This window comes from Thalia democratica, chromosome 4 (genome assembly GCF_965202585.1).
Source record: "Thalia democratica chromosome 4, ktThaDemo2.hap1.1, whole genome shotgun sequence".
Taxonomy (NCBI): Eukaryota; Metazoa; Chordata; class Thaliacea; order Salpida; family Salpidae; genus Thalia; species Thalia democratica.
Genome location: NC_139168.1, coordinates 30,224,227 through 30,368,405, shown reverse-complemented (window position 1 = coordinate 30,368,405; position 144,179 = coordinate 30,224,227). Strand labels below are relative to the sequence as shown.

The 144,179-nt window shown below is 26.7% G+C and overlaps 4 protein-coding genes across 5 annotated transcripts; 3 read left to right on the top strand and 1 right to left on the bottom strand.

Moving 5' to 3' along the window:
- The first annotated feature begins 6,973 nt into the window (after positions 1 to 6,973).
- Positions 6,974 to 16,426, top strand: LOC145834073 (deoxyhypusine hydroxylase-like). The gene is made up of 5 exons (XM_082941406.1): positions 6,974 to 7,112; positions 13,307 to 13,474; positions 13,972 to 14,114; positions 15,043 to 15,288; positions 15,653 to 16,426. The coding sequence occupies exons 1-5, from the start codon at positions 7,003 to 7,005 to the stop codon at positions 15,901 to 15,903; spliced, it is 918 nt and encodes a 305-aa protein (XP_082797532.1). The 5' UTR covers positions 6,974 to 7,002; the 3' UTR covers positions 15,904 to 16,426.
- Positions 16,427 to 64,382: 47,956 nt separating this feature from the next.
- Positions 64,383 to 78,808, top strand: LOC145835231 (FHF complex subunit HOOK interacting protein 2A-like). 2 transcript variants are annotated; one of them, XM_082942792.1, is made up of 14 exons: positions 64,383 to 64,542; positions 64,855 to 64,968; positions 66,239 to 66,375; positions 66,594 to 66,738; positions 67,262 to 67,428; positions 67,623 to 67,806; positions 70,241 to 70,441; positions 70,656 to 70,830; positions 71,410 to 71,505; positions 72,812 to 72,932; positions 74,683 to 74,822; positions 75,033 to 75,220; positions 76,797 to 76,905; positions 77,286 to 78,808. In XM_082942792.1, exons 1-14 carry the CDS (start codon positions 64,405 to 64,407, stop codon positions 77,435 to 77,437), a joined length of 2,067 nt encoding a protein of 688 aa, XP_082798918.1. In that variant the 5' UTR covers positions 64,383 to 64,404; the 3' UTR covers positions 77,438 to 78,808. The 2 variants fall into 2 exon arrangements, with proteins under 2 accessions (XP_082798918.1, XP_082798919.1); XM_082942793.1 differs by lacking the exon at positions 71,410 to 71,505.
- A 10,123-nt stretch (positions 78,809 to 88,931) lies between these two features.
- Positions 88,932 to 100,432, top strand: LOC145834358 (uncharacterized). Its single transcript, XM_082941770.1, has 6 exons — positions 88,932 to 89,003; positions 96,258 to 97,479; positions 97,774 to 98,096; positions 98,434 to 98,572; positions 99,327 to 99,491; positions 99,720 to 100,432. The coding sequence occupies exons 2-6, from the start codon at positions 96,258 to 96,260 to the stop codon at positions 100,130 to 100,132; spliced, it is 2,262 nt and encodes a 753-aa protein (XP_082797896.1). The 5' UTR covers positions 88,932 to 89,003; the 3' UTR covers positions 100,133 to 100,432.
- Positions 100,433 to 110,962: 10,530 nt separating this feature from the next.
- Positions 110,963 to 115,478, bottom strand: LOC145834591 (uncharacterized). Its single transcript, XM_082942061.1, has 3 exons — positions 115,309 to 115,478; positions 115,061 to 115,177; positions 110,963 to 112,042 (listed from the first exon to the last, which is right to left on the bottom strand). The coding sequence occupies exons 1-3, from the start codon at positions 115,446 to 115,448 to the stop codon at positions 111,784 to 111,786; spliced, it is 516 nt and encodes a 171-aa protein (XP_082798187.1). The 5' UTR covers positions 115,449 to 115,478; the 3' UTR covers positions 110,963 to 111,783.
- Positions 115,479 to 144,179: the final 28,701 nt, after the last annotated feature.

Here is a 144,179-nt window from a genome sequence, read left to right as displayed (position 1 = left end):
CGTCATCAAAAAAAAATAACTTTCTACTATAAAAAATAAAATAGTTATGGTACGCCGAAAAATATCGAATTTATTAACAAAAAAATAGAAGAAGCTTAGTAAACATCGTTTAAAACCGCTCATACTTACATTAGAACAATGAAACTCTAGAACCTTGTTCCATGTGCGTAGAACTACGTCATCAAAAAAAAATTAACTTTCTAATATAAAAAATAAAATAGTTATGGTACGCCGAAAAATATCGAATTTATTAACAAAAAAATAGAAGAAGCTTAGTAAACATCGTTTAAAACCGGTCATACTTACATTAGAACAATGAAACTCTAGAACCTTGTTCCATGTGCGTAGAACTACGTCATCAAAAAAAAATTAACTTTCTACTATAAAAAATAAAATAGTTATGGTACGCCGAAAAATATCGAATTCATTCTTAAATAAATAGACGAAGCTTAGTAAACATCGTTTAAAACCGCAGCGTTTATACAGCAGCGTCTTAAATTTTGCAACATTACATCAATAATTTCTTGTCTTCACTTTATTTTCTCCTTATGTTAACTTGCATCAGTAAAAAACTTGACCTTGCGAGCTTTCTCGTTAACGCTTGGATGAACATGGATTGTAACTCAAATATTTCGTCAAATCTAACAGTAATCAAGTTCAACTTGATACCCTGTTACAGAAAATTTAGATTTTCAAACATTGAATTGATAAAGATCTTATGATAATTATTAATTAATTTTAAATTTAATTTTTTTTAATTGATTAATTTTGAAGTACTGTTGCACACTCAGAGTACTCGGAAACTCAAGAATTTTTTATATGTCAGAAAATATTATGAAAAGTAAGGAAGTCTCAGGAAACTTAGTGTATATTGTATATTTTTTTACAAACTCAGGGCAATTATTATATTTTAATACAGTTCCAAGCTATTTTTTGGAATTTTAAAAGATCTAAGTTTAGTTTTTTATAGATTTTGTATTAGCTTTTGGCATAGTTTAATATTAATTTTAGAATCAGTTTAATTTAAAAACTTAACAATTGCCGGTGATGAAAAGTTTTTTTATTTCTTCTATCAATATGAAAAATCTCAGGGCATTTTAAGGTCATTCAGGGCAGCTTTAGGTCAATAGGGCATTTATTTGACTTAAAGAGTGGATATTCTGTAATTTCAAAAGTACCAGTATAATGTTTATAAATAAAAAATTTTACTTTTATTAAATTAAATTTGTTTATATTTATTTGAGGACAGAAATTTTTATCTTATCAGGGTTGCCACTTTACCTGGAAACCTGGAAAAACCTGGAATAACTCGGAATTCGACAATTTAAGCTAAAATAACCTGGAAAATAACCGGTTTTAAATATAGTTTACTAAGCTTCGTCTATTTTTTCAATAATAAATTCGATATTTTTCGGCGTACCATAACTATTTTATTTTTTATAGTAAAAGTTAATTTTTTTTTGATGACGTAGTTCTACGCACATGGAACAAGGTTCTAGAGTTTTATTGTTCTAATGTAAGTATGACCGGTTTTAAACGATGTTTACTAAGCTTCTTCTATTTTTTTGTTAATAAATTCGATATTTTTCGGCGTACCATAACTATTTTATTTTTTATAGTAGAAAGTTAATTTTTTTTTGATGACGTAGTTCTACGCACATGGAACAAGGTTCTAGAGTTTCATTGTTCTAATGTAAGTATGAGCGGTTTTAAACGATGTTTACTAAGCTTCTTCTATTTTTTTGTTAATAAATTCGATATTTTTCGGCGTACCATAACTATTTTATTTTTTATAGTAGAAAGTTAATTTTTTTTGATGACGTAGTTCTACGCACATGGAACTAGGTTCTAGAGTTTCATTGTTCTAATGTAAGTATGAGCGGTTTTAAACGATGTTTACTAAGCTTCTTCTTTTTTTTTAGTAATAAATTCGATATTTTTCGGCGTACCATAACTATTTTATTTTTTGTAGTAGAAAGTTAATTTTTTTTTTTGATGACGTAGTTCTACGCACATGGAACAAGGTTCTAGAGTTTCATTGTTCTAATGTAAGTATGAGCGGTTTTAAACAATGTTTACTAAGCTTCTTCTTTTTTTTTAATAATAAATTCGATATTTTTCGGCGTACCATAACTATTTTATTTTTTGTAGTAGAAAGTTTTTTTTTTTTTTTGATGACGTAGTTCTACGCACATGGAACAAGGTTCTAGAGTTTCATTGTTCTAATGTAAGTATGAGCGGTTTTAAACGATGTTTACTAAGCTTCTTCTATTTTTTTGTTAATAAATTCGATATTTTTCGGCGTACCATAACTATTTTATTTTTTATAGTAGAAAGTTAATTTTTTTTTGATGACGTAGTTCTACGCACATGGAACAAGGTTCTAGAGTTTCATTGTTCTAATGTAAGTACGAGCGGTATTAAAGTGCCGTAATGACTGTAAGTAAAAAAATTGAATGTGTTAAAAATCTTATATTTAAATGTCTATCAAACTTCAGCCTCGTCACTAAACCTGGTACTTTAGAAACTTTGAAAAAAGTTTGGAATTTTAAACAAAAATTACTTAAAAACCAGGAATTATAAACAACTTTTACAAGTAAGTAGTAAAATTTTGAATTGACACAAAAAAGAAAACATGAAAATATTTTTTTTTTTGCCATCATCCAGTTTTTCACTATTGAAAACACATTTAAAGTAGCTTTAGAGTATTTTTTCAATGCTGTTATACTTTTTAGCATTGTTTTTAATTTAAACTTAAAATTATTAACTTTTTTACTTTTAAACTTGAAATAAACCCCAAATATGTGTAATTTTAATTTTTTTTATTTATTTTTTTTTATGGTAAAAAAACATCAGTCTCAAACTTTGAAAAACCTGGAAGAAATTTCTCAAAAACCAGTACCCAGTAGTAAAATACAGAAAAATATAATGCGCACAGTTACCAACCACACTCTCAGGATAGTTTGAAACTTTTTTTCAGATTGTTAGAAAAACTCTGGGTGACTCAGGCTTGTTAACAGTTTACAAAAAAAAACACAGACTTCTTTTGTTTTTCAGAAATCTCATGATAGTATCTATGACTTAAATTCATTTTTTTCTTTAAGATATTTTTTTGGTAAAAATTTAACATCTTTTGTTACTATAATTTAAAAAAAAAGGTAATTTCCTAGGATGATTTCGCACCAATATCAAAGCAAAAATATTTCAACTTTCTAATTTTACATCTGATAAGACAAGTATAAAATTGAATTATAGGGAACACGATTACTCAAATTTGGACAATAAACTTTTTTTAAATATTTTTTATCAGTAATTTTCTTTTAAGTAATTAATTTTTTAATTGTCTTTTTTATAATATTTTTTATTGGTTTATTACTTTACTATCACTGCTACCCTTAACCCTTATTCTCAATCGGTAGTTTTTTTTTTTTGATTTTTAATTAATTTACCTTTCAGTTTAATTTTGTAAAATAATTTCTATTAGTGATTTTTATCTTAACTATAAACTTTTTTTAAATATTTTTTATCAGTAATTTTCTTTTAAGTAATTAATTTTTTAATTGTCTTTTTTATAATATTTTTTATTGGTTTATTACTTTACTATCACTGCTACCCTTAACCCTTATTCTCAATCGGTAGTTTTTTTTTTTGATTTTTAATTAATTTACCTTTCAGTTTAATTTTGTAAAATAATTTCTATTAGTGATTTTTATCTTAACTATCACTTTTACCCTTAAGCCTTACCCTCAATCGGTAGCTTTTTTTAATCAAAAATTCATTTTATTTAACTTAAGTTCTCAATGATTAAGGTAAAGTTTAGATTTAGAGCTTTTCAACTCTATACTTATCTTATCAGAATGTAAAATTAGAAAGTATAAAATATTTTGGCTTTGATATTAGTGCGAAATCATCCTAGGAAATTACCAAAAAAATAATCATTCTTGATTAACAAAGCTTTCTTCAGTTTTTGGCTCTTGTTGCTTTACTCATAAAAAGAAAGCCAACCCTGATCTGACTGTTAATATTGCAATTAGAAATATGATTATAAGTATTTGAAATAATTGAGCTAATTATAATTAATGGTTTAATAAATAAAGTATTTTTTATAATATTGCATCAAATTGACTATAAATTTATAAAAAGTTATACTGCTTAGAAGCATTTAGATCAGAGTGTATGACAGGGCTGCCACACACCCAGGATACTCAGGGAAACTTTGCATATTTTAAGTTCTAGAAAATCTCAGGATATTTTCAATTTTTTTAGACTTAAGATGACAATAGGGCAGTTTTGATTTTTTATAATATCTCAGGATATTTTTTAGGTTTTTAATAAGTATCAGGGCAGATTTTTTTCTAAATTTTGAATGAGAACAAGTTGATCCAGTTTCAATATGTTGTTGTTTTATATAACCAATTTTGTTTAAGAACATGGTTAAATTCTTCTTAAAAATTTGTTTAGCATTGTGGCTAGTTTTTCACTATTCTTAGAAATAACATTCAGTTTTTGTTTTAAATTTGAAATTAATGTTCAATATGAATAAAGTTTATATAAAACAGTAACAGTTTAGAAATATAACAGTTTAACTATGCATTAAATTATGCATACTAGATAGTCTTAACCATTACTTTAGAAATTTTTTTCATCTGTTCCATTTTATTAGGTTGTTTTTAAGGCAATAAAGTAAAAAAAATCAACTAAAGAAAAAAAAAGAATAGATTCTTCCACTGAAAATAATTGTTGTGCTGGTTTCCTACTGAATTGGATAACTGTTTTTTTGTTAAAAAAGTTTTAGCTTTTTTGAATATAATTAAAACCATTAAAAATTTTTGTGTTTTTTAGTATTTTTAATAATCTATTAATTAGAATAAAGAGAGTTGTCAAAAAACTTAAAAATACCTAAAATTTTACAGTTAGGCAAAAAAAATTGGAACTTAAACCAATTGTTACATGTTAAATTGTGAAATTAATATGAAATAAGAAGAGTGTAAAATATACACAAAAATATTTTCTCTTACTTAAAGTTCTCTTATTATAAACACATTTAATTAAAGTAGGTCTACAATATCTTTTTAATATTATTGTATCATTAAAACAATTGTTTACCTTAAATTTAACTTTATACAAAAAATGAACAAAAAAAAGTTTACTTTCAAAAACCTAGAAGAATTTTTCAAAAAACCTTAATCAACCTTGAACTAATTATTAACTTTAAAAGAACAGTTCTAAAAATGAAACTATTTAGTAAATTAGTATAAGTCATTCAATAAGTTGAATTAATTGTAGGTAACAAAGCCATGAGTTAAAGCTTTGATTTAAAATTAATTTAGGATAAAATGAGCATTATACAACCAATTATGGTTAAAATATTCAAATTTAAATTATGATAAGTAAGTATGTTAAGATGAGTTTGGTAAACAGTACTATAACAGAGTGGTAACTGGTTTATTACAAACTTCTTAAAGGTATTTTAAATAAAAAATTTTCTGTTACTTTATAGAGGAAAATAAAGTTTAAGGTAAAAGTTGTTTTTAATTGACCTAAATCACTAATTTACTGAAAAGATACTGTTGTGCTACTTTAAACTTTTTTTATAATAAATAAAACTTTGAGTAACATTCAGGTTTTTTAATTTTATATTATTGTCATTTCTCATTTAATCTAAACTTCATACTTATACATATAATAGTTGTTTAAAGTTCTAGATTTTTCACTATTTTTTTTTACAAGTCTATTAGTTCTGATTCTTATATTTATTAAATGTTATTAGTATTTCAATACTAATTACCTATTATAATAATTTGTATACCCTATCCCATCTGTACACAGGACTGCCATGGTATCCTGGAATCCTGAAAAAAACTGGAATTTGAAATTTATGCTAAAAAACCTGGAGTTTCAAAAAAAGAACATAGAATTTTAAACAACTTTTACATATTAAGAAGTAAAATTTAAAATTGCACAAAGAATCTACCATATAATTTTTTTTTTATCATCAACAATCTTTTTTATTTACAAACACATTTGAATAGCTTTACAATATCTTTACAATGTTATATTCTTAGGTTTAAACAAAAATAGACTCAAAAACGTGTACTTTTAAAAACCTAGAAGAAATTTCTCAAAAAGGTTTGGCAACCCTGTGTACAAAATATTTTATTTTAAAAGAAAAGGAGAAAGTGATAAAAAAGTTTTATTGAATTCATTAGTTATTATACTTAAATATTTAACTAGTTGAACTTTTTCTTTCATAGTTTTATAAACTAAAAGAATAAAGGTTTTTGAAATATTTAAGTGGGATATAAAACAAACGTGTTTATTTTTTGGCTCATTTGAAAACTACTCGATAATTTTTAAAGTATTTTGTAAAATTAAGGCTATATACGTATCAAAATATTACTAGTTATTATCACTTGTAAATAGTTTTTTTCCTTATTTTTATTTTAACATTATTATTTTGTTCTTTTGCTACTATGATTTAGATACTTATTCAACTTTACATAGTAGTAAGTTTTTAAGTTTTACTACTTGATTGTTTTAATCACTTACTCAAGCTAGTTTTTAGCCACTCATGTTTTAAAGAGTAGTAATAGAGAATTGTTTTATATCAATAGTTACAAACTTTATTTACTAATTCCAGTACTTTAATTTAGTCAAGTACTTTAAATTTTTTATTTTTTTTGTAATTTTACATTTTTATAAAAATATTTTTAGCTTCATGAAAAAAGTAGTTCTACTTAACATTTGTTTTTTTTGATATAAATAAAAACCCTATTTAAGCCTTACCTGCCGTTTTAAACTAAATTTGTTTAACTTTTTTTTTCGCGTTTTAATATTATTTAGTGCTTTATTTTAGGACTATTGTCCACCATTTCAAACCTCTGTGCAGCTAGATAACATGACCCTGACAAATTCCTAACTTAAGCTAATTTAGATACTCTTTCTGTCATTGTTTTGTTTATACTAAACACAAAGCTTTTTAGAAATTTATAAAGTAAAAAAATGGTAGCTATTGCTCAAAAAGAAACTCCAAACATTGCAGAAGTTGGAAAAGTTCTTAACAACAAAGATGAAGTTTTGTCAAAGAGATTCAGAGCTCTTTTTATGCTCAGGTATTTTGATACAGTTGCAGATTCTAATGGCGTATTTTAATATAGTAAAACTTATGTAAACTAAAATAAAATAACTTGTATAATCATTTTAAAGTTCTGAACTTTGTAAAGCATTGTTATATATATTGAAACTATTTAATTGTTTGTACAGTTTTGATCAATTAAGTAACTTTTAAATTAAAGCCACAGAGGAGCTTTACTTGGTTTTTACAAGATTCTTTTATAAGTTATTATCTCACCTACTTTGTAACTATTAAATTTTCATAAAATTAAAAACAGCCTTAGAAAATTATTTAACTTAAGTAGTGAGCTCTAAATGTATAATGAAATTTAAAAAGACAAAAAAAAATTTAAGTTTTTACATCTTCTATGACTTTTCATTGGTTTTGTCTAAATTTCCAAGTTTTTAAAAAAGAGGACATTTTTGGGAGTGTTCACATAGTTTTCTTTTTTATTATTTATAAGTGGAACTAGGATTTTCAAAATTTCAAATCTATAAGTAAAAAATAAACAGAACTAGAAAAAAAAAATGCAAAAAAAAAATTATTATAAAAAATTTTGTGTGTATGCTTGTATGTAAACTACTTGATCTCAAAATAAATTGAAAGTTTTTGTTTTACTAAAAGTGAATTATAACTTTTGTAGCACCTACATTACATTTATAGCTTTCACAAAGAAACTATAATAATTTTAAAAGTGCAGTGACTTTGATATTGTCTTAACAATAAAATTAATATGTAAACAAATATAATAGCTACTTCAATTTTAGGTGTTTTCAAAAAAATAATTATTTTTGGTTTTAAACTAAAAACTTGGATATAAGCCTAGGTATATATTATTTAACCTTTACCCTATTATATGCAGATATACCCTATTAATACTACTATATACCTTTAATAAATATTACTAAAAAGGATAATTAAATAGATAAAATATTTAATGAATAGTAAAACACTTTTGTATTGAAGCAAAAAAAGTTATTATTTCTTTAATGATTTGGACAGGAATTCTTAATATAATAAAGTTTGTCTATAAATGAATATTAAAATGTAGTTTTATTTGAGTAAAACAAATTTATAAACACTTAGATTTATTATGGTGTATACTATACACTAAATCAGCGTTTCCCAAACTCATTTACTAAATTGCCCCCTTTTCATAAATTTGAAAAAAATTTCCCCCCATGATTTTATAAAGCATTTTTTTTTCTTGAGTACGCACTTTTGAGCCAAAAAAATTCTATTTGAAATGTAATTTAGTCTGATACTTCTTACACACGCACTTTAATTTACTGGGCTTGAAAAAATAATTTAAATTTTTTTTCTTATAAACCCAGTAAAGTATTAACATACTTAAATATTAAAAAGCCTTTTGTAATCTGTAACCAATTCTGTTTAAATATGAATTGTTTTAAAACCAATGAAACTTATAGGCTAGTTGTGGACAAATTTTGTAGTCAGCAAGTCATTTTACTAAAAAATCCTTTCTAGTGTCAACTTGTTAAAAAAATATACATCTAGGCTGCGTAATTTAAGAAACTAGCATATATGAAAATAAAAAAACTTGAGCAAAATTGTAATAAATTAATTTACTATTATTGTGGTCTAGGAAGTACTATTGTGAACTGAAAACTAAATTGAAAACGTATTTCTAAGTATTAAGTATCATAAAGCTTAATTTTAATTGTTTTGCACAAGTAGTTTTCAAGTTACTTAGCGGGCCGACATTTGACTGGATCTGGACCGTAGATTACCCATAGAAAATCTTAACTGATATCTGACATTATAATATTCTCTTATATAACAAATTTCGGACATTTAGAAGTGAATGCTAAGTAAATTATATGAAGTTGCACAATATAGTTGAAATATTTTATAAATAGACATATTCTAAAATTACTTCATAATAAATTAAAAAACTACAAAAGAATGAACAGTTTATTTTACACATAATGAAATAAATATTACAACACCATTGCTGATCTATTTTTAGGAAGTTTGACCAACTGGTTGATTATCTCACATGAAAAGTGGTTTTATGAATAGCTTCTGTTAATGTAGAAAAAATATTAATTTCAGTGCTAAAAGACATTATAAGCAAGTTAATTGTAACGTTAAATATTTAATTTTTAACTGTTTAAACTATATGTTTCATAGTAGAATACCATAAAACAGTATTTGACTTGGAATAACCTTTAAAAAGCTAAATCTTAATCCTAACAATATTTTATTTTCTTTATTTAAGTTAAAACAAATAAAAATAAAGGTTTTACAGTTAGTTTTGTAAACAGAAAGTAATCAATTAAAACAAATTATATTAGATTAAAATTTTGTTTTGTAACTGTAGCAGTCTTTTCGATGGCTTATTTAATTCTGTTCAAAAATAATTTATTTTTTTTAGCTATCAACCCATAATAATTTAACAGAGGAAAAAAGTGATAAAAATAAAAGCTTAAAAAGGTTGAAATATTAAATTACACAACACAATTTAATTGTCAAAGTATTTTGAGTTAAAATAAAACAAAAAACAGTTGTACTAACAGTATAAAATTCCTTAATATACAGATTTTTTATCAATAACAAATCAAATTAGAAATTAAAACTGACTTTAAGGGCATAGGCGGGGGGGGGGTAAACACCCTTTTTTGGTTTTTGATCTTATTTTATTTAGTTTTTACTAAGCTGCAAAATGATTTTTACAGATTAAAAAAATTCAAAATAGTTTTTGAGATATAGCCGGTCAAAGTCAGAGGCAACAATAAGATCCTTATGGGAGGCGCAAACTAAAACGGCAAAAATAGACTATTTCACTAAAAATCTATCTTCTCCTACATTTTTTAAGATAACTTCCTAAAATTTTCAGGAAATGTTCCTTCATATAATTAGAAAATTCTGTCGGAAGGAATTTTTAAAAAATTAAAAAATAAAAATTTTATTTAAAAAATAAACAAAAAAAACAGTTTTTTTTTTGTTTTTTTGTTATAAAACTTTTATTTTTTAATTTTTTTTTAAATCTGTTCCGACAGAATTTTTTAAATATTGCAAGGAACATTTCCTGAAAATTTGAGGTAGTTTCTCAAAAAACGTAGGAGAAGATAGATTTTTAGTGATTTCTAGTTATTTGCTGTTTTAGTTTGCGCCTCCCATAAAGATCCTATTGTTGCCTCTGACTTTGACCGGCTATATCTCAAAAATTATTATGAATTTTTTTAATCTGTAAAAAGCATCTTGTAGCTTAGTAAAAACTATATGAAATAAGATCAAAAACCAAAAAAGGGTGTTTACCCCCCTATGCCCTTAAGAATCTTTAAAGTGAAATAGTTAAAGTCAATTTAAATAGACACCTCAAATCTATACTCTTTTAAAGCCAAAAAAAATTTAATGGTTTACAATATTTTTTTACTCATACAGATTTTACAAGTAATAAAATATGTTAAATAAATATCTTTAAAACAAATATTTTACTCACTATGCTATGAAAACTTTTAGTGTAATGTAAAACGACAAATATAAACTACAAAGATAACAAAGTCAAAACATAACTATTAATAACTTTAAAACACAGTATAAATATAGTATACAACACTCAATAAATACAAGAGACTTCCGCTTGAATTTGCACTTTGAACAAAATCAAAAAGTGCAAATTCAAAATTGCATTACTATTTTTTTTACAAAATTGCAAATTACAATATGGTATAATGCAACAATGTTATGAATAAACGTTAAATCCACTAAAACATAAAATAAACATTCATTAAAAATAATGATATATATAAGCTATTAGGTATAATAAATAATTTGTTTTATTAATACTTAGTTAGTTATATACTTTACTTAATTAAGTTTCAGATATTATAAATTTGCCTTTTTTTTTTTTGGTAAAAAGTGCTAACTCAAGAGGAAGTCTACCGTATTTAATATTCATTAGGCATTAAGCAAACCTGTTGTAGAATAAATAACTTAATAAAATTGTTATTAGAAAAAGAGTACTTAAATACCATATAAACCAGCTTAAATAAGAAATCTTTTAAAAAATCAACTAAAATTGAAGACCTTACAGAAAATAATGTCTGCTACTGAAGTCTAATCTAATGTGAAGGATGAGCTTCATGACTGCTTGCAAATTTTTCATATCTGGTTCTAAATCAGTCAAATAAAGCCTCAAGTCACCTACTTTTCAAATATCTAGATTATATCCTTTGCTCAAGAAGTTTTTAACTGAACTGTAAGCTTTGTCAACAACAAAGCTAGAAGGAAATGCTATAAACAATAATCTAACTTCCTCCCAAATGATTAGATACTTTAACCTTAGTTTTTGTTGAGTCCAAGAGCTTTCATATCGTTTTTTGGATAAATTTACTTTAAGTTCAAGGTCAGTTTGTAAGTCTGAGAAAGTTTCCTGTAAGTCAACGTTTAATTCAATAAGATCTGCTTCGAATGGATCCATAATTCACTTAGGTACGTTTAATTGAAAAACGTTAGTAAACTGTTTATCAATATCATATTTAAGCTGTTCCAGATGAAATGAAAATACTTCTACTTCACCTTTACTTATTTGAAGTTTTTAAGCTTTCCAAACTTGCAAACTGTGAAAACTGATTATTTTTGAAACTTTTTACATACAGTTCAAGTTGGTTTATGAAATTAGTTGTCTTACTTTTGACTTTTACAAGATTCAAGTTTTTACCTTGTAAAGTTTTGTTCAGATTGTTGATCTTACTATATAAGTCTGACATGTAAGCAATTTCTATTTTTCTTTTAATAAGATTGTCTGCCAGTACCTTTTCCTTTTGAGAAATAAAATCAATGATATAATTAAAAACAGCCAAAAACTTTCTAAACAGTTTCCTTTTGATGATCATTTCACACCTGTATACATTATCAACTCATCAAAATTCTCATCATTGTCATTGCACAGCTGTTTAAACAGTAAATTTTGCTTTGTAAAGCATGCCTTTTTATATTGTTGACAGCTTTTATCACAAAATTTAATGAGTCTTTTAAAGGACGCTTAAATTTTTTGCAACTAAATGTTGGCAATGTATAGCGCAATAAATAGTAAATATATCAGGGTTTATCTCTTTGTAATATGTGATTAATTCACGATACTTTTCTATCATAGACGGGGCACCATCTGTTACAATTCCTATAAGATGTTTTGAATGTATTTCATTTACTTCAAAATATTTTTTTATTTTTCAAACACAAACCTTCCTGTGCTTTGCGTTTCTATTAGTTGGGAGAACGCTAGTTCTTTGTATGTTGTATCATCAACTATTAAACGCACGCAAACAAGAAAAATACATTTATTTTCCGGCAAAGTTGACTCGTCTACCTGCATCAAAAAAAAAATTGCACATCACTCGAACTAAGTTTTGTTCAACACATTCTGACATTTAATCTATACGTCTTTTAACAGTGTTGTTGCTTAAAGGAATAGAACGTAAAACATTACTGATGTTTTTATAGCGAATGAATTTTTCCAGAACTGTTTTTAAGATAGGAATAAACACTTTTTTTCCAAAATGGTGTGAGCTAGTCCTTGTATAGAAACTATGAGAGACAGATAATAAGAAGCTAATTGTCCATTATCAATGCTACGTGTAGATTTCTTGAACATGTTTGTGATTTTATACTGTATTATTTTCTCATCTCGACGTTTCCAGAAAAACTCTACATTCTTATCTACATGTTCGGAATGAAACCTATACTTTACGTAAACAAGTGTCAAATAGTTAATGGCAAGCTAAAATTAGTAAAATAACAAGATAGAAAGTAAAAATTTTATGACTGCTAAAAACTATAAAATCGCCCCCTTACTAGCTATCGCCCCCCCCCTTTCGCCCCTTTACTAAATTACGCCCCCCGACTTATTAAAATCGCCCCAGGGGGGCGATATCGCCCACTTTGGGAAACCCTGTACTAAATAAACAAATAATAAACTTCATATTTTTCTTATTTATTTTGTACTAAGAATAAATTAAAATAAATAGTAATCCTTATATGATAAAGTTTGCCAATAAATTGTTTAAATAAGTAATTTTGATTAAAATAAATGCTGAATCAGATTTATAAACACATAAACATTAAATTACGATGCACACTATACACTAAATAAACAACTATTTTTTAACCTTCACAGATTTCTTATATATGTTGAACATTAAAATAAAAAAAAAAAAAAATAAACAGGAATCTTGGTGGAAATGACGCAATAGACGAGATCTGCAGATGCCTGGTCGACCCGAGCGACCTTCTGAACCACGAACTCGCCTACTGCCTCGGACAGATGCAAGACACCAGGGCTCTTCCCAAGCTCATGTCAATACTGGAAGACAAATCAGTGGCTCCAATTACTAGGTTTGCATTGCTTTGTTGTTGAAACTTGTGTCTGTTTTTTTAACATACTTATAGAAAGTTTCCTTAAAGATAACTTTTTGTTTTTTAAGGCATACATCAATAATTAATTTAGTCTATTAGCTTGTTGAAAATAGAATCTTGATTTTATGTTTTGATGTAAATTTTTATAGAAATTTATTAAATTAACACTGTTTGTACATGAATTACTAAATTAGCGGTTTGAACAGATTTAACGAAGGAATCAATTCATGATAAAGATTAATATATTGTTACAAATATTTGAAACAGTTTCAGACAGTTACTGCTGAACAAATTATAAATTGTGATTCTTGTTCAAATATATTTTTCTTTAATGAGGAACAAAGTTTGTTGTTCAGATCAGCAGTGAAGCTTAGTAACTGTTTGAATTTTCTAATATATATTTTTAGTACATTCTTTATATCACACTTTCAACTTTTATATTTAATATCATTTAAATTTTTGAACATCATTTAAAGGCATGAGTCCGCAGAAGCAATTGCAGCGATTGGATGCGAAGATAGTTTGCAGGTACTGCAAAAGTATTGCAAAGATGCTGCAATCGAGGTTGCAGAAACTTGTCAGCTTGCAGTAGCAAGACTCCAGTGGAACATGCAAAAAGGTTTCTTTATTTAGATTCTCTAAGATATTAATTTGTAAAAGTATCATATAAATGGCTTTTATTTTAGTAACCAAAACTAAAGAAAAGGCTGTAAAAATACTTATGATTTTTGTTTTATATTTAACTTAAATATTTTTATTTATGGTTTAATAGCTTATATAAACAATGTTTAAAGATAACATGTGACGTAAGCACTAAATAGTTCATAAATTTTTCTTTTCGTCATAAAAATACCTAGAGTATTTTTAGTTCAGATGTTTTTTATATATATTATTGATTTTTGTACTTAAAGCAAGTAGTCTTGGAAACTAAAAAAAATATTAAAAAATAAATATTGTCGTTATTTAAAAGTTGCACCAATCTGGTATGTTTTAAATCACTTAGTAAAAAATTAAATGCTTTAATCAGGAGGGTAAAAGTCAAAAAATCATAAAACCTTGAGTTTGACAATTTAGGCTAAAAAACCTGGGAAAACCTGGAATTTGAGAAAATTTGAAAAAAAAAACTGGAAAACCTGGAATTTTTAAAATGTCAAGTAGTAAAATTTCGATTTGACTCAAAAAATCTATCATATAAATTAATACTTTTTGTCTTAATCAAAAATTTTTTATTAAAAAACACATTTAAATTAGCTTTCGAGTATCTTTTCACTGATTTAATATTATTAAACACAGTTTTTTACCTTAAACTTAACTTTACACTGAAAATAAACCCAAAAATGTGTATTTTTAAAAACCTGGAAAATTTTTTCAAAAAACGAGTGGCAACCTTGTCCTAGCAAGTAGTCTTGAAAACTGAAAAAAAATTAGCAGTATTATTAGGAAGTAATTTTTTTTCATATAAAAGTTGTACCAATCTGGTTTGCTACAAATTACTTGGTTAAAAACTTAACACTCCAATAATTCATTACTTAAAATATTCTTATCAGGAGTAAAGGAGGTCAACAAGAAGTTTGACTGCGTCGACCCAGCCCCGACACTTGGTGACGCCAGCAAGAAGTCAGTGGAAGAATTGGAATCGGTTCTTCTGGACCAGAAACTGGAGTTGTTCGAAAGGTACAGGGCCATGTTTCAGCTCAGGGACATGATGACCGACGAGGCGGCCGTGGTCCTGGCCAAGGGGCTCAAGTGTCCGTCATCAGCGCTGTTCAGACACGAAATCGGATTCGTGTTGGGTGAGAAGTTTAATTAGTATGTATAAAAGAAAGTCTTAATACTATTATTGCTTACTTAAATGAAATAAAAAATCGAAATTTTTAGTTTTTATTAACAAGTTAAGGTATAGAATAGGATTTTTTTAGGTGAGAGTGTTTGTATGTTTTATTTAAAAAAAAAAATATAAAAGAACCATATTATAAATACTTCAAACTAAAAATATCCTCAAACTTTATTGGACTAGCAAATCAATTTGGTTGGGTATAAAATTCAAATCAACACAGTACAGTTCAATATTAATATTGAATATTCTCTTCCATTAAACAATGTTAAAAGTAATCTACCTAATGTATCGCACATGCATCAACAATCAAAATCTTGTAGGTCAAATGCAGCTCGGCGTCGTCGCGCCCCAGCTGATCGCTTGCGTTCGCGACCGCGGTGAATCCCCCATGGTGAGGCACGAGTGCGCGGAGGCGTTGGGCAGCATCGCGACGGAGGAGTGCGTGGGCGTGCTGAAGGAGTTCAGCGGCGAGGGGGAGGAGAGGGTTGTGAGGGAGAGCTGCGTGGTGGCGCTGGACATGATCGAGTACGAGAACGGCGAGCAGTTCCACTACGCTTTGAACGAAGAGTAAAATTTGTTGTAGATTCTTTTTAAACTTTAAGGTTGTTTTTTGCACTAAAAACCGCTACTCATGAAAATGGGTTGAATTTATATTGTTAGGGTAGTTTAGATACTAATTAAAGACTTTTTTGAAATGAATAAAAAAAAGTTTAAAGATAAGCTATTGTATTAAAAAATATCAAATTAAAGAAAAGTTGGTAGTTTCTTTTTTTTTTAAGTAACTATGTATGGATTTTTAAAACGTTACCAAGTAAACTTAATTTTGAAAAAACTTTTTTTTAATAGTTAGGTTTAATTATACTTTATATTTAGCCTTTTTATGTTTTTGATTAAAATAGTTAATATTTAGAGACTTATTAAAAATTTTAATGAGCTAGTTTTAAAAAACACTTAAAGCTCTACTTATACCTTTCAAGTTTAATGATTTGTAACTATAAATTTATTTTAACTCTTAGTAATTTTTGCTTAAAACTAATTGTACGTATTTGAGTGATTTTTTTTATCTTCACTTATTATTTCTCTTTTTATTTTTGGGCCACCTAGGAAATTTTATTTATTATTTTTAGTAACTTTTCGCACTTATATTTTACAAATGTCTTAATAAATTGTATTACGATTAAATGTTCTTATTTTTATTATAAACTCGTTTAGATAAATTTTTCATGTGGTATTTTTATTTATCATATAAACGCATCAGTTAAGAAAAAAATAATTTGTTTATAAAAGGTTTATCTCTAGCTTTTAATTTAAATTAATTTTCATAAATCACAGGCCAATTTGTCTAAAAAAAACGTCTCTTGCTGGCTGCAGTTGTTTTAAAATAATTGTACAAATAAATATAAGACTATTAAATAAGCCAAACATGTGATAAAACGAACAATAAAAAAGCACTAGTAAAGATAGATTATTAAATTAAACGCATAATTGTAAACTTTCACCATTAGTTTTTTTTTATATTGTAAAAAAAGTTTGTTTTCTGCTGAAAAGTTCTTCGCGGGCCTTATTGATTATTTTACCTGTTTTACAAACTTTACCAAGTTTTTTTTTTTTTGTTTTTTTTATGGTTTTTACTGTGTAATAATTTTGTGCATGCATTTTATTTAATTCATAACATTAAATCTACATTTATTATTTACACAATAGCAAAATTTGATACTAATACTATAAAGTAAACATTTCAATATACTGAATGTATTGTTTTATATTTACGGCTGCCTTTACTACAGCTTTATAAATTATATTATTTATTTATAGTTTGCATCGACCATACACTTACACTATTATTGTCGTTGAAATTTATATTCTACCAAAATTCATCTAATTTTTTTCTGTTAATACTCATTTTTTGACTGTTAAAGCTTGGCAAACAGAAGTAAAATTTTAAACTTTGTATGAGTGCATAAAACCAAAGTTAAAGCTAACAAATTGTTAGTAGAACTGTAAATACAATATATTTAAAAGAAAAAAAAATTTAAAGTATATAAATCTAATTTAGGTGGACAAAAACATTGACTAGTTTTGTAACAAAACAATTAACTTTTTAATTGGACTTTCGTTTAAATACATTTAAATAATAACTTTAATAAGGGATAGTTTCCTTATTACGTCCAGAGTTATCAAAGATTAAAAACATAATCAATTCGGAAAATTAATTGTGAGGAGAGTATATTAAAAACTTTTATATCAGTCATAAATTTAATCTAATTTAGATATAAACAGCTCCAGAAAACACTAACTTTTTTTTTTTAATATAGTTATTTCAGTAACAGTGAAAAAACCCGTTTCAACCAGAAAATTAAACTATATTTTACGATTCGGATCATTTAGGTGAAGATATTTGGGGGACGCTGGTATTTAACAAGATGAACTAAAAAACCTTAATAAAGCTTATGAATAAAATTTGTGACAATATCTTAAAACATGAAGTGTTTATTGTATAAAATCTATAATTCGCTCGTTTATCACAAATTGTTTTCAAAACATAAAAACCTAACTTTTCTAATCATAAATTAGACAACGTACTTTTATTCTTTTACCAAAATAGAAATCAGAATACGTTTTAGCTTTAGTTTAGAATTTTTTTTAAAGTATTGGTGCAAAACCCGTTTTTTTCAGAATTTTAACTGTAGCATCGATTTAAGCTTTATAAATCTAATAAAAACCGCAATGAAATACATTTAAATTTTATATGATGTTCAAACAACTTTTTATAATGCCTTTAAAACACTTGAAAAATGTTGTCATTTTAAATCTCCACATCTTAATTTAACATTTTAAAAACATTAATTAACAGCTTATTTCTGTGTCTTTACCAATATATTTCAAAAATATCTGCTGTAAGCTATTTTTTTTATCTTAAATTAGTAGTTGTATAACAAATAAGTTTTTGTTTATGAGTATAGTTTATAAACATAATGCTATCAAATAAAAATAGTTTTTGCTGAAGAAAAAATATCTTGTTCAACCTTTCATTTTGTCTGACTATAGTGCGAAAATAGTACATTTATTTCATTTTTTGATGAGAATGATTTAAGTTTGATAAAATTTATTATTCTGTTCGAATTATGTTTTAAATTATACAATTATTATAGTTTATTTAGTGATAAAAAAGACGCTCAAATATTTTATCCTAGGACCTGGTGCACAAAGAACCTTTCGGTTATCGTAGATTACCGTAATGTCTTAACTTTATTGTTTATATATATTAAATGTGTGGTTGTAGTAAAAAATTTCGTTTCTGCATCATTATACTACTAAATTAAAAAAGAATTACAAACTAAAGTCAGTTGTGAAAAATCGGCTCACATACGAAGGCTGTAAATCTAAATAAGACTTTTTTATTCAAAAACATTTATAGCCGATGCAAAGGTATTTCTATAACTGTTTTCAACACTCAAGTAGAACATGTGTTGTTAAACATAAAAACGTTTTAGTTAAGATTTACAAAGCAATTAAAACTAATAAACACGAAATAAACGAAGCATCAGTCTACTTTACTTCTTTTCAAAGTTTAAAACGCATAAGCAACTTTAAAGAAGAAACTGCATAAAGATGTAAAAGACTCTTGCTGTTACCTGCTTTGTTTTTCTGGAAAAACTAGTTACACAGTTTTGAATTATCAATAGATCTTAAAAACGTTAGTTATATATGAAAAAAAAAACTAAAGCAAATAACAAACCTTCATTTACAGTTCAGCACGATTTGGGCTCACTGCGTGCAACTATTTGTCAGATTTCAAACAGTTGAAAGCTACGCAATTTAAAACAATTTACTTTTGTACGAGGTGACACTTTTGAACGAGGACATTTTTTCACGGCGTAACTTTAGTATGCAGGGAAACTTTTGCACAAGTTACTATATAAATCAGGTCAAAGTTACTTTTTTTTATATCAACTTTAACTTTCTTCTTTTTACTATCACTGTTACCACTAACACTATGTAGGTAATTTTTTTAATTTTCTTTTTTACTCTCATGCAAAAATGACCTTTCGTGCAGAAGTAACCCTCCATGCAAAAGTGACGCCGTGCAAAAGTGCTAAAGTGACACTCGTGCAAAAAGGTCGCCTTGCATAGTTGTCCACTCGTGCAAAAGTGACGCTATGCAAAAGTGTCCCCTCGTGCAAAAGTGACATATTCCCCAATGAAATATTTGGCTCGGCAATATAAGCATTCTTGCATCACTACTGTGAGACACGTATTTGGCTTTAGGTTCTTCTCAAGAAGGTTAAAGCTATAATTGTTTTGATTGTAATACATTACAGTATTTATTAACTTTGATGCATATATAAAATTGTAGAAGTATTTTTGTTTACAAACTGTAGTATTTGTTTACTATCTTAAGCATGTTTTATTTAGTTAACAACATTATTTTCAAGCTACTTTCAGTTTATAACCAAGAATTTAAAATTTATTGTTTTGAAAAATGAAGTCAATAAAAACTATAAACTCAGTTCTCTCTGCAAAGGTACTTAATTAAAATTACATATTAAAAAAATTTAAACCAGTGATTTTTGTTTTTTGAAACTCTTAAAAGTGTTTAAAAGCTACTTTTTAGGCTGTTTACACTAATTTAAGCTTTAATAAATTTTAAAACTTTAAAATGCTCTCTTTAATATTTGCTTTATATATATGTATGTCTTAAAATCTAGACATTTTTGATTTGGTAACATATTTAAAAAAAAAAACTAACTAAAGCAAGGAAATTCAATTAACTAACTAAAAATATGTTTTGTACAAATATTTAAGTTTGTAAATTTTTACTTACTGCTATTCTTAATGAAGCATTTTTTAAAATAAAGATTTTGTGGCCAGAAATTAATTAGAACAATCAATTTAATTTTGAAAATTGTAATATTACAAATTAGTTTTACTAGAATATTTACAAAGCATAACCAAATAATGAGAAATTTTAGTTTTCTAAGTTATTATTCTAAAAAATTATGTTCATACTTTATTTCTCTATAATTAATATCTGCTCACTACATATTTTTAAAATTTTACCTTTCACTTAATTGTGTCATGCACAAAACCTTTGTTTAGTATAGAAACTAAATTTTGTAGTTTCATGAAGCAGGTTAAATCCATAGAGTAAAGTGTGATGACAAAATATTTTAGTATATCGAAAACAACCTGCTAAGGCACTTGTTTATAGGTATAAAATATTTAAACAACGGTGATCTAAATAAAATTAATTAAAGAAAGATCTATTATTTTTTTGTAAAGTCCTTAAATTTTTCTTAATTTGACACATATGTTTAACTTCGTATTTAATTAAAACATAAATAAAAAGAAACATTGTCTAAACTAACGGTAAATACGGTGGACTTTAACTTCTTTCAACCCAAAGCACAGTATAATACAAAAACAAATCTAAATCATTAATTTTTTTTTGAATTATATTTATTTGTTGAGTTAGAAAGTTGTACGCTCACAATTAAAGCTTTTTAAGACAAGCTAATTATGATTTAGAAAGATTAAACAAAATATAAATAAAACAACACAAAGTTTCTTATTTATTTTTATACAGGAGCTTTTTACCCAAAGGCATATGTCATCCGAGGAAAAAAAGTTTGAAGATCTTGTATCTAGTTACGAGGGTAATAAAGATGCCCTTCGTGAAGTGTATCGTACAGAAAAAGAAAAGTTCGCCAAAAAAGTTGAAGAGGAACAAACTGAGTTTAGCAATCAAAATCTTCATTTGATGGAAGAAGCGAAAAAGAATTTTGAAACATCTATAACTGCATTAGCTCTTCCTAATAAAGAATTGAAATACAAATACGAGTTGTTAAAGAACGAAAACGCTGATTACCAAAAAATTTTGGGGTTTTTGAAAAAAATGTCACTCTATCAGGTGATTCAAACTCAAGTGATAATAGTTCAGACTCTTTTCAGAGTGATATTTCGTCAGAAACGTATGATAGAAATTCAGATTTTTATAAAAGTCACCCTGATTTAAACAAAAGTAATGAAAGTTTTAATTCTGATCAAACAGATACTTCGTTAGAATTTGACAGAGGTTTGAAAAAGAGTATTGAAAATAAGAGCTTAAAAATCTATAAATTTTACAAAGAAAAAAACCAAGAAAGCGAACCTGAATGTGACGATCACCCCAATTATTTATTGCTACATGGAACACAAGGTTCCAACGTATTAAGTATCCTTAACCATGGTTTTAAACCTTCACAGGGAGGTTTTCTCGGTCCAGGAATTTACTTAACAACCTCTATTGACACTGCTTCAAAATATGGTTATTCTTTGGTTTGTGAAACTGGAAAAATAAAATTTTTAACTTTTGTGTTCACAAACAAAGTAAAAAATATCAATAAAAAAAAAACTAAGAAAAGGCGAGCTGAAGCACCAGCGAATTTTGCAAAAAAAAGTTTTGACGACTCTAACGGACAAAGATTTGAAGTTTCCTTGAGCAACCCCACTATTAAAGATTTACCAGCATATAATGATCTTGATAGAATTCCAAAAGTATTTAAATTTCCTACTTTCAAAAATGAGGAAGTAATTTTATATCGTACCGCTAGGGATGCGAACGATAATCACTATAATATGATTTTGAATGGGACATTTAAAGGATCTGTTGCTGATGAAAAGTATGTTCACAAAAAAAATGTATATGATAAAGTATGGTATATGCTGTACCACATATTAAAAGTTCAAAACTTTAGTGATGAACAGAATTTAGACTCAGAAACTGATATACATTAGAAATCTTTTTTAAATTACTCGAAAATGAAATAGAGTCAAATCAAAATAATAAAATAAAACTGATGCAAAAGCAGTTCAATGATTTCATTTCAACTATAAAAAAGCAAATATCTTTTAACTTTAGCAACTTGTTAAAAAACAAAAGTGAACATGCATATACTTTAGAACAGTTTGGAGGCGAAAACCAAAATTACATGACTATACGTAGTAATTTTTTCGATAAAACAAGCAACTTTAATCCAAAGGTTTTTACAATGTTCAAAGCTAACAAGAAAAAAAATAGTAATAAAATTGGTATAAACCTGAAGAATATGCGTCTAGCTGAGGCTAAATCTTATGAAATCTTGGACTTTATTACTGACAAACATAATGAAAGTGAACTTACACTGATTCCCACCAAAAAAACTGAAAAAAATGCTCTTTTTCAAAGCTGCAGCACATTTGAAATTGAATTTGAAAGAGGTTCAAGTTATTCAAAAATAGGCAAAAACATTAGAAAACTTTGTTTTATTTGGATATTAAATTGTGTTGAAGAAAAATTTATGGATTTTGATGAGGAAAGTGATGATGAAACATCATTTGCAGATACAAATTTAGAAGGTTTTTTTTAGAAAATCTACATCTGAACTTTCTCAACAGTGGTGAGCCTGTTTTTCTGGTTATTTTTGAAGCATAAAGTTACATAAATGCGAACTATACTATACAAAAAGTCTGTTGATAAGACATACCGTTTATATTATAGACAGTTTTTTCTTAAGTCTATTTTTTGATTTAAAATGTGTAAAAAAATATCAGTTTTATCAAAATAAAGTTTTGTTGTTGTTGTTTAGATTTTGTTGGTTTTCTATTAGTAAGTTGTGTTGTTTTTTTATTGAAAAGCGTTACAAAATATTTAATAAAAAAAGTTCACTATCAATTTGTATTGTTCTTGCAAATCCAGCAGTTTAGGTATAGAAGGGTGTCTACTTTTATGATAGTAGATAGTTTAGAATTCTTTTAAAAAAGTTTTCAAGTTTGTCTATTCTGTTGTTCAAATTATTAAAAAACTATAATGTTCTGTTAAGTATAAAACAAAAATAATTTTTTTTTATAAAAACGCATTTAACAATATACTTATTAAAAAACTAGAAGTCTTGTCTATTACCTATCTTTTTAAAATAGAAAACCTAAAAAAATTGAGATTATTGATAATTTTAAAGGTTTTATACTCCAAAGTTGCTAACTCCGAAACATTTTTAGCTTGTATTTGTTTTGAATTGATTATTTCAAGTAGAAGTGTATTTTATATTTATAAATATGTAATATTAGCATTCCATAGCCTCTATTTAGTCTTTAAAATAGCTAATTGAGTAGAAAAAACTTTAAATATACAAAATTAAATTACAACTTAGTGTTATTTTGTGAGTTTAGAATTTTTAGAAACTTCACCACCTATAAATTTTATTAATATAAAATAGACTAGTACATAGTAAACAAGATTGAAATTAAAAAATGTTTTGATAATTGTATATATATAAATGAATATTTATTAGATTATATAATAGACAAATAGAATTTTACGACCATTTCGTAGATAAGATATAACGTCCCATATACTTCTTAGTAAAGTTAAATAGAAAACGTAAACAAAAATTTAGAATTTAAAAATTTAATAAGTATTATGACGCAGTAAAGGTTTTTTGTGCAGCAAGTTCAGTTGTATATATATTAAAGTAAAGAAAATTGATTAACACAAAATAAACGTTTGCATGGGAACAGCTGTTTCTGTGTATAATACGCGTCTTCAGCGAATTAGTTTATTCAATCAAAAACAAACTTGTAAATTACGCAATAAAATTATATATTTTTACATAATTTATTTTTAAAAGGAAATCTAAAAAACAGCTTTAAACTTTAGCTAAATCATTTAGATTTTTGAAACATATGTTCTGGTTTTTTTAAAATCTACTTTTCATACAATAAATTTTTTAAAAGCGCTTCAAGTTGGTTCTGTGGAAAATGATTAAGTTAATTTAAACACATTACTTTCTTTATATATATACATATTAGACATTATTTTCACAGATTATTTAAAACAAAACAATGTTTTTCTCCAATAGTATAAGAGAGTTTAAAGTAATATATTTTTAAATTTAATATGATTTAAAAAGTTACCTAATTAAATTATTCAGATTTATTTTCTACAATAATACTTGTACCAAATGTTTTTTCAGACTAGATTTCCTTAGATTTGTTTTAGTTCCTGCTGAAGCGAAGGAATTCAGTGTCCAAGTTGGACTAGAACAATTCAAGTAACGAAATAAATCGTTAGAATTAAGGTATTTATTTGTTTTTAAAATTTTAAAAGGGTTTTAATTTTAAATAGCAGGCACTATATCTTAAGCTAAACAACAGATGTCCAAAACTTTTAGACATATATATTTAATGATAAATATGATAGTTAATTTAAAGTTAATGAACGAAAACAAAAAAAGACGCTCAAAATATTTGACTTGGTGTACGAAGAACCTTTCGATTATCGAGTCGCACACCTTGGATACCTTTTAACGTCTTGTCCAGGACAATTAATTTGAAGATACTTTATAGTTGTCTATTTAGTTTCAAAGAGTTGGTATATGTTGCAATAAAGTAAAATTACTACAACGAAATAAATCTGTCACAAAAAAATAAAGATTTAGGATTTTTATCTTCACTTAGATGTAAACATCTAGACATTTTTAAAAGGGGGTTCACATTTTTTTTTGTTCTTAATTTTCCCCATAAGTACGCATTTCATAGGTATGCACTGCCAGTTAAGTACGCAATATTTAGCCGAATAACTCTGTGTTTAAAATGCTTTTTTCTGCTTAGATTTAAAAAAAGACATACAAGTAGTAATAGAAAAATGTCATATTTTTTTATTTATTATACTGTATTAAATTTAGATAAATTAAAACTAAAAGAACCAGAAAAAAAATTATGAACTTACAAATTTTATATCATAGTTCAAATCTGTTATTTAAAAAAAAAAATATTACATACAGTTTATTTAATTAACAAAAATAACGAACATTGTATTATGACTAATATAAGTAATTAAAGACCAAAAATTGCAGGTAGTCTTAGTATATTATAATCATTGGTTTAAAAATTGAAAACAAGTCTTAATAAATCTGTTGTATGAAACAAAACTCAATAAAAAACTTTTAGAAGTTGTCGAAAATAAAATTGCAAGATTATAATTGTTTATTAAACGAAAAAAAACGCTCAATTATTTGGTCCAAGGACCTGGTGTACGAAAAAACCTTTCGGTTATCGAGTCATACACCAGGATACAGTTTAAAGTCATGTCATGGATAAGCAAAAAAGTCAATTAAATAAAACAATTGAGAACATAATTTTTACGAGCATTATTATTAATTTTCATATTTTGTTTGGAACAAAATTAATAAAAAACACAGCTGGAATAAAAATTTTTAAGGTAAATAAAATCTTTTGAACTTTAAACAATGTAAAAATACCAGTAAAACAGAATGTAAAATCTTGATAATAAATCATTCAAAATATTTTTCCATAAAAAAATGCTTCTTTAAAACTTTTACCTATTATCACGTCACTATAAAAGTTTTATGAATTTATTTTTTCAAAATTTGTTTTACAAACTAAGTTTCGGTCAAAGACCTCGTCAGTGCTAAAATATGTAAATCTAAAGAAGATATCTCAGTCATGGAAAATAGCATCTAAACAATTAAATTAGAATAAAACAAAATTTTTACTCAAAATGTTTACTTAAGAAACTAAACAAATCAAACTTTAATATCAAGACTGAGTTTTAGGTGAAGTTTAAATTTTAGCTAAGCTTTAAAATCAATATAAGAGCAATAATAATAATAATAATAAAAGCTGTATGTAGCTTTCTTTTTTCTTCTAGTTAAATTACAGAGTAAACATTGCTTAAGCAAAAGTGTAATTAATAAAGTGAGCTTAAAATTGAATTGAATTTAATGTAGCTTATTTTAATAGTGACGTAATTATTGAAAATTTGAACAGTCTTTTGCTTTTACTCGCTATGAAAATTTAAAATCCCGGTAAAATGCTTTATATGAAAACTTATAGTTTGAACAAATTTTTACCTTAAAACAAAACAGGTTAAATTATAATACTAAGTTAGAATTTGTGTCAAAGTTTAAATTTTAGTTAAGTTTAAAAATCAAAGAACAACACAAATAATAATAGTAAAATAAAAATTGTATGTAGCTTTCTATTTTCTTCTAGTTGATTTTCAAAGTAAACATTGCTTAAATAAAAATGTGGTTAATAGTAATAAGTGGGCTTAAGTTAAGATGCATTTTAATCAAGCTAAATTTTATTGTGACTTGAATACTGTAAATTTCAGTAATTTTGTGCTTGTATAGTTACGAAAAGTTGAAATTTTGCTTGAATAGTTTAGAAAAAAAAACTTTTAACTTTAAGTAAATAATAGCTACAAAAGTTAAAAAGCATGCATAAAAACTGTATTACGGGTAACTTAAAAATTTTGTAACAAAACTTGAAAATTTTATTCGAAATCTATTTCAGCTGGGCAAAAACGAGATTTTTTGTTACGGGAACTTATAATCTTTCAGTGTTATAAATTCACCATTCATTGTTCAAAGTTTATTAAATAACCAACACAAAGTCAATAAACAACGTTTTTAGTGATATTCTAAGAATTTTTTTTTTCTTCAGGGGGTTCACAGGAAACCAGTCAAAACACGCCCCTGATGTAAATGTTAAAAGAGAAACGAAAAGCATTGTGGTAACTGTGACTGGCGAATAAAAACCCTTGTTTTTATACAATTTACTAATAACATAAATAAGCACTAGGCTTATTTGTATGTAAACAGAATAGTTTATAGTTCGTTAAACAACAAAATAACGCTTAAAATATTTGGTCCTAGTATCTTGTGCACGAACAACCTTTCGGTTATTAAGTAGTAATACAAAATATAATTAAGCTAAAAATACTAAGCAACTATCTTTAAAACGATTTTTAACCAGCTTTTATGGTATTTCAATATCCTTTTTTATTCGAAATAACTTTGTACGATTGTAAAAAATATAGAGAAATCCGCCATTGTATTAGTAAGTTACATGATTCACTGATTATCTAAGTCATTCTAAATTATCTCTAAAGCGACATTCAACAGTATTTAAACGAGCTTTATAAATTTTTATTTGTTATATTGTTTCATTATAAATAACAAGAAGGGAAAAACCAACTAAAAGAATGTTAATTATGAACTTTTCATAACATTTTAAATAACGAAACACAAAACTGTTTGAAAAACAAAACAAAAAAAACATTTGGGCTCAACGGGTGGCACTTTCAAAAAAATATGGTACAACTATATTAGTGACTTTAAAAACTAAAAAGAGAACGAAACAGAAACATTGAACTATATATGGAAGCTTAAAAATAACAATATTGACTACAAAATAGACTTGGAAATAATCCACCATATTGGCAAAGCCGAAATCCACAAAGCATTTGCAGTACTTATACATTAGATAAGGTCGCGATCGCCAAAGCCGACAGAAGGTACATCCTAAATAAACGGTATGTGCTCCTTTATTCCTGCCCGCACTTCCGAAAACTCCACTTCAAAACTTAAGTTGCCCGTAATACAGGTTTTATGCATGCACTTGATAAAATTTTTGTGTAGCTTTTATTTTCTCGAAACTAAAAGTTTTTTTATTAAAATCATTCAAGCAAAATTTCAAATTTTTGTAACTATTACAAGTACAAAATTACTTAAATTTTCAGTATTTAAGTCACAATAAAAATTAGCTTAATTAAAATGCATCTTAACTTAATACTATTAACTACATTTTTATCAAAGCAATGTTTACTTTGAAAATCAACTAGAAGAAAATAGAAAGCTACATACTGATTTTTATTATTATTTGTGTTGTTCTTTGATTTTGAAACTTAACTAAAATCTAAACGTTACCACAATTCAATTTTAGTATTAGAATTTAACTTGTTTTGTTTTTAGGTAAAAATTTGTTCAAACTATAAGTTTTCATATAAAGCATTCGGGTGGGATGTCAAAATTTCATAGCTATTACAAGCACAAGATTGCTTAAATTTTCAATAATTACGTCACGATCATAATAAGCTACGTTAAAATGCATCTCAACTTTAAGCTCACTTTATTAACTACATTTTTGCTTAAGCAATGTTTACTTTGAAAATCAACTAGAAGAAAAAAGAAAGCTACATAAAGCTTTTATTATTATTATTATTGTTGTTATATTGATTTTAAAACTAACTAAAATTTAAACTTTACCTTAAATTCAATCTTAATATTAAAGTTAAATTTGTTTAGTTTTTGAAGTAAAAATTTTGAGTAAAAACTTGTTTTTAATTTAATTGTTTAAATTCTATTTCCCATGACTGTTACATATCCTTTTAGATTTATTTAAGCACTGACGAGGTCTTTGACCGAATTCTTAAAGAATAAATTCAAATACATCTTGACTAAATCAAGTTAGATTAGAACGAACATTAATAAATTAAACACATAGCGCTATATGTGGTTATTGTATGCTTTATTGAAAACGAACATTTTATTGAGCTAGTACAAAAAAAATACGTCACGGGGAATTATAAATTACGCTTTTTACGTGTAGCTTCACTGAGTTGTTTTAATTCAAATTTCGTTGTAACGGTAAGGGACACTGGTATTGATAATCAGGAGTCAAAAAATCGTTTCATACACAAACCTGCTACAGAATTGCTAATATAAACCATCCCGTTACATCTAATTAACTCTTTCTTTAGAGGCATTCCGTATAAAAAAATAGCTGGAATAAGCTTTAAAGGTTCCAGAGACGACAGGATGTTAGTTCAAATGTTATTTTTATATATTAAAAAATAATGCTTAATTAACAGCGCAAAGATTACAATATATAACTTTTCTAGCTAAATATATCCCCTCTTACCCGTAAGCAACCTCCTAGTTGCAACAAAAACAGAAAAAAACATTCTATGAACAAAAATTTTTACTTTGGAGACTTTATAAAATTTTTCAAACTAAAGCAATGTAGTAGGCTAGGCCTAATTCTACTATTATATACGAAAACTTAATTTACCGTCTAAATACTGTATATTTTTTCATGTAGAGTTCTTTTAATTTAAATCACATTTTCCATTTTTTTATTTCTTTAATGCATGTAATTCTGTTATGGTATTTTTTTATTTTATAAATGTGCAAGCTTTAAATGTTTGATTGATATGTTTTTATTTCTACAATATGATTTAACGTAATGAAAGTAAAAGAAAAGTGTGTAGCTTGATGACTGGAAGGTCTTTCTATACAAAAGGTACTTTGATTAAAACTTTTGAGCCATAGTTTTTCCATCGTGTTCTATAAACTTTTCAATTTTTACGTTTGTTCAAAACTTTATACTTTAGATAAATTGGAAGAAACAAATGATTTGACTCTAGAATCTAGCGTTAGAATCTAGAGTTAGAATCTTAGACTAACTCTTATCCTCGGTCGGTAGCTTTTTTTTTCTTCATTTTATTTTTATAAATTTTAATTTTTTAACCCCTTTATTTTCTGGTTAATTTTTTTTTAATAATATTTATTTTATTTTTTATCTTTTTTTAATTTTACTGTTTTTGTTATCCCTAATCCTTACCCTCGGACGGTTTTTTTTTCTTAATTTTTGTTTTTTTATTATTTATTGTTATTGCTTTTTTTCTAGTTTTTTTAATTATATATATTATCTTTCAGATATTTTATTTTTATTATCACTGTTACCCCTAACCTTTACCCTGGGTCGGTAACATATTTATTTTATTTTTATTTTTAATGTTTTTATAATTTATAAATTTTTAATATTACTTATTTTTTACTCTCGTGCAAAAACGACCTTTCGTGCAAAAATGTTTTCGTGCATATTTTACTCGTTCCTAAATCTGTTATATGGTATTTTTTTCTAAATATTTCCCTAAAAAACCTGCTGAGAAATAAAAACATTAAATATAAAGGTTTAGTTTTTTTCGTACACTTATTTTTATTTAAAATTTTTTCCGTAGACTGTTTTATTTAGTGTTTTTTATTCATTAAATTACTTTGCGTAGCTTTTGAATACTCCAAGATAGATCTTGCAGTGTAATTGAGGTGGTTTTATACTTCCAGAAAAACTTAGCAAAAATACAGCTCATCTGGGTGTACTCCCAAGTCAACGCCTTTTTCTCGAGTCCATTCCTCTTTCTCCACGTCTAAAACAACGGCGTCGAGCGACGTCGTACTGTAAATCTTAATCTTGCCGCCCATTGCCACGCACTGCGGTAGAAACATGCGGAACTCGCACAGCGACGGCTTCAAGCGCGCGAACTTGCGACTCGAAGAATCGAACGCCTCGCATTGGATCGAGTACCCGCCAACCACGTACAGCTTGCTTCCCACGGCCACCGAAGCGTGGCCGTATCTCGCTTCGGCCATTTCCGGCATTTGCGACCAGCCGCCGCCGTGAGCGCAGTAAGCCTCGACCGACTTCAGTATGCGCTTGCTCTCCCAACACCTGAGCCCGCCCAAAACGACGATCCGGCACTCGAACGCCGCAGCGGCGTTCCTGTGCCGCAGGTCTGCCATCGGCGGCACGCTTTCGAACGCGCCGGTCGCGGGGTCGAACGAAAACCCGCTCCTGCTGTTGCCTCCGAACGCCCACACCTTGCCCGCGAAGCAGCAGGCGCTAAAGTTATAGAAGGGTTCGGGATAGTCGGCTCCTTTCTCCCAGCGCCGCGTCAAAGTCGAGTAGCTTTTTATTGATGTGTAGCTCAAAAGGTGAATGGTGCCGTTTAGAAACAACGCGGTTTGGACCGTTCTGTCGGGCTTTGCGGTGCAGCAGACTGCCTTTTTATCCTTGAAGCCGCAGATCTGGTACGTTTCCAAAGCGCCCGGATTCCAAAACGCACCAAAGTTGGCTGTGACGTAAAAACTTTCTCGGCTGTGGTAGCGGGCTCGACGTCGTTTTTGCAGGTTGCCGGTGCTCTTGTGAATGCTTAAAACTTTTTTAATGTGCTCCTTGCTTTTAGGACATTTTGAAAATGAGTTTTCTGCGTTTAACAACAAATTTAAACACGCGGATGAAAGGAAAGAAAAACGAACTAGCTTAACCAGTTCTGTGGAAAACTTGCTTCTTTCCTTTGAATTAAGTTCTATCCAGTCACTGGCTGCTTTGAAGATCTCAACTTCTGTGGACATTTGTAATCCGTCATTTGATAGCAAACATTTAATAGAGTCAAAACTCATGTGCAAGTGTTTTTTGTTATTTGTAATATGGCAAAACCAATTTTGAATATATTTCAAAAGGGTAAGTCTCAAGCTTTTATAACTGAAATTTTTTGTTACTTCATAAAACAAGCAGGCATTTTCCGGGCTTAAACTGTTTGCTATTGATTTTTTTAAAACATCTGTGGTAGAGTGTAAGTTCAAAATCTTTTCAATTCTACAAATCTCAATCACATTTTTGTTTGTAAATGTTTCAGTACCTGTTTAAAATTTTTTTTTTTAACAATACTCAGTTAGACAGAAAGTGGTTTTTAGCAACACATCAGCGTTTCAATAACTAAATTATGATTTAATGTCAGTGTAATAAAACTAGAAGAACAATTAATTCTAACCTTTCTTTTTTAGCTTATGGAAAAAAAGCAAAGTTTTTTCATCAACTTTACTAAGTGCATGACGTTTAAATGACTTAATTACTTTTTTATCTTCTGAAAATGTTGTAAGTTCAAGTTCGTTTATAAGTTTTTTGCAAACGAATTGGTTTTCGCTCAAAACTCTTTTTTTTGCTTCTCTGCAAGGAGTAGAGCTACTTTGTTTCTTCATAAAACTATGAAAATCATCTGAGTCTTGACCTAGATCATTTTTGCGTTTTACTGTGTTAGATGACATTTTGTATATAAAAACCTGTTTAAAATTTTTATATTGTATTCACAGCATAAAACAATTTACAGCAGTTTGTAATTAACTTGCAAGTATTATTCTACTAGAAGTTAATAAAAGATATAAAAACTACAAGTAAAAATTATATGTTATACAAATAAGTTCCAAAAATCACAGCATTTCAACTAGATTAGGTATAAAAGGAACAAAAATATTTAAATAAAAATCTATACACTTCAAATACAAATATAAATATCTATACATGTATAACCTAACATGTATACTTTAAAGAATAATTAACTTTATAAAAAACTTATATATCAGTATTATTCTAGTCTAGCCTAAAGTATAAAGAACACAAACCATTTTAGGAACAAAAACGTTTCTTGTTAATTAAAAGTTCTTGAATTTATTTAGTAATGTGAAAAGGTTAAGTTTCGCAAAAGATCGAATCAGATACTTGATGTTTTAAGATTTTTAAGATTTTTTTATACTGTTTTCTTTATAATACTTACTTTCAATTAATGTTATAAGTTAAAACTTTTTATAGATATTTTTAAGGAAAACTTCACGGAGAAGGTTCTTTTAGATTAATTAGTTTTGATTTTAAAAATAAGATCCATTTAAAATCAGAAAAATTAAGGACTTATAAAAGATTATAAAGCTGTAAACAAAAAGTAATTAAATTAAGGATGCCAAGAAATAGAGAGTTATAAACACCTAATACTTAATAAAACTTATAACATTCAAAATTAGAATAGCATGCTCAAATAATTTCTGTTACTTACTTGGATTCAAAATGGCAGCTCAGTTCTTGAGTATAAAAAAATATAAAATTGTAACAGAAAACTATTTAAAAATATGTTAAATGACAATTCTTTTTAAGCGTAGTTTTTTTAAGTTACAGCTTCTGTTTTAGAAGTTAAAAAAAGTTTATTGTAGAATCAGGGTTTTTAAATTTAATTATGTTTACAACTTAATTTTTTTATTCCTCATATAAAATCAGTGTTAAGCTTAATTATTTACTGAAAATGCTAACAAAGTTAAAAGTTAAAAACATGTCAAATTAACATAAAGTTCAGTATAATTCTATTTGCTCTAGTGTTAGAGATAACCTTGCTTATTTTTACATAAGTCAAGTTATTAGTTTTTGATAAACACTTTACTATATTTATAAATAGTTTTTTCAATTATTTAATATTTTAAAGGTTTTAATGTCTTAAGAAAGAATTTTTTTTTCTTTTTGAATTCAAAATCTTAAATACTAGTTTATTTTCTAGTTTTTGAAAATTAAAGCAAGTTATTATGGTTAAGACTTTATTATTTTTGGGAACTTGTCAAATACGCACGAATGGACACTTTGGCACGGAGGGTCACTTTTGCACAAGTGTAAAAAAAAATAATCATTAAAAAACGGTAGCCACGATAATTTCTAACCCGATCATTTCTAACCTGATCATTTATCACCCGATTTTTTATAACCTCATCATATCTAATCTGATAATTCCTAATCCGAACATTTCTAGCCAGATAATATATAACCCGATCACTTCTAACCTGATCATTTCTAACCCGATCATTTCTTACCATATCATTTCTAACTCAATCAGTGAAAGTTTGTTTGTTTTTAAATTTTTTAAATCAGGATTTAAATTAAAAACAAACAGTACTTTACAAAATTATCTTTTATTGAAACATAGGTTTAGTTTTAAATATATACTTACTTAAATATAAAAACACTTTTGTTAAACAACTTTTTTTAATATGCTATGCAAACTAATAACCCAAAAAAAATCTACAAATGTTTTTAGTTGCGTAGCTTTAAAAAAATTGTAGTAAGTATTTTTTTTCTTAATTTTAACAATAAATTCTTTTATTTGTCAGTGAATTTAGATTTTTATAGTTTTGTTTAGACTTACTAAGAAAACCGTAAAAAAAGACAAAAACTGAAAATATCAAAAATAGCTAGTATCTTATACAATATTAAGTTTTTTTTAAAAAACAAAGACACTGACTATTAAGGTTAATCGCTCAAGAATATTGAAAAGAAAGTAAGTAAAAAAATATTTTTAGTTTGAGATATGCTACGCAGACTAAAAACGCAAAATGTCCCACTGTGAGCTCAAGCAACGAAGTCCGAGGATCATCAAATCTAATTTAGTTAGTCTTCTTTAAAACTTTCAGTTAAGTTTATATAATGTACGAAAAGTTTTATCATTAGATTCACTTTTTTTTAAGTACAACTATTTTAAGACTTATGTTTATATATTTGATTTTTTTTACTTTATTAAAAAGAGTTAAAACACCGTAAGAATGATCAAAATAACAAAAAAAAATTATAGTTAAATTAAGTACAAATACAAATAAAATGTTCTTAAGTTAAATTTTCTGTTTATAAAGTAAATGTAATTTAAAAAAAATATATCAACTTAAATAACTTAAGTCGAAACTGAAAAAACACATATTATATAAACTTAAACGAAAAGTTTTAAGAAGATTAATTAGAAGATGTTTTTGTAACCCTAGGATTTATTATACTAACAAACAATTCTGTTATTAGATATTTAAGATTTTCCACTAAATAAAATAAAAGTTTTTAAGTTTGCTTATGTTAGTTTAAATCCTACTATCTAAAAAAATCTGTGCAAGTTTTTAAGGTTGAAGTGAAAATTTGCCGTCTATAAAATAGTAATAAATTAATTAAAAACTATACAACGCTTTCGCTAGACTCACAACAAAGTTTATAGACTGCAGGGTTGCCACTTGTTTTTTCAAAATATTTTCCAGGTTTTTTTAACTTCTTCCAGGTTTTTAAAACTACACTTTTTTGGGCCAATCTTTTGTTAAAAATAAATTTAAGGTAATAAACTGTGTTAAATAGTGTAAAAACTTTGAAAAGATAGTGTCTAGCTACTTTTCAAATATGTTTTTAAATAAATAAATAACTTTTGATGATGATAATTTTTTTTAATTTATATAGTAGATTTTTTGAGTCAAATCGAAACTTTACTACTGAACATGTGAAAATTGTTAAAATTCCAGGTCTCCAGGTCAAGTGGCAACCCTGAGACCATAATAAAAAAATATTTGGATCTGAACATTATATTTTGAAACTTAATTGTGTTAAAATGATATTTTAGATAACAAAATGACAAGAATATATAACTTAAATTTACTTAAAATAGCTTACTATAAGAGTTCAAAACAGCAGAACTTCAAAAAAAATTCAAACTATTATATCTTATTTATGTTATCAAAATAATAAAGTTCGATTTAATCAGATTGATATAAGGAAAAAGTCAATATAAGGAAAGTAATCTAAAACTATAATAAATTCTAAAGAATTGATTATTTTAAGTTTATTTCAATTAAAAATATATAAAAGTTACATTTTAGTTAATACAAAGAAAATTATGTTTTTTTTTCAATAAAAATTTTGTAACTTTATTTAGTTTTTAAAATTAATACCGATAAAAGTAAATCTAAAAACCAACATATTTTTACTGATCAGATTAGAAACGATCGGGTAAGAAATGATTCGGGTTAGATATGATCGATTAGAAATGATCGGGTTAGAAATTATTGGGTTAAAAGTCGTCGGGTTAGAAGTGGTCGGAGTAGGAATGATCTGGTTAGAAATCATAGCAGACCTAAAAATAGACTGCGTAGTTTTTGTTAAAAAGTTTAAAGCCTGTCTTTTAAGTTATTGATTTAAGTAGCTATTCGTTGTTAATTAATTTATAGTTATTTATTAACATAAATGTTTATGATTTAAACAAGCTCGATATTTTTTTTTGCTTGAGAAAATAAATACTTTTCAGCCTCTTATTTTTTGAATAAAATCGCTGTTTTGTTTATTATTTATTATGTACAAATACACATTAATACTACTAAACCACATAAAGAATTTTAAGTTCAGTTTGTTTTAATTAAAAAATCATCTTTCACCTGATTATAAGCTAAATTTGTTACAGAAAATGTCTTATTGAAATAAGGAATCCTGGTGTTTAATCGATAATTCAATTTAATAGTTTACATTAGATTAAGTTTCTTGTGTTATTGTAGAACAAAAAACAAAGGTTAAGAAGTTTACGTTTTTGATGGAGCACTTAGATCCATTTATTTTAGAAGTTATAATAAAGGTATAAGTAGCAGAAAAAATACCACAGGTTGAAACTTCTATTTACTACAAGTTAGGTTTTTTTCATTTATAGGTATAAAAACTAGCTTTTAGTAGCTAATAGTAATTGTTAGTTCTAAAATATAAATAAAGTGCATAATCGTTTTAGAAAATCTTCAAAAACTTATTTTTTAAATATTTTTAAGACTTTATAATGAATGTGGTCTAAATCCTATCATCGTAAGGTATTAGACTATGGTCTAAAACTCATGTCGACTTAAAAGTTTTCAAGACCATGTTTGTGTGTTTCAGGTTTGACTGAGGATACTTGCGATTAAAATCTTATACAAGATGTAGAAAAAAAACTAAAATTAAGCTTTTAAAAAGTAACACTATAAATGTTTTAAAAAAACATACCAGTCTGAGTTAGTCTGAATTATAAGAAAATAATTTAGCCTGAGTTATCTTGAGTTATCTCATCTTGAGTAATCCTATGATTTAAAAAAATTTCAAACTACCTTGAGTATACTGAAGTGTGGCAAGCCTGTAGTTATTTAGCTTTTTTTTTTTGAAAGAAGTTTTTCTTAAGAGTATAATTTTATTGGTTTCATAGCCTATTTTTTTAATAGTTATTTGTACAGTTTTGAAACGCTTATAATAGTTGACAACTTTTTAGAATACGTAATTTTTATTTCAGAATGATTTTTGAGAAGTTTTAAACAGTAAATGTGTTTATAATTTAAGCTGAATTTCCAGTATCAAAAAGTTGTTTAAAATTCTTTTTTACCCTGCAAACCCTTATTGATTTTTTTTCTCAAATTACTTGTTTATTCAAATATTAAGATTTTATAAAGCTTGAAATGTATATATTTAAAATATAAATTAATATATTATTTTTTTAGCTAACATGACTACTCTCATTCGGACAATTCAAATTTAGACAATTCACTTTATTTAAGAAAATTTAAGTTTTAATTTATAGTAGCTAAAATTTTATTAAAAAGAGGTATGTAAGTCTTATTAATATCTACAAGCCATTTTTCTTATTTGCAAATTTAAAATTACTAACTATTCTAAAACTTAAATTAGCTATATCACAAAAAATAATTAAATTTTGCAAAAAAAAAAACATGGCTTGTAGATATTAAGAAGACCAAAATACCTATTTCAAATGATTCTATATATACAAACTTTTTGAGTTGTGGCCCTTTAACCTTTTTTAAAAGAACTTGAGTCGTCTTAATTTTAGTTTTCCGAATTTGAATTGTCATGTACCTAGTTTTGTGTGGCTCAATGTTTAAAAGCTTTAGGACTTTTTTACTATAAATACTTAAAGAAGTCGTTTTTTACTTAAAAGATTAATAAAGTTGGAATATATTGAAGATGTCTTAATTATATAGTTATATGTTATATTTAAAACAGAATTATCAGGGTGTCGAAGGTTTTTTGAAAGTTTTTCTAGGTTTATAAATTCTTTCAGGTTTCAAAAATACAAATTCTTTAGTCTATGTTAGTAAAAATTAAATTTAAGGTTTTAAAAAGTATAAAAATATTCAAAAGACACTGTAAAGACACTCTAAATCAGGGTTTCCCAAACTTTAAAGAAAAAACTTTTAAGACCCCTTTTAAAGAAAATAAAAAAGCTATGGCCCGCTCCTTAGATGACTACTCAAAATTATACCATTAAAAACACCTAAGACCTTTTTATTTTATTTTTACTGTTCATCAGCAACTCCAGAATACCTAGAGTAAATTTCAAAACTACCATTAAAATCAACTAACACTTTTTTTTCTTTTTGCACTTAATCTGCAATTCCAGAATATCTAGTTTAAGTTTTTGATTATAACCTCTTAGCCCCTTGTGACTCCTTCACTCCTCATGGTCCCTTCCCCTCTTTTGCCCTTTTGCTGCTTATGGCCCCCTGAATATCTGTCATGGCCCCAAAGGGGCAACTTGGCCCACTTTGGGAAACCCTGCTCTTTTAATAAAACAAATTCTAAATAGTACAAAAAGGATTATTGTTTGCAATAAATTTTTCAAACCTAGCTGAAGTTTCATTATTAATATCTAAAAGCAGTTAAATTTCAGGTGTTGTGGTGATTTTTTCTTAATTCAAGGTTTTCAAAATTTTTAAGCTCCATGGTTTTTTTTAGATTTTTTATTGCCTAGATCAGCAATTCTTAACCTGGGGTAAATTTACCTCTGAGGTTAATTCTGTTTTTTAGGTGGTAAGTTTTAGTTATTACAAGTTATGTATATAATTTTTTATAATTAAATTTTTAATTTGTAAAGTACTATTACACTTTGGTTTTTAAATAGAAATAAACTCTTTAAATTTAATAGTTTTTTATTAGTAGTAAGCATAAAATTCAAAAATATAGTTTTTTTCCTAAAATATAAACACTTTTTTGTATAAAGGGAGTAAATTTGGTAACAACCTTCCAAAAGGGGTAAAACATGACAAAAAGCTTAAAACCGCTAGCCTAAATAGATTATTAAATTTAGGTACTTCCAGTTTTTTGGAAACTTTGATGTATTTAATTTCAATTTCAAAATCCTTTAAAAAAAAGAGGTTTGATTATTTAAAGCTTAACAAAAGATCTGTATTCACCAAAGCTCTAAAGATTAGATTTTTAAGGAATAATGAGATCGTTACTCCCGAAGCTAACTAATCAAAATTTCAAGCACAGTCTAGTATAAAAGTTTAGCAATTTAAGCGTTTTTCAAATTTACTTAAATTTGGATTAGTTTTATATAGTTTATTTTAAATGCACACAGAAAACTTAAGTCTTCATTTTTTCATAATCATTTTATAAGAATCTTACTGTTTTCAAACTGACTAACTATAACATTTATTCTTCAAACTTCCTGATATATTTGAATAAAACTGTTTTTATCTGTATCATTTCTAAAAAGTAACAGACTGTAATCTAAATATAAAAAGTTGAAAAAAAACTAAAGAAACTTATGTAAAAAATTCAATGTGTATGTTCATCTTTTCAAGAACAACCAATTTTCTATTGGTTCAGTGTTCAAAACAATAGTTTATTTAAAGTTACTTTTTGTTGTTAAAAACCTGCTGGATTTTCCACCAAGGTGTAGCTAGTTTGTTAAAAATTTTGCAGTTTGCACTGTTAAAGAGCATAAAAGTTTTAAAAAGAGATTTAGAAACAACAAAATGAAAATAAAATATTTTTAAATACACTAAAAAAAAATTTTTTAAATTTTCTTAGCAACTAATAAAATAGCACATTTTTCTACTCTATTTTAGGACTTATATAGTTTTTTAATTTAATACCTGAAACACCTATAAATAAAATATTAACAAGAAACATAAAAAGTTAATAATACAAAAATTTAAATAAAACATTGTATTAAATGCAGAATGAAAGTTTTAAAAACTTTTATGTGCTAAAATATAAGTTCTCGAAAAGTTTTAAGGTGTAATGTAGTAACATTTTTAAAGAAAGAAGATAAATGTTTTAATTAAAAAATAATAATTTGAAAAAAAAGACTCCTTGAGGAACTTTAAATTGAAAAGCAACTGTTCTAAAATGAAATAAATTTTTCTGTTTATCTTGTTTTTACAATAACGCACATAATATTTTAAGTAAGAAATAAATAAAAAAAAAAATAAAATAAAATTTACACCTTAGTATAAAAATTAGCTTATTATTTTCAAAAACATTTTTACAGCAATGACTATATCTAATATGAAATTTAAGTAGCTTAGTTATTTCCTTAAAAACGAGACTAAAAAAGTAACTTAGTCTTTTGTAATTTAAGGTCTGTTAAATTAGTAGTGTATTAAGTATACAAAACACACCTAAAATATGATAGCTAAGTAGTTAGTTAACTACAAGTATCAGTGATCACTTAACTATAATGTTAACGTAGAGAGGATATCTAAAATTCAATAAGCAAACACTATTATGTTTGAGATCTTTACCATAAATGCTTTTAAAACTTTTGAGCTTATATCTTTAAATTTTGGTCTTAATACCTAACTAGAAGCATTTTATAAACAAATGAACAACTTTATTCAGTATTAAACATAAAAATGTTTACAAAGCATAGTTTCAAGAATTCATGAAATGAAAGTTTCTGAATAGAGAGTAATTTTTTAAATTTAAAATGTCATGCTCGAAAACTGGTGTAGCGATTCATAGAAAACTGGCAACTATGCTAAAAATTTATTCAGCCGCTTAAACATAAACCAATTTTTTAAATATCTGCTGTATAAAAAATTAAAAAAAAAAGCATTATTGAATTCCTAATACTGAACGAGCTTCATCTATTTACGGTATAACTTTTGCAGTTTTACTGGTGATCTACCGGATCCACTACTTAGGATCCGGAGTATTTTTAAATTTAAGATCCGTCCAAATGCAAAATGTTTTAAGTTTTATGTAGTTTCAATAAAGAACAAACTTAAAAAATTTTGTTAATATAATACCATTAACTAGTAAAAAACAGTCTAATACAAATATTTTGTTAAAAAAATCACAATGCTTTGTCTATATATTTTATTTGAACACTAAGAAAAAGAACATTGTAAAAAAAGACAAAAAATCTACTTAAACGAAATCTTAATTTTAATGTTAGATTTCAAGCTACTTATCTGACTAACTTGAATTTTGTCTCTTGTATGCCGTAAAAAAATGTTACAATGCTTTAAAAATAACGAACTTTATTTATTACTTTATGATAAGCTTTACGTTATACTTTTGTTAATAAAAGTTTGAACTATAAGATGAACAATAACTTCTTTAGCAGTTGTTTACATATATAAAAGTAAGTAATTTAGTAAATAATGTTTCTTATATCAACACCATTAAGCTACAAAAAAAACTATTTTTGTTTTTTTTCAAGTTGTGATAAAGAAATAAAAGTTTTTCGTCGGTTTTTGGAAGCAATCGATTTTGCTTTTTTTGTACAAATTACCAGCTTCTGAAAAAAACCTTTTAGAATAAATAAAGCATGGTGGTCCCGAAGGATACCTTCTTGCAAACCTGGCAAGAGTGTTAATTTTGTTTGAGTTCCACCAAGACAAGACTTAAGCTTTTTTTTAAATTTTTCAGTAGACAAATTTTCTTCAGCAAAAAAAAAATCTGTCTCAATCTCTTGATCAACAGAATCTTGTTGCTCACTTTCGTGAGTGTTTGCACTTGTTTCAGTTTGAAATGTAGAATAGAACAACAAAAATTTTTAGGAACATCTTTTTTGATAGTTCAGGTTTAAAAATTAGAATGATACAAATAAGCTACCATAAAGTATTATTTTATACATAATTTTGTAACTCTTTACAAATAAATTACCTTAAAAACTATTTTTTTATGTCTTATACTTTACTATTGCACTATGTTTTTTGTACTGCTTTTAAATTTGTTCAGTTTGCTCTTTTGTACAATTGAAAACTAGTACTCAACCGCTGACCTATAAACCTTCGCATTTGATAACTAGATTCTAACCAAACCCTTTCTCCCTTACTCTTTAGTCACCAAACTTTATGGTTATGCCTTTTTTACCTCATGAATATAGGTTCCACTCATATTAAACCGCAAAAAGAGTTTTTTAATATAAACTTATGTTATATTTAGACAAAAAATTATCTTTAAGTATAGAAATGAGTGCTTATTTATTCATTTTCATAAATACTTTTATTAAGACTCTATATATCAAAATGCTTGAAATCGTTTAAAAAAAGCTTATGTAAACTTTAAAATTATTGAAAAAAATTAAAAACATTTAGCATATATTTTTTTGAAAATAGACTTTTTTAATAGAATTTAAGAACAGTTTTTACGGAAAATAACTTATAGTTAAGCTATTCATTTAACATTTTTTTAATAGCTAGTGCTTTGTATTTTTTATACTGTCACATTTTTAGTTAAAAATATATTTTGTACCGAATATTCCAATTTTTTAAATAACCGCAGCCTGCAGAAGACTTTTTTATACATTGTAGCCCGCGAGTAGCTTTTAGTAGGAAGCTGGCCCGCGAGTTATGTAAGGCTGCCACACCTGGTCTTAAACTCTAAACTTTCAAAATTTAAACTATTTTTGTAGATATATTTCATTTTTTTACTGAAATATCATGGTAACTTGTAACTAAAGTTTAAACATATTTAAGTTGTTCTATGGCGACCACCATCATAGTTTTTTTACGTTTTCAAATATACTAAAAGTTATACACTAAAAAAACTTTCAACTTATAAAAGCAAAATATTTGGTTGGAGTTTATTTTATATGTTTCGTTGCAATTGTGGTCTACTTTCTGTTTTAGGTAACATATGCAATATGGAAGGTGAACAGGGTTCCTGCAAGAACAAAGAAGAATTTTTTTTAAATAGCTATAGCTTGATTCTTTAAATATTTTAATGTTTGTTTAATTATTTTTAAGCAGTTTTGCACATTAATTAAACTAATTATAATTTTTTTAAACATTTTTAAATAAAGTCAAACTAGTTTTCGGTTAATGTAATTGATCATACACGAACTTTAATAATACTTACTACATTTTTACTTAAAAGTAACGTTAGAAACGAAAAACATTTAATATCAAAAGTTTTGTGAATATCTTTATAATTAATTAGAAATATTTAAAGTAATAGAATATTTGCACCTCTGTGTTTTTATTTGTTATTTTTAACTTTAAAACTAAAAGCTTTTCTTATAGAAATAAGTTGTATGTTAACAATATTAAGTAATTAAAATCGGTTCTTTTTTTTAGCTGTGTGCTATTCGTTACTAAAAACCTACCAACTTAAAACTGCTTTTGTTTTTTGTAACACTTCTAAACAAAATAAGTTAAACAAGTTTTAAACTATTCAAAGTAATAATTCTTATTATATCAGCTAAAATATTTATAGCAAACAGTTTAGACTAAATTTTTGGTTTTCAGAAGAATAAGTCAACTTTCAAGAAACATATGTTCAAACGATTATGTTAGCAACCCTTAAATACTATAATATTCTAAACATTTTTATGAAGTTTGATAAATCAACAAAAACATCTAAATAAACTAAGCTGGGAATAAGCAAACAGCAGGTCAGCGATCGAGTCGCACACTACGGATACCTTTTAACGTCTTGTCTAGGACTTTAAAAGTAATTTGTTTAATTTAAAGTAAAGAGACAAAATGAGCATGTATGAACTTTAAAAAAAGCTAACGATGAACCCTTTAATTCTTCCAACATGCGGAGGTACTTTAAAAAAAAACAGTAGATTATATTTACCTAAATATGCTACGTATGGGAAAATATTGTGCGAGAGGAGATTACAAGCCGATCTGAACGAAAAAGATATCGTTTGCATAAACAGTCTTTCCGAGTTATGCGCATGGTTCTTACGGGGATGTTTTTATTTACAACGGCCAACACACATCGGTTTCTTTATAGATCTAACTTCAACAATAACTTTACACATGCTTCTGGCAATGAATAAATGTATATAAGATACCTGGTAAACTAATTTTACGTACATGATAACTATTATGCTGAATCAAGTTCAATTTTTTCGATTTTCTGAAAATTAAATTTAAGAGAAAATCGCTTTTCAGTTATTTTTAACTCATTTTATCTATAAGTTATACTAATAAAGTGGTTATAACTTTTTTTTTCATATTAAATATATATACAAAAAACTGAAGTGGTTTTTTTGTTTATATAGTTTAGAAATCGTTTGTACTAGCTATTAAATGTTGTAGTAAAAATGTTGTTTTCTTTTAGGCAAGAAGTATTTAGAAAGTTAAACATAGGTTTTATTAATACTTTAAATTAAGTATACTCAATTTTTTGAGTTTAGTACAATACCGAACGGTCAAAATAATATATATCTAAACTTAACTAACATTAAATAGTGTTACGTTTAAAAATACAGTTAATAAATATAAACCATAAAGTGTTTTAAGAACTTTAAGCCTAACTCGATAAAACAATATATTAATAAGAATTAACGGATATGCTTTTATTGATAGTATACTGTTTTCGAGTTTTATTCTCAAATTGCAAAAAACACAAAATTTTGATTACTTAAGTAAAATATATAAAACTGTTTGAAGTATCTTATATTATTCCGGCTTATTCTACTTATTGCTACTGAAGCAAAGTAAGTGACTTAAACGTTTTTTTTTCTAGCCCAAAATAATACTGCATTTGTGTTTTAAGATAATTTTTTAACTTAGTTTTAATTGTAAAAAAAAACAACTAGTATACATAATCACTAATACTGATTTTATTAAAAGTTTTATTGAATATACTAAAAATATTGAAAGCAATCAAACTTAATTTTGTTTATCGTAAAAATTTAGAATAAATTTTTGAAAATTATGAATTCATATGATTTATTTTGTTATAAACATGCCATAAATTGTTTATTTATATTTGTGAAATGTACATTACAATAATTTTTTCATAAGTGTGCTTACTAGTTTTATTTCAACTTAAAGGAAACTTTGAAAAAAAATTGTACTGTTTTAGTCAGCTTTGCACTTTAGATTCACATACTTTTTATAAAAAATTCCACTAACGTTTTTCTGCAAATAGTTTTCAGTTTTCCTTCTTTTTTATGTTTTGATTTTGTAAGACTTTGTTCAGAAAAGCAGAGAAACAGAACAAGAGGCTTTAACCAGCAGGCACCTACTTGATGACGAAATTTGCAGTTCTTTTAATAAACAAATTAAGTTTCTTTATTTTTAATATCTTGTTAGGTACGGAAAATTATAATAAATAAAATAGTAGTTTAAGTCTTATGGTACATAAACTATTTAAAAAAATACTTTCTTAGTACTTATGAGACTAAAACAAAAAATGCTGTAGATTTTAAATGTTTAAGACTCGAAGCAAAAGTGTATAATTTGCTTCTTTAAGTTTTACATGCACGTTCTATCTAGCCATTTAAAACTTCATCAGTTCTTAGATTACTTATTGCTTTTTAAAATTAGACTCTCAATTTTTATAGTTAAACATAATAATGATCGTTGTTCCCTTATTCTAAGTGAAGCGCGGTGTAAAACTTTCTGGTTCGTAAATAAGTAATTTAATTTCTTTCTCTCTTATATCTAAAAAAGAAGTTATACAAGACCACTTACAACCATAAATCTCGCTAAATGTTAACAACTTCGTTAGCCTTATTTTTACAGCAGACATGTATTTAAAGCAAAAAATTGTTTTTCTATGGATGGTATTTTAAACTAACCAAAACTTTTTATTATAAAAAAGTCGATTTTTATGAAACATTAAAAAGTTAAAAATGTTCTATACAAAGATTATACCAATAACCAACCGTTTAAATTAAGTTTATAAAGGAATTCTAAAGAACGATAAATTTTAACTACTAAAAACATGCATTGTCTATTTTAATTATTGTTATGCTTTATTATGACTTTTATGCATACTAATTAAAGATTTAAATTTATGAATTACATATACCGTAATTACAATTGGTAAGTACTTTACCCAAATAAACAGCAGCTAATTAATCCTTTTTTGTTATATAATTTTGTTATATATTTAGTTTTATATGTGTTAAAAAAAATTTTATACATTAACTTAAAAATCAAAAATTAAATTACAATAAGAGCTAATAAATAATAAAAGTGTAAACAATAAGTGTAATAGTAAATAAATAATATAACTCACTTCATAAACTTTTTTAAACTTTTTCAAATAAAAACTTTAACTAGTTTTAATTTTTTTATTTATATTTATATTTAAACTTATATTTATAGGATGTATAACAATACACAATGTTCTATTTCCTACGCAGTTTTACACAAGTTGAACAAAATGTGGAACAAAACAAGTTTTCATTAGTTACTAAAAATTAAGGTATTTAATATGTAATAGTTTCACTTATAAACTTGTTGAAACAATTTTCTTTTCTAAAAACTCTCTTAGTTAAATATGTTTAAATACAGGTTTGTTTAAAAAAATATCAGAAACAGATTTTTTCAGTAGAAAATAACTAATTTAAAAGCGGTATTACAGTTCCCTTGTTTTACTACTTAGTTACTTTTCAGTTATACAGTATTTGACTACTTACTTTGCAAAAAAACTTTGTAGAAGGCTTCATATATTAATTATTAGTTAATCCTATTTTCGCTGCAAACGTGGTTGTTTAACGTACTAAATTTTGAACTTGTTTTGTATTTTAATTTGTCTAAGACGTTTGCATTAAAATTGAATAATATAATATTTAATAACTTCAAACTGATCAAAGAGTCAACTTTGCACAGCTTTCATTAAAATTTGCTCTAAAAAAACCGAGCATAAAATCAATGAAAACTTTCATCAGTTTAAGCTCAAAATTAAACTAATAATTAAAACAAATCATATAGAAAAAAGTGAGGTCGTGATATCAGCGTACTACTGAAAAATGAATATTATAAAACAAAATACTTTAAATAAATTCTGTACTACAAAAGATACGAGTTAGTTTTTTGATCAGTTTTTAAAGTATAGCTCTAAAATCATAGAATATTTTACTATATCTAAGCCGTTAGTCAGATTAAAAATTTTCTAGCATTTTTTAGATAAAAAACAAAAGAAATAAATATAGAACTTAAGCTTAAAGTTATTATTTAAACCTTACCGGTTGTTGAAAAGCAAAATTAAAAGTTGTATAAATATTTAAACTTTGTTTAATGATTTTAGACAAAAGCATTTTATGCAAACAAAAAACTAATCTAAAAATTAAAATATCAAAAACAAATTGTAAAAATAATAAACTGTTGTGAGATGACTGATTTAAAATCTATTTTAAGAAACTTTATACGCTTCCCTATTTTAAAACTTTACATCACAAACAACTTTGTTTTTGTAATTAATTAGTTTTTAATGTGTTTTTGTTTTAAACTTTTAGTTTATTTACAGATGAAAATAAGTACATATATACTTATATATATCAAGAAAATAAATTATTTAAGCAGAATCACTTTTTATATACATCTAAACAACCTCAAATGAAGTATTGTTGAAAAAAGAAAGTAATTTATAAACAAAAATAAACTTAAAGTACTAATCATCAATCAAGTACAATAGTCAATGATGATTTGGTTTTATTCCTATATAAGTAAATGTTTTGATTATATTGAGTTGATAAACAGTTATCAAACTCCAGATTTATTATTAATTAAAGAATTGAGTGTTTATTTGCAGCGTAAATACTACGTAGTTTTTACAACATTAAACTCTTAAAGTTAGAAAAATATATATCTTAAACGGTTTTAAAAGTAATAACTAGTCAATTGAATTGCAATTATCCAGTGACTAAAACAAAATTTAAGTTAGCACTTAAAGCCCATTGTTTAATAGGTAAAACTTGTTGTTGTGTTTTAAACTTAACAGCTACGCTATATATTTTTTTTATTTAACAAATACAGTTTTACTTTTTTTAGTACAAACATTCAAATTCCGAAAAACTTAAGATTTTGTTAAAACTTTTCTAAAAAAGCTTTAAATTTTTACGTTCATTTAATCTCTGAATAATAATGAAGAACAAAAGTTTTAGCAGTATTAATTTAAGTAAAACTTTATTTTAAAGAATCTACTGAAAATATAGGCTTTGTTCTAGTAGATATTGTTTACTTTTCTATTGGTTAACCTTTAAATAAAAAAAAAGGTACTGATTGCTTTAGTTTTAAACAGCCAATTTATTTTTGTTTTTTTTATATAAAAATGTTACTTGTGTAGTTTCTTGAAATTTATCTTATTGCAGTATTTTGGCTACTTCATAAATCAAATTACTCATTTAAATTGAACAAGCTGATTTTTTTTGTTTAATACCAATTTTTAGATTTATATGTTGTTAATAAAATATTTTTATAACGAAATTTTAAATACTACGAACTTTCAAATACTACGAACAGAAATAGCTATATGGCTTTATAAGTAAAAAAATTAATGATATTCATACATTTTAGTTATTTTATTTTAAAAACTTGATTTAAATACCAAAATAATTTGAAGCACGATGAACAAAAATTCACTTGTTTTATTGGTGAGTGGCAAGCAACCATATTTTATTTTAAAACTTTAACTTTATAATTTTTTTATCTTTTTAAGTATTAAGTCTTTAATTTTAAAAAAAGTATGACAAAACTTTTGGGCTTTTACCGAAAAATGTTATCTTTGTAAAGTGGTTCTCATGGTTTGTACCTGTGCAAAGTAGTTTGCATATAAAATAAATTGCTGTGCACAAAAAGCTTTGCAAAGGTTAACAATCTTTAATTTATAAAGTATTCGAATTGTTAAAAATAGATTTAAAGTTGCATTCACATCTATTTATAAACCTTTATAATGTTACCAGAAAAAAAAACTGTACTACAGATGAATTTGCACTTAAAATTTACTATATTTCTACAGATTCTTGCTTTACTGTGTTTTTCAAGTGGTGACACAAATGGTTTGTGTATTTTATTTTTAATGTAGTTTTCTTACCTACTTTAAACAAATTTTTTTATTTTATTCTAATTTTTAATAGTAATGTTTATTGAACGATAAAAGAAAAGCGTTCAAAAATTTTGGTCTGAGGACCTTGTGAAAGAAGGAACCTTTCGGTTATCGATTCGTACACCACATGCTTTTAAAGTCTATTACGAGCTAAAAAAATTATTACATTTTTAACTACAGAAGAAAATCTTGACAGATACTTAAGACATAAATATTCATTTTATCAGACAGCTGTTGAAAAAGCAATGTCTGATTAACTTACCTTGAAAAAAGTTCAAGCTTTATAACGAATGTTTATAAAGTAATTAAAAATGTTTAATACGTAAATGGTTGTTTTCTTTTTCATATACCTGCAACTGAGATCTCACATCATTTGTGTTTTATTTAAAACAACCTATCGTTTCTAGTATAAACCTTCTCTTTTTAAAATTTACTTTTATACTTATTTAAGACTTTAGATAAAATATGTTGTAATTTCAGGTTTTTTATTTACGAATCCGACCACAAACTCTTGACATAAATTTCAAACTTTTGTTAAAAATCTAAAAAAAAAAGCTTCCTAAAAGTATTTTCAATACACTTAATGCACAAGTACTTTGTAGTTTTAACCAACACAGTATCGAACAGAACTGTCCAATTTGAAAGTTGTAACGAGTAATGGTCGAACTTGCGATTTCAGTCAGTGGGAAAACCATCCGCTCATACCGGAGCTGCACTCAAGCTGTACTAGAAACTATTACTTTATTATTTTCGGGCAAAGCTTTATAAGCAATGGGTTTTATCCCTTTTGCTTTTGGGGTCCGACTTTTTTGGATTGGGACTATTGCCAAAGTGAGTTGTAACAATCGTTTTTTAACATACTAACTACATAACTAATACTCTGCTTTTTAACATTTGTTAATAGAATTTGAGAAATGTTTTAAGTTTATGGCAAAACTTTCAACTTTGGTGCACTAAAAATTGTAAAAAAATCAACTTACAAAGTAAATTTATCTTTAGTTTGTGGAACTATATAAAATACTTCTTTTAAAAAGGATATACCTGGGATGTAACGTTCAGAAATTATGGTCTAACAACAACAAAGAAGACTTACTCATACAATTACTACAATATTGGTAAGTCTTACTACAGTGCCGTCATTACTTGCAAAAAGCTAGGCTATGGTTGGGATGTAGCTAGCTTCAATTCTACATTAAATTTTGTAAGCAGTAGAGTAGTTTCTGATGATGATCTTTACAACGGATCTGTATTAAATATCCAGTAAGTTACAGTTTTTCTTCTCTATTACATTTTTTTTTCTTATTAAAAACTACTTATCACAACAGTTTAAGAAACAATAATTTATAGACGCTTCATTTTACTAAACAAAAACAAAGTTTGAAAATTTTTAAGTTTCTTATTTCAGAAAATTTGGAAATTTTAATTTTTGTAAAGCAATTTTGTCAATTTAGAAAATTTAGATTACTTTATTTTTCTCAATATAAACCTTTATAAAACAAACTTACTAGATGGTTGAGTTTTTTATCCTAAGCTAGCTTGTTTTCAACTTGTAAATTGTATGAAAAACTTATATAATCGAACTAAAATAGTGAATTAATATATTTTAAGGGAAGCAATTGCTCCTTTAGGGCAAACTTTCGATGTATTTTGGGTGAAAAATAAAAACAGCAACTACATTGGATGCCTAAGTTACGATAGAGAACAGATTAAACACAAAGGGTGGAAAAAAATTGTGCAAACTTCAGATTGCTTGGTCAAGAGATCCTTCATTTGTGAGAAGACAATTGCATGAATTACCAACATTTTCTTTCATTTTTTTATAGTTCTAAAATTACAACAAAGTTGGCTGATTTTTTTTTTTTTTTCACTCATTTGTAAATATTTAACATTTAATTTTAGACATAAGGTTGTAATATTAAACTAAATAAAAAAAGTTAATACCTTATTGTGTTATAATTTATATACACTTAACTACATTACTAGCAAAACAAAAACTACGACTTTAATACTACTTATTTAGAAAAAGTTAAACTTGTTAATAAATGTATCGATAAATTTACATAAAAAAATAAATTTTTACGAAACTAAGTTTTTTGAGTTACGTAAGTTTAAGTAAACTTAAAATTTAGTTTTTAAATTAAGCATAACATTATTAACTAAAATTGTGTAAATTTAAACTTTAAAAAATTTTTCTTGTCTATTCGTAAAACTACAACTAAAATATTCTTTGTGAGAAAAATAATTTATGTTAAACTATTAATCAGTGCTAATATATGTTTATAGACTTTAAAAAGTGAATGTCCGGTTTTAATTTAAATATAAATGATTTAAACCCTTTAACAAAGTACTTTACTTCGATTTATATAAAAATAAGCTGTGACTTGTGTAAACGTTTAAGTTTTCAATATAAGTTAAGCTTTTTTTTTAAACTATAAGTACAACTAACTTAGCACGTTTGTGCTTTTTAGTTATTTTAATTAACCACCTTAAATAGTTTGAAAATTCCCTTGGTATATAGACTTTTTACCTACTTCTTTTTTAATTTATTTAACTATATAACTTATTTAATTTGTTTATAGAATTTTCCTAAAATTTTAACAACTCAAATTTATTAAAAAATAACTAAAAGCCTTATTTTTGTTTCTTATTCTTGATAGAAATTTTTCGAAACATACTTCTTACTAAATTCTAAAAGAATGTTTTGCTTTACTGAAAAAAAAATGTAAATCAAAAACTAAGATAAAACTGCCTTAAAGCTATGTAAAAAGATTCATTGGCATGGTCTTAAGTTTGTTCTAATTAAGATCTTATTTAGTGTAATTTGCAATATGAGACATAGATAAAGCAAATAAAATTTTTAAACAATTATAGATTTTTTTAAGCAATAGTTTGAACATTCTGAAAACTATTTACAATTTTTTTATAATGCAAAAGTTAAAAAAAACTTTTTAATAAAAGCGCTCTAAAAACAAATGATTTTAAAATATATCTTTATAAAGTATATTCAAGCAATGAAACCAGGTTTAAATCAAATAAACAAAACTTTTTTTCGCAACTAAGTCTTTTTGTAGATAAAATGTATCATATAAGAAACAACGTTTTTATAATGTTATCTTTATAAAAAAAAAATTAAACTAAAGTTTTACTTTTAATGGTACAAAGACTGTTTATAAATAAAAAAGCGGTCGAAAAACTACTATAATTTGATGAAAACAAAATTGCAGCATTCTAGCGCTAATTTATTTTAAGCAACCAATTTTTATGATCAATTTTTTGTACTATTACTAATAGATATTTAAAACTAAAAAAATATAAAACTGGTTTTTTACAGAATAAACTGTTTTCACACGGATATTAATTAAAAAACATTAAAATTCATTAAATAGTATATTAAAGACAGCCGGCAAACTATAATAAAACGGAACGTATAAAGGTAATATGCACATTTAATTTAAAATTAAAACACAGTTTTTTACACTGTAAAAACAATATTGGAAAACAGACATTTAACATAGTGTATATCAAGAATAACTATAGTGTATATAACTATATACAAAGTCTCATTTCCTACGTAGCATTATACAAGTAAAGAAATGTGTAGCAAAACGATTGTTGATTCATTATTAAAATTTTAGTTGTTTAATAAACAAAAGTTTTACTTATTAACTTTTTCAAATGTTTTCCTATCTTTTTTAATACATATTTTAAATACAAGCTTTTTTTTCAAAAATATCAAAAAATATTTGTTGTAGAAAAAAACTTAAAAGTTTTACTACAGTTCCCTTTTATAACTATTAAGTTACTTTTTAGTAATACAATATTTGACTACTAGCTTTTAAAAGTAACTTTATTAATTAATATTTAGTTCAATATTTGCAGTAAACATAATTATTAACATTTTAAAAATTGAAACGTTTTTAGTTTTTTAATTTGTCTAAAACCTTGAATAAATATTAAACATTTAATCTAACAATTTTACTTTTAAACTGATTATAGAGTCAACTTTTCATTGTTTTTAAATACTGTTCGAATAATAAATTAGATAATCTTTAATAAATTTAGCTTAAGATAAAGTTAAATTGTACAACGCAACAAATCTCATATAAAAAAGTAAAGTGATGGTATTAACATATTACTAAAAAAAATATCCAAAAATAAAGTATTTTAAATAAATTTCATACAGTACGCGATACGACTTAATTTTTTTATCAACTTTAAAATATATAGTATTGATACCCTAAAATATTTTACGAGTTATAAACTATTAGATATTTAGATAAAATTAAGGAAGTTTTGTAGAATTTAACTTATTTTGTTATCTAAACCTTATCGGTTGTTGAAAAGCATAACTAAAGCTGTATGAATTTTAAACTTTGTTTAATAAATTTAGACAATAAACAACTTTTGTAAAATAAAAACAAATCTGAAAATAGGAATGTTAAGCACAATTTATAAATATAATAAACTATTTTGAGATGACTACTTCAAAGTTTATTTTAAGAGACTTTTTACGCTATTTTAAAAATATTAAATCATAAAATACTTGTTTTTGTTTGTGATTAGTAATAATTGAGTATTTAGTTTTGAGACTATTAGTTTATTTATAGATGGAAACTAGTATATAAGTAAATATATAAAAGAGACTTTTATAATGTATTCCATTGAAGAAATAAAGGAACGTATAAAGATAAAGTAAATTAATAACTTAGCATTCAAATGTTACAGTTTAATGATGTTTTTACTTTTATACTTGTTGGAATATAAATTTATTGTTATATGTAGAGTTGACAAATTGTTTTTATTTGCAGCGTAATAAAACATTAGTACTACGTACTTTTTATAATATAAAAGTCTTAAAATTGTAATTTATATACATTTTAGTTGTTTTTAACAGCAATAGTTCAGGAAATAAGTATTTAAATAAGATGCAACTAGCTAGTAACTTAAATAAAGTTTTAATAAGTATTTCAAACCTTATATTTGGTAGCTAAAATTTGTTGTTGTGTTTTAAACTTTATAGATAATATATATTTTTTTTTAACATATACACTTTTGCTTTTTGTAGTACAAACATTCAATTTCCGCAAATTTCAGATATTACTTAAAAGTTTTTTAAAAGAGCTTTAAATTGTTTTCTTTTATTTATTCTTTAAATAATAATGAAAAGTATTAAGATTGGCAGTAAAAATTTAAGTAAAACCATATTTTAAAGACTCATTTAGATTATTGAAAGTATCGATTTTTAGATAGTTTCTATCTTTATACTTTATCAGTAGACAATTTATTACTTTCAGCTAATAAAGTTTGAACAGAATATAGCTATTAAGTTTTTTAATTGAAACAGCTACTGTTTTGATTGTTACTTATGTAACGGTAAACTGTGTAATTTGTCAAAATGTATTGCATTGCATTATTTTGAGCACTTAATATTACAAAATACTTATTTAAATTGAATTTGTAAAACTGTTAGATGTTCCGTTTATTTAATTATTTATTATTATAATTTGTTAGTCAAACATTTTAAAAATTTTGATTCGAATTGTTAAACGATGGGTTGTACGATGAAAAATGTTTCACTCGTATTATTGGTAAGTGGTAAGCAATCATATTTTATTAAAATACTATATAAATTCTTAATGTTTATTTTTTATATATCGTTAAGTATTTACTCTTTATTCAAAAGAAGTCCAATGAAAATATCAGTGTTCTTACTTCAAAAAGTTGTAGCTTAGTAAAGCGGTTCTCACGGTGTGCAAAGTAGTGTGCATAAAAACTAATTTAAGATGACAAATGTTTAGTAAATTAAGTTTATTTTGTCATACTCAACTAAAAAATCTAATTTTAGCACATATTAGTATTGTTTATTGAACGACAAAAAATACGCTCAAAAAGTTTGGTACGAGGACCTGATGTACAAAAAACCTTTAACAGTTCTTAACACGTCATTATATACGTTAAAACGCTTAAAACAGTAAAAAAAGTTTTTTCATACCAAACTATTATTTCTACAGCCTTTGAAAATGCACGAAATAAGTTTTCTAGTATTCACTATGAACAACCTTTAAAAAGGTTGAAATTCTTTTGTCTAGTGTATAATGTTTAATTATTAAAAAAAAGATTTAAAACTAAATTCAAATTTATTTATAAACCTTTATAGCATTGCCGCAGTAAAGTAAATTTTACTACAAATAAATATTACTAAACCAATTACTACAAATCAATTTAATGTTCTTATACAGATTCTTGCTTCAGTGTGTTTTTCAAGTGGTCATACAAACGGTTTGTTTATTCATTTTAATGGGTTGTTCTTACCTGTTGTAAACAAATTTCTTTTTTATTCTAAATTTCAAAAAAATATATATTGACTGCTACTTTAGATATAAATATTGTTTTTATCAGGCAGCTTTTAAAAGAGCAATGCCTGATTAGCTAGTCTTTAAAAAATCCAAATTTTACAAGAAATAAGTGTGAAAGTATTAAAAAACAAAATACGTGACTAGTTGTTTTTTTATATATCTGCAACTTAGATCTTAAGTAGTTTATGTTTTATTTAAACAAGCTGTCGTTATTAGTAAATACCTTATCCTTTTTTGAAATTTACAATTATGTCCATTATAGACTTTAAGTAAAAGCTGTTATAGTTTGAGGTAGGTTTTATTGATCAAAAACTATTTGATTTCAAAGTCTAAAATAAATTTGCTTCCTACAAGTTTTTTCAATGTACGTAAGGCCCAAGCAATTTGTAATTTTATACATTTTTATCTCGAACAGAACTCTCCAACTTGAAAGTTTTTACAAGCAACGGTAGGGCTTGCGATTTCAACCAGTGGAAAAATCATGATCTCATACCAGAACAACACTCCAGCTGCACAAGAAACTATTATCACAAAAGGAACGGGGACTACGATTTGAGTAATGGGTAATATCCTTTTTGCTTTTGGGGTCCAACTTTTTTAGATTGGGACTACTGTCATAGTGAGTTGTTTTTGGTAATTGATAGTGTGCTTTTTAACTTATATTAAATATTTTAAGAAAATGTTTCAATATAATTTCAGGATATTTAGTTTTGGCGTACTAAAAATTGTATTAAAAATCAACTCACTAAGTAAATTTATATTTAGTTTGTGTGACTGTATAAAAAGCTTCTTTTCATAAGGGTATACTTGGGACTTCACGTTCAAAAGTTATGGTCAAAAAACTACAAGGAAAACTTATTCATACAACTACTACAACATAAACAAGTCTTACTACAGTGCTGTTAGTACTTGCAAAAAGCTAGGCCATGGTTGGGATGTAGCTAGCTTCAACTTTACATTGAATTTCGTAAGCGGAAAAGTAATTTCTAATGATGAGACTTACGACAGCTCTGTATTAAATATCCAGTTAGTTACTTTTATTGTTAGACTTCACGAATATTTTTTGGCATATTTTTTTTCTGTTTTAAAAGTTTTTGAACATTTTAGTTAAACGACGCTTCGTTTTAATAATGCAAACAAAGTTTTAAAGTTTTTTAATTGTACAAAATTTTGATATTTTAATGCTCTTAAAGCTTTTTTTTTTGGTTTTCTTAATTTATAAATTAGTTTTATTACTTACAGTAAAAACTTTAATAAAACAATTTGGTTAGGTGGTTAAGTCTTTTATCACAAGCTAATTCGTTTAATAGATTTGTAAGTTATATTCAAAACTTTATACTTTAACCTAAGTCACTTATTAATTTTTATTTTAGGGATGCAATTGAACCGTTAGGGCAAACTTTCGATGTATTCTGGGTAAAAAATGATAACAGCAAGTCTAATGGATGCCTAAAGTACGATAGAGAACAGTTTAAACGTAATAGAAAGATTAATGTGGAATATGGTGTGCAAACTTCAGATTGCTTTGTAGGTAGATCTTTCGTTTGCGAAAAGACCATTTACTAAAATTTTCTTACATTTTCTAACAGTTCTTAAATTTTCACAAAACTGACTGATTTTTTGTGTTTTTTGTCACTCATTTGTAAATATTAGACATAAAGATTTTTGATTTTTCATTCAATTACTAAATTTATTTGTAATATTTAATCAAATAAACTTATAACTCTAATAACTTATTTTGATGTATTTTATAAGCAAAACAGAGACTACGAATCAATACTACTAAATTTAGAAACTTTAGGCTTGTTTTTAAATAATTTGATTAATGTTTATATAAGATGAGACGTTTTATGAAACTAAATTGTTTTAAGGTACGTAAAATTTATTACACTTTAAATTAAGCTTTTAAATCATAGTATTTATTAGCTGGCATCTATGCTAAGTACAACTTCGAAAAATTTTTCTCGTTTATTCGTAAGATTATTACTAAAATAATTTATTTTACAAAAATAAAACTAAAGTAGGGTTAGTAATATGTGCTAATATATATGCCTTTCAGACTTTAAACTATAATAATTTTCAGTTTAGCAAAAGCTAAACTTAAATTGTTACGTCTTAAACTCTAGCAACAAGTAGACTTGAAAAATTTATTAGATAGTCGAGCAATTTATTTAGTTTATTTGTAAAACATTTTTTAATTATTGTTAAATTGTTAAAAAAAACTGCTTTCAGTTTTTGTTCAAACTTGTACAACAATTGGTCTTTTAGCAATCAGTAAAATTTAATAACATACTAAAACACCTTAAAAAATACATAAACTAAGACATTTGAGTTTTTTGATAGTAAGTTTGTATCTTTGTATAGGCCAATACTATGTTTTAAGTATGCACTGTAACATATTTATTACTTTTTAAAAACCTTGTTTATACACTTGAGCCATTATCGTAAGATAAGTTTAGCCTGATGGTATGTTTAAAAATTTTTGTATATTTTCCTTGTAAAAAGTTCTAGTACAATAGGTTAAGTATTAAGGAGTAGTTACCATTCCCAGCTCCTTCTGTTCTTTTTTTTCTAATTTATGCATAACATAATCTTTCAAAAAACAAGTACTTTTCTTTGTCTCTCGGAACGGATTTTTTTGAGTATTAAATGTTGATAACTGAAAAAAAACGAAATTAGCAGGAAGCCACTTTAGAGCTCCTCCCTACGGCTCGCTCTTGCTCTTGCAATACAAAAGGTAATGGTTTGTCATGCAAGTAATAATGCAAAATTACTAGGAAAAGTTTGATTAACATACTTTTATTGATACAGCTATGGCTTAGTAAGCTAATAAAAAAGCTCAACAAGGTTTTTTCATTAAACATTTTGTTTGATAGCAACGAGAAAACACAAAAAAAATTGTAAATTTACAATATTCATACTTTTTTTAATACTGTGACTAGTTTACGCTCGATAGTAACTTGTGTTTTTTAGGCAACTTTGTTTTAAATATAGTCAGATTGTTTTTAAAAACAATTAAAATATTAATTAACAAATATTATTAACAAATTTTAATAAAAAAAATGACTGTCGCTCGTTTTGAATAAAAAGATCCCATCCTAGTTTTAGTTAACATATGGAAAAACTAATGTTCTATTGGATCCACATAGTTGAAAACCAGAACCTAGTTATATAGCCAAAACCGGATCAAGATCTATATCAAAAATTAAGATCCGGCCAGAACCGCATCCAGATACATTTTAAAAACTAGGATCCGGCCGATTCCTAATAATAGTGAAAATAGGCAATATTCGATTGAATCTATATCCAATTAATTTATTAAGATTAAAATTTCACCTTAACTAACTAGCTGTCAACTAAAAACTGGTCTAAGTAGTTCAAAAAACATTTAAGCAAAATGTTATGTTGCTTTTATTTTTGGAAAAAATTTATAACAATTTTTTTATAAAAATTTTTATACTTTTGTTGGCATTAATGTATAGGTAGTTTTTTTTTAGAACGAGCACATTATTATAAAATCAAATTATGTAACAACTTTTGATATCAAGTGAAAATTGTAACATTCTCTAAAAAAGCCGTTTTATACACTTATATGCATTTATACAATTCCCTATGTATACAAAGAACCACTCAACAGTGCTAATAAAATGTAAACAAACCATACTAGTAAATTACTTAAGTGGTCTTGTAATTTACTTAATAATTTGTAAATTATTTTAATACATTAAGTTCTAAATTAAAATTTTACGCAGTATTCAATAACTAAACAACTGATTTGCTACCCAAATTATTTATTAGACTGACACATTTTGTTGCCAATAGACTTGGTAAAAGTAATCTAGCTATTATTACAATACCTGTAATGGTGAGGGGACACCCTCAAAATCCAACCGCGTTCAAAATCCATCAGATCAAAATCCACCCAGTCAAATTTGAGAACCGTTTACAGAACAAGGGTTAGGGGTAACAGTGATAGAGAAAAACTAAATAAAAATTAATAAAAAAAAATCAAAAAATTTATAAACTAAATAACAAATAAGTAAATTTAAAAAAATGGGGTGGATTTTGAACGCTGGTGGGTTTTGATTGTGTGTATTTTAATAGTATACCATGGTGAGCAGTATAATGGTGGGAGCATGTTGATTTGGAGTTCAGTCCTAGGAACTCAACTGCCTTGAACAACCTAGGCATTAGTACCACTTTAAAGCAATAAGATACATGTTGAAACATTGAAAAGATAGAATAAAACAAACATTCAACAGCAGGGTTTCCCAAGGTGGGCCATATGGACCCCATAGGAGCCATTTCAGAAATTTAGGGGCTGTAAGCTGCAAAGGGTTCAAAAAGGGGAGGGAAAGGGCGTGAAAAGTAAATGGGCAATAGGTGGTCATGAAGCAGTAATTTGAAATTTACATTAGATATTTTGAAGTTTATGAACAGCAAAAAAATAAAAAAAAGTCTTAGGTGTTGTAGGGAAATTTTGAAATTGATTTTAGATATTATGGAAAAACTTCAGAAATTTAGGGAGCAATAAGCTGTAGAATGAGGGACCATGAGGTCATAATTTAAAACTTACACTGTGTATTCTTAATTTAATGATGAAGATCAAAAAAAAAAGGTTTAAGGTGTATTTAAGGGTAGTCAGAGGGTGTAATAGTTTTTCTTTTCTCTAAAGGAGGCCTTATGAAAAGTTTTTGGGGAACCCTGCTCTACAGAGCTATATTATCTAAATTATAAATTTCATTCTGATGTTATAAATACAATAGACTTTATAAAATCTATGTTACCAAAATTTATAAAAAAAAGTATATCTTGCAAAGAAGATATAGTACTTTTATCTATTAAACCTATATTAAAAGTGAGTTAGAGAAAAACATTAGTAGATTAAGTCAGTAGTTTGCTTAAACTTAAAATATTGTGCACATTAGATAATTGAAAGTAAATTTCTATCCAAACCTGTTTTCAAGTAAGTTTGTTAATTTAAAAAATCTACTTTAGTTAATATTATTTTCAAATGTGACTATTCTTACCTTAATTGTTTTGCAAAATGTATCAAGAAAAGTTATATAAAAACTGTCATTTAAATTCCAGGTCTTTTATTTGATAAAATTTATTTCCAACAATTTACTGTAGGGTTGTTTTCCAAAACTTTTTTTTGAAACTTCAATGGGAACCTTGAATCCTTAGTTAAGAAAATGAAACGTAAAAAAAGTTTGTGTTTTTATCTTCCTAGTGTTAGATTTTTGATTGATACTTTAAACATTATACTCTGTATTAATCTAAATCTGGGTTTCCCAAACTTGTTTTCATAATTACCAACTTTGCAGAACTGGTAAAAAATATTTATTAAATATCTCTTCTTTATAATAGTTAATTACTCATTTACTTTGTCTCCCCATTGATCTATAATAGCCAAAATTGCCTTTTTGAGAAACCTTGTTCTAAATTTATAACAAATGTGTATAGTCTGACATGTTTCTTAGCAGGGTTGCCACAAGGTAGTCTTCTATCGGTTAATCAATTTGAGTTTATGAAATTTAACATTTTAACTTAAATTTTAATTTTGATAGTAATAATTTAGGGGTCAAATCATTTGTTTAGGAGCTATAGCTATTTATTCTGTCAGTTTTTATGCTCTGAAGATAATGCAAGTTAGTTTTAATGGTGTTTTTTCATCATGAAATAGAGAAGGTTCTTCAAGTTTTATTCATTTCTTTTTAGTAGTTTTTAGCCATAAAAGCATAGTTTTGGCTAAGTCTTTTCCTCTGCCTTTATTGCCTTTCACAAATGATTGTGATGCTCTTATACCTTCTTCAAGTTTTATTTAGATCCTGTCAATTTTTTAGATCAATAAAAGACTTTTTATGAGGGTTTGTCAATTCTATATAAACAAATAATATAAAGATTAAAATTTTCAAAGATAGTTGTACCTTACCTCTTTTTATAGATAATGATTTTTTTTCCTATTTGATACAAAACAGTTATTAAGACAAGTTTGCAGTGGTTTACAACCAGTTATCAGGGTTACCTAAAAAACATGGAATTCTGAAAAAACCTAGAATTTTAAGAACTTTTTCATGTGAAGTTTAGATTTTGCAGTTGTTATGTTTTTTAACATGATGGACCAGGTGACTTACTTGACAAGCATTGGTCAAACATCATTTGTCTTACTAATTTTTGAATAATTATATTTAGGATCACAAAAATGAAGATTATTAGAAAATAAATTGTGAAACATTTACAGCAGAATAATTAGTGAGGAAGTGATGAATCTTAATTAAAAAATTATCTGAGTAAAACCATTTACAGTATAGTTTTTAACAATACAAACTGCAATACAGGGCACTCTCAGGAGCTTGTGTGACGTTATAAAAGTGTCTTATTTAGCAAATTTGTAGGCATCATATAGCTGGATTTGATTAAATTTTATGTTCACTAGCAAAAAAGTCTCAAGTTAGAAGTTCCCAAAAGATTTTAAAAGTTTTGGAGTAGATGTGACAACAATATGAAGAAATATTTATCAATTTACTTGTTTTTTCTGAATTTGCCAGTAAAATCAAAATGTTAAAAACTGTCTTTTCTGCATGGTGATTTTAATGATCTTTTCTTTTTTTTTATAAGTTTCATTTAACTTTTTTTCAATTTCTGACAACAAAATGTTTATTGTTAAAAAGATAATAGCCAATTAGTGTTTTAGAATGATTGCTTAGAAATTTGTTTTTTTTTTACTCTTTTAACTTGCTTCTTTTATAAAGAATCTATTTAACTTTCCAGTTTTGATTGTTTAAACCTTGAAAATTAGTTTGTTTTTAAATAAATGTTAACAACTTTAAGCTTTGAAAAAATTTTACAAACTAAAACTAACTTGTAATAAGTAATTTTTTACACCTTTTATGTAAATATAATTAAGGTAGTGTAAAAATTCTAAATATCATTACCACATATTGGCTAAGAGCTAGAAAGAAAAATTTTCCTGCCGTTTTATGTTATGTTTTACAACTCTGAGAAAAATTCAACTAAACCTTGTTATAGAAATTTAATTTTAGGGGGCACAGTCATAATGATTTTTTTTTTAATTATAATTCCAACTAATGTTTCATGCAATTTCCTAATGTTAAAAATTTACCCTATGATTTTACACACAACTGTTGCTTTTTCACAATTAAATCTACTAACATTTGACTTCTTTTAAAGCAATTCTGTTGTACTGTGTTTTTATTTGATTTCCCATTCTGAATTTTATTTCCTTTCAACAATTCACCTAAATGTACACTGTACAGTGCTGTCCTAATGAAGCTATTTTATTTTGGTTTTAACTTTTAGAATTTATTGAATTTATTATATTTGAACTTAACCTTACAATAACATGTAAAGTTTGTTATTTTAATGAAATCTTCCACAATTTAACTTATTCTAATAAAAGATTTACTTAAACAGCTAAAACTTTGCAGACATGTTGAAAAATGTACAACTACAATAATACTATTTTATTTTGGTTTTAACTTATTGTTCACAAATTTCCAAATATTTAAAATACTTTAAAACTTCTATTGTATAGTTGCTTAAAAAATGGAGCCCAAATATATTATTAATTAGTTGTTTAGGGTCAGTAAAAAAATTTATCTTAACTGTGTTTTTATATTTATTAGAAGTGTACAACACTGTTAATCATAAGATATGTTTATCAAACTTTAAAAAATTAAAAAGATTTCAAGTTTAACTAGTTTTGTAATAATACTTGTGATAAAAAGGGTTTCCAGTTACTTAGCTCAGGTTGGTATGATTGTTTTCAAAATTCAAGTTATTTTTTGTTAGTTCATGTAAGTTTAAAAGTTTTTTTGGAAACATTAGGTAGTTTTTTGATAGACCTACAATAAAATATATTTGATTCTGATTATATTACCTTGATGATTTTGGTCACTTACACTGTGATGTAGAAATTTCATCAATGTGGCTAGCTCTACTTTAAATTTACTTTTTTTTTCTAAAAATATTCTTCTACAAAAAAATATGTGTTTCATGATAAACAAATTAGATGGTGCTGAAAAAATTGATAATTTAATATTAAAGACATTGCAAATGTGTATGTTTATCCTATAACAAATAGTTTTAGTAATAGTTTTTTTTAAACTTACTTGGTATGTGTAAAAAATTCAACTTCTCCATAAATTTAGTGTTTTTTTGAGTTGAAGCTATTTTTTTACTTCAAAAACTAGTACTTTCTCTTGAATAAAATCTTTAAGTAGGACTAAATAAGGCCATAAAAGATCATATCATAACATATTTGTAATTTTTTATACTAAAAAGAGTTAAACAGAATTATAAACATTTTGAAACAAGTTTCTATAGAAAAGTACAAAAGATAAATTAAAGAATATAATAAAATTATATCATCTACATATTTAAAGCAATTTACTTCAATTTTTCTGAAAGTTTCATTTAAGTATTGCAAACAACTTGTAGGAATGAATTTCTGGGAAAATATATGAATGAATTTACAATAGGAGATAAAAAATTAAGTTTTTTTATTATTGTATGAATATATTTTTAGTCTAAAATTTAAAATCAATTTCATACAAGTTTTTTTTAGATTAGTTATCTCATGAAATTTAAAAAAATAATATTTTTCCTTTAAAACTTGGATGAAAGTGATTTATTTTTTTGAAATATTCTTATTTTCATTCATAAGAATTCTAATGAGCTATTCAACTTTGATTGCTTTTATCTCAAAACTATACTTTGAAGTTTATTAAATAGTAAGAAACAACTGGTAGCTTGTTACTATAAATGTAAAATATTGACTAACATCTGGAAAAAAAGTTTGATACCGTTATGACCTTCAATAAATGTTAAAAACTTATTCAACTTTTTATTTATAGTGAGTATTGTAAAAAAAATTTTATAAACATTAATAGCAACTTTGCATAGTCAACTTTCTTTGCAAATTAGTAACAGGTAAAACTTTGTCTTTTTAAAGTTTTTTAGCTTAATATATTTAAGAAAATTATAATTTTTGTGTATATATTCTTATAAGAGATTTTTCTAAAATTCTTACTAAACTACTTAAGTAAAAACATGAATTTGAAATTGTGCTTAAAACTTTGTTATAATTATAAACAAGGAATAACTAAAAATACTTTTTGTTACTAAAAATTCAAAAATTATCTTTTAGTTTTTGTGTAATCATGTCAATTGCATACTTTTTATGATAAAGTTACTTAAGAAAAGTTACGTACACTATATTATAAGCTTATAAATAAAAGGAAAACCAAACATGAAGCTTTAACAACTTTTCAAATGTTAAACCTAGTTTTTTTAATATATGATTAAGTAGATATTGTCAACATTACTCTATAGGGATCAAAAATACATTAAGTTAGTTTCAAGTAATTGCTACTTAACAATCAATATTTTTAGTCAACTTTATAAATATATCAAACAAAATGTTCAACAAACTGTCCAACATACTTCAACACGCAGTTGAAGCCTTAGCACCTGACACTCCTCTCCATGAAGACTTTGTTTATCATTGGAAATCTGTCACTAATTTCTACATTGAAAATAACGATGACAAAACACCAGTGAGTTTATAGTTTGATTTCTTGTGTAAATAAGATAACTGAAAAAAAGTTTCTACATATATTTAAGTAACTTTCCTAAGCAACAAGAAACTGAATAGTTTTACCAAGTAAATAAATTTTATAACTTTATTTAAAACATTTACTGTTGATACATTTTCCAAATAAAATCATAAAATATTTTAAATGATATTAAGTTTGGTTTTTCTAAAGTTACCATGTCAATTTTTAAAAATTTATAAAAGTTCTTAAACTTTCACTTTTGCTCAAATAGTTATAAAAATTCATTAAAATTTATTTTTGGTAATATAACAGGTTTCTGAAAGCAACATTCCCTCACATCTAAAGCAAGTGGTAGGAATTCTTTTGCAAGAAGAGGAATCTAGAGAAGCTGGGGACACTGGCCCATGTATGGAATATCTCCTTCAAGTTTGTTGTCTAAACTATTTTTTGACTCATGTATAAATAAGTTTTAATATAGGTATAGGTTCTTACAGTTTACATAGTTATCATTGGAAATTAAAGAAAAATAATTTAGCCTAAACTTTTCTCTTGCATTTGCAATTTTTTTTTTCTAGTGGAATCATTTAGATTTCCATAAAACGTACAAAGTATAAATTTACACCTTTTGCATAAAAGTATGCTTTTTTGTAGTGGTAAACATGCTGTAGTTATTTATGTTTTGTCTTTTTTTTTGTGGTCATGTAAAATATTTTGTTTGTAACTTTGATTCTATATAAATTCATGTTTTCTTTCAGTGTCTCCTTATTTTCTCAATTTTTTATATAAAAATATAATTTTTTTTTGATTTAATTTGTAGATTTTTCTCATTTCTTACACAAAAAAAATTTTAGTTGACTTAGTTTAGTATGGTAGACTTTCTACTAAAAAATTATCTACATTTTTAATGATCTGAAATCTGTTTTGCATGAGAATATATCATAACAGTTTTACATATTTTTTATAAGTAATTTAGAAGTGTTTTTAAAATTATTTAGAAATACTTATTCTTTACCATAAAATCTACATCATTAGTAGATATTCAGAATTTTTTTAGTATGTTTAAGCAACTAAATATTAAAACTTCTCTTAAATATGCTAAACATTTATGTTTCATATGTGAGTATATTTAAATCACTTATTAACACAAGAATGTAGGCTTCTTTATATAGTTTTGTGTTAATTAAGGAACTTTTTATTAGCATATGTAAAACATAAGTTTTGCACAAAAATATATTTAAATATTACTTTAGTAAGTTCCATACAAAGTCATAGAAAATAAATGCTTTTAGCTATTAATTTTTAGTTTAAAGCAGTTAAATACAGTTTGTAACTAACTGTATCTCAAATGTATTTCACTAAGATAAGTTTACTTATTTTTTATATTTTTTACATTATTTGATGAACTATGTAGTAAAATAAATTTAATTGAAAGTAAACTTTAAAAATAGTATTAAAAGCTGTTTTTTTTATTACATTACAACATTTTTGTGTTGAATTTCAGATTTTAAAAAGTTCAAGTATCTTTGAAAATTTAAAGTTTTAGTATGTAAAAGTAATAAATTTCTTCTAAAAAAAGTTTATGAACTCTTAACATTTTCTTGGTTAAATGTTTAGTTATATAAGTTTTTATAAAAACTAGTAAAAAATAAGAATAATCAAAATATTTTATGTTGTTTATTAACAATTTTTGCCACAGCACAAGATACTGGAGACACTGTTCACGTTAGGCAAGGCAGACTGCCCCCCGGGGATGAAGCAGCAAGTTCTGGTGTTCTTCAAACACATACTGGGAAGAATAAAGCAGCCACTGCTTCCGCACGTCAACGTGCACAGGTTTTTAATTAACAGTTACTCAAAATTACTTGATTTAAAAATTTACTAGCACTTGTAATTATGCATATTTTTATGTGCACAACTAGTTTTCAAGTTTTAAAACCCAAATAAATTACAAAGCATTGAAAGATATATTTATCCTAAATTATGATATAAATATTGAACAGCAATATTAAAAAGAACTCAGCTTTTTTCTTACAAATAAAAATTTTACGCAGACCGGTGATAAACCTGGTGCAGCTGTGTGGCGAGGTGAGAGCCGGCCCGACTGAAAGTGAAGAAGTAAATTTTCTGTGCACCGTTTGCGCAAGGCTGAAGCGCCAGCCCCATCTCACCAACTTCTTTATTACCAACAACAAGCAGGTTTGCTGTGTAATGTTTTTCTTTTTGACAAACAGACTTAATTGTTAAAGGGATTTTAAAAACATACTGTGATGTTTATGTCTAAAACTATTTTTTATTTGTATAATTTCAGAAGGTTTATCATATTAATTGCAAGAACACCTGAATTTATTTATTTAAATTTAATATTTTATATAGATTGTACTGCCAAATTTGATAAATTAACCACGATAGTTCTCAGAAATTTGTTTTACTGTTCTATTTTTTTCAGTCTTTTTGCTTGATATTTGAATTTGTTAAACCTTAGAACTTCAAAATTTTTTTTTATAAAATAAAACGAATATTTTTGTATTGAAACACATTAAAAAGTCTAAATAATTCACGAGTTGTTCAACCAGCAGATACTTCACTTCTATATGAGGTATTTTAATTATTTCTAAATCTGTATTCTAACTATAGCTCAGATTTTTTATTTTAACCAACGGCGAAAGTTTTTAAGAATGGTTTATGAAGCATTTTGTAACATAACGACATATTCACACAGGAGGGGGCAAGAGAGCACAACCTGGTGAATTCACTGATAAATTTATCGAAATCAGAAGATGGAAGGGTGGCTGTGAAGGCGTGCGAGGGCCTTCTGCTGCTCGTTTCAATGCCGTCCGCTAAAGTCATCGTGCAAGACACGCAGTTTTGCACCCTGCTCAACGACAGGTGATCACTTGTTTTAACTAAATTATCTCATTTGTCTAACTTTGTTAAAGCTGTATTGAATTATCAATGACAAATTTAAAAATGAAAAAAGTAGTGCACTGTACGTTGCTTAGTTTTCAAACAGAACATTGTAAAGTTTAACAATTCAGTTTTCACACAAACCAACATCCTTAAAATAAAAACCAACCAATCAGATTGTCGCACTTGTTCACGAGCATGCCCGCCTCTCTGTCGCCCTCCGACGTTGAAAGTTTGCAGGCCAAGTGGGGACTGGACGCCCACTCGTACGACGCCAGCAACTTCAGGGGAAAGCGGTCGGTGGTCTCCTTCCTGTCGTGGTTCGACTACTGCGACACCATCGTCATGGAGGCTCCCAAAGTTCGTTTTGTGTTGAATGTGAATGAGTTGAAATATAGTTACTTCTAAAGAATGTTGTACGCTACGGTGTTATATGTAACAATTAGTTTGTTGAGAAAAAAAATTAGTATTAGTTTCGAAGATGCTATTTTATAATCAAAAATTCCGCTTTTGTTTAAGTTGAAGTTATAAAACAGTAGTTATTTGTTGTGCTCTACAAGTATGTTTTATTACGTAACAGGGAGGTATCTGTGTCAAGTTTTTACAAATCTGCTAAAATTCGTTAACTGTATTAATCTGTCTAAATTATCTTTACAACTTAGAAAAAAAAATGTAAAGCTAACTTATATAGACAAACTGAAGTAAATTAACAAATTTTCATTAAAATTAAATACTAGTTATATACAAAAAGTTAATAAAACGTAATACATACTAAGTATAAATTTTTTAAAATGTAAAATAATTTTAAGTACTTAGGTTAATTAATTAAAATCTTAATAATAGAATCTATAGGGTGTTTTTCAAAAAATTGTTGGCTTATTCATTCTAGAATACTTATTATTAAAAAGTTCCGGTACAACTGGAGCATGTTTTAATAGTGTTTTTTAATCTACTAAATCTAAGATTTTAAAAAATATCACCATATATATACTCCTGCCATGCCAGAAATATGTTGTTTTAAAAAGTTTAGTGAAATGAATTTTAAAATAAATGAAAAAAATATCCTTTTTGTTGTCTTAACTAAAACATTCAATTTAATTTTTTTGTTTTTAATTAAACACTTGTTTAATACATCTTTTTAAAACTCTGAAAAGACACAAAATACTTGATGTTATAGTAGTTTTTTGAATTGTTTTTATTTAACTGTTGGTTTTCGATTTTTAAAGACATATAATTTTGAGCTTATCAAAAACCCTTCAAATTGCAATCTTCAAACTGGCATAACTTTTGTTGTAGATGGAATTTTTTTATTTGACTGCAGTGTAACCCATGGATGTTGGTATGATTAATTTGTTGAGACTACTAGTCATAATTAAATACTTACTTATTTAATTACTATGTTATAATAACTAGATGCTACTTAAAGACACTATAAATCAGACATGACAGTTTGAACAATGTATCTATTATAAAAAAGAACCAAAAAACACTATTATATAAACTCTACTTCAAAGTATAAGTTACTTTATAAATCAAGTAGAAATAAATAAAGCTTATGAACAATTTAAGTCTAAGTAAAAAATACTTCAAAAACTTAAATAATGTGAGAACTATAAAATATTTTAAGAACTCTAGAACAAATAAATATTATTTAAATAATACTTATACTTAAACCATAAAGTTACACTAATAAATTTACATGCAGTATTTAAGATATACTATTAGTCTAAATTTCAGTCTCTAGGTCTTATACAATAACTCAATCCTGTTATAATGATAACATTGCCTCGGATACTTGCTTTTTAGTTGACTGACTTTGTGACACTCAACATTGAAATAATTAACGTTTAAATAATGGATGAGCTTATGAAAGATGCATTACTAAATGCGCCAGAATCTCTGCTTTCTACCTACATATTTTGAAAAAAAATTAAAAAATTTTTTTTTTTGCTTTTTCCAGTTGCGGGCTTACTGTGCGACCCTTATCTATCTAAAAGTCTTCAATTCGAATCTTATGAAGTATTTTCTTTTTATTATTATTTTTAATAAGTTTCATAATGTAAAAGAATTATGTTCTAACTTTTTATATAAAAGCTTTTTATTCTTCTTCTCTAAAACTATATAACTTAAGTTTTTTTTAGTTGTAAAATGTAATATTTAATTTTGGTAAGCACGTATTTTATACTTATTAAAGGTTAATTAAATTTTGAAATAACCTAAATTTAAATGTTGACATTTAAAACCACAAGACAAATAAGTATGAACTTTTACTTCTACTAGTTTTTTATGTTATTCTAAACGTTTTCTCTTATTTATAGCTTTAGCTGCCAAATAATTTTGCGTTTCCATTAAAAAATGTTATCTTAGTTATAAGAGCTAAAAAGTTATAAAGACTTAAACTACTCTAATTTAGATTAGAAAATATAAACACAAGTTTATTTTTTTCGTAAGACTGTAACTGCTTATTTTTTATAAAAAAGGTAAAAATGTTAGCTTATATAAAGTAAGAAGCAAAATCTATCTAAGCAAAAGGATTATATCAAAAGTACTACTGTAAGGTTTAACTATATGAGGCTACATCTTTGGTTTTTACTTTTAAAGCTTTTTCGCCTGGATTTGAAAAAGTCTAAGAAATGATTTTCCGAATACTGCGATAAAAAAACGTACAAAAGTTGCAGCTTTCATTGAACTAAACACCTAATACCCGAAGCGGAACCAGCCGTTTTAATCCGCGCGTAAAAGTTAGATTTTCTCATTTTACACCGATCTTCAAAATTGTTTTTTTTTTCCACAGGAATGCGGCGAGCACATAGCGAGGATGACGGTGGAGAAGTTCTTCGGGCAGGCGGTGGAGGGGCCGCTCATGCAGCAGGACGAGCAGGCGGTGCTGACGGCGACGTCCGTGCTCACCAAGCTGGTGCGCATGGTCAGGAGCGAGCAGCTGCTGGTGGCCATCGTCGATTTCGTCATCCCTCCCGCCACTTCTGACGACCCCGTATGTGTTTTTGATTTTTTTTTTAATACCACAAGTTAGAGATGGTTTGTCGTGTTGAGTACGTGATGTTTTTTTTTATGGACAAAGCTTTATGAGTATATTTGGAAGGGACGTTTGTCAAGTAACTGCTCGCCAATTTTGACATGAGGATGCGCAAAGTGTAGTTTTAAGACACAAAAACGATTTTTTTTTTAAATAATTTATAAAACCCCAGGATAGCGGCAAATTGTTGACGAGGCTGCTAGAGAGGTGCGACCACATATCGGACGAGATGAGCATCGTGACGCTGAGGTTGTTCGAGTGCCTCCTCAGCAAACCCTGCTCCCTGCCGCTCGACAGGCTGGTGCTGAGGTACCTGCAAGGAAGAGGCTACCACGCGAAAAATCCTGGTATGTGTGAAAATATGACGCCTTGTAATTATTTTTTTTTGTAAATGATTTTAAAAAACTTGAAAGTTTACTCAACTTGAAATAGCTATCCGTTATTTAACAAAACCTAAATATTTGTTATGAATTATTTGTTTAGTTATGACAAATAAGGAGTTACGTTTTGAGTTTGACTAGTAAATTGTGGTGTTTTCGTATTTGCTTTAAGTATAGTTTCTGTGAAAACGCTTTAGTGCTCTGTGATGTACTTGAAGAATTACTAAACATGTATTTGTACTAAATCATAATTAAAATGTCCAAAATATAATTATTGACTTTTTTATACACAACTAATTTTTAAACAACTATTATTAAAAAATCAAAGCACAAAAGTTTATCAGTTTTCCAAATGAACAAAAATTTAACTGGTTTGATAGTAAAAATAAGAGAACTACAAATTAAAAAGAAGTTCTATCATTCTTAAGGTTTAACTAAACTTGTTATTTTAACTGTTCAATTAATTAATGAAAGTAAAAAGAATTTAAAAATATTTGTTGTAAGGATGGTTGTTGTGGTGTTGCTTACTGTGACGTAATAATGCAGGTAACATCGTTGCCGAATCAGAAGAGCTGGAGTGGGACTTGGAACCGGGTTTGGACCAGAGACAAGCTCACAACAAATTGCAGGAAGATTCAAAGGGTTTGTGTATGAAGCAAATGTAGTTTCATTTCAAATACAATAATTAGTAAAGTATCTCCTTTATATGATTATAAACCAAAATAATCTATTTTAGGCAAATTTGTTTTTGAAAAAGTATTAATGTATAGGTTTTGCATATTAAAACTGTTTAGAGTAAAGTCTTTATTGAAAATAAATAGTTTAATATATTTTTATATTTAGCATTAGTTTACAGGCTTTAAGAAAGTTGTTTTCAAGTTAGAAAAAACTCAGACAACATTAGATTTAGTACAAAGCAAAAAGTGTATAAATCCAGTGTATTATTTGACTGTAAATGTACTAAAACTGTATTTTCAGTACAAATTAATTTTATTATTTTTTGCAACTTTATAAAAATTAGGTAACATAGACATGGTATCAAGTTATGGTGCTGTTTATGGTTAGATATAAAAAGATTGAAAAAAGCTAAACATTAATACTTATAAACAAAAAAATAATAACACAGTGGCCTAGGATGCGAACATTGAATATTTTAGTGACTAAATAATCAAAACAAAGATTAAATATAGCTAAGTAGAATTGTAATTTTGTAGAACAGAGCATGCAAACTTGCACTAATTCTGAAATAGCAGAAAAAAAAAATTTCAAAGAAAAGAAGTTATATGTAGGACACTTGGTTTTATTATCTAGTTATCATAAAAGCCAGTGTCTGACATCTTTTATAAGCCCACTGTGTAAAGCCAGATTAATTAATGTTTAAATTAGGTTATGTATGTTTAATCAGTGCAAAATATTAGTAATTTAAAAATCGAAACAGTTGGAAGTTCTGACAATTATCAATTCTAAAATTAGATAATAAATATGACAATTAGCAAGACCAATTTCTAATGAACAAATATTATGTTGATGATCATATTTTTAGCTAGTTTTTATACATTTAAACTAAATGTTAAATTTAAAAAAGTTATATATAAATCAGACAAAAATACTACTGTTTACTTGTTTTATCTAATAAAATTTTATATAATCAACTTGAAAATTTAAAAAAAAAGTTTGATTTACCAAAAAGACTAGAAGTTTTATTTAGGCACATATCATTAGTTTTACTGTTTTATTTTTTGTTGAGTTGAATGTTGACGTTGCTTGTTGCTTAACGTATACATATTTTTTGTTCTCTAAAAAGTTGTTCTAAAAAGTTATTTTTTTTTCACAATTTACGTTAGCTTATTATTAAATCAGCTTTAGCTTTTTGCGTGTTGTTCAGTAGACTCGTCGTTTCTTTCTGAGTTGCATCAACAAACTTTAGCTCACTCAAAACATTCTGCAGAATCAGCTGAAGACGTAGACGGGGACTCCCCTAAAATGCAAATTCAGAGAACAGTTCAGAGGTTTCTCAACGTCCTGCCGGATTCCGCAAAGTCGTCCCAAGTCCAAGATGACGACTCAGGGTTGGTTTTGTCATTGTGGTTTGAAAGTTTTATTTAACGTAAAGTAACCGTAACAGTATTAATAAAGTATTAGGAGTTTTTTTAATTAGTGCTTATAAATAAATTAAGAATATATATATACATGACACAAAAGAGTTTGTTAGGGTAACTGTTTTTTTTATATTAAACATAACTTTTAACAATGTTTAACATATTGAAAGCAGTCTCCTCATTAAGTAATAATGTACTAATTTTTTTTTTACCAAGCAAAATAAAAATTTACTTTGTGACACACAGTTCAAGTTTAATTAAAAACTTTTCAAGTCAAAACACGTGAAAAGTTAGTTTTAAGAATTTTTACCTTAAATAATTTATTAATTTCACTATAAATTTAATTAATTGTAAATAAATAAATAAAAAGTAAAAAATTTTTTGACATTTAATCAATTAATAAAGTTTTAAAAGTTTAATTCCTTTAAAATAGCTTAACTAATATATTTGTTTTGCTTTGGCTTTATCAATTTATGATTTTTTTAAAAGAAACAAAATAATTTTCAATTTAAATCCCAAATGACACAAATTTACAAGTATCGAACATTTAACTTGTATTAACTTTTCTTGTGAAAATAAAACACGTCTGCTGCGAATATCAAATTGAATTATTAATGGAAAATAATAAATTAGGTACAAAATTGCTTATGTGTCAAAACTTCTATATTGTTTATAAACATTCTTTTTAAGTATAACAATATTTATCTATCTTTTTAAATAAAGTTATTTCTTTTATCCTCGGATTTAAAAAAATTTCTACTATTAATAGCAAGAACGTTGGTTTATTAAATGATTTCTATCACTGTTATATCATCAGTGCTTGTAGGTTCTGCACACCCTAATTATTTAGACGTGATTTTATAACTTATGATACTATACTTGAAATTTATGGTATACTATACTTGAAATTTATGGTATACAACATTATTTTTTACGTAAGTTACAATTGTAGTTCACATAGTAATAAAAACCATAAAGAACCAAAGCTTTTTGTTATTTTGCTTTTCAAATAAAGTCCCAAAGAATAAAAGTTTTATTTCGTTTTTAAAAACTAGTCAGCTTCAACTAGTTTAAATGTACTAATACCAATTTTTACAGTCATTTTATTAATATATAAAAACATTCTAAGAGTATATCTATTATATTTTTAATTATAGAAAGCTATAATTTTTGAAAAAGTTAAGAAAATAAAGTCTATTTGTTTAAACCGGTTATTTTTGCTCACAAATAGAATAAATATTCAAAATTTAAGTTGTTTAAAACTTGGTCATAAAATAAAGTTTTAAAAGATTTTATTCACTTAGTTTGTTTTTTAACTTTAAATAGGAATCACTAAACTATCCAATCCATAAACTGATCTTATGTATTAAATCGAGTTTTTCAAAGCTCAAAAAGTTCTAATAGCTTGGATAAATAATTAAAAAACTTTTTTAGATGTGGTGTGTCTTAATTGTAAAAATAAAATAAAACAAAATCATTTTAAACCAAAAGAATATCACAAGCTTTATGGGTTTACAAATCAAACTGGGCTGTTTACTTAATGTCTGCAGTAAAAGTTTGTACATCACGAAAAAAAGGCCTCTCATAAGCATGGTCTGAGAACCTGCTGCATTGAAAAGTGCTGTCGTCCGTCGAGCTACTAAATTGCTGGTTTCGAACTTTTGTAACCCGTCCAGAAAATAACTCGGCCAATCAAATAACTTCAATTTGTTCGCACCAGGTACGACAGCTACTTGAGGGAGGCGCACCGCTCTTACAAGGAAATCTGCCACCTGTGCAGCAAGTTCGACTGGCCCGACGTCGACTCGCTGAAGAAGGAACCCGCCGAAAGAAACGCCGCCGTGGCAGAGTTCGACCAAGGTTCTTGTTATTTTTATCAATTTTATTCTTAATATTAATTTTAGTTGCAATCTTGTTTGGACAAACGTACCAAGCCTAAATTACGCGTTTGAGTTTATTAGCCCAAATTTTTTTTTTTTTTGCACTAACTTTATTTTCTTACACTCGACGCTTTGTTAAGAATATTTTTGTCCACCCAGTAGCAGCTTCTAACTCGGTTGTTTCGCCCAGGTCCGTTCCTGACCATGCTGTTCGGCAAGATAGCGGGGATGCTGTCGCAGCCTTACAACGTGAACCTGGTGGTGACCTCCGTGGCGAGCCGGCTCACCCTGCTGCCCCACCCCAACTCCCACGAGATGTTCGCCGACTCGCTCACGCCCATGCGCCCCAAGTCCAAGTCGCTGTACTCCGCCATACAGGTATGCTTCTTAATTATTGATAAATTATTTTAAAACTTATAAAACATTAAATTAAATTCTTTGTGTCAGTCGAGCAGGTCGTTTAAAATTTTGTCAGTTGTGAAGAGTGAAACAGTTTTAAATATGTTTTTAGACTTGAAACTAATTAGATGTTTAATTTAAAGCAGTAGTAATAATTTTGTGGTGACATATTAAAGGCAGATTACTGCAAACATGTATTAATGAAGTTGTTACTGCAGGTATTTATAGTAGAGTGCTTTTAAATGCTTATTACAAATTGAAAAAAAAAAAAAAAATTATATAAATGTTTTTTATTTGCTATTTGATTAATTTAAATAAGTTTTCAACACTTGTTAATATTTTTGACCAAGAAAATCAGTTTGTACTTATAAAAAAAAAGAGTTAATTTATTCTATTAAATAATTTTTGTTACCACATACATAAATATTCAAGTAGTTTTATAAAAAGAAAGTTATTTAATATCTGAACTTACATTTACTTTGCACTGAAGTACAACAGTTTTAAGGTTGTATTTCAGTTTTTTAACACTAACTGTTGTCAAATACAATCTCTACTCTACACTCATTTATTAGTTTTTCTAATACAAATTATAAAATTAAGTTAATGTCTAGGTTTTTGCTATAATATTTGGTTATGCTATAGTACATAAATGTCATTTAATAATATGAGAGTTTAAATCTTGAAAATTTGTAAATTTAAGATTCTTATTAAAGCTATTAAGCATTGGTTTGCTAACGTATAGTTTATAACTCACAATTGACAATGGAGCATTTTCTTAAACGAACATATGTTATTTTGATTTATTGAATTTTTTGTTCATGTTTTTTACTTTTAAATGCATTTCATTTTAAATTATGTGTGATGGTATTTAACTCAAGCTATGTCCCACAAAACATCAACTACTTTATGATGCATATTGACAGTTAAAAATTACGATGTAGTATGTATCATTACTTAAAATGTAATAGAAAAAACAATATAGCACCTAAAAAAACTTTCAAATAAAATTTTTCACAAATTATTTTTAGTTTTTTAAAAAGTTAACAAATAGTATAGTATAATTTTTATTTTTAGTTATATCTTTTTATGTACATTTATTTTCACTATAATGAAATAACTGTTAAGTTTAGATTTAGTTCAATCAAGTTTTTGATGATTTATATTTTTAGGCAAATAATTTCACTAAGAAGAAAAAATTAAACGAAAAAAAGTATTAATGTTTCTGGTTTTAATTATTACAAAATTTAATCAAGCTTAGTTTATATTATTTTCAATAAGCCATGTATAAAAAGTTTAAATTTCAAAAACGAGTATGATAAAAAAGTGATCACAGTAGTTTTTTAATGCGAAAGTAGCTAATTAGAACTTTAACCAAGTTATTGAAAACAGTAAGTTGAATTAATCTACTTATTTGGAATATAGTTGTAAATTCCTATTATTGTAAAACTTGAAAAGTCGATTACTGCTTTAAAACATCAAAACCAGTTTTTCTATCAAACTTGATCGGAGTGCAAACTGTTTATTTGAAATTTTATTTTGAATTTTTAATGAACAGTCGCTGTCCGAGCAAGTGGTGCAGAGGATTTGTCACGTGACCAACTTCAAGAGCAAGCTGGTGGCTGCGAGGCGCCACCTTACGGTTGACGGAAACGGCGACGAAAAATGTTTGTTTTGTAAACATTTGTATATATTAATTCGTCTTGTTGTTAAGAACTTTATTGAATCTTAAACACCGTGTTAAAAGTGCTTAGAAAGAACTGAGCTTTTTATATTTTAGTTTGCAATTTCCCCAAAGTATTGTGCATCTCTGTGTTCAGAAGTATGTAAAGTAACTGTTTTACTGTGGAATAAAACTTGAAATAAGTTCTTTTTTTTTCATAATTTAAATTTTGTACAAAATCAATTAGATAAAATTTATAATGAATTTTTTTTTCTTATAAGATAAAAACTTAAATTTATTTTTTACTAAACTTAAAAAGTATTTATAAAAAAACTAACCGCAAAGACTTTGCGATTTTTTTCAACCAAACGAAATCTCCAACAGCATCCAAGAGCAAAGGAGCTTCTTCGGTCAGTTACAACTCGGACGATCACAAAACATTCCTGGAGGGAGTCATCGTTGTTGAGGAGTTCTGTAAGGAACTTGCTGCCATCGCCTTTGTAAAGCATCACTCCACCAACAAGCAGAATTCTTAAGTGTTTCAAATAGGCTTGTTCAGATCCGCGTCCTACCAGATTTTGATTTGAAAAAATATATATTCGAATCTGGTTCTGACTGGATTTTGATTAAAAAAAAAAACTGGTTGGATCTCAATTTAGATAAAAGATGTGGATCTGGCCGAGCTTAAATTAAAAACAAATATGACCCGATCTTTGATCTTTTTAAACTTAGATCCAGATCTAGATAGGATTATCTTTTATCATTAAATCAAGCCGGAACCGGATTCAAAATCTGTTGGGATCAGGATCTCGGCAAGCTATGGTTTTATCCGATAGACCAGCAATTTCAAATTTTGTTTGAACAAAAATGCGAGGAACAGGAATGTAAAAAGTTTAACTAGACTTAAATATTTTGTGTCTGAAGCTTAAAGTATAGTTAAAGTACATAAGTATAATATTTGGGTAATAATTCAAAAATTTAAAGTTTCTTTTGTTTAACAAAGTTATTATATGCAGGTGCTTTTCTTGATCAAAATATTTGGTAAGAAAGTTCTTGTTCAAATAATGAGCTCACTAATAGAATTTAAAAAATTATTTAATTGTAATATGTGTTATTTTAATATATAATTTAACTTTTGAATATTTCAAAGGTTAATCAAGACTTAAACTTTCACTTTTAAGTATTTTGCCACAGTAAGTGCATTTTATTTTATAATTTTCTTGCCTAGTTGCTATAAGTTCTTTAATTGAAAAAAATTAACTTCAAAATGTCAATATAATATTATAAGACCATCCATCATTTAAAGAAACTATTATATTTTTATTTACTTAAATTAGGTCAGTGAACATTTTTCCACAATAGTAAATTGTTTTTTTTTTTATAATCAAAAATTAACATTTGCTTTTACAGATTTTAGTTGGTATTTTATGTAATAACATATGATGAACTGACTTACGGTGACTTTTTACGCTCTACAACCTTTATTTTCACATTCAGATTTCAATATATTGTTTTTTTTTTGCCATTTAAACAGTAAAGCACCTAGTTACTAAGTTAAAGTATTTTATCATTTAAAGTATTATATAGTTGTTATTTAATTGTATCACCATATTTGTGTTAATACTCGGAAGTTAAAATTTTTTAAGACTGTCGAATGTCACTAAAAGAATTAGTTTGTAGTTTAAAAAAAATGTCATTTTAACGCCTTTAATCTCTTCTTTACTTTAAATAGAAATACTTTGATGCACGTTAATTAAAAATTTTACTTGAAGTACGTTTTTTGTTTGCTTTTACCTTTAAATAATGTAAGGCTGTATATCACAATTCAAAACAAATATTTCTTTTAACTACACTTAATTTTACGTATTTTAAGTAAAGTTTAAAAAAGTACTTGCAATATATTTATTTCCAAACTGCAAATTTTGTTTTCTGAAAATTGTGATACTGTAATAAACTCAATTTTAAACTTTGTTTTTTTGTTTTTATTTTAGTTTAGATGTCGTTTGAATATTTATAAAACTCTTATTTAGAAAAATAAACTAACATAATTATTTTTTAAAGTAATCAAGCCACAGACATATTTTGTTAGACGTACTATATCTTTTATTCTCTTAATAAAAAAACCTAACATTGTCACATTTAATTATAAAGCATTTCATAAATTTTTTTTAAGTTGTTTTTAACACATATTTTGATAAAAACAACTAAACGGCAATATGTTTCAAAAATAATAATCTTCATAATAATAATAAACTTCTTTTTGAATTTCTTTATTTGTTGAAGTTGAATATATAAAGTATGCAGCAATGGATCAGTTCATAATACGGAACCTAACCGTGAGTTTGAAAAAGAATACATTAATTTTTAAGTGTATTGGAAAAATCTGTTTAATAGTAAATTAAGTATTATATAGGAAAATAAAAATGTTTAATTAAACAGCTTTAATTAAAATATACATCTCAAAAACTTTACCAAATTGAATGTAATTGCATAAAATAATTTAAAATATACATAATTCAAGCTTATTGAAATCAACAAATATAGTTTAGTAAAAATAAAACTTCATACTTGAAAACTAATTTCATCTTATAATGTTAATCAAAAAAAAAGAAGCTTTTTATGGTTATCTAAATCCTTTTTTAATCCTGAAGATATAATTCTATCACAGACACTTTTCTTTAAATCTCACTTTTTCGAACTGCACAGAACGTCTTCGATCTCGTAACAAACGCGGTCGTTGAAATCCATCGGATCGAGATAGTCCGACTTGCTCGGCTCGAGATCCAAATTACCCCGGTGGTTCCGTCGTAGTCGGATCTCTGGTGCTCCTCATCGATCTCTACGTACCCGCCGCTCGTCTCCGAAACACTTCTCAACGTCCTGATGCTCTCCGTCACTGCCCTGCAACGCGGAGCTCACTCTCCTCATCAGCCCGGTTTCCTGCTTAAGTAGACCCTTGTGGCGAGCATGACCAGCAGAATGAAGGCGGCGACGAACAGGAAATTAGTTGGCAGTTTTCTCCTTGGGAGAAAGCGATCTCGTTTGTGGCGTCGTTGAAGTTTCTGCGAAATCTACGCACGTGGAGCATTATTTATGAGAACATTAGTTGAAACGGAATGTAATAACTTTACGTAGACGTTATCAGCTCAGAAAAAAAAATTGCAGTTTTCTTAAAATATTAAAAAAATACTATTTATTTTTAGTTTGGATTTCAAAAAAACATCCTACTTGTGCTAACAATTTTCTTTAAATTTTACAGTGTTTAAATATGTACTTGACTGTGGAAATTTTTATGCCTATAAGAAGTTACCAACATACAAGTATTTAAGCCTTTTCGTATTAGAACTAGTTATTGATTTTTTTAAGTATGCAAGTAGTATTATACGAGTTATTTACAATAGAAATAGTTTGTCCTATAATTGTTTACTTAAACTTACTGATAATTTCGGAAAAAGCTTTCGTACTAAATAAACAGTAAGAAATCTTGTTTTAGAGAACAAAATTTTTTTAAAAGCGCTAAATTTAGCAAAATTTTTATTGACCGGCATTAGCATTATAACCAAACAAAAATTAGTTGATCAGACAAATACAAAAAAAAAATTAATTTATTTTTTTCAAAACAACTACTTATTAATTAAGCTACATTTTAAACAATGAATTAAAATCATTTATCTTTAACTTTTTTCAGTATAATTTATTAATTAAGTTTGTGTAGCAAGTATGAATCATCTCTTTGAATAAGTAAATAAATAATTTTCTCATATTTTTTTTAGGCTAAAGTGATAAGTTGAGTAACTTAAGAAAGTTTTGGTTATAAAATCTCTTTTTGTCATAGTTCAAGTGTTTCTTTAAACTTAAACTTTATAACCATAAACTTTTTATTTATTTTGATTTTCTTATATATAAAACATGGTTTTAAAATTGTTGTACAGTTTATATTTTTCCGATCATTAGAAATAATATTCAATAAAGAGTTCTAATTTAGGACTAATTACTTCATCAACAAAGATTTATGAGATATAAGGAAAAGTATATTTTATATTAAACAATTTTAAGAATCAAGAAAAAAAAGTTGAATTGGTTTTGGATATTTGTTAAGCTTAATGTTGGTCACCCAAGAGGTGTTGCTGATAAGTTTCGCATATTTCGCGCTTTCTAGCTAGCAAGGAACAGAGTGAAAGAAAGAAAAATGTCTTTGATACACCCTAGACTGTGTAGTCTCTTTCAAGGCATGAAACCAGGTCATTATTAGCTAGTTTAACTTAAAATATTTTCTGAATCGGTGTTTCTGTATAGCACCGTTGATGATAATAATCTAAAAATAACTATTCTGTTTTATACTTTTTTTTTTAATTGAATATAAAACAAAAAGATTGAACAAAGAAAGTTATAATTGTTTTAGACTTAGAAGGGCTTTCACTGAAGATGAAATTTCAGTCTTGCTTATTAATGATAGATAAAGTAAACAAGTTTTTAAATAATCAAATACTTGTGAATATTTATTTTAATATGTACCTAACTTTCTTGAATTTCATAAGTTGTTCGCTCAATAATCTATATGTAATTTTTGTTTTAGTAAAAATAATTTTTGTTTCATTTAGAATTACTTCTATACTTTAAAAATTAATAAGTGCTGATAACATTTTAATCGGAAAATAAATTAAAGTATAATGCTTAACTAAAAATAAAGAGTGTTTAAATTCTTAAGCTTACTTAAAAGTTTTAATTTATAGGTAGCTAGAAAATTTATGTTTAAAATTTCAGTTTGTAGAACTGTTTGAATTAAAATTTATTGAATGACAAAAAAAAAAAAGACGCTCAAAATATTTAGTCCTAGGACCTGGTGCACAAAGAACCTTACGCTTATCGAGTCGCACACCACGGATGCCTTTTAACGTCTTGTCCCGGTCTTAATTTTCCAGGAATTGATTAAGCGAATCTCAACAGATATGAATAATTACCAGCCAGTTACGCAAAACGATCAAGGTTGTGTTTATGATTAAGTTTAAAGCTAAGTGGTAAAAACCGAAACTTAATTACTTTCATTGAAGCTAGAATACTTAACAAAATAATAATAGTAAAAAAGTAACTAAGTTAAAAATAATAATTGTTTTTAAGCAACAAGCTAATTTTTATTATTAATTAAACGCTTAAAGATTTATTTGTTCTAAAAATAAAAATTAAACACAGCTACTTGGTTTTAACTGTTTAGATGTACTGGTTTTCAAAGTATTAATTACATTTGTATTGGTTGAATAGTTTTTTAAGAAAAAAAAACAAAATAACCTTTTCATAGAAAACTATAACTTTTAAATTTTATGCTTTATCAAAAAATAACAATAAGTTATACCATCGTTCTTAAGTCTATTTCAAAAGTATTAATTTGTCTATATATTGAAATAAAAAACACTTTCATAATAAAAAGTATTGATATATGTAACACAAGCGAGTTAAAAGTTGTAGAACTAAAACTTTTGTACTTTTAATAAGTTAGTAAAATAGTTAAATAGTAAACCAGGTAGAAAATAATAATAGAACAAGAACTTTATTTGAAACTTTTTTCTAGATTCTAGTTGACAAATATTTTATAATACAAATATAACTACAAAATCATACAATTTTTTTGCGCAACTTTGTCTAAAATTGCACCAATCTTTCCACAAAGCTTGAACAAATTACACGAAAATTTATTCAGTAGAAAAAGATCAGTTATGATGTCACTATATCGCCTTTCGTAAAGTGCAGAACGGGTCTTCAAAATACGAAGTTTGTGAAGAAAAGGCATAAACTCGACACGATGTCTCAGAACACACTAACAGAACAGCAGCCAATCGCGCAGATGAAAGAGGAAGTGGTGAAGGAGGAGAAGGAACCACTTGCACAAAAAGAAGAGGTGAAGGAAGTGGTGAAGAAGGAGGAGAAGGAACCAGCAACTCCGCGCAACTCCAAGAAGGCCGGCTTCAAGAGCACGCTGAAGCAAGAGCTGCGGCAGAAGAAGGCTTTGAACGACAGCTTGAAGCTGAAAGCTGCCAACGCTCTTGCCGCTCACGAGGCCCGGCTGGCGGACGAGGAGGAGTCTCACCGGGCCAGGTACCGGGATCTCGAGCTGAGGATGACCACCACGCTCAGCTCTTTGGCGGGTCTGACGGCCAAGGTGGAGCAGTTGCAGCTGCAGCAACGTGCCACCGAAGCGCAGATCGAAAGCCAACAGGCCGCCCACCGCCTGGAGATCGACGCTCTGAACGCCAACCACGAGCGTCAGATGGGCTCCCTCGAGGAGAGGATGGAAGAGCTCTCGTCCGCCAACAGCCAGCTCCTGTGGCAGCAGCAAGCGCTCGAGAAGGAGATTGCTGGAAGCTCCGGCAAAATCCAACTCTTGCACGGGAAGATCCAGGAAGCAGAGGGAGAAAACGCGCAGCTCGAAGAAGAGCTCGCCAACGCGCGTTCTTCCGTGGAAGCGACCAGGGTCGACCTAGCTGCTGCCACCGAGGACAACCAAGTCCTCCAACGCGACGTCTCCGGCCTCAGGGACCAGGTATCCGCCCAGGAAGACGCTCTCCGCAACCTCCAGAAGGAAAGCCAGGAAGCCAGCGAGCTGATTGACGAACAACAGCTGGAAGTCGAGGAAGCGCAGCTGGCTCTGGACGACGCCAGAAGGGGCCACGCCGAGCTTCTGGAGGAAGTGGAAGACGCGGAGAAAGAACTGGTGCGGTCTTCCGAGATGGTGAGAGCGGCGGAGGAGGACCTGGCGGCCGCCAAGGAAAGATCTTGCGAGACGAAGCGGGAGCTGGAATCCGCGTCGCAGCGGCTGGAGGCGCAGGGCACGGCGCTGAAGGAGAGCCGCGACGCCGGAGAGGAGCTGGCGAAGGAGTTGCTGCATGCGGAGAGGGAGAGGGGTTGCGTGGAAGACGAGCTGGCCGCAGCCAAGGAGAAGTTGAGCAAAATGAAGAAGGCGGGGTTCTGGAGGAGATTGTTTAAAAGGTGGTAGATGGTGGGGATGATGATAACAATACAGTAAAATACAGTAAATAGTTAACCAAATAATAAAACAAATCAGTAATAATAAAAAAAACTCCAAACCAATTGTGCATTCTTTTTAGTTTTTAACTTACACTTAAATTTTTGTTACCGTAGCAGTAACATTTGTTTACCGTAGTAATTATATTATATTTACAAAATTACTTTAATTATTTGATACTTGTACATTTTTTAATTAATCCATACTTAGTGAAATTTTAACAGCTAAGGAATATATTAAGTATTAAAACTTTTTATTTTTAGTTCTGTTTTCTTTTTCATATCGATTTGGTTGTTAAGGACAACATTTTTAATAGACGCTTCACCTTCAAATTATTAAACTGCACATGTTTATGACACACTTTTTGACCAATTATAAAACTATTATTAAAACTGTTGTATCACTTACAATTTACCTATTTTATAAACAAAACCATTTAGATAAGTACAATATTTCATTTGAGCTTTTGTCGTGTTTTTTTTAACTAAAACAAAGTTTGTAAATCGGAAGATTTTGTATTCAAACCTGTACTAAAAAAAAACTTCAAATATTCTAACCCAAATAACAGAGCCTTAGAAATTTAAGTAACCGAGCAAAGTAAAAAATAGCTCTATAAATTCTATATAAAAATGTAGCTATAGTTTATTAAACGACAAAAAAAGATGCACAAATATTCGGTCCTAGGACTGGTGCACGAAAATTTTTTCGATTATTGAGTCGCACACCACGGATACCTTTCAATGTCTTGTCTAGGACAGTCTACACTTTATAAAAACACATATATTGGAACCTTTTGGTCAGCATTTAAAGAACATTTTATGTCATAAGTATCTTTAAAATAAAAAGCTGCTTACCAGCATGAAAAATTTTTCTAATTTAAAATGTCGTCCCAAATGACAATTGCTTCTTATTTTGTAGAAAAACAATCCTTTTCAAACATTTGCTACTTAAAACAAATTAATTTTTGTTTCAAGTTTGAATCTATCTCAATACAAAATTGTAACCAGCAGACAGAATTAGAATTGTTTAGTATGGAACATCCTCTTGTTAATAAAGATAATTCAAAAAAAGCAAGTTAACTATATTAATATATATCAAAACTACAATTTTTAATTAATTTAAACTTGTCTGTTACTTTGTGAATAAACTCTGCTCCCAAATTTTGTTTATTTTATTACATTTTACTTAGTAAAACTATTTATATTTAGTGTGGCTCGCAACTTTTTTTTTTGTTAAGCTGACAAAAAAACCTTTTTATTAATCACAAAAAACCAAAGCCGTCGACTTCTAAATTAAAAGCGTATTGTTAAACTTAAATAGAATTGTTACATCACTTTTCTCATAACTTTTTGTACAAATACCAAACTTTCAGATGCAGTAGTACTACTTAAAACTGATTTGGTTTTTTAATTCGAGTTTACATAGTTTTTAAATTTTATCTCACTTAATTTAAGTACTATCTATTATAAGTTTAAAGGCTTAGGAGTACGGGTTTACTTGAAAATATAATTTGTTAGAAGTGCTTGCAGTTTTAAATTCTCATCTTTATTTTAATAAAAACTTGCGTATTTTATGTATTTTAAAATCATACAACTACAATTATAAACAAACTTCAGTAGCAACTTACTTCTTTTAAAATAGTAATTTTTATAAAAATATTTTTAAGATATTGTTATTTAGAACAGTTAAAATATATTTATGAGTTAATCAACAAATATTGTAGTTTACTATAAGAAATATTTAATAAGTGAAATATAGTATAAATTTACCCTGACTGTTTTATATTTCTACACTTCTTGACTAATGTACAAGTATTTCAGGCATTTTCACATCAGCTTCGAATACAAAGTGTGGCCTGATGACGTAGGGGGGCTTATGACGTGACGGCTGTGATAACTCTTTAAACCCAGTGATCAACACATAGACTAAAAACGAATATTTTTAAAATTATTTAATTAAAAAGTTTAAACATAACTGACTCATTTTCGAAAAAAGTTTATTTATTTATTTCGTTTAGCTCTCTTCAGAATAACATTTCTAAAAACTATGAATATTGTAGAGTAATTTTAGTTATATATAATGAATTTGAAAAGTCTAACAAAAAATAGTTACGTCATAAAGTATAAAAGTCTGTTTAGAAAAAGTTTGAAAAATAGAATAGAGCTGTACTGAACTAACTTGAAGTAATTTATAAGACAAAATTGCTAAAACAAATACATTTAAAATAGTAGAAATTTTTTACCTTAAACTAAATTAAATAAAAAGCACATTAAAAATACGACAATAACGACAACAAAAAATAATACTACTAAAGACCCTATTTGTAAAGTTTTAAATTGTAAAAATCTCTTTGTTTGCAAATTTTTGGCTCGCGAGATCTAATAAACAGAGATTCTAGAACTGAAAGATGGTAGGATATTTTAATTAGAACCAAACTATTCAAAATTATTTAATTACGCTAAATAACTTTAACATTACTAACAAAAATACTAGCTTACTACCATTGGTTTTCATTTAAACTCGTCTTTTATTAACAGAAGTAAACTTGTAATCAGTGTTAATTTATTTTTTAATTACAAATTTGTTTAAATACTATTTTATTTCTTTATTACTTCTGTTAGAACTCAAGCTAACATATCTTTCATAGTTTTTTTTTGCTTCGATGCCTTCCATCGAATTCAAGAACTCCAATAGCTTGATTCCTTTTTTTATCGTTTACAGCTTTTTCCCCTTCTCGACATTCTTTTCACTGATCAAGTTTTTGAACACAATTTCAACTTGCACTTGTCCGCTCGGAGGGCCTGGTAGCACCGGCGGAACAGGTACTGCCTCAGAGTCACTTCTAATAGTTGCATGACTCTGGCCAGTACCCTTCTCTTGACTACGTGTACATCTCTTACTCATATTCAAGTATATATAAAAAGTAAATAATATATACAAATATCAATTAAATATCAAATATGAATATTAATATGTGACGAGTATGAATATAAGAATATCAATAACAACAGAAATATAAATATCAATATTTCAAATAAAGCTTAATATTATTTAATAACTCAGAAATATTTAACCTTAAACCTTAAATATCACTAAAAATCAATAATAGATTATACACAACTATAAAATTACTAAATAGCCCAACTTTATAAATATAGAAAACTTAATTATCACTAAAATAGTACTGAAAATCACTAATAAAATATATACAACTATAAAACTACTAAATTTATTATCAAAAAAAATAACTATGAGGTTGCAAATAATAAAATGATGAAATGTAAGCAGAAAATAAATAAGGACTAACAGTTGCTTTATTTACTAAGAATTCTTTCTTGCAGAGAAAACTAAAAAACTTAACTTTTGCAACACACTCACTCAAAATCTCCAAACTTAAAAAACTGAAGACATGTTTTAGCGTACCTAGAGTTTTTATGACTATTTTGGCCTTTTAAGAAAAATAGCCTAACATTACACACTGATGATGGTCATCATTATGATGTTTTATTACCGAGGTGCTTCTTTTACTACCAAAACGTGCACATTTATCCCAACTTTTTTTAATACTTTTTTAACTAAACGTTAGAAAGCAATTAAGATTTTCAATAGGCCTATAAAACAGTTAACTAATCAGAATTAAATAAAGTAGAGCGTAATAGTGTAATGTAAACTAATACAGTAATGAAAAACTAAAATATCAAGTATAAAACTGAGGGAATGAAAAAAAAGAACTAGTTCGAGTGAGAACTAACTTGATGCATAAGTGTTTTAATGGACAATTTTGTTTTGTAACCTTAAAACTGTTTAATTATATTTTAACAATCTATCTCTCAAGCAAAATAAAACCAAAATTTTTGTTTTAATTCTACATTACCTAAAGTCTGTTTACATTTAAATAAATATTATTGATACTTTTTGTATATCCTACCAAATGCAGTACTTAATTTTAGTTTATTAAACGTCAAAAAAAAGACGTTCAATACATTTGGTCCTAGGACATTGTGCACAAGAAACCTTATAGTTATCGAGTAGTATTTTACGGCACGAACACCTTTTAACGTCTTGTCCAACTTATAGTTAAAATGAATATTTTAAAAATTATTCTAATAAATTTTCAAAAGCTGTATTTTTTTCAAGTTGCTTTTGTTTAACATTGAATTATTTCAAAATCAACTACAAATAAATTACTGAAAAATATCACAAAGAAAAAAAAAAGGAAATAAAAAAAAGTTAAAAAAATGTAGGACTCGTAGTTGCTAAAACAAATTATATTAAATTTGTTGTAATCTTTTTTTCTTAACACTTTTTCTTAGTCGAGCATATTTACAAATGAAGTCTATTTAAATCTAGCTGTTTTGAAACTTTTTTTTTGACCTTAATTTGTAAACTTTAGCTAAATAATTGAAGATATAAGTTTACGAAAAATTAGATTAAATTACCACTAGATTAACATCATGCTATTTTTTTTTGCAAGCCTGGGTGTAAGTATTAAATAAATAATGAGTTCTGAAATCTGGTCATACGTTAGTATGTTTTTGTTTAAAAATGTCATGCTCAAGCAGTTGTGTGGCAACTTTTTTATAGAAATTTGGCAAATATAATGCTTTTCAGGTATCAAAAATTAAGTAAAAAAAATCTAAAAACTAATTCTATAATGAAAAAATTAAAAATAAGAAAATAACGATGCATAAAATATTTTTGAGTTACAAATATATACAAAATAGATTTATATCAGTAAAAAATTTTTTATAATAAAAATTAACTGAAAATACTAGTAGTTTAATAAAAAATTAAATTTAAGCTATCTATATAATACCATGTTGTTTTATATTTGTTAATTTCGATTTACAAATTTTAAGTCTTTGTCAAATTTATGTTTTGTATTTATTAATAATTTATTGTTGATACAACTCTCCTACCTTTTCTAAGTTTTAAGTAATATACTTCTTTAATAAAAGTCCAAAATGTGATATTCGAAATTCATAACTGTAAACATCACTGACCGCCTTAATCTTTAACTCAAGCTAGTTCAACATTCAACAATTTTGAAAACTGTATAGGCTCCTGAACAAGACATCTAACATGTAAGTTTATTTATGTTTTTGAATAGTAAAAGCTCTTAACTGAAATATTTAAGTACTTTATTATGAAAATTTAGCTTTATTAGAGATAGCCAATGCAACTTAAGAACTAAATTTTCTGTAAATATTTACTAACTACACAAGTATAACCTTAACTATTTTTACCACATTTTCTGTGTCAGTTTTAAGAGATGATACTACATATATGTTAGTGTATTAATCTATTTCTACCATTAAAAACATAAATTTAGTTAAGTTCTAGATTTTTAAGCTAGCTTTTTGGGTTGCCAAAAACCTGAAATCTTGTAAAAACCAGGAATTTCAGAAATTTTGAATAAAAATCACTATAAACCTGGAATTTTTAACAATTTTTACATGAAGTAGTATAATTTTGACTTGACACATAAATTCTATCAAACAAATCAAAAAAAAATTTTTCACCAGATTTTTTTTATTAAAAAACATTTTAAAGTTGCTAAACAGTATTTTTTAATGTTGTTATACTATTTAACACAATTTTTAACCTTAAAGTTAACTTTAAACAAAAAGTAGAACCAAACATAAGTACGTTTAAAAACCTTAAAGAAATTTCTCAAAAAAATTAGGCAACTGTAAGTTTTGATTATTGTTTAGTAGTAGCAAAATAGCACTTAAATAGATTCAATGTTAGGTAATACAGAATAAAGTAAAACTTGTTTTCTTAAATAATTAAAAGAAAATATTTTTACACTAGTAAAAATTTTAAATTTTCCGTGTATTAATTGTTATAAAAATATAACATTTAAAATCAACAGTGTTATTTTTACCACTAATTTTTTTTTTGTTTTTAAATATTTAGTTTCACACAGTTTAATTTTAAAATCAATTTAGTAATGGGTTAAAAACAAATCTAGTTTTTAGTATGTTGGATAAAATATTGTTTGGATTATAAGTATATAATAATTATTTAACTGAAGTTTGTGCATAATTTTTTTTTTGTTTTGTCACTGTAACCCCTTCAAAACTATATGTCTTAAATGGTTGCAAAAAAACTTGAAAATTTTGAAAAACCTAGAATTTAAAATTCAGGTTAAAAAACTTTGTAACTGAAAAGTTTTGAAGAAAAAATCTAGAAAATGGTGAAATTTTGAACAAATATTACTAAAAAGTGTAGAAAATCTGAATTCTAAACATTTTTTACATATTAAAGTAATAAAATTATGGTTAACACTAAAATATATCATAAAAGCATATTTTTTGTTATCAAAAATGTTTTTAAATTAAAAAAACAAATTTAGTGTAGCTTAATAGTATATTTTCAATGTTGTTTTAGTATTTGAGACAGCAGTTTACCTTAAATTAGTAATATAAAAAAAGACCTAAAAACTTGTACATTTGATAACCTGGAAGAAATTCAGAAAACTTGAAAGAAATTTCTCTAAAACCTTTGGCAACCTTTGTCTTGAAAACTACTTTTAATCTGACAATTCTTTTCATAAATATTTTCCAAAGCAAATTATCAAAAAAGTTTTTATATCATGTACTAATATATGTAGACAATACAATTATTATTTTTGTTATCAGTTAAGGAAAAATTATTAGCATAACTTATTTATTCTTAAGTAATTTAGATATTTATATCAATAAAATTCTGTTAGTTTTAGTTCTTTAGTTGCTAAATAAAAATAAAAATTATGTTTTTCATCATAAATAAAGGCACACACAACTTAAGAGGTTAGTAGATTTTATTCTATGTTTATTTAAAAATGAAAAAAAAAACTACAATTTCAAAGTTTCTCATTTATAAAGTTGAGATTTCTAAATATCAAATGAGTAATAAAGTAAATAAGTAAGACAACATATTTTCCGGTAGCATATGGGTCAGACTTTTAAATTATAGTACACTTTAGTTTATAAATTTAGCTTATTTATTTAGTTGTTTTCAAGCATGCTTTAAATTTTAATTCTCAATATTTGAAGTGTTAAACTTCTGTATTTCTTGACAATTACATTATTTTGACTTAATGAAGAACATTTAAGATGAAACTTAAAGTGAAGCGCACTTTTACCTAAAATTTTTTTCTATGCAATGTTCATACTAGAGTTTATTATATTCACACTATTTTGCACAACCTACACTGGCTTGAAAAAGTTGCATAATAAAAAATAAGTCTTACAATAAATTATGGTTAACTCAAGCTATTTTTCAACTGCAATGCAAACCCTGCAACTACTGTGATTAAAATTGTAAAGCAAAGTTAAAATAAAATTATGATATTTTACAATTTATCTACTTGAAAGAAATGTCTGCAAACTTATGTTATATTAAAGTAGATTCTAACACATTTATTGCTAACTAATATAAATTTGTAGAATGTGTATTCAATTTAGACCTATAAGTATAGAGTTCTGAAAATTAGATTTTTACTAAATACATAAACAATTTCAACTTAAATAAAATTTTATTGATCATTACAATACTACAGTAGTATTTTAAACCTGGTTTTTCAAATTAACTTTGATTTTAATTTTAACATTTATTCATATCATTACTAAGGTAATTTCTTAAATTTTTACCATTGTTATGTTTCAGTTTTGCATGTAACTTGTCATTTTAACTGAAGCTCTCTATTTCTTACTATTTATTTATATTAAAAAATGAATGTGACTAAATCAGAATAAAAATTTAACAAATTTCAAATTTGGTCAGTTTTTATTGGATATTTAGATAGGAAACATAAGGTGTAATTAATTTTGAAAAAGCCCTATGATACATATATAGAGAATTTTAATTATATAGCCTAAACTAAAATCTTTAAATTGATACACAAAAAAAATATTATGATCCTCAAGTTTGCTTGATAATTAAAACTCATTAAGTAAAGACTATTTTGTAAGAATTTATAGTCTTATTTTAAACCATGATTCCCAAACTATTTTAAAAAGACACCCTAAACAAAAATTTAAAAAAGCTATGACTACCTCCAACAAGATAACCCAAAAAACCACCTTAAAAAACACCTAAAACTTTTTTTATGCTCCTCATCATTACGTCCAGAATATCTAGTGTAAGTTTCAAAACTACCATTAAAAACATCCAATACTTTATTTTTTGCTCTTCACTACTATCTCCAGAATATCTAGTGTAAGTTTCATATTATGACCTCCTCATGGGCCCTCCTTTGCTCCTCATTGCCACCAATGGTGCTTTTTGGTCCACTTTGGGAAACCCTGCTTTAAACCTTGTACAATTTTTATTATTGTACTACTAAAAACTATTAGTATAAGATCTTTTGTAATTTTTAGTTGTGTTTCCTAATTGATAATTAGTTAATTATATTATATGTTTTACTAGAAGTAATAGAAGTTCTGAATCATGATATTTTTCTGATATTACTAATATTTATTAAAACTTATCAAAATTATTTCTTCCTATGAAAACAAAATTATTTGAAAGATATGTAGAAAAAAAGCCAATTTTGTTATAACTTACTATAAAAACCAAAGAGTAAAATTACCATTACATTTAAAAGTTAGTAGCCTAAGAAGAATACATTTTTTGAGAAAGTTTTATTTGATATTTGTTGTAAATAATTATATAAACCATAAATATTAACAAATACTCAGGCTGACTCATGCTAGTTTTTGGTAATTTCATGTTATTTTTTGCTTGTGTCAAAGAGTAGCAAACCTGTAAATTACAATGTCAAAATTATTAGTAAAAATCATCTAATGAAACAGTATTGTACTGTTAGGGCATTCAAGTTATTGTGTTTTAAAAGTAAATTAGCTAAAAGGAGTCAGTATGTAATATTTAAGTTAGTAGAAGTAGTAGAATATGTTATAAAATTTATTTTAAAATTTATTTAAAAATATAAAAATTTTATAATTTTTTAAATTTCATTATTTATAAATTTTTCCTTAGTAGATGTGTATTTCATTTAAGCCTAATGACTCTAATGTTTGTTCCTTTTAAGTTTTTATTACCTGGTATGTATTTTAATCCATACTGGTTTTTTAAGTATGTATGTGATAGTTTTAAAATATTTTATGAGAAAATTTTATGGAACATTTTTTGAGTATTTTTGCTTTTAATTATAATTATTTTTTTGATCTTGCAAAATTATATTTTGCTTTATACATACAATTAGATAACCAATTAAAAGAATTTAAAATAGTTAACAGCTAAGTTAATTATAATTAGAATATTAACTATAGAAATTGTTTAAGTAAATATGTTAGTTCTTATAACATAAATAATTAAAAGAAAACATTGTTTTTGGCTCATATACCAGAATAAAAAACAGGGTTGCCACACACTCAGGGAATTCAGGGAAACTCTAGGATTTTTGGTTCTTTTTTTAAACTCAAGGCAGTTTTGGTTTTTTCTAAAAGTTTCAGGGAAATTTTAAGATTTTAAAAAAAATCTCAGGGAAATATTTCTCTAAATCTTGAATTTGTTTTAGTTAATCCAGTTTTAATATTTTGTTCAAAACAATTAATTTTACTAATTTTTAAGTGCTTATATAGAAATTTTTTAGCCTTGCAGCTAGTTCTTCAATATTCTTAGAATTAACATTGTAATTTTTTAATAGATACCAAAATATTTAAGGATTTGAAAAAAACTCAGGGAAGATTTTTTGACTCAAAGTGTAGCAACCCTGGAAAAAGGTAAATCTGATAAAGAAAAGTCACAGGGTTGCCCCACACACTCAAGGTATTTTTTAATTTTTAAAAAGCTCAGAATGACTATGGACAGTTCAAAATATTTTCAATTTGTTTTATAAATTCTGACTGACTCAGAATATTTTTTTTTATAAAAACTTAAAACAGTTTTAAGATTTATGCAAAATCAGGCAAGTTTTTAAAGTTTTAAAATAGATTTAGTTGATTTACTATCAATATTTTGTTAATATATCATAAATTATGATGAAGAACTTGGTTTTTATTGAACAGGGTTAGCAAAAAACATGGAATCCTGGAAAAACATGGTACTTGAAAAATTTTTTGGAAAAACCTGTAATTTTAAACAATTTTTACATGTTAAATAGTAAAATTTTGATTTGATATAAAATATCTATCCTATAGATAATTTTTTTTGTCATAATCAATTTTTTTTATTAATATACATATTTAAAGAAGCTTTAAGATATTTTTTTCAATGTTGATATACTATTTATCACAATTGTTTTGTTTTAAACTTGATTTTATACTTAAAAGATTTTATACTAAACCCTAGTGTAATTTAAACAACTTGGAAGAAGTTTTGAAAACCTAGAGAAAATTTGTCAAAAACATTTGTCAACCCTGTTGATTTTAAATTTTTTTAACTCAAAATGATTCAAGACAGTTAAAGATCACTTAAAACAATTTTTAGGCGCAAAGAGTGGTAACCCAAGTCAGTATTTAGTGTACAGTTAGTAGAAATAGTATAATGTGTGATAATGTCTTTAAGAGACATGTTTTGTTTGACTTAAATTAAAGCATTAAATAAAAGATAACATATGTACTTTATTTCAATCAAAAAACATCTAAGTTTTAGTTATTCAGTAGATTTCTTATAAATATTTCATTTAAAATAAACCTTGAAAATATTGAAAAAAACCTTAAAAAACCTGGAATTTTAACAATTTTCACGTTTAGTAGTAAAATTTTGATTTGACTCAAAAAATCTATCACAAAAATTAAAAAAAATTGTCATCATCAAAAATTTTTTTAAGCATATATAAAGTAGCTTTACATTATCTTTTCAATGTTTTTATACTCTTTAACACATTTTCTTACCTTAGACTTAACTTTAAACTAAAAATAGACCAAAAAATGTGTGCCTTTAAAAACCTGGAAGAAATTTGGAAAACCTGGAAAAATTAAAAAAAAAAAACACGTGGCAACCCTGTTAAAAAAACTAGATATTCCTTTATAAATTTGTTAAGGAAATCCAGTGTTGAATTTTTAAAGTAAACAATTTTGTTATAAAAAACTGTCAACTTTTTCATAAGTTAGTATTATTAAATTGAGTTTTAACTAAGCGACAAGTTGCTTTTAACAGATTTTTAAAACTCAAAAAACTTTTTGAGATATAGCCGGTCAAAGTTAAAGACTACAATAGGTTCCTTATGGGAGGTGCAAACTAAAACAGCAAATAATTAGAAGTCACTAAAATCTATTTCCTCTTACCTTTGTTGAGATAACTACCTCAAATTTTTAGGAAATTTTGCTTGCAATATTTAGAAAATTCTGTCGGAACAGAATTTGAAAATAATAAAAAATAAAAATTTTATAACAAAAAAAAAAAAAAAAATTTTTATTATATAAAAATTTTAATTTTATATTTAAAAAGAAATTGGTGCAACAGAATTTTCTAAATATTACACGGAACATTTCCTGAAAGTTTGATGTAGTTATCTTAAAATATGTAGGAGAAGATAGATTTTTAGTGAAGTAGTATATTTTTGCAGTTTTAGTTTGCGCCTCCCATAACAAACTTATTATTGCCTCCAACTTTGACTGGCTACAACTCAAAGATTCTTTTGAATTTTTAAAATCTGTAAAAAGCAACTTGTAGCTTAATAAAACAATATAAAATAAGATCAAATTGTGAAAAAAGTGATTCACTCTCCCCTATGCCCTTAAAAATGATTGTATGCAGGAATTATTTATTTTTTGAAAAATATATCTTTTATTAAAAAATAGCCACCTATTTTTTTATTTTTCTTATGTAGTGGTTTATTTTATATTTGTATTTATTTTTTGTATGATATAAATTGCAACATTCAAAGTCTTTAACACTATAAAAGGAATGTTTCCTGGAAGCTTGAGGTCTCTAGCTCAAAAAATGAAGGAAAAGATATATATTTTTAGTGATTGTTTATATTTCTGAGAAAATTAACCCCAAAAAAATTGTGGTCCATAGTTTATATCAGAAAATTTTTACATAAATTACAATATCTAAAAGTTAAAAAGAGTTTTCAATTCTATAAAAACGAGCTTGTAGTTATTGCTTAAAACTTTCATATTAGATCTAAGGTTATTTTTGTAAAAAAAGAATGTTGGACTACCCTATGCCCTTAAATTAATTCACCATACCCTAAATTAAGGTGTATAAAAATTTAAAAACTAAATATAACTAAAATTTTGATTTTAAATCAAATAATTTTGTAAAGCAAGTCTCAATACTTGAAAAATAATATTAATGTTAGTAATAGATTAATACACTTACAAAATTCTACTAAAAAAGGTAAATTACTAAAATTATAGTTAATAAAAATTTAATTTCAGATGGCCACAAACAGTGTAGAACAAAGCAAGACCGTAGCAGTTTCAACTGCTACCATTGCAACCTTTAAGGATCAAAAGTCAGTGGTTGCTGAACAAGATGACCTTAGTTTGACCAGCAATGGTAACACTACAGGCAATCAAGCCACAATTTATAAGATTGATCCACATAATTTTCAATGTGAAAGAAATGTAGTTAATATGAGTGACTTAAAAGCTATTGAGTTTAGTGAAGAACATAGTTCATTTGCAAAATTATCAAATCAACCCATACTAATGGGTAAAGTAAAACAAAACAGTCCATCAAGACTAGAAGAAGGTAATCACTTTTTTAACGAAAACTCTAGCCCAAACAAACAGAATGGCAGTACAATTTTTGGAAATTTGAGTAACCTTTTTGAAGGTGACCAAAAGATTGAAGTTCAAATAACTACAGATGAGCTGTATGACTTTGAAAACATTTTATCAAACCCAAGTACTTCTGCAGTTGTAGGCAATAAACCCATAACAATTGAAATTGTAACAGGTGAGAGTAGTAATTTGGCAGATGACATCATGTCTGCGTTGCATTCAAACATGGCTTTGTACGACCAGTGTGAGGAAGGTGATGATTATGAGTTTGGTGAAAAAAGTCATCTAATCAGAAGGGTCAGGGAAGATGAAGATATTTACGGTTGTGTTATTTGTGGTGTAGAGTTTGGATCATTGAGGACAATGTACCATCACCTTAAAACACATCCACGTGAAGGCAACACTGTTATTTGCACATTTGCAGGCTGTGGTAAAATACTAAGCTCTAAGTCTGCTTTAAAAACTCATGTTTTGATACACGAGAATATCAAGCCTCACCAATGCCCCTTTTGTCCTAAATCTTTCAGAGTGCAATCTGCATTAAGCGAGCACATGACATGCCATGGAGATCTTAACTTGAAGTTCACTTGTCCTGAATGTCCCAAGACTTTTCCTAGTGAGAAAATTTTGAAAAGGCATATGAGAGTTCATGATCCCAACACCACATGTAAACTTTGCAACAAGAATTTCAGCTCTAAAGCTTCCTACAAAATACACATGCAGCTTCATGATAAAAACTACAAGTATCACCAATGCAAAGAGTGTGGCAAGAAGTTGAGACGTAAAATTGATCTTGATATCCACATGCGAATTCACACAGGCGAAAAACCTTACACCTGTAGGATATGTAGTGTGAAATTCAGACACGAACAAGGTAGTTTATTTATTTTGTTTAAATGATTGTAGTAATCATTATAGGTATTTTTTATATATTGTTGGTAGTATATATTTGTGTTTAATTTGAATTATATATATTTAATGTTTACTCTTGCTTTTATGATAAAATAAAGTTGTTTTTTAACTTAATAAATAAATTTGTATAGTTATTATTATTTATTTTTAATTTATTGTTTGTTTTAACATTGAAAGTTTTTCTAAGCAATTATCTTGAATACTAGGGAGTTAAATTTATTGAAATAATTAATTTTATTGAAAATTGTATTAACAGGGTTAAAACAGCATATGAAAACACATGAGAACAAAGAGAACCCGCTTCAGTGCATTCACTGTCATAAAATATTTGATACATTTGATAAGCTGAACAAGCACAAGAGAGCCGTTCACCCAAAAACAAAGACAGCAACATGTAAAGTTTGCCACAAGAAGCTCTGCTCAGAAGCTTCTCTAGCAACACATATGCTCATTCATGAAGACGTGAAGAACTACAAGTGCTCGTTTTGCTTCAAATCTTTCAGGCACGCGCAAGCTTTGAAAAAGCATGAGCAGCTTCACAAGAACCCAGAAAAACCTAACCAGTGTGTGATATGTCAAGTAAGTTTATTTAAATTCTATTACATTATTGTAGACTGTTGTCTTTCCTGGTATTGTATTTAGTAAAATGAGTTTTTATTGTTTTATGTTTAATTATGTTAATAAAATACTTTTAGCTCTTGTTTTAATATCTGCTGTTTAATTGTTTATAACTTTACTTAATTTACATAAATCTTTACTTACTAGTATAATAATAATTTAAAGGAAGTAATTTAATCTTAATATGCTTAAGATTAGATATTTTTTTTAGTTAATATTTTTTGAAGCACGTATTAAACACTAATCAGTATACTCTAAAAGTTGTTTAAGTTTCTATAATTTTTTATACTTTTTAAAGATTGATCACAGAACTTTTGAAGAACTTACGCGCCACAACAAAAAGTTCCACCCAAAAGAAAAAAAGTACAAGTGTCAGGAATGTGGAAAGTATCTCAGCTCAGTTCTTAGTTGGAAATCTCATCAACGTATCCATACAAGTTGGTTATTAAAAAAGCAGTCTAAAATATTGATTCAAAATTTAATTAGCTTGAGTTGCTTAATAGTTGCGGCAGTCTAATATGAAACTACCTGTTTTAAAAACTGTTTCATATTTTGTTAAGTGAAAAATATTTACTTTAAAACTACTATTGAACTCATGATTGACACAACTTTAGAAAAATACTCTTTATGCAAACTTAACATATTTTTCAAAAGTTTTAAAACTTGGAAATAATTATAATTTAATATATTTTATTAATGTAAGAAATAGATTTATTTTTTACTATCTATTAATTTTGAAATATTAGCATATTTTAATCATGTTTTGAAACTATGTAGTTTTAGCTTACTAAAAAGCAATGCGAATACATTCATTACGTAATTAATTATTACAGTTTATAATTTTTTATAATCATTACTATATAAAATCCATTGCATTAATTTATTATCAAAAAAATGTTAAATAAACTAAAACAAAAAATTTTAGGGCAGTTTCTTAAATTATTTATTAACCACTATGTCCTTAAAACTTGTTTTTTACAAAATGTGTTGATAATTTATTTGCTTTTTTCTTGGATCAATAGTTTTAAAGCCCCTAGAAAGTTTCATTTCGAGATAATTTTTTTAAATACAGTCATTTGTATATTCTTAATTTTATTTACAAAATGCAAAATAAAACAAATTTTTACTGTACGCTTCACTAGAAGCTACAACATGTTGGTAGTAATAATGTTTTATTTTTACTTTTTACAGATAAGAAGCCGTACAAATGTGATTATTGTACTCAAAGTTTCAAGCATCAGCAGGGTCAGCTCCAACACATGAAGTCCCATCACTACGATCTCTACCATAGCAACGCGCCGCCCCTTGACAACGAAACGTTGCCCCAGCGAGGACCAATCATACCTCCTTACACAGGTTTGTTGTTTCTTTGCTGAAGAGAATATTTAAACAAAATAAACATAAGGATTTTTTTAGCTTTAAGTAAAGAGTATGGTAGTTTTAGTTATTGTTTGTGTTTTTCTGTATTTAGTTTTCATGAAAATTTTGCTTGACTATGTCTCTTTTTATTAAAATCAGGGTTAGGTACAAATTTTTTCTTAATCTTTTACCTATATATATATACTAATAAACAACAAACAACAGAGTTCGTACAAGAGGAAATGGAGGACGAAGGAGAAACTCCCTCCATTTTGTACAATGAGGACAGCCATTGTTTCCGGTTTCCCATCTACCAGAAAACCCCTTCTCCCAACAAACGAAAACGTAAACACAAGGCGGCGTTTGACGAAGAAATGGAGCATGACGAAGAAGCCCACATGGTGACCATGGTGTCCACCCGTTCCCATGACAACCACAACCACGGGAGGAGCTTGCACGTCATCGAGGATCCGATGGTTGAGGATGAAGAGGAGAAACCGGTGATGGTGGCTGATCACCATGACAACCATCACCACGAAGACCATGGCAACCATCACCATGAAGACCATGGCAACCATCACCATGAAGACGACGATGAGATGCCGTCGACTGTCGGCTCCACAATCGAACTTTCTTAATTATCTCTAGTTTTTTTAAGAGTTTTTGTTTCTAGTTTTTCTGGGTGAATTTTCAAACGTGAACCTCATTTGCTAAAAAAAAACGTCTTTCAAACTGTGTAGACTTAGTTTTTAGTTGAAAATTGTGTTTTTAAAAGAACAAGTTTTTTTAAGAAACTAAAGATAAGATTTGATATTTTTGCCACATATAGATATATTTGAAAAACCAAAATAGTTTTATTGATGATTATGTACCAATGTTTTAGTTGTTTTGCATCTTTTCTTAGATTTCTATTACTGAAGTTATGTACAATAGTTTGTTTCTAATAAATTGCTATAGTTTTAGAATTGTGTATATATGTATACTTAAGTTATGTAATTGTTTGTATAAATTAAATATTTTATTTACAACCAGGTTTCGGTATGCATGCATGAAAATCTAAACAAAAAAAATAAAATGTTACATATTTGAAAATTCAAGCGTATCAGTGTATAATTAGGTAAAATTAGCACTAATTTTAAAACGGATTGAATTTAATTAATGTGGTAAGTTATAAAAATTAAAAGCTTTTTAAAAAAAAGTTTAACTATATTTATACCTTGAAATTTATCTAAATGGGATTAAAAACTATCTATATTTTGGTTTTAAGCCAAGTATCAACAAAACTTAAACAAAACTCAAAGTCACTGAAAATTTCAAAATCTAATTTGTATTAAGTTAATTTAACAGTTAAAATTTAAACGGATTTAAGAACTATCTTAAAAAAAAGTTTTTTAATTATCTAAGTTAAATTAAAAACTATCTGAAAATTTTCAGTTAAAACCAAATATCAACAAAGCTCAATGAAAAAGTCAAAAACCTTTTTTGTAGTAGTATTATAATCTGATTTAAGTTTTGTCTGCTTTCTAGTTTATTAATAAAAATTTGTTTCTGTGTCTGCATGAGTTCATTAATTCCGTTCTTTTGTTGATGCAATTTGTACCAGACTCAAGTATTAATAAAGTTTCTTTTAAGCACAACATGCATGTTATTGTTCCTGGATCAGACTTTTTTTCTTTTTGTAGTATTTTCCAACTTAATTTGTAGTTCTTGTTTTCACTTTTTAATTTGTGTGTTAATTTTGAAAGTTCGGTTGCTTGTTTTTACTGGACGTAGTTTTTGTCGTTTGGTTTTTAATTTGGCAAATACTTGTATATTAACTTTCTTGAACCAAATACTTTGGAAATATTATCTATTTTTAGCTTACAACAGTTGAATTAGATTTTTTTTACCTGAACTAATCTCATTTAAAATACTCTAACCAGTCAACATCTTTTGGTCTCATATGTATACATACAAATATTTTTTATACGTAAACAAAACCTCATTTTATAAAGGTAAAAACACTATGACCAGTAGCTAAAACTTTTTTTTTTATGTGTATAATATTTGAAATTAATAACTTTTGCGTTTGAGACATGATAGTTATAAAAAAGAGACAATTTTTATTAGGTATAAAAAAGTGCCAAAAATGGAACAATTTTTTTTGATGTTCTTATGTCCAAAGTCAATTACAGGGTAGCCACACACTCAGGGAATTTTAAAGTTATAGAAATTTTCAGGGAAACTCAGGGCAGTTTTGGTTTTTTCCAAAAACTTCAGGGAAACTTTTAGGTTTTTTTTAAAATCTCAAGGAATTTTTTTTCTAGATCTAGAATGTTTAAATCTCAATAAAAAGTTCTCAATTTATGTCATTTGGGTGTTTACAATAATGGAGACCTTTGAAGTTTCAGAGAGTAATCTTTGAGCATTTAGGAAATATCACGAAAACACACTGAAAACTTTTAGATGATTTGAAGAAGCGGATATAAAATACAAACCAACTTTTTTTTAAAACAACCCCTATTTAAAGTGTTTGTGACCTTTAAATTTTAGCCTTAAAGTTTTTGGCTGGAATTTTTTCTACATGTCGCAATTATCACAAAAACACATTTTGAAGAAAGTTTAATGAAGGCATTTTATGAGTTTTACCGAAACACGTTAACGAAAAGCGATAAAACTTACAAAAATGGAAAAATTTTTCCAGGAAACTTTCCTCAAATCCTTTTAAAATTCATAAAGTGTATTTTAGTGACAGTCGCTACATGTAGAATAAAAAAATCCAACAAAAAACTTTTAAGGTCTCATACAATTTACATAGGGGTTGTTTAAGAGGGAGTTTCGTCACTATATTCTCATTTTCAAATAATTTAAACTGTTTCACAGTGTTTTTGTGATTTTTCCTAAATGTGAAATAATTTCCAGCTGAAATTTCAAAAGTCGCTATTTTATAAACATCTTAACTTGTACATATAAGGTTACAAATTAGACTTTAATTAGAGGTCTAATAAAAACTTTTGTGTAGTTTGTGCAAACCATTTTAGGAGTAATATGAAAAAATTAAGAGTAATTTTCAACTACAAACTGGTTGCACTTAAACCAAGGAATAGCAAACTGAACCCCTTTAAGCATAAAACTCATAAATAATTTTCAGCTGTAACATACCTTTTAAAGACAATTAAAAATTAAGTTTTTATATTAAAATATTAAAACTAAGCTTTTAATTTGAAAGTGAGTAACTACTTTATCAATTTTCTGGTTGGAAGTATGTATTATATTGATTAGAGACTCTTATACAGGTGCGGCCCGCAACTTACGAAAAACCGACCACCAGTTAAAAACCATATGACTTCAGAGATACTTAAAGCCAAAGAGACAAAACCAATTTTAACAACAAAAAAACAATTCCATTAAACTTTTATAGTTATCTGCGATTTCTAAACAAATACACATGTATTTTTCTAATTTTAAAAGCTTCACAAACACGTTCCACAGAATCTTATTGATGTTATCGACTCACGGAGCGCAACAGACTTGTAAATCGAACGTAAGTGATAAGATCTTGGTATAAACTCGACTTTGAGCAGTTTCTTTAACGAAGTTTTTCTCATACGTTTTTAAAGTTTAAAATGTGAAGTATACCCACCTTTTTATACTTCACTGACAGTAGGATTAAGTCTAGAACTCTGACTTATTGTATTTAACTTAAGAAGTTTTTTTACAAAAAGTATCAAGTCATATTTTTCAAACGCAGTCTTTAGTTTATCTTTAAAGTTATTTTTCGTTGTTTTATTTAAGTAAGTTTAGCTATCAAAACATAAATGTGAGTCTAGAACTTGAAAAAAAAAGTTTAATCCATTTTAATTGCCAGCAAAATTTAGCGTATGTTTATGTTCAAAGTTATACAATTTCCTCTAAATTTGTCAGCAGTTAATAGGAAAACCATTCAACACAAAATCATAATGATGAAACCATTTTTTTTTTTGAAAAATAAGACTTAAATCTTTGTAATGATTGTTTATTAGTCGAAGTTTAAGTTTTGTATATGTTTACTTAAAAATCCTGTAGTTTTGGTTATCTGCATACCGTCAAAACATGAGAATTGATCTTGTTTAAGTTTTATTAATGAAAATAATTGTGTTTTTAAAAACATTTACTTGTAGTAAAATGTGTGCATTGTTTGTTCATAAAGTTTAAAAAGTAAAAAAAATACATTTAAATTTAAAATTATTTTTTAAACTAACTTGCAAAATTTCTTATTTATATAAATTTAATTCACGTAGAAGTAATCTTTTTAACTGAACGATGTTTTATACTTTAGTTGGCTCTTAATTCTACATATTTTTTGAAAAGTTTTGTAACCACCGCGTTTAAACATCTTTACGATTATTTTGATGTTGTTACAAACATCAAAAATGGAATTTGCTAACAAACAAAAATTTATATATATATTTAAATACAAAATTAAATTCTGGTTTTACTGTAACTTTTTTTTAGTTCTGTTTAAACTATACTGATTCATTTTAAAAATTAAATAAATGAGTGTACATATATGTTCAAAGCTGTAAAAAACTTGTTAGTTTTAAATAAATAAAAAGCTAATTTCTTTTTCAGGAAGCACATATGTCATAACCTTGAACTTTTAACTGTTTTTACAATTTTAGATTAATTTTGTAGAGTGTTGTGTTTATTAAGCTGTTTTCGAAAATAAAAACAAAAACTATCAACTAATTTGTTTTCTTTGGAAAGTTTTGGGTAAGTTTTAAAATAAAACCAAAAGTTTTCTTGATATATGTAACATTATTAATATAAATGAAAACTAACTTAAATTTTTACACAAACATTAACTTAAATAAAGTAGCATATGATGATAACATTAGGTTCACTTTAAGCACATTTGTTAAGATTGTAGTTAAGTTGTGAGTTTATTTAGTACATAATTCTAATTAATAAACCCAACAACTGTGTAAAAAAATCTATGTTTATGGTTATATACTATATATAAGAGTTTACTAGGTGGCTAAAATTAATCAAAATACTAAAATTGTAATGAAACTATTGAAGGTAAGAAAAAATGTTCAGATCTTTTAGGCAACTATTCGTTTTAGTTGAATTAAGTGCAACAAATAATTTCTAAACTTTTAAATTAAAAATGTTCAAAAAACAATAGTTTTTGATAGTATAAACTGATAAGTATCGATAACTTTTCAAGTACTTTTTATATTTTTAAATAAAATCAAAGTATGCAAAGAACAACTAACAGTTTTATTAAAATTATAAAGACAAAACTAAAAATTGCTATAAAACTTTTAGGATTTTCTTTAACTTTAAATGTACTTAAAATAATTTAATAAAAACTAAGTTGATTAAACATACCATAACAATACGCTAGGTGTCAATCGTAATCGCTTTGGTTTTGATCGATGTGATTTCATCGTGCAAGCAACGTCATAATCCTGAACAATGATAATGTCGTAACAAGTCACAACGTCGAAGCACCACAACTAGCCGTGGAACCCGAACAGAGCGTGGACATCGAAACTGCAAATTGGGACGACAAAGCCGACGCTGTGAAGTATTTTCCGAATGTCCCTGTGTACTCTGTCTGGAGGTTTTATGTTGTTTCCTTGTTTTTCGTATAAGCTTTCAGGGGCGGTTCGAAGCTTTTAATTAAGATAACTGCCGCTGTGTCTTTGAAGGTACTTAAAGATAAATATAATTAACCTTAAAGATAAAAATGTGTTTAAACAACCTATAATATGTACTTTATATATTAATAAAAACAACTTGTCACAATCGCACTGCGAACTGACTCTGCTGGTAATTTTTTGAAACCTTACAAAAACGAAACACAAACCAACAGGGACTTCCTCACAAACTACGAGTGCGCGGTCAGGAAGAGGGCTGGCAAGATCAGGTACGAGAACCTGGAATTCACCATGGACACGAGCAACAACGCGCTGGCGGAGTGGGGCAACGTGGAGTTGAGGTGCCGGAAGCTCAACGAGAATCTGGTCGTTGCCGTCTGCCGCAACTCAGGTCTTCTTCTGAAACTTTTACGATCTTCTTATATAATTTACTTCTGTACATTTACAAATTTTTAATGCCAGAAACTTTTATATTTTGGTAGTTTTAAAATAAAAAAGATACATTAAACAGTTGGTGTGTAGTCCGATGACCGAAAGGTATTTCATGCACCAGGTCGTTTGACCAAAATAATTGAGCTTTTATTCATCGTGTTCAATAAATCATGACACAGCATGCAACTTGGAGAAGCACGGCATCAGGAAGCCTGAAGGGTTGAAGCTGGTCACCAAGCCAGTGTTCGCCAACAGGCACGTCAGCGGAATGGAGAATTGGAAGACCGTAATGGTTCCAGTTGCTTGCGTGTGCAGGGTTGGGGACGTGTGAGAATTTTCAAGCGGGTCTACGACTATTTAAATTCGGACAGTTGAGTTATAGCTAAAATAAGTTTTAAAACACAACAGTTCTTAGTAAGTTTTGAATTTATCTTTTAATAAATATTTTCTTTAGTTGATTTTAAATTCCATAACTTTATTAAGTAGTTCTTACCACAGCTTTTTTATTTTTCAAATCTATTTTATATTTTAAGATATTGTCTGTTAAACATTTTCTTAAGGTTTTGAATTGTCCGAATTTTAGTTGCCATGTAACCTTTTCAAATATTTTTGATCTTCACAGTGTGTTGCATTTGTGTTTAGGTTGAAAATAAAATTTCTTTTTCTATTGCTTATTAATACTTGTTTGAAATAAATTCGATTGTTTGAAATAAATGGTGTATAAATTTGAAAAGATTACTGTTTATAGAATTGAAAATATTTTAAACCAGCTTAATTTAAGTTTATCTAAATTTATTCTTTATTAATAAGATTTTTCATGTAACCTAAAGTTTTATGAAGTGTTTTTTATGCTAATATAGTCGTATAGTGTTTAATCTGGTTAGTTTCTTAACCAATTAACAAAAAAAATGTCAAAATGGTTCAAAGAAATCTGACCTAACTAGATAAAAACTGTATAGTCAAACAACTGTTTTACGATTTATATGTTGAAGATTTTAAACACAATTGATTTTATTTTTAAGTTTTTACAAAAATCTCAAGTTCAAATAGTTTCAAAAAGTAATTCTACAAGTTCCATAATATTCGAAGCTTATTTCTAAAAGTAACAAATAATTTTATTTTCGCTTATCAATGAATTTATTTAAAATATTCACAGTGTATATGTTATAAATAGTCTTTAAAGTAGTAATGTTCTATTAAATTTTGAAATTAGTTTTTTGAATCCATTTAAGATCGTTCTTTTATTGCAGGATTTCCCAAAGTATTTTCTAAATTGTCTCCTTGACAGAAGTTAAAAAAATAATTGCCCCTCTTTACTAGTTATCGACCCTTTACTACTAAATTACCTATTCATATTTTTCCACCTTACTAGTTATTGTCCCTCGATAGCCAACGCTGACCCAACCACCTTGAGAAACTTTGTATTAAACACTAATTTTTTTCTTTAGTATTTTACTTGAGCAAAAAGATTTTTTTTTAATGTACTTTTATAGGTCAAATGTTAAACAGCTAGCTAAAATCAGTAAAATAGAAAGCTAAAAAGTAAAAATTCTATGATTGACCAAATATTCAAATTTGCCCACCCCCTTTTGGTTACAGAGATTTCTTTAACATTCTAGACTTTTTAATAGTTTTTTTAATGCGTTGTAAAAGTCTATGTGCAGTTTATGGAGAAGCTTTTTTTTCCGTAAAAAAAATTGTTCTAATAGTTTGTTTTTAGTTCGTACTGTAAAAATATGCTTTTTTACTTATTCAAATATAGAGTAAGATCAGTTTTAAGTATAGCTGTTAAAAAAAATTAAAATATAATTATATTACTTAAATTTTAAAGTTTTTAAACTTTTGTTGATATAATTAGTTCTTTAGTAGAATTTTTTAAAGAAATCGTTTCTAAGGTTAAAAATGTGTAAGACTTTCCACAAACTATAAGCTAGTGTTTTTGAGAAAATTTTCAAGCATATTGTTAGTCTAAAACAACTGTTTTCGAACTTATTTTTTAAAAGCATTATTATTCTTTGTTTTTCAAATGTAGCTTAAAAAGTTTATTTAAGTATACTATGAAACACATTAGAGTTGTTCTAAAAAATGTTATATTTTTGAATTTACTCAGCAATTCTATAAAACATAAATATTATTAAACTGACTCAACTATGTAATTTTGTTTTAAAGTTTGGGTTCTGACGTTATTAAATACGGATATAAAAAAAGATTGTAATTTTTATCATTTAATTACGAGGTATAAAAAAGTATTTAGCACTCAGTGTAAATAAACAAGATGATATTGTTACAATTCATCATAAACTTGTTATTTTCTTGTACATGAATTAGTTGAAAAATATATATCAGTATAATTTTACCTCAATTAAGTTATGATTTATGAGTCGAAAAGACTATTTTTTGTTTTTACACCTCATAACAGTATTCTATCGTGTTTTCTATAAGCAGAAAATCTTAAGTAAATTATGAAAATAATGTCTACTAAATAATGCCACTATTTAGTTTTTCTAATGATCTGAAACCGATAATGAAATTAAAATTTAACTAAGTAGAAGCTTAATAGTGAAGACTTTAATCTACCCTAACATATTTTGACCAAGCATTTTTAAAAGCCAGTTTAGTATTATAAAAATAGACTTTGTAAACTTGCATTTAAAATTCTTTATCGAATTACACTTTTACGTCAATTTCCCAGGTATACATTAAGCACTAGCTTTTTTTAAGAAACAGTTAAAATAGTTATATGTATGTTCTAAAACTTTACAAATTAAGTATAACTACATTGCCAAGTTTATATCTTTCATAAAATATATAAAGTTTGGCCAATTAGATTTTTTTGTAGTAGAATCAATAAAACTGTTGTAATAGTTAACAAAAACTTTAAATTTGTACTAAATTATTTTTTTAAGTAGGATGTTTTAAAGCTAACGCTCAGAAAGTTTTAAAATTTGTGGGATTTTCTAGCAACGTTATGCTAGTACGTTTAAAATGTTTTAATTCTATTTTTTACCTTAAAAATGGTCCAATATAAAAATTTATGACTTTATCTATACATTGTTTATTGAACTATAAAATAAGCGCTCAAAAAGTTTAGTCTAAGGACCTGGTGTACAAAGGTAAGGTACCCTTTGGTTATCGAGTCGTACACCACATGCTTATAAAGTTTCTTACGAGCTATTACACGTAGTTTTTTTATCACTTAAATCTTTACTAATAAAACAATCAGTTAAACAAAACGAAAGAAAATAAAGCTGAACGAAAATTAACTGAATTTTGTGTTTAATAGTACTATGAATTTTGTTTAGTAACATAAGAACAAAAAGCATATATAACTTTAAATTAACTTTAAAAAGGAGATAAGCAACACTAAAAGCAAACGTGTGGATGTTTGAATTATAGGTTACAACATCTTTAAATAAAATAAAATGTAATACACTAAAAGATTTTTACAAAATTTTTTCTTTAAGTATTTTGTGCTGAAAAGGTAACTTTTACTTTATTTAATAATTTAAATTGAAAAATAAAAATACTTTAAATTTAAATAGGTAAATAAACTATTGTAAAAATTTTTAAGAATTTTAAAGAAGTGATTTTTTCAATAACTGAATTTTTATAAATGAAAGCATGAAGATAAGTACTGTAAAACTTTTGCTTTTATGATAAAAAAAGAACAATAATAATTTTAACTTTAATGATATTTATAACAACAAACTTTTTTTCATTTAAAAGTTTTTTCTTTTTTTTCTTTGAATACTTGTTTAAGTCTTAACTGTAATAAAAAGAAAACAACATTTGCAACTATAAAAAAGAAGAATTTTTTCTTTGAACTTCCCAAAAAATAAAGATATTTTTAACTTAAGTTTGCTTGAAACAGTTATCTTTTAGTTTCGCCCCCCTTCGCAGCTAATAGTTCCTAAAGTTCTGAAATGGCCCCTACGAGTGTTTCAGAAGTTTAGGAACAATAAGCTGCGAAGGGGGGCGAAACTAAAAGATAACTGTTTCAAGCAAACTTAAGTTTAAAATGATTCAGTGTCAATAATCTGTTTATATCACCTAATTACTGAGTTGATTTAAAAACATAAACATTGATAACAAAATTAACAAGTTTTATGGTATTAGTTTTAAAACCACACATTTTAAATTGTCTTTCAAACTTTGAAAAAAGTATATGTTGGTCGCAAAACTTTTAAAAACTAAGTAAGAAAACAGTGTTTCACAATAAGTATACGCTTGAACATCTTCTCAAAAACATGACACTAGCCTATATTTGCAGAAAAAATCATTTACATTTTACAACTCTTAAATATCCTAATTCAGAATTTCTTTTAAATCAATTTAAAAACTTAAATATTTATTACAAGAACTATATAAACTCTTTTTGACAATATGTTTTGAGGTAAAACTAACAAACTAAATATTCAGAAAAATACTTTGAACGTAAAATATGTTTTAATAGGAAAAAAAGGCTTACAGTACACACTGTACAGTAAATTTTTTATTGAACAAAAAAAAAAAAAGCGCTCAAAATGCTTAATCCTAGAACCTAGTGCACGAAAATACCTTTCGGATATCGAGTTGCACACCACTTGCATACCTTCGAACGTCTTGTACGAGAATTAAACAAAACATTGTTACAGTACATGCATACATGAATAGAAATTATTTAAACAGTCTAACAACAAAAATTGCTTGAAGCCTTAAGTTTACGTAAGTATTTTTAGTGCATAAAATATTTTTAATAAAATCTTAGAATTTCTTTTTGCTTTATTTCAATAAAGGTACAACAACCATAAATAAAAGGAGAACCTAGTTTGAGTGAAAAAATTTTAAAGGATAAGCGCAGTCATTACATTTGGCTTACATCAAGAATAGTAATTGAAAAACCAAAGACCATCTCCAACACAATTAGTTTTGTTGAGATGGTCTTTTTTACTAAAATTCTTGATGTAAATCTAACATACTATGTCGTATAAATAAGAAAACTAAGTTGCTATGAATCAATCAGCATGACGAAAATAAGGTAAACAAATGACAACTAAGTGCATGTAATTACCTTATTTTTGGTTTTTTTAAAAGAAATTTAACTTCAATCTAAAAAAACAAAAAAAGATTTATAGCTAAAAAAGATAAATAAGATTTTGTTTGTGTTTTTTCATGTAACTCATTGTTATAATTATAGTCAGATATTATTATAGTATAGTCGTTTTGTTGCTTAAACAAAATTAGTATAAATATTGTCTAATTGAATCTAGACCTAAATTTATATCTTTATATTTCGTTTTGTTGTCCTTTGTTTGTACTAAATTAAAAAAAGGTATAGTTATTTAAAAAGTTAAGTATAGTTCTTATTTATTGACTTAACGTTTTTCAAAGTATTTGTATCAATACAAAACTGTCTAAAACATACAAAAACTATTTAATTTTCATTTTATTATAATAATAAAAAGTAATTCTTAGCAAAACAGTGTACGTGCATTTGAAGTGGATAAAAAAAAGATGTTATCAAACGATTGGAAAAATAAAGTTTATCTGAAAAAAGCAAGTCATTGTTTCAAGTAGCCCTGAAAATGTCAAGTACTTAAGTTACACAAGCTTTATAACTAAATCGGTAGTTTTCTTTTATGTTTTTAGGCTGTTTGTGAAAATTCAATGTAAAAAAATTCTAGCTGTTCGAGATAATTAAAGTGTGACTATTGAAAAATTAATACATTTGATTGAAAAATTTAGAATATTTAAAAATAATCATACGAATGGATAACGTAGTTGATTAATATAAAGGTTATAAAAATATAGCAACTTCATTATCAAAATATATACATAAGTACCAAATAAAACGTACCAAAAAGCACAGGAATTCACAAGGCAAAACATAAACTAACAGTGTTCAGAAAAAAAAGCAAGTTTTCAGCGTGTATACAGGCAAGCGAGCTACAAAATCGACAAGAAAAAAACGAGCTACAAGATCGGTTGCAAGATGTAAGTGTTTAAAATAGTGATGATTATAAAAAAACTAGTTGTAATTTTTTAACAGTAGTTCCGTGTTTAAAAAAACAAATTGTGAGCTATTAAATGTTGTTGTAGTACTAAAAAAGTTATTAAGTTAAAACGCAATTAAGCTACAAAATCGACAAGAACAAAACATACTAATACAAAGCAAGCAAATAGGAAACAGAAAGGAGCTACTAATAATGCGAGAGCAAACTACAGCAAACAGAAATATAAAATGGAAAACTTTTTCAATCGAAGTCGTACAGGTAGGGAGTGGAGAGAAACTGCTGCACCCGGTCCAGGGGATTCCCCACCGGCTCGCCCGTCACCCCCTGCCCGCCGATGGTCAGCTGCCGGCCCAACCACCTTGCGATTTCGTCGCGCCACTTGTCCACGCGGACCACTTTGGCGCCGGACTTGCGCGCCCCGTTGGTCAGTGAAGCGAACGCGATGACCAACAATGCCAGGACTTCCATCGCGTCGCCGGTCTTGGACGATCGCACGAACCTGTGGTGTGTTAAATATTACAATGCAGTTGAATGCGTGGTGAACACAGATATTTCATATTACTTTCATAGAATTCCAATTAAATAAAAATCGAAGTTTGATGATCCTTTCAGTAGGGAAACTTGGTAACTGTCTGGATTTATAATAAATATTTTATATAATACAATAAGAAGTGAAAGCGTTTTGTAAGTTTTGTCAGTTTTATAATTTAATTATATTTAATCATTTGGCAAATTTTCGGAAACCTTATTACAGAATTAAAGTACAGTGCATCCTCGCTTATCTGGTTTCAGTAGAGAAGTAGATTAAATTAATATAGCTAAAGTCAATGTTTTCACTTTGAAATTTAAACCCGATATAAGTATTAAGTTAAATTGTTTCTGGTGTGATTTGTTTAAGCTTGTAAACGAAAATCAATTTGCTTTTAATTTATAAAAGCTCAAAAAGTCGTAAGACCAAATTAATTTAAATTTATATTCAATAAGTATAACAATCAAAGAAAAGTTTACACTTTGTTTGATTGGTTATTGTGTTTTGCTTTTAATAACAAAAAACAAGGAGTTTTGTTAAATATTTTTTTAAAATAAAATAATAATTTAGTTAGTATAGTTTTTACAAAAAAATATATAGTATTTATAAAAGGTGTTTCAAACCAATATATACATAATGTATTATTAAACATTGTGCACATTACAATATCAAATTATTAAGTTTTACTTGTATAACCAACTTCGAACTCTTTAAGCTGTTATAAAAGTATATAAAACTAAATTGATACTTTATAGAAAATCAAAACTTACTTCATAGTAATTTTATGTTAAGGTAAAACAATTCTAAAACTATTAAAACTAAAAAAAAACAGTAATTACAAAGAGTTATACATAGCTTCTGAAATACTTGTAGTAGAAAAGAAACATAACTAGTCTTGAATAGAACACATCTAGTTCTATTAAACTAAGTATAACACTTGGTATGATTTTCTAGTCACCAAAAATATCTATGGCCGCTTAACCCCCTTTTCAGCCAACTGTGTACTATTACAAGACATTTCGTGATATTTATTTTATTCTGGATCAGTTATATATAATTTCTATAACCAAAACAATTTTGATCAAAATAGTTGGAGAGAAATTAATTAGGTAGAACGTAATTTAGATCAGGAATGGAACATAAGTTATAGAATAGCTCAATCAACCATTGTAGCAATTTTGTTTAGCAATAGTTATAATGGCAATTGATAGGAAATACAGTGGAAAATAATCATAAGTAATGATAAACAGTCGTAAATAAAAGTTTTCATATATTTAACTAAGCGTTAAATAAAAAAATTTCCTAGTTTGCACTGCAAAATCATGATAAATGTATAAAAACTAGCTTTATAAAACATAAGACTTTATTTAACATGTCCAAAAAATATATGTACCAAATATGTTTTACATAAGATAATATTTTTTACTTGAACCTAGTTGAAATAAAACTTTATAGTCATTAGTTTTATAACAATTATTATTATCTTCTATTTTTATGGAAAAAAACTATTAAGTGCTTTTTTAAACAAATAAAGTTAAAACGACGAGGAAAACACTCAAAACATTTTCTTAAAAAAATCTTTTTTAAGTTTAAACAAGAAAAGCAAACTATTATTTTAAAACTTATGCCAAAGAAAGTTAAAATTTACCACTACAATACTACTTACAGTTTTAAAAAAGTCTAATTATTGATATATTTCTTTTTGTAAAAATACAATTATGTTAAATATATTCAACAAATATTCTAAAATTTTGAACATCTTCAAAAAAAAAAAAGAAAGCTTATTTACCTGTTAAGTAAATAATTGTAAAAAAATACTATTATTGATTTTCTGGAAGTTTTAAAATCTATATATTATATTTTTTCAATAACTCTGCATGTCAGCCTATTTAAACTATTTAAGCAGAGGTGTGGAAAAATGGGCAGACAGACAATGTTTAAAAATTTTATCAAATAAAAAACTTCAACTTTCAATTTAACTTCAATTTTTTTTTTTAATAGTTGGTAGTTAACAAACTAATTTGTAGAAAAAACTTTTTTTTCTTAAAAAACCCAAATGCTTTTTAAAGCAACTTTGTATTATTAATGCAGAGATTAAAATTAAATGATAAGGTAATATTTCCTAAAAACTATACGTCCCTACTCCCTAGCTTAACAAATGAAATTATTTTTATTGAATTAAATGATAAAAACTTAGATTAAATTTTAAATTTTTTTATAAAATTGATGTTAAAGGAATGATGGCCTATAATACTAGGGGTGGTCGGTAGGCCTGATCTAGCCTGCAAACAGAAACTTCTGGCCAGCAATGTGTTTTTCAGCTTAAAAAAAAACAAATAAAATTAGTGCTTTGATAGCAAACTTGTAATGTGCTCTTAATTTATTTTAAGTATACACTACAGGTTATTTTATGATTTTTTTATGCAATTTCGTTTTATAGAGTAAGTTTTAAACTTTCTATTTTATTAAAAAAAACATTATTTTTCTATCAAGTATGGTATATACATATATAAAATATTCAAAAAAATTGACTCAGTATTAACTAATTTATTCTCTCTAAAAGCACCTACAGTCTATACCTTAAGCTAGGAGTTAGCAAATTGTGTTCAAAGTTTTATTTCAATTAATTCATTACAACTTTGCTTTTAAAATTAAATTTTTAACGTGTAACTATTATGTCCCTAAATATTTTTTTTTTTAATCCCTAAATTATTTTTAAAAATCGATGACTGTAGAGACTGAGGAACCCTTAATAAACTTATCTGTGAGAACCAACGTTAACTTCTATTTAAAATTTACTATTAAGTACCTATCTAGTTGTCTTACCATTAAAACGTGTTTACTTAAAAGATTTACACTTTGATGCACAAATAAAAAGCAAAACAAAAAATATATATTATCAGCTACATTTTTTAGTCATATGTTTTAAGGCTTGCAAAAAATAAAAAAATATATTAAGGTTAACAATACAAAATAAATAAAACTAACCTCCATGCAACTTTTATCATGGCTCTGTACTGGTTTCTTTGGGCGGCTGTTGAAGCTGCCAATGGTTCAAACTTGTCTATAATTTTCTGAGAGGTTTCATCTTCAAGACTTTGGCACCTGAAGAATCATAAAGTTATAAATCATTATCCATGGTAAAGTTTATCAAACCAAAAATTTAAACTCCTTCATATTTTGAAACTTATCACATGCATAACAGTCTAAGTTTTCAGTAACTATTAGAATAATACCTGGTTATTAGCTGATGAAAAACCCTCTTTCCCTCTTGTTTGTGATCTTCACAGTAAGAAGTGTTTGCATGAGCTATTCTCAGCAAGTTTTCGCATTCCACTGTCACCTCATAATCTACTTTGGAGCTTGAACTAGCCATTTTAAGGTACAAGAAAATTGAGAAATTACTAATATCTATCAAAAAAAATAGTTTAACATTTCAACAAGAATACAACAAGAATCCATATAGTTTTAGATGGCAAACTTTAATTTTACTTCACATATAATGAAATAAATAAAATTAAAACTTCAATTTTCAACTTCACTAGTACATATTGAATAACTAGTTGAAAATATTAAACATCAATTTAGCATTAATTAAAAGAAAATTTCAAATGTATTTAATTTTCTAGAAAGTTATTGAATGTTATGTGCATACCTTCAAAAAAGTTATTATACTACATAAAAATATTCTTAAAATGGTGATTGTTTATGTTTTTAATTTGTTTAGTAGATATTTCAAAAGAAACTAGATAAATTGTCATTCATTTTTTGTATAAAGTTTGAAAAAGTATTATGAGGGTTTTTGTATAAAAAATACTAAAAATGGGATATTTTAAAAGTTTTGTTATACTAAGGCCATATGAGAGTTCAACATCTTTTTAGAAAAATTAAGATTGTTTTTTTTTTTAGGGATTATAGTGCATATACTGTAAAATACTTTTTATAAAAAAAAACATTTCAATTAGTTTTTGAGATATGACCAATTAAAAATAATATAATACAATGTATGGAATACAATATTTTCATGCTTAATTTTCTTGGAAATTAAAAAAAAATCACTTTTCTTTTATATTTTCCAAGTAATTTACTTAAAATTTGTAGGAAATGTTGTTTATAATAATATGAGAGCTTTGCAGAAAAGAGATTTTTAAAACTAACAGCTATAATAATATAATTATGTGATAAATTTTAATAGAACAAAAAAATCGGAAAAAAAATGATTTCTTACAAGTTGTATATAACTAAGTAAATATTAAACTGATAACATTTTAAAAAGGGTTGTCAAAATTTTTGGGTCTTTTTTAGTAAAAAAATAAGTTTAAGATAAAAACTGTATTACAGTTATAACAACATTGAAAAGATACTGTTAAGCTACTTTAAATGTGTTTTTTTTAATAAAAAGAAGAAATAATAACAGCTTCATGATTTTCCCACACTTTGTGGTTTTTAGTGTTGAGATTTTAACCTTGTGAGTGTTTGCTAAATGACGTGTCACCAAAGGTTTTTTCAATAAAGGGTTAGGATTAGTTTTTATTTCAGTTAGTTAAATTTTTTTTTTCTTTTATTATTACATAGACATTTTTATTTTTAGTTAAAAGGTAATTTTTTTTCTTAGTAAATTTAAAGATAGGGCAGGTGGAATAACATGTGATGAGCTCAAACTCACTTGCTTGACCTTCAAAAAACGTTTATCGTTGCAGAGGGGAGAGTGAGTATTTTCTGATGTTTTTCTACCTTTAAAAAAAAAAAAAAAAAAAAGAAATTATTTTAAGAAAACACTTTTATAGACATGCTGGAATTTTTGAGTCAAATCAAAGTTTACAAAAAAAAGTAAATTTTCAAAATAAATGCAATACACAAATCAATAACAACTTAAATTTATGTATCACGTACTGGCTTCAAAAGTAATAATTCAAAGCTAACTTAAACAATTCTAATGCATTATTATTATTTTTTTACTATCTAGTTACATGGTTGGTGAAGTTTTTTGTTGTTGCTTAAGTACTAAATTGGTTGTTTCCGGTATAGTTTTATAGCTGCTGCTAAAATCAAAATCGTTATTAAAAATGTATTAGTGTTTTTTAAGTTTTGGACCTGGATACAAATCATAAAACTTGTCGAAAAACAGAAATTAAGTAGGTCAGGACTGTATATACTATATTCTTGTTTTAAATGTATAATAACTTTATTGTTTTGTAATTTTTAGCAAAAATTTAAAATTAAAGATTAATATTAGACGTTATTAGTATGAATCATAAATTGTTGTATAGTTTTTCGTTCATAGTTTTTTGAAAATTGTATAGCTTTTTTGAAAATAATTAAGTAAAATTCTTAACATTTCAATAGCTTTTGTAGTAAATACAATTATACTGCAAAACTCTGCATTACAAACTACTTTTAATAAACTGCATTTTCAAACTTCTACAAGTTTGTGTTTCGTATAAACTCAAATTTAGAAACATTTCAATTTAACAATGTAATGATAACTTAGCTAAGACGACAAAATGGTACAAAGTTAGGCAGTAGACACTTGGCACAGTGGCGTTTTATAAGTAATAAGTCAGATTTATCAAAAAACATCTTTTGCAGGACAATTCTTTTGAAAAAAAAAGTTTTGCTGGCTGCAGTGTTCTGAATTACTTAGCTTAAAAAAATCATAAATAAAGCTGCACTAAAAACTTTTAGAATAGCATAACTTCTTACATAAATTTAAATTAACAACATGTCTAATTCCTTTTTTACTAAGAAACAAGTTCTACTTGTTTTGATAAAATTGACTTGTTTAAAATATAAGCTACAAGCTGGTAACATCCTGCAGGTAGTAGTTTGCTGACTTCTAAATTAAGAGATGCTAGTGTTAGATACAACCTAAGCGAGTTTTTTATTGCAGTTCTAAATCTATATATATAAAAACGACTGATTCTTTCGTTGCTTTTAGAATGACTCAAAAGTGCTTAAAAATAAATGGCCCGAAGACCTGGTGTACGAATGAACTTTCCGGTTGACGAGTCGTACACCACTTGGAGTGTAAAGTCATTGTCCAGGACTAGACATAATTTTATGTGTTATAACTTGAAATATTATGTTAACTTATAAAGTTCTACATTGCACACTCTTCAGCAGAGTTTGAAGTAAAATCAAGCATCAATTATTAAATCCGTGACATGGCTGCCAGATTTATATGAGAAAAGTGCTACAAAATTACCATACAACGACATTTTATTTTAATTGAATCAAACGTATAAAAGAAATTTTTATTACAGAAATGAACACATTTATTTTGCATTACTCAAATAAAAAACAAAATCAGAAATATTTTTTCAAACAAGTAAATACTTAATTTAGTAAAAACTAAATTAGTTTATAAAATTACTTTATAAACATTATTTTTTGATGTTTAAGTTAAAATTACTTTAGATGCTTTGAACTTCTATTTTTAAGAAAATTGTATGAGTTAAACATTATTAAAGATAAAAAAAAATTGTTAGTTGTCAAATAAGAACTTTTTTGGTAACTTTGTCTTTATTTCTAATTAAACTTGTTTAGACATGTTTCTACTTAGTTTGAATGCAATAAATATCTTAAGGGTAAAAACAGAAACATATTCGTAAAATAAAACATAATTTACTAAAACTCAAACTTATTAGCTATAGTAAATAGAGTTGTAAAGTTGAAAGTTATTTTTTAATGAAAAATCCACGTTTGAAACTTATACAATTTTAGTTCGTGTTTATTTGCAACTAACTTAAATTGTACAATAAATTTATATTATGCAAACTAAGTTGCGGTCAAAGACCTCATCAGTGCTTATAAAAAATATCTAAAAAGATATTCAACAGTCATTGAAAATAGTACTTAAACAGTTGAATAAAATCAAGTTTTTACTTAAGAAACAAAACAAATTAAATTTAAGTTTTTAGGTTGAGTTTACGGTAAAGTTTCAATTTTAGTGAAGTTTCAAAATCAATATAATATATTAATATTAATAATAATAATAACAAGAAGAAGAACAACCTATATGTAGGCTTCTTCTTTCTTTCTAGTGAGTTTTCAAAATAAACATTGCTTAAACAATTTTCCTCTAGAAGTTCATATCTCTATTTTTTTTTGTAAAAATCAAAATAAATAATTTAAGGTATACAATTTAAAATAATTTAATCAATCTCTCTTTCTTATTAAACTGTAAACACGTTTTATACACTAACTACTTAAAGTTTAGTATATAGACAAACTTTAATCATAAAAGATAACAAAAGTAATTTTTAAACTGTTTTTGTAAGCAAATACTTTAAATTAATTTAAAGCTAAACATCTATTTTTAGAACAAAGAAAAAACAATTACAGCTTATACTGATAAATTTGATTTAAAATCTAGGTTTTCACATAAGTATACTAATTAGTTAATTTTTCTATGATGTATCGTAAATTTAATAATTAAAATATATACCAATTGAAAACTTTATACTCCTTTAGACAACCTTATTGGTTTTATTTTAATTATATATACCTTAATAATCGAAACGGTGCTACAACTACAACACTTTAAAATAGATAAAGTTCTTTTTAAGTTATAAATTGAACAAATCTGATGACTATATAAAAGATGATTCAAATTAAAAAATGATTATTAGCTTTGAAGTGTTTTTAATGGTCAATTAATAAAATGTTTTTCTAGTACTAAGTCACAGAAACTTTGTCAGTTATTGCAAATAAAGCTAGCAGATTTTTATTTAGTGCAGGCTTTGTAAACACATACACTAAATCAGCTATATCAATTTAAAAAGATTTTTATAGATTATACAATTTTAACTAGTAAAAGTATTTATGATCAGTAATATACAAATAAAACGTTGTTTCGTAAAAAGAATACCTTCAATAGTAAAGCTGTATAAACCGAAATTAAGTATTATAAGACTTAACTATTTTTTTAAAGTTATCATTTAATTTAAAAATTGATTCATTTGTAACTATTGTATGTGAAACCATCTAAAATTTAGTCTGTAGTATTTCATTATGGTGAAAAAATTTAAATGCGTTTTATTTATATAGTCTTGAATATCAAAACTAATTATTTAAGGTTATACATTTTATTATACCTGTTTAGTACTTGTCATTAATTCTTGATATATAAAATGCATTAAGTATTAAAATTTTTTTTTTGGACTTGGCTTTTTGGAACTTTGTATAAGTAAACCGTTTAGTAGTATAAAATTCAAATACTAACTTTATTTCTTGTTTATAATATTGTATGCTGTTTTTGTACCTATAAAACATTTCTCAGTAATAAACTTCGTAAATACCTTCTATACAATCAAGAACTTATATTTATTTACAACTTTGTTAAATTATGCTATAAGTTGATTAGAGAGACGTCATTAGATTTATAAAATAAAGTAGTTTCAAAAATGTTTAATTTATTTATTTTAAGACTAAATTTAAGTGCTTTAACAAAAAGTGTTTATGATTTTTTTTCGTTAATTACGTAAAAACAGTTCGATTTTGAATTTTTTTTTCACTTTTTTATCTTTTAATACCTTTTGAATATCCTATGTTTAATGTGTTTTATCGCTAAAAAATAGCTCATTATGTACAAAAAAGCTGGGAAAAACAGAGAAATAAAACATTTTTTTTTTCTCTTACATTAAAACTATTATATATTATGTATATTATCTCCCTTAATAAATATTATAACTTAGTTTAAGAAAAGTTTTATTATTATGTATGTTCTAGTTTTATATTTAGTTTTATTTCATCTCTCTGCATTTGTTTTTCAGCCTTTTTGTATCTGACGAGCTGTTTTTCAGCGAAACGTCGTAACAAAAACAAAATAAAATATAAAAAAATAGTGTAATAAAATTTTTACCCAGTATATAGTACCAAGGTTGTCACATTAAAAATATAAATTTTTTCCTTGTGTTTGTTTAATGCTTAGTGTAAGGTTATTTTACGCATCAATTATGCTTTTAGTATCTATCTTTGTTACAAAAAAAAGGAGTATCAAGTAACTGTCATATAAACTTATCAATATAATAATGTTTAAATAGTTGCGTAGAATCAACAAAACTTAATGTCACTTTAGCGTCTTTAAAAAGTCCTTATTCCTTTGACTACCATTTATAATTTTTTTGGAAGTTTTTTAGGATAAATCTATTGAACTCGATAAAAAAATAACACTAAAAAAATTGGTCAAAGGACCTTGTGTATAGAAAGAGCTTCGCGTTACATATTCTTTTACCTATAATTACAAGTTATGTTTAGTTGTTCCTCGTACAAATGTTTGTTTTTATTCAATCAACTAAACTTAGGCTATTAGTTTTTAAGTTACTACCTAACGTTTAAGTTTCCAAAAATAAATTTTAGCAACACATAAACTTTGTACTTATTTTGAAAAATAGCTTTTCTTGTAAATGGAGAAAAAATGAAGTCAATGAGTTTTAAAAGTAAAAGTTTTACAAAAAACGCTCAGAATATAGTCAATAGTAAAACTTAATATTTAGTTTTTGTTAGTTTGTTTTTATTATTCTGTCAATAAACAAAAAGTATAATAATTTTATTTAGGAAAAGAAAATTTTATTAAATTGTGTAAAGTTGTAAAATTTGTTTACTCATAGTTAATTTCAAAACAAAGTTGTTACGTACTTCAGCAAAAGATTAAAAAACTTAAACAATTAACATTTTATTTGAAAATTTAGTCAATAAGGGTCTAAATTTTTATTAAGAAACTAAAGATAAGAAAAATATATATTCAAATGGAGCTTAGAGTTTTTAAAAACTGATGTCAGTATGATTTGAATTTTTGTATACAAAAAAAATTGAACTACGTTTAAATTTTAGAAAAGTTTAAATTAAGTATAAAGCTATGCAAATGTTTGAAAACAAAAAATTAAAAACTAGTTAGTATTTACACATAAAAAAAGAAATTCGTTATAATAGTTTTGTTTAGTATACAAATACTGCGAGTTAACTATAAAAAAAGCGTTTATAACTTTACTCGTAGCTCAAACACCTACAGATTCAAAATAAAATACGTCTTCTTTTAAGACAGCGCACTCGCACAAATGTTTCATCACACAAAACACAAACGACATTTCAACAGCAGCAGCCGCTGTCCTCGTGGTGCGAGCTGTCGCAGGAGCAGTGGCACGCGTCACTTCTCTTCTCGCTCGAGCTGTGCCTGGACATCATGTGCCGGTCCAGGTCCCTCTTCCTGACCAGCACCTTGCCGCAAACCTTGCACTTGTAGGGGGTTTTCCCTTTTGCGTGAAGCCTGACGTGCTTGTTCAGGTTGCTGGGGTCGCCGAAGGCTCGACCGCAGATCTGAAAAATAATGTAAATAAATAAAGTCCTGAACTGCTTGTTTCAAAATATTTCGTGTATAAGGCTTAAAAATAAAGTTGTAGATGTTATATTAAACTAAAAAAAAAATATATTTTTGCTCGATATACATTAAACAAAAGAGGTTTTTTTTATCAGAAGTACGCTATGTTGTAGAGAATGTACACTACGACTTTTAATTTTTTTTATAGCTTACTGCATAAATAGATTTTGATATTTAAACTAACAACATAGCATATAGATTTTGAATTTTGAATAACTTTCTAAGAAAGCTTTAATAAGAGCTGAAAGTTTGATTAGAGAGCGATTCTCATAAAGATGTGTTTGAATAAAAACGTAATCTTGTTCATTGCATTCGCAACGACAAAAGTAACCTTGGCAAATGCATCTTTATCGGCAGAACCAGCTAGCTAACAACACTCATAGCTCAACACGATTTTTTTTGATTTGACCGAAAAAAACACTCGTTTGTTGTACCAGCTGTGACGTCACAAAGTCGCCAACAAAAACAAGGCGCAAACATGGCGCCGGCGACGACCGTTTATCAGCGTTCGGCGCATTCACCGCCACTTTGTTTGCGCAACAGCCAACAAGCCATTGTGTCGCTTGTGCGCCCCACAAGCAGTTGACGGCATCAATCACAATTGAGCGCATCGCGTTTAACGCTGTCGTGCATCGCGAGCCTTGTATGGGGGCGTTACTGCGGCAGCGATAGTTTTGCCTTGCACGCCGGATTAGCAGCCAATTGAAGTGATACTTATGTATTCTGCGGTTGTGTTGAAATTTTTATACGTTTCCACCAGTTGATTGCCTTAAGATAAACTTGTTTACTCTCGTGTTTTAGTGTTTTCGCCATACTTTATTTATAATAGCATCAAGCCTATTGTATTTTCGCGTAAATTTTCTGTTAAATTATCTAATATTAACTGCTTAAAATTTTGAAAGTCTAAGTTGTTTTAAGCTTTTTCAAATTTTTTGAAATGTAGCCTGTAGAAAGATATATGCGAAAATTGCCGATTAAATGGATTATGTTCAACTTTCAAAATAGGTCTAACATTTCAAACTATATAGACCCCGTGTATTTTGTTTTCTAAACTTGTAATAAAAATTTTCATTAAGATATTTAGAATAGTAAATAGTTTATGCACTATTTTTTTTCTTAAAGTTTATATCTGGATGTTACGGTTTTTGTTTATAAATTTTCTTAAAAATATAATAAGCATAAGTTAGACATTACACAGTATACATCCCGCAGTATACAATCAATATTACTTTGACACAATTTAATATTTAGATTTCACAACATTCTTTAAAATTAAATCGTTTATGGCTGATACCACCTTGAATATTTGTTTCACTTTAATTTCGAGCAAGGATGTTTTATATTAATCCTAGGTTAAGTAGTGCCTGCAGATATATCTACTCGGGCAAAAAGAACTGCAATGATATAATTTGCGATAAACAAACAATAAAAATTATTTTTTGTAAATCTAAAATCTAAAGAGACATTATTAATGTTTTTTGAAAGACAAAATCAAAATATTTGGTCCTAGGACCTGGTGCACGAAAAAACCTTTCGGTTATCGAGTCGCACACCACTTGTATACTTATTAACGTCTTGTTAAGGACAGCTTTTTTTAATATTAATTAATTCGTTGTTATTATTCTTATTTAGTCAGTATTTCCTTTTTTTGTTCTTATTTTTTCAAGTATCATTTTGTACGGAATTTTTGAATATAAAAAAATGTTTTATTTTTTTGATTCTTATTCTTTTCGTTCTATTTCATCGTTTTATTGTTTTGTATTTTGCAAATTTGTTTTTTAAAACTTTATTTTTACTATAAAACAAAGTTAGAAATAAAGGTTTTTAAATCTAGACCGTTTTATGCTACAAGGGCAATTACTTATCTTTATAAATGTAACAGCAATAAAACGTACAATCGCTCACCTTACACTTTAGGGGTTTGTACCCCGTGTGGGTTCTTATGTGAATCTTCAGTCCGTACTTTCTCGAGTAGAACTTTCCGCAGTAAGGGCACATGTGGGTCTTGGGTTTGGTGATGCCCCTCATGACTACGGGCTTGATGACGTCATTTGTTTTTCGAACTTCGTCGCCTTTCAGTTGACCGCGGGGTCCGGTGGGGTTCAAGTTGAAGGTGTCGTTAGCAGAGGTCGAGCTTGTTCTACTGTAAGCCCTGACGTTCGGTTTCCTCGGTGGTTTTTTCGCAGGGTCGTGGTTTAAAAAAGACGTTTTCAGGGCGTCGAAGTTGGGAAGGAGGGGATAGGTGTGCATGAGCGACATCAAGTGCTTCATGTGGATCGCCGCGGTCACCCCCGAGTAGCTCCTCATCATCTCGTTGAGCAAGCTGAACTGACCGCTCGGTTTCAGCTGGTTGTAGTTCAAGCGGTCTTTCGCGGGTCGCACACCGCTCGCATCACCCTGCAGCCCGTAACGGCTTCCGTACACGTTGAAATTCAAGCTACCCTGGTTCATTGCGAACTGGCTCGCGTGCAGGGGCAAGGGGTTCAAGTTTTGAGGGTAAAAAGGCGGCAGGGACAAGGGGAAATTGAAAGGCAGACGGTGCTTTTGCGAGTGGTTGTTGTCGTGGTGCGCGAACAAGCTGTTTGTTTTGTCTCTCACCGGCTCACCTTTGGTTGATGAAGCTCCCGTTTCGGCTTCTTGCTTCACTTTTGATTGGCAAAATGGCGTAAACATATTTTGTTTTTAAATATTCTGTTTAAACAAATAAGTTTAGTTTAAGTACTTGAAAATTGTGGTGCTAAAGTGTAGTTAGAGAAAGGAAATGAAGCAGTTATATATTTCAAAAATTGTGATTGAAGAACAATTGTAGACTCAAATTGAAATAACCCAACTAGTTTAAAACAACTGGTGAAAGTATGAGAAAAAACTTTCATTTACACACTAAGTACTTTAAGATAAATTTAATAATTTGTGATCTAGTTTTGTTTTGTAACTATTTACGGCGTAACCTAACTTAAAAGCTATTAAAAATAAATTAATTAACAAAATTAATAAGTAAAATACAAAAATAAAAGAAAAACTATGTATTTTATATAATTGAAATTCATAAAACCAAAATTATGTTGTGTTTATTTATTTATTTTAAAGGCGTAATATTATCCCTTATACTTTAGCAAAAACTTTGTTAGTACTACTCCATTTTTTTATTAAGAATATAAGTAAAAATTAAACATTATTTCCTTGCAAAATCAGTTGTATTTTTTCTAAAACTTGAAAAAAAAAAATCTGGCCTATTTGACACAAAACCTTTAGCAATGCTTCACAAAAACTAGTTAGACTTGAGTTCGATTTTTTTCTTAAATTTTTATGTAAACACAAATAAAGTTAGAACAAATTAAAATATTAAAAACCTCTAAGGTTGCACTAAAAACTCTAAAGTAAAACAAATTCAAACCCTAAAACCAGCAAATATTTCAAAACAAGCCTTACTATCGCGCATTTCGAAATGTTAAAGATTTATATTTAAAGCGCTAATGCTTATATACACCTTGATTTTCATCAGCTGTTAGCACTCATAACCTTGCTCGTTCAAGTTGCCACTTCAATTAGCTTCGGCGAGTCGCCACCTTTTCCATTTACAGGTAAGTACTTTGCAGCTCTTTGTTCGACTTCCTTAAGAAAAACAGCTCATACTTTAAGCTTTGAATTCGCAGCACTCGAACTCACCGACAATAAAAAGCCGAACGCAAAGTACGAAAACGCTTATATACAGAGGTATAAATTTGCTAATTTTAAGTGTACTCAAAAATAACAACAGAGCTAAGCTTCTAAGAATGTTAAAAAAAACTTCTTTGGGAAACATTCAGTTGAAAAATATTTTGCAGTCAAAACATTGTTTATTATTGTAAAAATACTTAGCCTTTTAAAAAAAATCGTCAAGTCTTCTAATTAACGGTTTATATCAAACCAATGAAAAAACTCATTAGCAAAATCGTTACCGAAGAGACTGAGTCTTACGACCGTTTAAAAGTTATGACCAAGTCGTTGTCATCTCACCTGCCTTTAACAAGTCGAAACGATGCTGAAAAGCCAGTGGGGTTGAAACGACCTGAAAGAAAAAAAAAAACTTTCAATCGCCTTAAAGACCCATTTAAGTGACATGCGTACGTGCGCGGAAGTTTAAGCAAATAATACACAGATAAAAGTTTGCGGTAGAAGGCCGTCGCTGTTACAACAACCGACGGCATCCGAAGCAATAAAAGACAACGGCAAAAACAACAAAACTTCCGAAAAAAACTTTTTATCACCGCGTGTACCAAAAAAAAAAAGAAAACATTCTTTCCCTGGCCCTTTCTTAACAAGCCTATTAGCGCGGGTGACACGAGCTCACGGCCCTCCCCGGGTTTCCGGTGCCTTCGAGGCTGGGCCGAGGCGGGCGCGCGCGCCTCTTTAAAAAATGTCCATTGTTGCCGGCCAGCGTTTGTGATGACTGTGGGGGGACTGTTCGCTTTTTCGGGATGCTAAACACCGAGATGTGGAGAAGTTGTGACAAGTTGCGCCCATTGTCGACTGCAACAACAAGCAAAAAAGTTTCATCGCTCGTTTGAGCTGTTTGGCGAAAGTTTTTTGTGCATTCAGCTCATTGTCTTGTCATTGTGTCGCGTTGCTTAAATTTGTTTTCCTCTTGACAGGTCACGCACAATATAATTCCTTTGTTTTCTTTTTATATACAAGTAACATGCCACTTAAGCAAGCGCCTGCTCGGGTTTGAAAATGGCATAATGTTGTTACGGGACAATTGATTTGCCGTTAAATGGTTGTCAAATGTACTTAAACAAAGATAGCTGTTAAAACATAGTTTAAAGTTATTTCAAAGTTCAGCATAATTAATACTCTATTTTTTTGTGAGTAATATTGTAAAATAGTTTAATAACTAAAAAAAAAAATTAAAACAATATTTTACTCAAAATTTTTTAAGTATATTTTTTTATAAATTATTCTCAAAAATTTTATTACTTTACTCGATACCCTTTAGATACAAATTGAGCTTTTTAAAAATTGATTTTAAACGTAAAAAAAGTTGTAAATAAATTTAAATAATACTGTTGACATACTTATTAGCGTATTATACTTTAACAAAACTGTTTAAAAAATTAAAACAAAAATTTTAGCATAAAAAAGTATAATTGTTAAAACTTCAAACAAAGTTTATCGAGTTTTGTAGAATGTTGTTTTGTTTTAAAGCAATTACTTAAGTCAAACAATTTTTTTTTAATGCTTTAAATGTTTTTTATAGACAAATTTAAATTATATAAGTTAATAAATCTTGATTATCTATGTAAAAACTATAAACTTTAAGAACAAATATTTTCTTACTAAAAAAACATTTTCAGTTAATTTGTTACTTTTATAACTTAAAGTTTAACAAATTACCTCACTTTTAAACTACTATTACGTCAAAAAATGTTAGAAAACTTTTCAACGCAACATTAAACAAAAAACACTAATAAAATGTTAATTCATTTTAATAACGATTTATAGTTTAACGATATATAGTTTATATAGCTAAACGATATATAGTTTCAGCAACTTAAGCCTCAAGTGTTTGTAGTTTAGTTTCCAATAAAATATTTAAACAGAAAAATAATGTTTCAAAACAAAACCATATGTACGACCGATGTTATTAGGAATGATATCGCTAGATTTCTTACAGTTAAAGATAATCTATTTAAAAATATTTTAATTGAAATTTATGTTATTTATCACAAAACCAATTTCTTGCTTTAGTCAGTAAGTATTTTTTTCGTGGTTTTTTTAATGAAATTAGAATCTAAATATTCTTTTTTTTTTTTAATGAACCATATTGAAAAATTTATATTTTGAAAAAATAACTTTTTTACTAATTAATATTGAAAAAGTATATAAGGCACTGACTGCTTTAATTCAAAAAAATATTAGGCAATAAACTATAAAAGATTTTTAAGTTATAAATTATAAAAACTATTTATATAGTTTTAGATAAACACTTTTTTTTTGCGAACAGTTTATAAACTTATTTTTGTACTCAATTAGCTTTTAAATTTTGTTTTACCTTATTGAAACGTAATGGTGTCTTAATTTTCAAACTTAAATTAGAAGGCACTTAAAAAACTAGCTCATACCACTCAATAACTTCAAACAATAGGAAAATTCTCCGCATTTTTCAGGTCGCAAGCTTAATGGGCGCTCGTCGGTGACAAACAATGGTCGTGGGACAGGTGCAAGTTTCGGCTCAGGAACCCTCGAAACCGGCACGAGCCGTCCCGACTCTCAAGGCCTTTTGACATCCAGTATCTGAATGGAACTTATAAAAGTCTTTTGCCGAGCTCGAAGTGCTTTAAATTATTACAATTGTTGCTGATTCAAAGGTAAAAACCTTATAAGGTGTGCAAAAACCTCTTTATTTATAACTTCTACTGTCCAAACTCTTGGTAGTCAACACTTGCAAATAAAAGTTTTAATTTTCCGGCGCTGCCTTATATACCACCTTGAACTTGGTGATCAGCTGCAACACGGAAGAAAAAAAAAAACGGTGTTGCTCAACACAAACAAGAGCTTTGAAAAATTTCACTTTAAATTTAGACCACGTCGAAAACTGCGCAGTGAAAAGAGCAACATACCACGTATAATCCGCTCATAATCTCCATGAGCGCTAGTTCTCACTTAGAATCACTCACCACGATACATGCTCGGTGCTTTCAGTCCTTTTTAATTGTCCGTCGGCTGAAAGTGACAGTGTAAGCTCGTACTTAAGACCGCCCGACTACATTATAAAAACATGCGTACCCATGTTTGGAGGTTTACTTACCATAACCATTGGTGTTGTGAACGTTGAACGAAACGTGTTGAAGATGTTTCCGTTTCAAAACAAAATGTTGCTTAGAATAAGTACGTATGCCAATAAAACTGATAATGAAATCAATACTCGTTTTCAGTTTTAGGTACAGAACTAACGCTTTTGTAGTTTGAATATTAACAAAAAAATTATCTTTACGGTATTTAACTAGAGACATCTATAAAAACACTCGAACAATATATAAACTATTAAAAAAGATACTGTCAAAAATATTTTTAAATACTAGTAATACTTTTTTTCATAAGAAAATGCAAATTTAAAACATCATTAGATTTTGTTTTTAAAAAACGCACATATGACACGACAATGAATACTTTAGAAACGTATAAAACATATCATAACTGGATAGTAACTTTAAAGAACTAAAAAACTTTACTGCGCTAAAAACGAAAGCAACACTGTAAAAAACACAACCACGCTTCTTTTTAACGTGCAGAAGCAACTAAACCCGAAAGTGAATTTTGCGCAAAAGCCTCGCAAAGCCGTTTTGTTGTGAAACAGGCGAAACTTTTTTCTAACACATCTAGCTTGTACCTGCGCGCACAAGCGTCACCAGATTTAATCTGACAAACCTCAGCAAGCCTCACGCGCCAATTCACAATTAACAAAAATAAAACGCGCGCGACCGTTCAGACTCCGACGCGCTGCCCTAAAACCGGATGCCGTCCCAGATAACGCGCGCGGGGGCGGAACTGCCTAGCAACGGGCCGATTCACGGGCAACCGAGCAAGCTGGGTTTCGGTGTCGGTTGGCGCCCGCGGACGCGCTTATCTCGTGGCCGCCCACTCGCAGCTTCTTGTTTACCGCCGAATTCGACGACGCGTGCAGACGATTAGATCGCACCAGCAGCGGAGTTTATTTAAAATCTGCTAATTGACCGATGGTAAACATTTGGAGACAAGTTGCCATCGCGTTCGGCTGCTGATGCTTGTTTTCTGCTTGCGCCGGTTCTTGCGCCGGTTTAGTTCGCCTTCTGCTTTTGTGAAAGTTGGAGTAAAAGGCGCCTTGATATTTTTTATTATTGTTTTTTTTACTGCAACTAAAGTTTTAAAAGTCATTTTAAAAGTTTTTTATGTAAATATTGGAAAAGTTACCTACAGTATCTTAAGTATATATTTCAACACGTATAGTTGTTTTTGTTGCTAGCTTTTCTCAGTTTTATATAAGTGCATTTTATTATGTATCTCATAGCTTAAGAAGGTAAATAAATGAAAATATAACTTATGTTAATAATATAAAGACAGTTCTGATTAAACACTTGTATACTTATTTTGTATTTTAAATAAAGCACTTAATTTTCTTTTCACATAAACACTTATCTTTTGTTTTTAATACTTTAGTCACATTTAAAAAACTTTACTCATCTTGTTTAAAAGCCTATTTATGTAATTATAGCATCGCGTAAAACAATTTGTAAGAAATAAATCTAACTAGAAAATTTATACTTCTTACTTTAAAGCATGAGTTTAGATAAAATTTTCAGTCTAAGTTGATAACTAAGACTTTTTTTTCTAAAAGTTTCCACAAATTTTTGAGCAAACGGCCTTTATAAATATTTTTAGTCAATTGAATTTTATCTAACAGTTACTTCGACACCAAATTTTTGTCAGTTTAGTCCGAATACGAGTATTAAAGTATGTTAGAACAACTGTAAGATTACACAACTTCTCAAAATATCAGTATAATTAAGTTCTTAGTGCGCACACTTAATGCAATCCTTATACATAAAAAACTTTGCAAATCTTCATATTTGAACATTATAATTTAAGGTTAAGTATAGTTGTCTACATAATGTATGTTTTCAAGTTGATAGACTGCATTGTTTAAAGTTGATAGTACCATTAAGAAAGCGTTCTTAATAGTACTAGGAGAGAGTAATCAAAGAATAAAGGTACTTTGGTTATAACGAAATAAAGTAAAATTTTCTAAAATTACTTTACCACTATTAAGTTGAATTAAAAACAGTGTAATTTAAAACTATGGCTATAAGTGTATTGCGTATTAAAGTGAAAATGCTTCAAGTTACATATAAAATTATATTTTAACCGTTCAAAAAACGTTAAGTTTCATATATTATACAAATTTAATGAATTTTGTCTCATTAAGTATTTAAATTTGCCATAAATCTTTATTAATATTGTTTTATTTTAGAAAAAAATTATTAAAAAAAATACCTATTTTAGCTTAAATGCAAATTAAATTGATACTTTTAACCTTTTGTTGTTTTCAATTTCATTAATTTTATAGAAGGTATCGTGTGAACTAATTTATGTTATAAAAAAATATGTTTAAAATGTTCTATAGTTTTTCTTTTATGGTATAAAATACTTACATTTAAATTGTAAAAAAAACATGAGCTATTTTAATTAAAAAGCAACTGATTTTATGTTGCGTTATTTTTTATGAACTAAAAAATGACACTTGAGTTATATATAATATAATTTTTAGATTTTATTTGCTTCGCTTTTTGCTGGTACTGAATGAGCAAAACCAAAACATAGATAAAACAATTAAATAAAATAAAGCTACGGTTATAAAGTTGTTCAAGGCAAAAAAAAGTTATTTGAAAGCTTTAAAAGTAAACGAGCTAACCACGATGTTTTAGTAAAGTTTTCAACACATTCCTATTGAAAGAAAACAACAAAAAATAAATATTTTATAACTATATTACTTTATTTTATAATTTTTAATGCATAAATGAACACTCAAATTTCCATATATTGGTGCTGAATTGAAATTAATTGAGAAGAAAATAGTGCATATAACAAGTAAAACATATCATGTGGTGAATCCTAGGGTTCTATTCATGTCCAAACCAATACTTCAACGTTCGGGAAAAGACCTAATGACACCTGAAGAAAAAAGTCTTGTAGTTTACAAGTTTAAATGCTGCTGTGACAGCAAACTTCTCGACACCTCACAACTAGAATAAAGGAACATGTTCCCAAGTGTATCACTTTGTATATTAAACACAAAAAAGACGAAAAGAGTGTTGCAGTCAAAAATTCAATTAAAAAAAATCTGCGATAGCAGAACACCTTGTGAATAATCCAAGTTGTGGAAAAAAGTTTGCATTATCTAATTTCAGTGTAATGCGACAATGTTCAAATACATTGGAATTAATTAGACTTGAAGCCATTTTAATACATTTAAATAAAAAAAATTATGTAAAAAGAAAGAATTTGACTACACTTTAGCCTTATTTAGTTAAGACCATTTTGTGTTGATTTTTAAAGTTTTTGTTGATTACATTTACGTTTACTTAATCGATTAGTTGATTAATTTGTAAAATTTTTGTACATATACTTGTTGTGTTTTATTGCATTGTTTCAATTGTAGTTTCCCTGAAGAGAATTTGACGAAATGTATTGGAAAGAAAAAATTTGAGTGTTCATTTATTCAATAAAAACTATACTACTGTTTTTAGTGTTTATATATTTTTTAACTATTGTTTTACCATACTTTAACAAACTAAAAACTGTGTTATGTACTTTTTATTTTATATACCTGTTATATTCAATTCTTATAGTAGAACATGAATAACGTTAGATAAAAGACAAAGTTATATTAGGATACCTAGTAAACTTCTTATTCAATCATGTTAGCAATAATTGATAGAAATAAATTAGCTAGTTATTATTTCTGTCTAAAATCGATAGTAATATACTTTTTGTATAGCAAAATAAAAGTCTTAGTAGTGTTTATGCAATCTAAGTTAACTAACTTTTGACATAAAATAATTTAATCATATAAAAATCGTTCTTCTCTACTTAAGCTACATCTTGTTAACCTGATCAAAGAAAACTATGTTTTTTGTTATGCAATTTCCCATAACTAAAAGCTACTGTCAGCATAGAATGAAGTTTTATGCTTAGTTAAACGTTTTTCAGTTCTCATGTATTTATTTACATGATATTACTTTATCAAGTTAATGTTTAAAGTTTTCATAAAGTTAAAAGCTTAAAGTTTACTACTTTTATCTTTCTGTACGATAAAAATTATATTGACAAATGCTTTTACTTTGAATAGTATAGTTTTATTGATTTTAATGTTATCTGTCTGAATATTGTCTTTAAATCATTAATGATATATAAAACAAGGATATCACAAAATAAAAATTACTTCTTTATTTTATATATCAGAATTATAAAATTGTTTTCAAACTTAAAACTAGTTTTATTTTATTTATTTTTTTCAACTTTGAAAAAAAGTTCTTACATCAACTTTAGGTTTTTAGTTAGTCAAAATTAGCATTGTCTAGAATAATGAATATTTTTCAATAAAATATGTTGCATACCTTGATGTTTTTTGTAGTTCATGTTTATAGTGAAATTTTTAAACTACATCACAAGTACTTTTTATTTTAACTTAATTATTTATTGTTTTGAACACTTTTAAGATCCAAACGGCTTGTTTTTTTGTTGGGAACTACTTCAAACGTGTAAATGGCGTACAAAGTACTTCAATGTATCGAATATTTGTTGTCAGATAAATTATAAACTGTCAAACTAACACTAAGAATATCATTGTCTTGATACGTTTACTTAACAATAAATACACAAAACTAGATTATTTAAATTTAAATATTTTATCAAACATTATTTTTTTGATCTTAGTTCATAACTGTTTATTTTTTAATTTTGAGAAATTATATTTTTATTGCTTTTAGTATTTGGTGACACCGAATAATTTATGTTAGATTGAAAATCTGAAAAACATTACTTTTTAAAACTTCAAAAATACTCCACTTAGCATTAAATTAACAATAGCCGGTTTTAACAAATAAGTAACTAAATACTAGTCGTCTACAAGACTTTAAATACTTAGTAGCTCTTATTTTTTTGTTGAAAATTCTTAGCGTATACAAAAAAGTTATTTTGTAAAAAGTACATACTTTTCACTTAAAAAACGATGGTGTTGGAAAAACTTTTTATTTAAAACCATTCTTTATTTCAGGGTTTCCCAAACTCATTTACTAAATCGCCCCCTTTTCAGAAATTTGAAAAATATCGCCCCCCACGATTTTAAAAGGTAGTTTTTCTCTTAAGTACAAACTTTTGAGCCAAAAAGGTTGTGTTTGAAATGTAATTTAGTCTGGTATTTCTTATGCACGCACTTTTGGGCTGGTTTCAAAGTAGTTTACAGGGCTTGAGGAAATAAGTTACAATTGTTTTCTTATTAGCCCATTAAAGTGTAAAAAAGTACTTAATTATTAAAAAGCCTTGTGTAATCTGTAATCGATCCTGTTTAAATATGAACTGTTTTGAAACTAATGAAACTTTTAGGGTAGTGGTGGACAACGTTTGTAGTCAGCAATTCATATTTACTAAAAAATATTTTTCTAGTTTCAACTCGTTAAAAAAATATAATTGCGGGCTGCATAATTTAATAAAACAACATAAAATAAAATTTAAAAAAACTTGAGCAAAATTGTAATAAAATGGTTTAGTATTATTGTGATCTAGTAAACACTATTGTGAACTGAAAACCAAATTGAAAATGTATTTCAAAATATTAAGTATCAAAAAAACTAAATTTTGTTTATTTTGGACAAGTAGTTTTCAAGTTATTTAGCGCGTAGAAATTTGACTGGATCTTAACCGTACGTTACCCATATGAAATCTTAACTGAAATCTGTTATTATAATAATCTCTCATATAACGAATTTCGGACATTTAGAAGTTAATACTAAGTAACTTATTTAAGCCGTTTGTTATTAGACTATAATAATTTACCAGAAGAAAATAGTGTAAAACTAAAATCTAGTGTTGAACTATTAAAATAAACAACTCATTCTGATTGCTAATATAATAAAAATTAAGATAAAACAAAAAACAGTTGTATTAATAGTTTAAAATTCCTTAATATATATATTTTTTTTAACAATAAAAAGTCAAGTTAGAAAATAAAATTTAATTTAACAATCTTTTAAATAAAAAATTTAAAGTCAGCTCAAATAGAGACTTCAAATCTATACTCTTTTAAAACCAAAAAAAAAAATTTGAAATAAAAACTTTAATGGTTATCAATTTTTTTTTACTTATACAGAATAAACAAGTGATAACAAAAAGATGTCAAATAAACTTTTTTCCAACAAATACTTTAATCAAAACGCTATAAAAACTTTTAGTGTAATGTAAAACGACAAATATAAATACAAAATTAACCAGGTCAAAATATAACTATTAACAGATTTAAAACATAAACCATTTAATAAATACAGTAGACTTCCACTTGAAATCGCACTTTCAACAAAATCAAAATGTGCAAACTCAAAAATTATTACCATTTTTTTTTTACAAAATGATATATTTAAATATGTTTTATGCAATAACTTATAAATAAACATGAAATAAACTAAAACATAAAAAAAACATTCATCAAAAAAAGTGGCTATATAAGATATTAAATATTAATTATTTTTTGTTTTATTAATACTTAGTTAATAATAGACTTTATTTTAGTTAAATTTAAGAAAATATAAATTTGCACTTTTTTTTGGGTAAAAATAAGAACTCAAGAGGAAGTCTACCGTAATTAATATTTATTAGGCATTATGCAAACCTGTTGTAGAATAAATAACTTAATATTTTTTTATTATAAAAAGACTACTTAAACACAATACAAACCAGGTTAAATAAGAAGTATTTTAAAAAATCAAATAAAATAAAAAAACTTTCATAAAATACAAAAATGCTACTGAAGTCTAATATGCTGTGAAGGATGAGGTTCGTAACTGCTTGCAATTTTTTCTAATTTGATTCTTAATCAGTAAAATAAAGCCTCCTTTACAAATATCTAGATTAGATATTTTGCTCAAGATGTTGATAATGAACTAAAAGCTTTCTCAACAATACAGCTACAAGGAAAAACTATAACAACAATCTAAATCCCCCTAATGATTGGATACTTTTTCCTTTATTTTTTGTTGAGTCAAAAAGCTTTCATATCGTTCTTTAGAAAACTTTACTTTAAGTTCAAGGTCAGTTTGTAAGTCTGAGAAGGCTTCCTGTAAGTCGTTTACTTCAAAAAGATCTGCCTCGAAGGGATCCATATTTTTATCTATATGATAGCTTTTTTGTGTCAAATCAAAATTTTCTTTCTTAATATGTTGAAATTGTTAAAAATTCTAGATTTTTTAGGTTTTTTATTTGCCTAAATTGTCAAATTCCAGGTTTTTCCAGGTTTCTAGGTAAATTGGCAACCCTGTATAGTTTTATTAATTAGTGTAACTTAGTGACTTTTCAAAAAACAATTGACAATATCATGAGGTGATAGTTGATAATAGATAACATAGAGTTTTACAAAGCATTTTTCATTCCAAATAGCATATATGTCAGGTTATAAAATGGTAAGAGGGATTCCGATCGTCTATGATCTATGTAATTGTTAAGTAAGAAAACATATAAATGAAAATATGTAATTTACTTAAAAGTAAGGGTCACAAGTACTTGATTTTTTTCTCTATACTTTACTTAAACAAAATAAAGTTTTTTGTTTAAGTTTTACCTCAGGGTCAAATATTTAATAGCAAGCTAAAATTAGTAACATAGCAAGATAAAAAGTAAAAATTTTATGACAGCCCAAAATTTTAAAATCGCCCCCTTTTCGCCCCCTTACTAGTTATCGCCCACCCTTTCGCCCCCTTACTAATTATCGCCCCCCGACTTACTAAAATCGCCCCCAGGGGGGCGATATCGCCCACTTTGGGAAACCCTGCTTTATTTTAACAAAATTATGTTGTCGCAAGTATGAATACTAAATATACAACTTAAAACATGCTTATATACTAGTTCATGTTAAAAAATGGAATTTAAAATTGCAGACAGTTATAGAAAATATTGAAAAAATTCTAGAATGTAGCGTTTGTATGATATTCGTAAGTTATATTAAATAGATGAGAATCACTAAAGTAGAAAAAACTAGTTTTCCTTTTCAAATTCAAAGTTATATATAAAAAGAAAGTACATCAAAAATTACTTAATCGTTAAATAAATTCTGTATGTTATATAAAACTTTATTACGTTGTTAGTTCAAAGAGAATAAAGTAAACCAAGCTTTAAGTATCAATAAGAAACATTCTTTTTTAGCCAAATTTTTAAAATTATGCTTGAATTTAAACGAATAATAACCAATTAGTCTGAACTACTTAAAAAAAATTTTAAGCGGGTAGAATATGTATGGCAAAGTTTGATTTTTAAAACAACTAATTCTTTAGAAGTGGATTTAGTTAAATTTTGTTTTGAAAATATTTAAAATTATTACTTTCATCTCTATTTTTTACAATTAATTGCAGTCGATTAGTTAATATTTTTCTAAGCATAAACATAGTGAGTAATTTTTAAAAAATTCATACTTAAATACAATTAAAATTTAAGATTAATCATAACTATAAGTTTTAATTGTGTGATTTGTATTTTGCTTTATTGTTTCTAATAGTTAAATTAAGACTAGGTAAAACCTTTAAGACTGTTTTTTAATAAGTTAATATAAAAACTATTATTTTTTTATCATCATTTTTCCTTCAACGTATACTGTTCTTCACTGCTTCTTTTGATTATAACCTTTGCAATCTCTAAAAGCTTTACATTTTAGCATCTTATAAGGCATCATCGATAGTTTTACTTGTGTTAGTGAGCATAACTGTTGCTTCTAAAAGCATCTGTTTTCGAAATACAATTTTATCTAACTTTTATCGCTATGACACAAGTAAAATGTTTTAAATTGTTAAGTCTGTAATTTAAACTTTTTTAAGAATATATAAATCGGGTACAATACTATTCAAATTCTGACAATTCGAATTTGGACAATTCAAGCTCTAATAACTGTTAGTTGTTGTATTTATCAATTACAATAAAACATTTTGAAATATTATTCCTTCTGTTGTACTGTTATAATTTATATTTATATGAGCATTTTTCTTCTCATATTTAGTTTGCATTTAAAGATAGGCTTCAATAAAAGTTTTATAACAATTTGAACTTTCATAACTTGAACATAATTTTTTGTTATATATCAAGTTATTTAATTATAGTTAATAAAATTAAACTTAGTTGTTCGCTTGTTATAATATCTCTTACATACTTTTATTTATTTAATGGATACACTACCTTCGTGTCTGTTTTTACAATTACTAATGGTTTTTAGGTAAAAAATGAACTGTTGTAATTAATTTATTTATCTAAAAGTTAAAGCTTTCTATGTATGTATATATCATAAACATCAAACAAATTTACTTTAGAAATAGTTTTAAGCACAAAAAAACTATAACATCAGGCTGTTGAACTTTAAAAAAAAAATAGCATAAACTGCAAAAATTATCATTTTTATTTCAAAAAAAATTTAAGCATTTATTTGTTTTTATACATTTTATAGTTTTTTTGTGCTTAAAAATATTTCTAAAGTAAATTTGTTTGAATTTTGATATTTTTTTGAATATTACAATTATTATTTCTTTTTTAAACAATAAAACTTATTCATCTTTACTTATCTGATCCTTATTTTTTATTTAACCTTTTTTCTCTCAATAATGTTATAAAAGTTAAATAATTTCAGTAGCGCATGAATCAGTAACCAAAAGTTGTTTCTCACACCAGATCTTTAAAAAAAATTGTGTTTACGTTTTCATTTTGTTTTATTATGGTAAAAATACTCATTCAAGTACTTCTTGTTATATGACTGGATAATAATGTTTTTATATAGAAATTAAAACATTATAAATTCTTTTGGTATAATTATATAGTACGATTGTACTAGGTTAATATTCTTAAAATCTGCAGTTTTTATTTATACTGGTTTAAGTCTCATCAATATTTTACATTTACTTAAACATATGATAAAAATTTTTGAATAAATAAATAGTTTATAAAGTATATAAATTTTTTTCTTTTCTTAAAGTTATTATTATAATCTCAAACAATTAGATGATTGTTTCTTGTAGTTTTTTTTTTGACCTGATACTTTAAGATTATTATTTGAATTGTTACTAATTTTTTATAACTATGGATATTTATAAAGTTGTAAGAAATGTTTTTATTTCTATATATTTATCTATCTTACTACACAGACCTTAAAAATAAGCATTAAGATTGTTTTTTTATTTTTTGTATTAAAAACAGTATATTTTACTGTATATTTCTTTAGTAAAAAATACGTAATTATATGTATTTTTTGTGTGCAGACAAAACATACAAATAAATACAAAAAATTTGTTTAAAAACAAGTTAAAACTTAAAAAATACAGAACGTTTAAAGTATATATCTATAGCAAAATATATTTTAAGGAAGAGTAGTTTTTAATTAAAAAATCGCTTGGTAAAATCAAAACGGGTTTCTTAAACTAATGGTGTTATCATAACCTAGCTGTCGATGTTAAGGTTTTCAGAACAATAAATAAAAATAAATTTCACTTCAAGAAACTTTCCTATATAGAAAATAATTTTTTATAAAAATAAAATTGTTTAAAGACCAACCTAAAAACTTTCGGCGCTAAATTACCGATTATGATAGTTCATAAGTTATTGAGAATAAACAGCTCTAGTAAACAGTCTAGCGGTTAACGTTTTTCTAAAAAAAAACTAATAATTAAAAAAAAAATGTTGATTATTAATAATAATGCAGTTTGAGAAAAGAAGAATAAAAATATTTTTTCCTTTGTAGTAGAAAGTACAACTATTAGTTTTACTTTTTTTTTTTTTTGATTTATTAAAATACTATAAAAAAAGCAAAGATTTTTTTAAGCTTTAAAAAGTAACCTAATGATACAACAATCTACAAGAAATATTTTGTCTCAGCTTGTTGTAAAAAGTTTAAAGAAAATACAGTTAGATATCATTTAACATTTAAAAGTTGTTTACATTCTGTTAAAGTTAAGCTATTGTTTTGAATAGTAAGATAAAAACTACAACTATTTAACAAAAACAGATTTAATTTTTATAACTAATTGTTTTTTTTTACTTTCAGTACAGAAAAGCGTTTAAAAAAATAAAAATAAGTTTAGTAAATGACTGTTTATGTACTTTGGGAAATGATACAAGTTCTTAGTTGTTTTCTAAATTAAGAAGTTTTTATACTAATTAAGTTATATTATTAGTTTCCGTGTTATAAAAATGTGAAATTATATTACATTAAATCATAAGTTCAAAATTACTTTTTTAGTAAAAGTATATTAAAGTATATTCAATATATAAAGTATATATTATACCTCAAAATGGAATAAGACTTACTTAAAATGTTGTTCCTACCAAAAAAAAAAAACAAAGATTTGCACATTTTCTATAAAAAATAAAAAAGCAAACACGTTTTAGCATAACAGTAAAAAATGGGATTCATCAAAGACCTAGTAGTTTTGACTCTTAACTAAGTCTGACGTCAGCGCCAACCACGTCACATTTTATCCCAGTTGACGGGACTAGTACGCAAGAAAGCAACCCGAACGCACCCAGGTACCTCAGCAGCTTCCAACCTTTGCAGGTCAACCAAAACTTTGCCGCTGCTTGTGGCCCCGCCCGTTCGCCGGACATTTTTCCTGTTCGTAAAAGCACCAGTCGGTTTGCTTTGTCGCCATGCCAATCATCTGACCGTCCCTTTAAAATTCTTCAAAACCTGTTTTTTTTTTCGACGCCCTATTGAGCTCTACGTTTGTTTTGCCGTCACGATTTTTCGTTTCACTCGCGCCAGTTTCATTCTTCGCTGTAAATGATTTTTCTTTTAAAAAACTTGCTTACTAAATTAGTTTAATTTGTAGTGATTAAAGTTTGTCTTAATTTATTTCAGTTGAGGTGGATATGTTTACATCGGTTAATTGTTAATCTAAAACTTTTTATCTTTATCATCGTTTATACAAGACTGTGGTGTTATATGTTTACGTTATTTGCTATATATAAAGAAAACTTTAACTACCTAACTAAAAAAATAATTTTTTTGGCTTTATTGATACTGTCTAAAGCTTCACAAATACAATCTATTTTTCAAATAATGAAACTTTTAAACAACATTATACTAATTCATTAGAACTAAGTAAAATTCATTTCTATACTAAAAAAAACTGGCACTTACTAATTACAGAAGACAATAATGTATACTACTTTTTTTAGTTAAAATTTATTTTTAGAAATTTAATGACTCTTTATTAACACGGCTGCAAAATGAAACACTTTTTGTAAGTGTACACAACTAAACAACTTTATAACAAACGGAAATAGTTAAAACGTTCTAAAACGTTGTTAGTATCTTATTGTGAATTAAATTAGTTACATATAATAAAATGTCTTTCAAAAAAGTTTATAAAATATAACATAAAAGCTTAACTTATGCTTTTTTAAACTTAAAAGATGCTTTACACTCTTCAAAAAACAAACAGGCTACTTTTAGTTACAAATGTATCTTTACTGAAAAACGAAAAAAGTCTACATTTGAAGATAATAAAGAAATTTTGCTGACGAAAGTAGACCTGAAGCTAGAGTATAAAAGACGAAATAAAACTTAAATTAAAGATAGTTAACAAACACTAAACGTATTCAAACTTTTGTTAGTTATCAAACATGATTTTTATATTAACCGTTGTTTAAAACTAATGCTAAAATCAACCAATAATATAATATTTAAATACATTAAAGTTTTTTAGTTTATACTTCATTATTTTAAGTTTGACAATAACGACAGTTATTTCAATCAATTTCTAAATTCTATCTTATAAAGTATTTACCTGATTCTTTTAACTTAACTTTTTCTTGAACTAAACTTGAACGATTTTAAAATAGTTTTTTGTATAGTCATTAGTACTTTAATTTGTTATGTAATTATCAAGTATCTATTTTGTATTTTATTTTTTTGAACTAAAACATAAAAAAGCGCTTTTAAAAGTTAGTTTTACTATAATTTTGTATAACAAATTTCATTAAACCGACGTAATGAATTTAAAATTTTTTTTTTTACAGGTTTATACTGGTTGTAGTTACCTTACATAAATAATATTTTATCGTTAACTTACACTAACGTTTTAATTTAATACTTTAGTATCAATATTACTCTCATTAAGTAAATATTCTTAATGTACTTCTATTGACCAATCTAATATTACTTTTGAGTACTCTTTCTAATATTCAGAGTTTTATAACTTTTTTGTTAAAGGTAAAATAACATCTAGAAGTTACTTTTATACCCTTGTTTTTATTTAAAACAACCTGTGTAGAAAAAAGCATTTTCTGATATCACTTTTTATCACTTAGTTTTATACTTAGGTTCCCTACCTAACATTTGTGCTCTAAATATCTATTTACAAAAATTCAAAATTTGTTATATAACACACTAAATTTTATTTGTTTTACACAGATGTTTTTGCGCTAAAAATACGTCTTGGACCAGATATTTATGTTGGGAGTCCGTACATTGCTCACCTCTATTATATTGAATTGATTTAGTTTTAGTTTAAATCTTGAAGATACAACACTTTATATAGTTATTACTTATTTATGTATACTAACAAAACATCTCTGATGATTTTTCCTTTTGAATCATAGTTGATAACAACTTTTATCTGTTGTTTAATTTTTGCTAAAATTTTAAAAATTACTTTGCTGAATTTCTCATTTATTTTGATTTATCACGTTGTAGTTTTCACACTTTTCAGTTGCTTTTGCTTAAAAATTTAAATGTGTAGATAATGTGTATTAAATATATGAATTTTAAATACTCATTTGTATTGTTTATTTTGAATTCCTACTACTAAAAAATAGATTAGAAAATTTGTAAGAAAGGTATGTATTAAACGTTTTGTTTGTTGTTTACTATTATACTTAATTGTTGATTCTTTTCTGAAATTAAATATACATCTGGCTTGTTTTTTTTTGTGTACCGTGTTTTAAGGTTATAAATATTAAAATACATGCCAATAATTTCAACTAAAAAATGCTATGCCAGTTTTAAGTATGCACTTTAAACTTTACTGCCGTGGAGTCATATTTTCCTTTGACTAAAAATGAAGGTTTTAATCACATGATCGCGTAGAGTGACAGCGGAAACACGTCACTGTATGATGAGGCAAGCTTTGCAAAACACAAAATTGTGGGAAGAAATACCAACGGATGATTACTTATAATCTGTACTTACAAAGCAGATTTTTTGAGTAAACTAAAAGTTTTCTAACGAAAAATTTGAAGTCGCTATTTTCATAATTACTTAATTGTTAATAAAAGTACTGGGTTTCAATATTTCCCTCATAATATAGGTGTTATCAAAAAAAACTTAAAAATTATATAAAATCTAAAAAAATTTGCCTTTTAAAAAGTACTGTATTTTTATACAACTGTAATTAAACAAAATTTAAAAGCTTTTTTTTATAACTAGTTCTATTGAGTTAATTATAAGTTTTCCGCAACAAAAATACAATTGTATGTTTTTATACTTTTGAACTCTAAGGTAGTTGAGTATTATTTTTTTAACTATCATATATTAACAATGTTATCACTTATAAAGTCTTATAAAAACACTTTATTTGGCCAACTAAAAAAATATGAACAAGGAGTTCTTTACCACTTCAAAATCTGTGCACAATAATTTACGGGAAAACAAAATCTATGCACACAGACTATTAAAAAAACAGATAATGTTGATAGTTCAACTATTTTATACTTAGAAATTTTTTTAATGTATAAAAAACGGGTTATGAACCTTTGATTTATGTTAAAATTAGCTTTTTTTTTAATAAAAAGACAACACAATCGTCGTTATTTTTTTTACCTTACTAAGTTTTCTGTAAATGATAAAACGACTTCTGTGTATAATACAGGTGTAAACTGTGAGAGACACATATATAAAAAACAGTCTAGCTAGTACATATATACTTGAAAATTAAAAAGGATAGTATTTTTTCAGTTTTTATATTTCTAAAAACA

Bases quoted from the DNA above. Each gene is read 5' to 3' on its own strand.
- LOC145834073 (XM_082941406.1), top strand. From the start codon at position 7,003: ATGGTAGCTATTGCTCAAAAAGAAACTCCAAACATTGCAGAAGTTGGA. The intron at 13,475-13,971 runs GTTTGCATTGCT...CATCATTTAAAG, and splicing joins TCAGTGGCTCCAATTACTAG to GCATGAGTCCGCAGAAGCAA. The intron at 15,289-15,652 runs GTGAGAAGTTTA...AAAATCTTGTAG, and splicing joins CGAAATCGGATTCGTGTTGG to GTCAAATGCAGCTCGGCGTC.
- LOC145835231 (XM_082942792.1), top strand. From the start codon at position 64,405: ATGTTCAACAAACTGTCCAACATACTTCAACACGCAGTTGAAGCCTTA. The intron at 64,543-64,854 runs GTGAGTTTATAG...GTAATATAACAG, and splicing joins ATAACGATGACAAAACACCA to GTTTCTGAAAGCAACATTCC. The intron at 72,933-74,682 runs GTTGGTTTTGTC...TGTTCGCACCAG, and splicing joins GTCCAAGATGACGACTCAGG to GTACGACAGCTACTTGAGGG.
- LOC145834358 (XM_082941770.1), top strand. From the start codon at position 96,258: ATGGCCACAAACAGTGTAGAACAAAGCAAGACCGTAGCAGTTTCAACT. The intron at 97,480-97,773 runs GTAGTTTATTTA...TTGTATTAACAG, and splicing joins GAAATTCAGACACGAACAAG to GGTTAAAACAGCATATGAAA. The intron at 98,097-98,433 runs GTAAGTTTATTT...TACTTTTTAAAG, and splicing joins ACCAGTGTGTGATATGTCAA to ATTGATCACAGAACTTTTGA.
- LOC145834591 (XM_082942061.1), bottom strand. From the start codon at position 115,448: ATGGCTAGTTCAAGCTCCAAAGTAGATTATGAGGTGACAGTGGAATGC. The intron at 115,178-115,308 runs GTATTATTCTAA...ATGATTCTTCAG, and splicing joins TTTCATCAGCTAATAACCAG to GTGCCAAAGTCTTGAAGATG. The intron at 112,043-115,060 runs GTTAGTTTTATT...AACACACCACAG, and splicing joins ATGATAAAAGTTGCATGGAG to GTTCGTGCGATCGTCCAAGA.